The sequence below is a fragment of the Labrus bergylta genome, chromosome 10 (genome assembly GCF_963930695.1).
Source record: "Labrus bergylta chromosome 10, fLabBer1.1, whole genome shotgun sequence".
NCBI lineage: Eukaryota > Metazoa > Chordata > Actinopteri > Labriformes > Labridae > Labrus > Labrus bergylta.
In genome coordinates, this window is record NC_089204.1 from 5,844,647 (window position 1) to 5,957,204 (window position 112,558).

Here is a 112,558-nt window from a genome sequence, read left to right on the forward strand (position 1 = left end):
CCAAATGTCCTGCTGGATTTCCACTTCTGAGGGTATTTTTACTTTTTAAGCATACTGAAGCTAAAACATAATCTTATTGACAGATGGAACAGAACACTGATATATTTTAACTGCATTGGAGCTTCATACCCTGAGTGTGACCCCACGAACAATGTCTGCCATGTCAGTAAGTTGAATGAGGTTGTATTTTTGCACATATGGTCTGCCAGGAGCAGCTATATGGCAAATTGAATGTGTAAAAACAGAGCCATCCTACATGTCCTGAAACCAAAGGTTCAAAATCCTGCCTTGTGACCGTCCAACAGCAGCATTTATTATTATCATCCAGCCTGCAGCTCTCTCATCGAAAAAAATAAAAATAAAATACAGACACTCCAGTTCACAGTAATGAGCGGCAACATGAGTGGGTAAATGCGAGTGTAACGGGCTCCAGCAGCAGATTCTCAGCTCATTTTGGGATGCGTATGGTAGGAGGACAGAGAGGGTGGGTGGAGAGAGTGCTGAGGACGAGAGCGAGAAATTCTCATTTGCTCAGGCTTGCATGGTAAATATTTTCAGCTGAAATGTTGACAGAAAAGCTGCCTGGATGGAAAACATGCAGCTGTTCTGTGCAGCTTCCTCCATCATACTCTGAATTTACAATTTTTGTAAAACAATGCCCTGCAAATGTTAGTATAACCTGGGCATTCTTATTTACACAACACATTTAAATGCAGACATGTGTGGATTTCTTTCCTGCGAACAACGCTGCTGAAGGACGTGAAGTTTCTGTTTTTGTCCTTCATGGCTAACACAGGCATGAGAGCTGATGCACACGCATGTCTGGAGGTTTTTTGTCACACATCATGTCACCATGATGTCCCTCTGTATCATAAATGACTCAAACATGTGTAGCACTTATAGAAAGTACAGTGTCTGTCTGCAGTCATGTTATAGCAACTGCCATGACAAGGGATTGGTGGGAGAAGGAGCTGCTCTAATGAGGGTTTATATCACTTCACACTTGATCTTAAGAAGTAATAAACACATATTCTGACCACTACTTTGCCAATAGTTTGGCTGCTATTGAACTAGAATGAACTGTGTTAGCCTGCTGTGATGAGAAAGAGGACTTTCACACTACGAACAGGCAGTCAAAGTTTTAATTGAATTGTAAAATGTAAAGCAGTCCTCTATCCTCTGGAGGATAGAAACACGCTGCAGTTTTGGTTTAACACATTTCTTTAGACTCTGCAGTAACCGACTGACTTCAAATACTCAAATGCTTTAAACAGTCACTTTTAACTTTATAAAAGCGTGAGAGCTATTTGGTGAGAGTCTGCAGATAGTTGTTAAGAGAGCTTTGTCTTCTTGACACGAAGTGTTGTGTGCCTGATGTGCATTCTCGTCTCACATCGAGTTATCTTGTTAGTTTTTGGAAAAACAATCCCAAAAGAAGTGAAATTAAAATGTTTTTAATTAACGTTGAATAACTTTTTGGCTGTTTGTGTTCATCCATTTATGAAGATACTCTTAGGACCTGACTCACAAAGAAAGAGAATTGAAGAAAACTGAATGTGCACCCTTTGCACCCGATATGAATTTCCCTCTTACAGAGATTCACACTTGCTGGAGGAGCTATATGTGTGAAAACAAACAGCCGAATCTTTCACTCGGACTTCACCCCCAAAGTTTCTCCTGCCGGCTCTCTAGTATTTTTTTCACAGTAAGTCCGAGTGAGCTGATGTGAGAACGCAGCAGGATATAATCAGGAGAATTCAACTCAAGCCAAAGTGAGGGTTGAGTGATGTTTATATCCTGTGATGTGACTGCTGTACGGTGCATAAAATGTATACATGCCACCACTACAATCTCTGTGCACATAATTAAACTGCTGCATTATCTTTTCTGTCCTCCAGTACTGTAAGTTCTTCTCCACTCTTTAGGTGGGCTGAGTGTTCTCAGAGGCAAGCTAGTAGAAGGTGATTACCTGGTGATTGTCTCTTTGCTAGGTTGACCGAAAGTTAGTTTGAGACAGCATTTCTAACATGGCAACTGCCATCGTTGGGTTTCAAAACTTCTGAATACAAAGGGTTTGTCTGTTGTGGAGGCAGCTGAATGTTTTTCAACACTTTGAGTCCAGACAAATTTCCCCAAGGGTACAATAAAGTGTATTGTATATTATCGTACCGCTGAGTCTACATCCATGCTTTTTACAGTCGATGATTCCAACATGTGAAATCAAGTCTCCTAATCATGATATCATGTCATCAGATTCCTGTGATTGCACAGCCTCGGTGGAAATGAAGTGCCTTAGTATGAACCACCAGTAACTGAGTGCAAAAGTCTTTTTCGCTTTTTGTTGCTTTTATAATATCTTAGTCAGCAAAGCATCTGTGAACAAAAACATCCTTTTAAGTTCCTGAAATGGAGAACATCTGTGACGGCATAGAGCACAAAATAAAAACAAGAGCACACAATGCGAGTTTAATAGGCTTTAGCCAGCAGTGTTTTCAGTTTGATGTCTTTGCATCTGCTGCATGCAGCAGAGAGGCTGTCTGTTCACAGGAGGAGTCTGTGAGATACTTCCACAACATCGTACACATCAAGCTGAGCCCCGGGGATGGGCGGCAAGTTTCACTCTTTGCAGGATCTGAGCTAAATCTTCAGAAACATAATGATCCTCAGCAAAAGATAATGCTGTTCAGGACTATTCCTTTACAGTATTCTGCCTCAGACTTTGAATTTAAATTATTTTCAAACTTTCACAAAAAAAAAGGGTTCTGCCTCACAACATTATATTCTTCAATCAGAACCCGTTTTTAAACTGCAGCTGTCAGGCCTGTTCATGCTCTCGCTTGAGCCTGTAAGAAGCTGCTGGGCGCCAGGGTCATGACTGGACTTCTTCTGGCAGGCTGACAGAACCGTGACAGCCTGGCCAGAGTAACTGTGATCCAAGGAAACACTGAATGAAGAAGTGACGGAGTGACAGCTTGACCTTCAGATATGAGATTGGCGAGGGTCACTGGATGGAGCAGGCAGTGAGTATTCAGTTAGCAAGGTCAGTGTGTCGTAAGAGGAGGAGGAGGAGGAGGAGGAGGAGGAGGTGTGTTTGCAAGGCCGTTCATGGTTCAGAACACTTTTCCCCTGCAGCCTCCTCAAAAGAGTCAATTGAGCGACAGACTTTATGGAGGATGCGGGCAGAGAGAGGCAGTAAAGGACAGAGTAAGAGACAGAGAGGGGGAGGCCTGCATGCATAAGGTTGAACTTGATGTCTTGGCTCACAGGGGATAGATTTCCAGGAGCATAACTGTCCATCTGTGCGCTTACATAAAGTGGTTCCCTTAAGTGGGATTGTGAATTGAGAGGGAAAAGCCTGCGCAATTCAGCCTGGTGAAAGAAAAAAGCCTTGTGAACCGTAGAAAAAGCAGGATCCATCCTAAAGGGCATGAGATGACAGAGAGGTATCACGCTTCCCTCCTCCATGTACTGTGTTTAGTTTGACTTCTTGCGTTCAGCCTTTTTCTGAGCTTTTGAAGTGACTTTATTGTAAACACAAAGTATAAGTGGTGTTCGATGACCTTTGACAGCCTCTTTCTGGATGGGCACATCTGATGTTTAGTGTTTCTCCACAGTAATGGAAGGACTCCAGTGTTTCATTTCACGACAAGCCAGAAATACTCTGATACAATGACCTTGTCCTTTAACCTTTCCCCGTCATCCCATTCTTCTATCAAACCTCACTATCTTCCCATCATCCAACCTCATCAATTGGATCTCTGCCATGCAAATTACAATAAACTACTTTAAATCAATATCTTGCCATGGTCTTTGTAAGTGAAATTCAATATTGTAGTGGAGCTCATCAAAAGGTTACATCATCTTTAAATTTCACCCTTGTCGCACTCCGAAGCAGAATTTGTGCATTGTGCATTTGAATATCAAAACAGAGTTTAAGAGAACAATGAAATGGAAGAGGCTTGAGTTTATTAGGACTAACAGTATAAGAAATTTTGACTGGGTCTATTTGAATAATCCATGCAAAGAGGCCTTATTTTAGTGCATGTCCTGAGGCTGCAGCCAATCTGTTGGGCAAACAGCCAGCAGAGAAAAGGCATCAGGCTGTGTTAAGAAACATAATGCATGCAAAAACACAACTTCCTGCACACACACACACACACACACACACACACACACACACACACACACATAATTTACGACTGACCTAAATTATTTTCCCTCAGATCTTGTTTCTTTGACACATCAAAAAAGGTTTCCCTTTTTTCAATCGTGTCATGACAGCATTGTATTATAAGACATTTTCAAGTTACTTTTCTTATCATCAAAGAGAAAGAAGGGAAGGGAGAGTGAGGATGGAGAGGGAGAGGGGAGGGGGAGGGGGAGGGTGGGAGCCGCTCCTCAGAAATTGCTTTCATAATGTGACCGTGTTGTGAACTTTGTCATCAGTAAAGCATGTCAACAGCTCTGCAGAAAATATATGTAACATGTAAAATGGGCAGTGTGCTGTAGCTGAATGCCCGGACGCCTCCTGTTACATGTTCATGTGTTTCTACGGACGTTACAAACAGACACACTCTGTTCTTACAGGATATGGGGAACAGGAGATAAAATGTGAAAGTGTCAGGGAGGGGGTGGAGGTTCTTGCTGGTTACCATGGTACCTGAGCTCAGCCATGTTGCAGAAGTATTAAATATCACCGAGGGTCCTTCTGCTTTTGATCCAAACTCTGCTCCCCCCCTCCCAACTCCTCCACATCCTGGCATGACCAGCAGCACCTGGCCCGAGAAGCACATCAGCCACCTGAGAGGAGTGAAACATCCATATTCATCTTCACAAACTGATACAGCACTTTACATAGAACAGCATGATGAAATAGGGCTTCTAATTAGCCAGGTGTAGCATCCTGTGAGTGACAGGCTGCTCCTGAAATATTCATGAAATGTGTTGTTTTCATCTCTTTGTGAAAGGATATGTCGCACTGTGTCTCAGTGAATAAAGTCAAGTCAGACATCCATGTCCTTTGGGATCATCTCTATCTGTGACACTGTATGTGACCTTATTTCTCTTAACCTGTCATTCCCAACAAGAAGTGGAACCATATTGTCACCGGGGTTGTGTTTGCTTTTTGCAACTTTGAAAAACTTCCATGCAAGGTCTTAGAATACTAGCTTAAATATGATAATTAATTCATCATAAATATATGAAGTGTATACATAAAGGCGACTTTTTTATCCATGCAACTTAAAGGATTGAATCATACAAAAACCATGTGAACCAGGAGAAAAGATCGCTTACAATGCTACACCTGTGAGTTATGATTCAATCCTGTAACATCAGTTCTGTTTGGATACACATCTCATACATCTCATACAAATGTCAATGAAGTCAATGAGCCAGGGAAAGATTCTTGCACATTATAATGAGGGACCCATTGAAATGTGAAGCATGTTCTTGGACACCGAGACACCCCCTTTCTCACATGTTGTGTTTGATATTTTGTGTATTATCTTTTTCAGTCATACTGTGTCATATGATTATAAATAAAAGCCCCCATAATATTCCTTCATTTGATGTTAATTGGTAAGGCTCTCACAGGCACTTTTGGAGCATCTTTGGGGTCTTTTGGATGCACAGGTGCCATGCATCATTCAGTAGAAACAGATTATATGCAGTCACTGTGAGTTGATAAACTTGTGTTTCTGTATTTTCGAGGGTGAGGAAACTGATGAAACACTCTATGAAAGAAGCGACACAGATGTGTAATTGAATGTGTAAGAAAAAGACTTCTATTACTGCAAATAATTCATGTATGCCAAACATGGGCAAGTTAATTGGCGGTGTTTGAAGTGCCGCACCTGCTGTGTTTAGCTGGTTTGGAAGATAGTGATTTAATATTAATTGTATGAGTGTGCACTATGCAGAATATTGTCTGTGTGTGAGACAGAATTACAGTGCAAGCTAATGTTTATTGCATGTGTGAGTGTGAAAGAGTGTTATGCATGACTCATTCAGTGGACCCAGATGTAAGGTGATATGCAGCCACGCTGAGTTGATGTGTTTGTGTTTCTTTATCTCCATGCAGAACAAAGTAGAAGTTTATCATATGCCTTTCTAGTCCACTGACTACTCAAAAGTGTTTTTACTCAGCAGGTCACACCTACACATTCACACTGATGGCAGAGGCTGCTATGCAAAGTGTCCATCAGTATTAACTAACTCCATTCATACGCCGCCAACGAAGCAGTTGGAGCAACTTGGGATCTAGTGTCTTGCCCAAGGACACATGCAGCTGGGGGACAACATGCAGGAAAGGAGCTACAGGTCCGATTTGAACATTGGCCTCCTGTTTGGAGGATAAGCGGCTCCTTAAATGGAGCGTGACCTTGTTCAACAGTCAGTTATTTAACTGGCTTTAGACCTACAGCCTTCATTTCTTGGCTTTTGTTTTGTTATTTAAAGTACAGCCTACACTTGTTTGCAGCATCTTGTTTTATATTTGGTGAGTAAATGTGAGTAAATGCCAAACACAATAGCTAATCCTGCACGTTTGGCCAGTTCAAATCACTCACTGAAGACGAATTTAAGAGTTACAATACCATATTTAAAAAAAAAAGATTTCAATCCTTTCAGCACACTGTCATTCTTAAGCCAACATCAGGAAAGTGAAAGCCTTTGGAGAGGCACGACTCATGATGTATAGAAGCTATTTTCAATAGGCAGTAAAAGCTACAGAAAATCTGTGCCAATAAGCAAGAATAATAATCCCTTTGGTGAAGCAACTGAAGGTACATTCATGCCTATGGATATGGTTTATGATCAGGTCAAGCTGTACCGAAGCTCTGTCACTCAGCAGTGGATGGGAGGTAAGAGAGCAACTCTAAGTGGTTTATTGATGCTTGTCATCGGGGGAACCAGAGTGTGGCTAATCACATACGACACCCAGTCACTACTCTGAGAGGAGGGCTCTGAGATGGAGGTGTTGGACCCTCCATATAAGATCAATCAGCTCGGCTTATCCTTCCTCCAATCTAGATGGAAGGCTTAAAGTCTGTAGGCATTCTGCAGCGCTGGCAGGCGAAGATCATCACCCTTCAGAAATGCTGGATAAATGAAAAATGAAGACACAGCTTGGCTATTCTTAGATTGATAGAGGGGGTTTATAGTCAAGAGCAATTATTTTGTTTTCATTGAGCCCATAAGCTCCAAAATGTCCAAATCTACCTTCGAAACTTGCACTGAATCTGAAACACTATCAAAATTTTGACCAAAAATTTAGAAATTCTGCCAATAAAATACCAATAAGCAGAAGGCTCCAGCGTTCCTACGATTATCAGTACTTATATTCTCCATGCAAGTGCCATTACTTCAATCTCTGTTAACACACATGCAGAATCTGTTGGTGAGCAACAGTCATTTTTGTTCAGGAAACTTTCTGGTGTCTGTTTGCAGTTAAAGTATTGACCAGTCACTTTTTAGCTGTTATATGCAGGACACACACATGTAGAACAACTCCATTCTTTGATTTGATGTTGCTGTAACAACGGAGGCCACATGGAAAATGAAGTTTGCCTAACTACTATGCTAATGTTAGCATGCTACAGTCGAGGTAAGCTGGAGTTTTGGATTTGATTTGAAAGCTTTACCCTGTGTTGATGCGAGATGATAAAATTGGGAAAACACCACTAGATCTATTCTATATGAGCAGATGGACGACTGTTGGATTGTTTCTTTACTTTTACAGATATTCATCCTGTGTCACTCTGATTTGAGACAGCGAAACAGACTGAATAATCAAACATTACAGCACACACACGAGTCCCTCTCTTACTCTGGCTGATGAATGGAAAATGTCATTTTATCTTCTTTGCACTTGACTGTACAAGTGATTAATCACTTCTCCATAGTTCCTTAACCTCCATCAGATACCTTCAGGCTTTTTTAATCAGTCGGCTGATTAAACTGTGAAACTGTCCAGGGATGATTTAAGTCTTTTAGGACTGACCCTCCCTCTGTGGACCTTTTGTACTTAACATGGGTGCGAGATAACGTGACACACTTACAAAGACAGCTAACAAGCACTGAACAATACTGCAGTATCAGTAGAATTGATAACTTGCATAGAGGAGAGAGACATTTTAAATATCACATTGAAACACAAACATACCCTCTTGCTACAAAAGGGAACCAGCTATCATCAGGTTTAGTCCCAATGCAGGAGATGGTTGCTGGAAAATGAAATCAGCATTGATTTATGAAGAAGTGAAATCAAGTTACAGCACTCCTTACATTCTGTGTGATAGTTTTGTTAATTGTATCCACGATGTCATTGCTAAAAAGGAAGACAGGTGAGCACCAATAGAGGTCATTTTATCATTATGTTTTATACAATTATCTGAAAAAAGACTAGTGCGCGCACATTCAAGCAAAGTGCATACAGGTGCAGGAAAAAAAAAGTTTAAAACTGCAGAAAAAGGAGAAAGGTCCCACTACACATCTCCCAATGAGCAACTTTATTAACGGTCCTTTGGCTCAAAATGTTTCCCTTAATAAAGTTGCTAATTGGGAGCTGAATATAGTGCGGACCTTTCTTTTTATTCGATCACTTCCTTCACTTCCTTGGTATGAAATCAATCAAACAATAATTTGGATTAAATATTGTGGATTTTCCTTGAAAAGTGTTTGTTAAAAGGCAGGGTTGGTAATTTTCAAAAATTAGCATGATTTTGATAGTAGCATTCCCTCAGTGATCCGTCTGCACCCACCCCCCTAAGTCGTCTCATGTCTCATTCAGCGGTAAGTAAACTCACAGTATATTGATTGATTGGTTCATCAGATTGGTACCTCGTGGCAGACATTGGTCGAAGTTTTTACAGACTTACAGCTGCTGATAGATTTTCTTCATTCCTTTTTCAGAGAACATGAGTTATTAATTTCTGTCAGGACAATGTCTGTAAAGACAATTTCAACCAAAACCTTAAAAAGTACTAAGAAAATGACTAACCCTGCCTTTAATGTTCTTTTTTTTAAAAGACAACCAAAGCACACCAGTAACATTTAAAACCTACATAAACGTAATTGTAAAATGGGAAAGCTTCCACTTTACAATTACTTATTCAAAACCTTGAATGATTTATGAAAGCAGACACACGTCAATAACATTTTGGAGGGGAATATTTATTTCCTTTTTTAAAGTTATTTTCCCTTATTGGATAGCACAGCTGAAGATAGATAGGAAAAGTTAGGAGGTAGAGAGTGAGGGATAACGTGCAGCAAAGGTCGAGGGCCGAGGTCAGATTCAAACCCACAGCTGCTGTGTCTCTGTACATGGGTTGTGCAACATAACTGCTAAAACATTTCCGAGATATGGCTCATTTGGCATGTTATACCTTGTTTTTCAAAACCTTGCAGTAATGCAGCAGTACAGCTTGAGCTTTCTCCATGGAGTGATATCAAATCAGCAAACCATACTGTGCAGGATTGCGCATGGTGTCAGTTATTGCTAAGTGTGCATCCAGGGTGCCATCAAATCTGATCCCCACGCTGGAGATGTTTAAACCAATCAGTGATATCCGTCATCTTCAATGAGAGCACGAGCAGTGAGTCAATACCCTCATTAGCTGCGTAAACACATGCTGGTGTAGATAAGGAACTGTGTCCAGCTCTGACAGGCCAGATTACCTTCAAATGCTATATTGTTGAAGCTAGCATACAACATTTTAACTGTGTGGAGGCCTGTTGGTGCATAAAGTGGGACACAGAACATAGTTTGATTTAAAGGAACTACAACTTTTAAATAAGAAGAATCGTGAGTGGATCAAAAGTCCAATCAAAGAAGCTATGAATGATTCACCGCTTATAACGACTCAGCTGTATTTTGGAGGGTGGTATCGTGTGCCAAACCTGTGATGAGGTGTAACTGATGCATTTAAATGCTCCACAGCATGATTCACCTCACTAATTACCTTTATTTATAACAACACCACATTATTGAACATGAACATTATTATAAACAGATGTGCGAATGAAAAGAGGCATTACATTCACACAATAGTTTTCCACATTTTTGCTTGGGCAGTAAGTTGATTATCATTATTGATTTTTTTGCCTGAATGGATTTCAATCGAGTTCTCACAGAGGGGCTTAGAATATAGCCTGAGGCTCATTATCCAATCAATGACTGTTTTTGCTGAATGTCTTTTTAAAAACAGAGCGCTTTGCTGCATGAGAAACTAATTATACCCGGCTCAACGTGGGCTGCCTCAGCAGATTCACTGTGGATTTCAGAAGCCTTTGCTTGAATCACTAAAACCCACGTCTGTTTAAATTTTAAATTAAAATTTTGTGCTGATTGAGTTTTTTTCTACGATGTGGGTGGTCTTCATAATCAGTTGCAGACATTAACATAACTGTTTTGACAGAAGTTTCAGTAACCTGTTTGCATTTTAAATATGAATTGTTTATTCTGACTGAGGAATATTATTTTTAGATTTTTAGTTTGCACTTTTTTAAATAAATTAGCTATGGCAGAAATCAAATTTGTGATGGTTTAATTCTTCAACGTTGTATAATGTTTTTGTAAAGCAGTTTGTTTCTTATACCACACACCCGTCTTTGAGCATACACATGGACAGCTAGAAATGTTCGTCTATCAGTCAGGAGAAGATATACATTATTTAATCCCCAATGGGAGTTTACATTTATTCATTCTGTTGTTGGGCTATGCTGCACAGTCAGAGGCGCAGCTTGTCAACAGGTAAGGCAGGCTTCTGCTTGGGGCCCCATTCCAGTAGGGGGCCCCTAAGGGATGACAAACTTTAAACCAGAGCAGTGGCTCAATATGTTCAAAGTTTGCATGCAATTTTGAATGGTGTGAACTATGGAATTTTTTTTTTAAAGTTCACTTTTAGCAATGTCTTTGTTGGTGTTAGATATTTTTTCTCTTTATGTTCATGAATGTTTGATGGCAGGACCCCCTGTGAACTTTTGCCAAGGGCCCCAACAGACTCTAGAATCGCCACTGTGAAACACACGAACACAAAAAGGACCCTATGCGGGCATGCATTAAAGGCCAGATGCACATGGAAAAGGATACAACATGATAGTGAAATCGTTGCCTTGTAAACAGAGCTTAGATGTTGCCAGATATGGAGACAGTTTCAGTTTGTTGTGGATAAAAGAAGAACATGGCCACAAAGATTTGTATTGAAAAGTAAAATCTGACTCGACTTGCAAAGTTTTGAGTTCGGTTTAGCCATTCTTATTAGCAAACGCTAGCATGCTAACACAAAAACTTAGATGACAAACATGGTGCCTGCAGAGCATCAGCATGTTAGCATTTTTGTTGTGATTATATTAGAAATCATTGCATTTGCATTTCAATGCACTGTTGATAAAGCCCTGCAGTTAAGCTAGTATTGTAGTCAGCTTTTTTTAAAATGATACATTTATTATTTATGTCCAAATAAAAAACTCTACTATGGTCATTATGTGTGTGTAAGCATGCTATCCTGAGAACCTCTCAGAGTCCCTAGCATGACTGTGGCTGGTTAAATTATTAAACTTTAATGTTTCAATCAGACCAATGCAAAACTTTATAAACTTATATTCTCCTGGCAGTGTGTTTAATCTCAATGAAACACGATTTCTAAGTATTGACCTTATTACACAACATTCTGCCACCAAAGACAAACAAGCTGTGTCGTAAACATATAGATAAAGAAATCTCTCTTTTCAGTCATACATGAGATGTTTTGGCTCTGTGTCCAAAAGCAAGACAATATATACTTCTATACAGTATGCACCAAAATAGTAAAGTGCAATGGGACCTTCGTGTATGCGGAGGAACTAGCGGTCTCTGAGCTGATGCAACCACTGTTTGCCTGCTGCCATAGTTGTGTACGTGGGCATCACATGTGGAAAAATGCTTAATTATTAATAACAATTTCAGAGCTGATCAATATTTGATTTGATCCTGCTGTTTTAACATCTTAGGGATATGGTGGTATTGTGGGAAATTTTAGAGATGTGGAAATTACACCGTCAGGGGGCCTGGATAATGTAAAAAAAAAAAAAAAAAAGTACCCATACAGCCGCTTTGATTCATTATGAATGAGAGGTGAAATGTGCATGTAGCACAGAGCTGTAAAAGATTTGTTATCAAAACACTGCCTGCTCTTTTTATGGCTCTGTGTTTTGATTAATGTCAGAGCAATATATCATATAAATCAAAGCGTTTCAAAAGTTTGCCAGGTCGAATCTCTTGAATACAATAACAAAGGAGAATAACAGGAGTGAGAGCTGCTGCTGCTGGGAACGTTGATTATTGAAGGATTAGTTGCCTTCTCATTATGAATCTTTTTTCAGAAAATGTTCTCTTTATAATTTCTAAGCAATTAAAAAATAGTGTTCTGACTCATCTTGTTTATCTGAACGAATGTTTTTCGATGAGCCTCCGGGTCTGAGACAACCTTTTGGGTTTGTGCTTTGGTTCATCTGTGGAAAATAGAGGAGTGATTCATGTCATTACACTCCTGCTGGTGCCTATCTTATCTTTGTTCTGCACCCGAGTGTGTGTCAGTGCTACCGAAGAGATTGTGTCATGTGGTCATGCTCTTATGTGACAGGGCCGTGGTTTCTCAATATAGGTCTAAAAATAAGTCACTGACACCCATGGATTGTTTTTAAAGTTATTCTATATGAAACCAATATATGTAAACATACTGTGTTTCAGTGAAATCGTTCTTATGATGGTTTACAGAGAAGCTCAATGGAGCAAAATCTGTCTCAAAACCCTAAATGGAGCTTAGCATTTCTTCATTGGATTGAACTTCAATCACTCTTTAGTTCCTTAAATTAAATTCTGAAAGAGTCCAGGCTTGTTATTCGTGTAATCCAAGACAGTTAAGTCTCTCTTTGTGAATGTGAGCCACTCCTGGAGCAGCTCCACTGACAGAGAATTAAAGTCAGATACTGTGGACACAATGAAAATGTCTTGTTTGTTTTTCCTGGGATACTGGCGCTCACTATGTTATGAATCTAATTTTAAAAAGCTCAACATTTAGGCTGTCAGTTTAGGTTTTCCTGTCACATTATGTGTTGGTACTAGATGCTAATTTCTGCTGATAGAATATAATGAGATAAGAGACTTATTATCGAGAAGTATAAAGCAGTAAAGATTCTTGTAAACTATACGAAGGGACAGGTGTATTGTTCTAACACACAGGATGAAGGGCTGAACAAACACATTTAGCATTTTAAGAGATTATTCATCATAATTTAGCACCATCTGTGCCGTCCAGATTGCCTGGCTGCTGGCTTTGTTGAGCCAACAACACTCTCTCTTCTATCATTTATATAAAAGACCAAATAACAAACTATTGTCTTGGACTTTTTAAAAGAAACTGACTGTGCATGTTTGGACCTAATCTGTTTAAATAAGCACCAAACATGAGAAAATGTACCTCGCTGTATTACCAATATGTGGAGTTTTGTGCACGATGCACTGATACAAAGATCAAACTTGTTGTGTTGCATGCCCTAATTTATCCTAGGAGTACACCTGACTGATCAGATTTTTTTTGTTTTGTTTTGTTATTGCATCTAAACATGTTCAGAAGTGCAGACTAAAGGTGTTTCTCTCTGCAGCTCAACAGTGAGCATTCAGTTAAACTCACATTAACTCCCATTTATCAGGAGAGCACTGTTGTTGCTCCGACAGTTATGAAATTCTAAACAACAAATAAAAGCACTAACTCAAACCATTAAGTAGGTCAAGTGAGTGAGGAAAACCCTTTTAGCGACATAATTATATATTTTAAATTGAAAGCCACTCCAAAGGCTGAATATTCTCTTGGTGTGTATATTTAGAGAGAAGCGCTTAACATTTTACCCTGAGGGTCACTGAGGAGCTTTCTGTGCTGCGTTGAAATACTGTCAGGTAATATTACATGTTTTTCTGTCAATAAAACCATGAACTATGAACCAATATCCATTACAGGGAGAGCCACAGCTTTTTAGGCTGTCCATACGACTCTGTCCGCTGTCACATCAGAAGATGTATTTGGTTTGGCCAAGAAAATTATATTTGCACACTGAGTGGCTAGATGTCTAATGATGCTCTTTGAAGTTAGGAAGCGTTGGGACCACAAGCATGAAGAGGTGCTTTTTGTATGACCAAGAGTGTGTTTCAGAGAGAGAGAGCAAGAGAAAGAGAGAGAGAGAGAGAGAGAGCGAGAGAGAGAGAGACTAAGGTATAGAGTGGTCATTTTTAATATTTGATTTTTTACTTCATCTGTCTTTCAGGATCTTGCTTTCTAATGAAAATGTATTATGTTGGAAAGTCCAGGCTACTTTTGTAGACATAAATCAAAACAACCAACCATCAACCATTTCTGTCTCCGTTACTCATATCTACTGCTAAAAAGTTGATTTTGGGCTTTTTATGCCTTTACTTAGAGATAGGACAATGGATAAGGTCAAAAACCTGGGAGAGAGAGAGAGAGAATGGGCAATGACAGGCAGGAAAGGAGCCACAGGTCAGAATCGAACCCAAACCGCCCGCTTGGAGCACTCTGGTCAGATAAAGAAAATGTAGTTCGCTTATCAAAACTAACATCTAATTTAATTATGTTTTGTTTTTTTTATATTGACACTGTTTGCTAAGGCTAAAACCATAACACAAACACAAAGCGGTCAACCTTTTTGTCCAATTCTCCCACCGTAGTGTCAGCCCTGACTCCGGTTGCCTAGTAACGCTACCTAACGCACCAACAGTTTGATAGTTTTTAGCCTACGTTGACCCGGAGATGTTTTCTTTACACTAAATAGTAGTAAATTTGTGCTTACGACAAAGCTTTAAGGACGGAAGGACTAATGGTTTCGTGTCACACACATGTTCACTTTAAACGAGAAAGCGAAAACATTTTGCGTAAATTGTAAATTAGTGTGATGCTACCTGGCTAGCGCTTGCTAACAGCTAAGTCATAATTACATCTAATAGCTTGATAACTTTCCTGACATGGATGTGGATATACGGCACTTTCTTAGGAAGGCAACGGAGCAACAAGGTTTGTCAAGTGTCATTTATCGATATCATATAAAAGATATCGACAAACCCAGTGAGTTTTGAAAGTTGGGTTCACACAACTTTTTTCATTTTGTTGTTTTAGACTCTGGAGCTCTGACGTCAGCCTACAGGTTAATGAAGACGTCATCGGCCGGAACCAGCGGGAGAACCCCCCGTATCACCCCGGACCTGTACGTGGTCTGTGCAGAAGCAGCTCTACAGGTGAGCCTGAGGCACTGATGCTTCACTGTAAATCGATGTTGAATCAGCATACTGTCAGTATTAGGAGGTATAAAGGACGCTAGAGCACATATTGTACTTAGTGCTACAGAGATCTCCTGGTAAATAATGTCAGTCTTAGGATAATGGTTTAGGATGATGCAGCACCAAAAACAGTGACGATTTTAGATTCTCTTGGGGCCCTAAGCAAGAATCAATTGGGGGGCCCTGTAACCCGTGTTCATCACCATCATGTGTCCCAGTCTTCAGATGCTTACTCCTCTTCCTCTTTTTCCTGTTTCTTTTTTGTCTCCAATAGACAGATAATTCCTCTTCATTTCTCTTTGTTGACTTTAATTGACAAACTTCGGTGCTTAGCAGGGCAACAAGAATGAGTGAATTTTTTTCAACTGCTTTGGTTTACGTTTGTGAGCCCTCAGGGGACCTGCCTTAAAATCAAGTAAAACTTCACAAGCCCACTTGAGTCAAAGATAGGCTTACTCTTTGTGAAATATTACTCCAATACATGTTAAAATTACCTAGATTATTACCTTAGTTCAGTCAAACAACCCACGTTTGTATTTGTTTAAAATATTTATTGCAGCAGGAGAACATAGTTTGTGTTTGGCGTCAAGGCTCTGACCTCGTCATTATGATCTTATGTAACTGGGAGTGCTGTACATACTCTTCTGTCACTTGGCACAACGCCTCACTTCCCATTTCTGGAATAAATTAGTCGTGCTGCTTTAAATGGCAGCTAACTTTAAAGACTGGGTTGGAAGGAGGTTGGACACAGGAGAACCAAATTGATGATGAGCTACAGAGTTGTGTTTTTGTGAGACAATTTTGTCACTTTTAATACATTTGACTTGTTACCGTTTTTTATTTTCTATGTCAACTCATATAATTTTAATTAAAATGAAATTTAAATCTGTCACCAGGTATTTTGAAAGTAAATTTAAGCATGCATTTGGCAGACAGTCAATATCAGGCTGAAAAACTTTTATGAAAGACCTTGTGTCCTTTGCCCTGCGTGTGCTGTGATGACATTATCTTAGATGACAATATTTTCATATTTTCAGGCATTCATGACAGCTGAGATGTAGCAGGAGACTTGATGTTTCAAGCAGCCTCCAAAAATTAAACAGACTCTGGGAAAAAAAAAGGCAGCGCATCTCTTCTAAGTTATTAAGTATAGTTTAACGTTTTGCATTTTAAATGAACTGTACACTTTGAAAAAAAGTACATGCCTTGAGTGAATCCTGCAAAAAGGACTTTTTCCTCTCATCTCACAGGCTTTTCCCCAAGTAATGGGCTAATCTGAATTTTTTATGTGTGAACAGCCAACTTGCTCTTTGTGTATCATCCATATTCATAAAATAAATATCTGTTTTTTATCCTTCTAGACAAAGTATTATGCAGTCCCCAGTAAAAAAAAAGTGCATTACGGACATTATTCTCAGCTCTATAATCAGATTGAATCTTCCTTTCTATGGACTGGGTCGATAATTAAGCTATACATATCTGCCAGCGAGCTTCATGTGCTTCCAAACCCATGTTTTACAATGCATCTAACTTAAGAATATTTCTGTAAAACCAAAGAATATTTTAAGGTTAGTAAATACTAGCTACCTCTGTGGGAGAACTTATTATAGCAGTTAGTTTATTAACTCTGATGTTTTGATGGTGGCAGTATCCCCAGATACTGATGAGAGGAGGAAAAGCCTTTGCAAGACTCTCGCTGCTAAAGTCTGAATACAGATTTTATTATGTCACAGTTTTAGTACAGTAACTTTATAGAAAAAGAAGATTTACTTAATTGATCCCTGTGAGGGGAAATTTCAGTTTTTACACTCATGCAACACACACATAGGCTGAAGTATACACATACATGCACACAGACAGGATCCTATGGACATGCACTAATGGAGAGATGTCAGAGTGATGGAGCTGCCCACAGTGGGCTAATGGTGGGGAGGGGGTTTGGTGCCTTGCTCAAGGGCACCTTGGCAGTGCTCAGAAGGTTATCTGGCACCTCTCCAGCTACCAGACCAACTTCCAAACTTGGTCCGCACAGGGACTTGAACCGGCGACCCTCCAGTTCCCAACCCAAGTCCCTACAGACTGAGCTACTGCTGCTTTATTTTGCTGAATCGGACTGTTCTCACAGTAGGGGACAGTAATGAATATTCACTAATATAGACTGAGTTGTCCCTGGGCAAGGGAAACATATATGAATAATGAAACGCAGTGATATTCCGTAATTGAATCTGCTTGCCTTGAAGTCTCAGGCTCTAAAGAATACAGAATAACTCTTCAGGACCATGTCAGAATATTTGTCAGAGCCATGGATTTTCCTATTGAATGAAGACATATTCTTACATACTGCTGTATTTCTCATTTGTTTTATGATCTGAAAGAATGCAAAAGAAAATATATTCCACCATGAAACAATTATAGGCAGACAGTACTGTATATATATATGGTCATCATTTCTACTTCTCATTGAGTGAAAGCTGCACTGTGTTATCCCACAATAAACAGAAGACAGTTTTATAACAGCACTCACATTCTTATGGGCAACAGCCTGCAATTATGACCATTGTTTGCATTGTGAATAACAGTGCATCACACATACATAAAACCATTTATAAATACTTTTACTAATGCATCAAACCCAGCAAAATGCTGGTGACACAATTTAACTGTTGGTTGAGTTAAATATTTATTTAGTTCGGCCTTTGTGCCTCTCTTTCTCTGTGTTTTCAGCTGGGTTGTTTGGAGATAGGCACAGCATGTCTAAAGATGTACTTTGAAGAGAATCCGCCAGCTAATCAATTTCTGTGTCGAGCGTACCTCTGCCAGGGCCAGCTCCAGTCTCCGTCGGCCACTGGGACTATGGTGAGGACACTTAATTGGTCACGTCTCCTGAAGGGGGTTGTGTGTGTGTGTGTGTGTGTGTGTGTGTGTGTGTGTGTGTGTGTGTGTGTGTGTGTGTGTGTGTGTGTGTGTGTGTGTGTGTGTGTGTGTGTGTGTGTGTGTGTGTGTGTGTGTGTGTGTGTGTGTGTGTGTGTTTGTGAGTCTGTGCCACTGAGATACAGAGTTACTGTAGAAATGTACTGTACTTATGTGCACCTAAAAAAGTAGAGGTCCTAGCTTTGTAAACAACTGCTTTTTTTCCACAATATAATTCTTAAAGGCTTGTAACTTCTCTCTCTTTTCATATATAAGCACATTGTTTTCATCAAACAGTTGCCCTTATCTCTTGGTGGTTTTCTCTGATCTTTTTACTTTTGTATGATGTGACAAGTTCTCCTTCCCTCTTTTGCATTGTTTTCTATTTCAGGAGGACTTTGAAGAAGCTGTGCAAAGTTTTCTCAAAGCAGTTGAAATTGCAAAATCTGAATCAGGGTATGTACGCTCTCAGAAGTGTGCTTGGCTTTGTTAACAGTATCAAGACAGTTGACCATCTTATATCATATTCTTTTTGTCATCTCTAGTGCTAAGGTGCACCTTTAAATACACATAATGAAAGTAAAATCTTCACATCAGGGTTTTCTTTTAGCTATGAGGGTCCAATCTGCTGCACATAGATATTCTGGGACATGAGGCTTTGATTTACAAAGAACATTATTTAATTATAAAATGATCTTCAAGCTTCACCCATCACCCTTTTACATAAGTGGATAATACTCAGCATGAATTCTTGTGAAGTTTTCTGTCTGACTGGAAATATCTGTAAGCAGGATGAATATGAAGCTAAGGATAAATAAAATAACAGAAACTGTGAAAGAGAATGCGTCTGAGCCGTTGTAGGAAATCAACACTGACACTCTTCTCTAATGAACTCATAAGCTGTCAATAAAAGGGCTGAATGAACAATCCCGATTAACACCGGAGGGAATACATATCTAATACATTCAGCCCAGACTATCACACAACACACTCTCTAGTGAATAAATTAGCAGCACTCAAACAGTCTGTTCGCAGTTTCCTCTAAAACAGTGCGTTGAATTCATTAATTCCTCTTATTTCACATAGAAAGGCTTACATGTCGCTCTCCTGGGGCTCATTGGACGAAGCTTCATCCACACACATTTGCAGTTCACAGGACTTTTCGCACAAAGAGATGACACTTGGCCTGTATTGAGTTTTACTAAGAGATTAAATGGTTTGCATGTGCATCTTATAAATAATTCAGGCTTCTCTGTTTGCTTTATTTGACATGCAGTTTGTTTCTTACAGATGCTCCTTCATAGTCTTCAATGCCTCAGTGCTGTACCTCCACACAGTGCGTCCTCTCCTGGAGCCAGGGCGGTGTCATCACCTTGTCCCCTCCCTCAGGCAGGTGGTCCGGAGTCTGGAGGAGGTGGCGGACCAGGACCACAGCTGGAGGGCTGAGCTCATGATGCAAGTGACCCCGCAGTGCTCTCTCATTTTTCTCTCATGAATAAGTCCAGTCCTGATTCTGTCCAGACTCATGCTAGATTCAAAGGGGTGACGTGTGGAGCTCATTAAGCAGCAGCTCGCTCTCTGGCTCCCTTGTTAATTTGTTGTCTTATTCTCCTCTATGGAGCAAAGTCTGTTTTAATGTACACTGTTTTATCATGTTCTCCCATTATACTTTAGGCCCAAATGTTACTTTCATCTGTCATCTTTCACAGAACATAATGAACCTTTTTTTTTTTTTTTTTTTTACAGATAAATGTGAATGATAACAATAGCGTGGGTGTTGAAGTGACTGGGTACATTATGTCTAAATTCATAGATGGTTATCGAGTCATTGTAAGAGTGTTTGCAAACATACATTTAAAATCTATCAAAAGTTCAATGAAAAATAACAGCTCTCAGAACAGAGCAAGGCAATAACATGAAAATAATACCACTATAATACTACTCTAAATAAGTGAAATTATCTCCCAGATGAACAAGAAAATGCTATTTGCCAAAAATGTTCAAAACAATTCAAAATGTTTATTGTCAAATACTAAACTACTAACTATTGAAATATCAGTAAACAACTAAATTTGCTGTTACAGAGAAAAGGTTAAATAATTATCTCTCAAAATAAAAGGAAATGTGAGATGCATTGGTCGACCTCAAAGAAGGCCACATACTGTACTTTTGGCCTTTTAGCCTTTATTCGGACAGGACAATGGATAGAGTAGGAGACCTCGGGAGAGAGAGAGAAAGAGAGTGAGGAATGACATGCAAAAAAGGAGCTGCATGTCATACTTGAACCCATGCCGCCTGCTTGGAGGACTGTAGCCTCTTAACATGGTGGACAATCTAACCGCTAGGCCAGTAGCGCCCCCTCACATACTTTATATACGTATTAAGATATAAGATTAACATTATGCTTAGAAGAAAGTAGAGCGAGTGTGAACATGGTGTAAAGTGCTGTGGAGAATGCTTTGGTTAAACTGGCAGCAGGACCAACGTCTATGTTTCATGTAAATGTCATAGCACCTGTTGCAAAACACCAAAATATTGTCTGCGTACTCTGTGACTTCAGACACCTCATCAGATGTCTCGTGGACTCTGGGAATCCGGAGGAGGCTGCAAGTTTGGGCAAAATCACAGAGGACTTCATCAAGTTGAATTCCCCACATCTATACCCAAGACTCTTTATGTTGCAGGTAAACAACTGTTCTTTATTATAAGTAAAACATTTGTGCCAATTAACTTAAAATTAACTTTAAAAAAAACATTTGATTAGTTTTCCAGTCGTTTATCCTTAACATGAAAACTGTCTGAAAACACCAAAAGCCCATGAGGAAATGTTTGAATCTGACCAAATGTTTAACCCATTCCTTAGTGAACTGGTTTGCAGTGAAAGACTGAACCCTTTCCTATACTCACTTACCAGTAGACCTCTGTTTATGTAGTAAACTTAGTTTAATTTGGTAAAGAGTAGCCTTCTCTGTGAAACTCTCCTCACCCTTCTCATCTTAGGTGCAACACAAGCTGCAGGAGAAAGATGTTCTCGTTGAAACGAGCTGTCAGTGTTCCACTTTAACGTTCATTTACAAGATGCAAGACTTTAAAAAGTAAGGAAAGTGCCTCTGTTGTTTTTTTCTTTCTTTCTTTTTTCTGCCTTGATGTTGCATATTGATTTGTTTTGCAGAACAACTTGTTTTCCTGCTTTCATGATAAAAGCCTGTGGCATCTAAGCTGCTGTACTGTAGATGTAGTTGTCCAGGGAAAGAGGCTTTTGATCCGATTTAACAATACTTGCTTTTTAACTATTTCAAAAGCGTCTTTGTGGAATTATTGCATGTTGGCTTTTTTAAATTTGCTCCCCACTTCTAAATAGGGCAAATTCAGTCTTTGCCTTTATCAATTATAATCTCAATACTACTCGTAAAGGAGGGCAGTCATATAAGGGTTAATGCCCGCAAGGTGTCCTTTATCAGGAATTAATGGACAACTTTGAGGCGACTGGTATCAGCTGATCACAGATGCTTGGGACAGACCCCATTTTGTGGGGTTCAGCGGCTGCTACATGTGGATTCTGTAACCACCAGTTCCCTGATCCAACATTTTAAGCTTCATGTAAGACATTTGTGTTGAAATTTAAATTTGTAATGGAAAAACCTCTGTGTGTAAATTAGAGTAACACTTGCTTTAATGTACACATCTTATGTCTATACAGCATTCATGAGAGGGTTCACTAATAAGGTCAGTATTCTGTCCTTATTGGGTAACTAAAGGAGTAACATAACTTTGTGAAATAAACCCGAACTGAGAAAAAATACTGCCAAAGCTTTTAAAGTAAAGTCTTACATTAACAATTATATAATTACAAAAACAGGTCTACACAGACATATGGTAATTAAATACAATTGTTCACAAAAACAAAATGTATCAAAATTAAAACAAAGAAAAGAAAAACACCAAACTGGAAACAATAGACTTCATGGTTCTCACAGGGCCAAAAACATAAACAAAATCCCAAACTCTTGAAATAAAAAGTAGTCTTACCTAAAAATAAACTACAACACTAACCTCCCTGACTAGCCACAAACAGGAGAAAACTGTACGTCTCTTCCTGCACTGAACTTTCAAAAAAAGGCCCCACACTGCTGAAGTTTGTCACTAAACAAACCCCCCCACCAGGTATCTGACACTGAAGACATACACAAAGCCCCATGCAGTTTGACGTCAGGGCAGAATGAGAGACACTGAAGAACGGTCTTGGGGTGTTTATCTCTCCAGCTCCTCTGATTAAGCAGATCAGCTTCAGGTAATGAGAGAGCTCTCAGAGGTGTGGTAATGTGGAGCAGGAGGATGTGGCAGACCTGCAACACACAGACCTGGGCAAGGGGGGGGAAAACTAAAACACAGCCAGTCAGAGGACGCAACAGGCAGTATCATATCTATTGCATTTATCATCTATTTTCAATTATTATATTAGGGTTTATAGGTTCAATATATGAACACGAATTCTCTCTCCTTCTTACCTCTGTTTATATTTTATATTTTCTGAGTGTATTTCTGTGAGGAGCCTTTAATTATTTGGTTGTTCAAAGTATGGTTTCTATATGACAATTTTGTTATTCCTCTACTGTTAGTATTGTTTTATATAAATTAATTAACTATTATAAAATTAACAATTGATAGTTAGTTGACAGTGTCGACCAGTTGGGGATTGTATGGTGTTGTTTCCTATCAATGCTAGTTCCAATGTCAGGATTTTTGTGTCTTGTAAACCCTGTTTTATTAATATGTAGAACACAAAGTGACATTGATGTGTTGTGGACCCTGAAGCTAACTCAGAGGTTTTCAAACATTGAACCTGTGCTGGTGCCTCTGAGCTGAGCCTGTGCCGTCCCATATTGTGCCAGGTTTTCTTTCTGGCTGTCTGTGTACATTAATTGTATAGTAGCATTGCTTCTGCTGTGGCACAGTGAAAACACAGTCTCAGCCCCTACCCCCTTTCTGCAGGCATGTTCTCAACCTGTCAGAGCTCCTTATTGCTCCTCAGCTCAGCTATAAACGTCCACAACATGACTCAGTCCCACTGCACCATCAGCAGCATTATTTAGGTCGTTTTTGCCTCAGGTTTCTTCGCTATTTGGTGAACATGCAAATACAGATGCATGCATAATGCTTGATGCATGAATGTATACATGTTGTATAATAAGACATGCTTTCATGACGTTTGTAGCAGGTTGGAGGAACTAAACAAGGATAAACCAACCGAAGAGCTTGAGAAGATTTTCCATCTCCTAAAATATACCAAAGCATCTACAGACTCCAGCTCTCCTCAGAGCCCAACACCCATCCAACCAGCTGACAGGTCTGTGACCTAAAGTGTCCTACTCAAATGTCCTACGCTTACCTCTGTTGCTGCATAATCTTCCCACTACCATGAAACCACATGTGGATAACCTAAGGGCAGCACATGGCTCAGATTACTGTACTGCAGTGTTGTGACTCGTATAAATTACGTTTTATCTGGGATTTGCAGAGTTGCCTTCCTCCTGGAGCTGGCCTTTCTGGCCTTGCAATTGAAGCATCAGAAAGTCGCTGCCGACTGTTTGAAAGAGCTCAAGTCTGCGGGAGAGGCTGTGAGTGTCCGATATTCTCTTAAAACCTCAGGCTGCAGCTCAGCTCCATGCTGTAACTGTACATTTATGCAAATGTATGCAAAGAAGTCGACATCCCCTCTTAAGTAGGCACTTGACAATAGATCAGATTAATTAGCTGAGCTCATGCCCAGGGGCTCTGGAGGTTGCTGATTACTTTTAGTAATATAGAACTTATTTCATAGAAGGTTTTTGCTCTTTTATTCTTTGTAAATTCAATGAAATGATAACACATTTAGCAAGATTGTGTGTGCAAGAACTTCTGGCATGCATGCATTCATGTTTGAATCCTTTCTTCAGTGCACTGCTTAACACTGATACCTTAAATCATATGTATGTTTCTGTCTTCAGAGCAATGGCCAGCGCATACTAATGGAATGTGTCAAGTGTGAAATCAACATCCTGAAGAGGGGAGCGAAGATGAATGACTATTCCAAAGCCAGGGTGGAGGTGCTCCATCATATGCCTGAATTATCAACCATGTGTTTCTGCTGGTTGTTATAACGCGGGCAGTGGACCCAGTGGCAGAGTCTGATTAACTGTCCAATAATATTTTTCCGTAATCTAATTCTCTGTTTAAAGCCAGTAAATCAAACAGAACAGGACCCCCCCCCCCCTCCCCTTACTTGAGTAGGTATCTCTGCCTTAAAGACCTTCTAACACATCTAGAAGCCCATCATCTTGTTTCAACAGAGGATTTTAATTAAAGCTCTGTAACCTCAACATGTCTCTCCATCCCTCTTCCCCCAGTAACAGCTGTGTCTGGGTATATTGTCTGTCACATTCTTGTTAATCCTTTATCTCAAAAAAAGCCTTCAGGAAATATCTTCAAATTTGGCACAACTGTCTGCTTGCACTCAGTGATGAATTGATTCCTCAAAAATGCCTGGAGGGCATGACTTCAAATTTGTTACAAAATTCAGCTTGAACCTAAAGATAAACTGCATGGATTTTGGTAGCCGTTATGTGTGTCAATTTCCTGAGTGTGATATTTCAGTAACGCACAAATTAAATTATATAAAATCTCTTATATGTAAAACTTTTATCGGTCTGATGAAGCAAATATTGTTTCTCTTTTCTACTGTGAACACAGAGATACATTCTCAGGTATTGTGTCTGTCCTGTGAACATAAATAGGCCTTTAATAACCTCCTATTCAAGGCCTATTTATGCTTTGTTGTAGTGTAATGCATTTAAGCAAATGTTGAATATCTTCCCCATCCCAGACAAAGTAACACCATCATTCTGTGGGACATGCTGATGGAAGGCGTAGGTCTAGGTTATTTTGGAGTGATATAATTATTTATTTTGTCAATCAAAACACTCCGGAGAAAAATTAGTTCATCTAATCTCATTTTGCACTGTAAAATATCATTTAATGTCATTTAAAAACTGGCAACACATATTCACTCTAACTCAATCCAAGTTCTTGTTCCAAGTGATAAAAGTGTTTTCTGCCGCCGCTGCTACGGGAGAGATTCGTAATCTGTGGTTTGTTATCCCACAGGCTCGGCTGAAGGAGATAGGAAAGTTGGATCAGTGGCTGCAGACTGCAGTGAGGGAGGGGGACCCTCAGGCCATGCAGGCGGTGTGTGCGACCCAGTGGAGCCTCTGCTTGCCTCTCTTACAGCACAACCTCAGGAAAAACATCAAGGCACCTCTGCTTCGGGTTTCCCAAGTACTGGAGGACATGCAGAGGTTCCCAGCTTCTTCTTATTCATCATGTTACATGGTTGTGTGTGTTTATGTCTTAGGGCTCTTCAGTGCACTTATATTGTTGTGTTTGCACTTCACTGAACATATGTTTGGCTCTGCTCTGTAGCTTAGTTAAAAAAAAAAAGACACAGCCTAATCCAATATTTATGTCTTAGGAGGACTATTTTTAGATACGATATAAAAGCATGATAACACGGGTCTAATATATTCTGACTCCTACCATTTTATATTGCTATATCTCTTACTTTAAATAATTGTTCTTGGTTTAGTGGTAATGACAGACAGTTAATACTGATGTATATAGACCGTATATATATATAGAGAGAGAGCAGTGACATTCTTTTACCCCCCTTTAATTAAATGTGTCTTCATTATATTACAGACTTCAAACTAGAAGTAAATAATAGACAAAGAAAAAAGGCACAGACTAAAGAAACGAAACACAAGCCATATGTTGAAGAGATCAATGTTAGCAGAATTGATCCTGCCTAGACAAATAAAACTACAAATATTTCATCATTTCAAAGGGTCTTTAAAGAAATCAATAATTCAATGACTGATTTTGAATTAGTCAGGCTTCTTTCACTTTTTTTCAAAGTAAGGATAGACAAGGTCTGTTTAAAGGATGGTATACAGTATATATGTGAGATTAAAAACACTTACAATCCTCTGTCTCTTTGTAACACATTAGGTCATATTGGATGTGTTTGTGTTATTTTCACAGTATGCTGCTGGAGATGCGCTGTCAGGTCCACTCAGAGCTGGCAATGATTGAAGAGGAGGAGGGGCGCCTCGAGGCTGCTTTGACTCACCTCCAGAAAGCCTCGCTGCTGGATAACGGCACACAACGAGATCGACTGTCGTCAGCTCTCCGCCTCCTGCAGCTCAGAGGGACCGTCTACCAAACGCCCCCCCGCACCGAGGATAAAGCCGCTATGCTCATGCAGCAGGTTTTTTACCCATCTGTGTCTGACAGACCAATAATACAAAATGTAACAGTTCTTTAAAGCTGAAAAAAGACAGATATTTATGCTTCAAATATAGGGCTTATAATCTACAATCATCCAGAGGCACAGTGAAGCAGAGGAACTTCCTTTCCTACAGAGGTTATGCTGCTGCATGATTTGTGGGTGTTAAAATAAAATTAGTCCATGCCATAAACTGTACAAAGGAAGTAGGCATAGCCACTGTGAAGTCACCCATTGGACGGCAGCTTTTAGGTCCCCAGTTCGACAGCTGCAGTCATGAAGAAGACTTGAGGCCATAAACTCACAAACATATTTTCTCATAGACTTCTATTTATCAGACTTCTTTTGCAACTAGTAGAATCACGTCTTGCTGATCGTTGAATTGTTAATACAGGTTCAACTCATTTCTGCATTGGCTTCACTTATGAGTTACATCCTCTTTTTGTAAACAGTCTATAGTAAAACACTTAACTCACATGCAGTTTTTTTGTTACAACTCACATGCAGTATGTATTTCTTTCAAGACTGCGCACGCTCCACTGAGATAGCACAGACCACAAGGCCAAACTCACACGCATCACCACCATAGCTGCCAGAATAATAGGTCTCCCCACACCCAACCTAACAGAACTCAAGAACAGGGCCATCACATGCATTTCAACCTCAATAGAACAGGACATCACACATCCACTGAACACTCACCTCACCCCACTTCCCTTAAGGACAGAGATATAGAGCTATGAGGTGCAGAAAGACTCGCCTTGGGAAGAGCCTGATCCCTGCTGTTAAAGCGGCCTTGAACAAAAGGTCTCACTGATCAGGCCAGAGTGTGAACTCTTGACTGTTGTCTAACTCTGTTTGTGTTATACTATGTATGTTCTGTGGTGGTAACTGTCTGTTTGGACAGAAACGGTGCTGTGAAAAATAACTTCCTCATGACAGTGTTCAGGACAATAAAGTCTAAAGTCTAAAGTCTAGATAAGTATGCAGGATTAATAAGACAAGAGTATGTAAGAGTCTCGCAAGGTTTAAAGTCATCATCCTGTCCTCCTCTCTGTGTCAGGCCAAGGACATGAAGCCGCAAGATAAGACCGGTATTCGTCCAACCCTGGAAGCTGTGGGTCTTCTTTTGGCTCCTGATGATTTCCAGACGGTGCTGGATGCAGACAACACTTCCAAAAGTAAATATTTTGCTTTCTTTGCTTGCAGTGTTGGTTTTCACTAAAAAATGATGAGTACCATTACTTTTAAATTCGATGCCTGGTTTTAAACCTTTTCCTCTTTCTGATCAGTGGATAAGATGTTGACTCAAAACATGAGAAACATATCACTGTATACATGATCATGACAGTGTTGAGGTTTCACTCTATTGGCAGTTGCTTCATATTCCTCACCATCTCAGCCCCTGCAATAAAGAACAATATCATACTAAAATAAAAAGCATTGAGGCAAAATAACAAGACAAGTGATCAAGAGCCTGGATCAAGAGTAGAAATGTAACTGTTTCCAGGTTTCTGTGTAGAGAATGTTTCTGTTTCTAAAACATGGTTACTATTTGAATACACATCACATACTTGTGTTTATGCTACACAAAATTATATTTTCTTACCCTAACCCTGTTTTATAAAAAGGTATAGTTTGAAACACACATCCATATTGTTCTTGATGGGAAATCGCACATTAAAACTTTGTAAAAGTTCACCAGCATGGGATGATTTACCCTTAATACCTCGTATCAGGGGGTTTATTCTGCAGGCAGTGAAGTGCACTTTTTTCCTTTATTCATCTGTATTTAGGGAGGAATGTGGAAAATATAAGGATCAATCAATGCGTCAGCAGAGACTGGGGGTTTGGAGTGCATTATAGATGAACACTATATTCAGTTGACTGATATTCAACAGAATGACAGAATTCTGATGTTATTGTTTTGATAAGACATTTGCAGCTTATTTTTTCTTTTCTGAGCTTCTGCTGAACCTGCTGCTCGTCCCACCCTGCGTCTCTCTCTCTCTCTCTCTCTCTCTGATCTCACTGTGGTGGATTTGAAACACTGTATGTTTGTGACTCTTTCTTCATTTGCTTTGAAGTTAATCATATGAGTCAAGATGCATAAATAATAAAAGTGGGCCCACAGAACAGAAGTCATTAAAAATTCTCAAAGAAAAATAAGAACTTACCTGAGGTTTTGAATGCCATGTAAATATTTTGGTACCTTTTGATTGTAATAATGAGATTACTCTTGTATAATTTTGGTTTAGAGCTTTGTGGTCAAAGACAAATCCCACTGATATGAGCTTTCCATTGCTAGCAGATTCACCTTTAAGGCGTTCCTCTGTGCTGACTGTGTAATGAGCTGCTGTCTCAGTAAAGCAGGCACTGATTACTCGCAGACCGAATGAATGTCACAGAGGAAAATGACGCTCCCTGTTTGTATTTTAATCCGTCCCTTGGTCTCCACCTCTGGAAAGAGGGTGTTTTCATGCCAATTTTAAAAGTTGTTCCTAAGTGGTGTGCGATTTCTCTGAGAATCAGCATGTAGCCCACAGTAGAAACCTCATCGACTGGGTGCACTGGATCATGGAGCAATAGAGCCTGAGCTCAGGGAGTCCCTTTGATCTGAGGCTCATTCCAGTCTTCTTATTCCAAAGCATCAAATGAACATTCAACCATCTTAATGAAGCAGCAAAAAAACTCACCTTGAAAGCAAGTCCATGGCTCCCTCTGCAGGAACAGGTCAAAGCTTTGGTCTCTAGAGGCTCCTCTTGTTTTGGTCTATAAACCTCAAGCATCCCCCAGAGGATGTCACTTAATCTCTGTGTGCAGAGCTTCAAAGCTAGCACATTAAGTATCAAAGTAACATTAAGTCAAAATATAGGTGCTTGAATAGCCCTATTCCTGAATAAATACATGCAATTTATTTCTCTTTTCTCTTTGTTTCTCTTTTTTTGTTTTTCTTTTCTTGTAATGTCTCTGTGCCGGTGTCAGCCATGGCCGGAGGCATTATGCTTTTGGGTTTTCAGGCTGTCGTCCTATTCTTTAGTGTTTCACCTTGACTCAATAATGAAGATTTAGTCAAAGGTACTGTTTCTTAATATTCTTCCTATTCTTGTTAACCCTTGTTAACCCTTGTTAATGAGAAATGTACTTGGAATCTACAAGTTTCCACTCCCTCTAACTCAAACATACAGTACATGTTCTGTTTGCTATAGTGCTACTGACAAACACATGCTCTGCAGAGCAACAGAGAGAGAGTGTTCTCTGGTATTATTGTGTGGCTCCTGTAAATGCATAAAGGTAGGCTTTTCCATTTAATACACATCTTACAGTAACATTCTGTTGTTTTGTTTTTAGGGTACACATTTTTTTTCAAATGTTCAATTGGTCAGACACAGCTAATTTTTTTCAATTATCCCAAAAAAAATTTCAATTATCCCAAAATACTATGACACTGCCACTCTGTTGGATGTAAACTACTACTTCAGTGATTGGTGGAGGCATACGACTGCGAGGTGGTAATTCCAGTTTGTTTTTGTTTTTAGTCGTCCGTGTCTAATCAGATTAGAGGGAATTCAGTAACATCCTGGTTTTAAAAGAGTTGGCATGGTTAGAAATAGGCCTTTTACTCCTGTAGTCCCTTAGTTGCAATTCCCTTGCTTGTATGGTGATGGCATACTGTAAAAGGAATCATTATGTAACAATCTCACTTTGCATATGAGTGCACATTTATTTCAATGTTCTTTGAATTATACACATATAATTCAGGCCTTGGGAGGTGTGCCGGAGGGTGCTGAGACGCTTTGTTATGGAAGCTAGCAGGAAAATTGTATTGATTTATTATTTAGTGAAAAACGCAGAAGCTTTTCCAACAACATTAATAAAGTTTGTATTCACTTCTCCAACAATTGTCTAGTTCCTGTAGGCAGTCCTGGATCTGGACCAGCTTCTCAGCTCTCTGCTAAGGCTCAGCATCACTCTTCATGTGTACAGAAGGCGGAAGGACACCTGGCCACACAGGGAAACAACACAGACAACACAGAGAGGTGTGTACATCAATTGTGATCATACTTGTGTATATACATGACTACTAGTCTTCTTGCCTTTCTAAAGTTTTCTTCGTAATTGTTCTCAGCTGCCTTGCTTCCCAGAAACACAGTTAGAAAATTACCTCTATAATCAGCCATGTATGCCTTGTTGGATGTATGACTCCTTGCTGTTATTGAACATTAGAAACTAATGAAAGTCTGATGCATTGTTCCCCTTTGCAATCAAAGTTGTTTTGTGACTGTTGCAGTCTGCACCCTTCAATTACGTCTCCTTCATCATAGCTCCTAGCTGAGATTCCCTCGTCTACTGTTACCAGTCCAGTAAAAAGATTTCACAACAGAGATGGAAAGACTTAATGGTCAGGAGAGCGCAGAGCCATCACAACCACACGATACCTCAAAGGAAATTATTCACGGCTCTGCAAACAAACAACCTCTGATCATGAAGAGAGTGCTTCTGTGCCCCTGCCCTGACCTCCGTCTATAAGAGGGAAATATGTTTACGTTTTCTTGATTTCTTGGCATTAACAGGGTGAGGTTGTGGGTGACTCTGGTGAAGACGGCCAGGAAACAGGAAGTTTGGGATGTTTGCCGAGCAGCTTGTCGATTCTGCTTGCTCTATGATGACAGCCAATGGAAGATTTCCAAGATTGACACTAAGATGATGAAAGATCCTCAGACTGATGGTGAAATGATGCTTAAAGACTTATTCCTAAAACTTTTGGGGATTGGAATGCTATATATGTAACTGTGACATCTCTTGGCTCATTGTTCTTTCTAAAATAATAACACTGATCAACATTAATTATTTGGAGAAAGTACTAAGAAGACTGGGTAGGAAGAAGGAACAGTATTAGTAGTTTTGACAGAGCAAAAAAAAAATAGATTACTTCTGTTATTTGGAGTATTTCCATAACATCGTTGTGTCTTTAATCCAGAATGTGAATCCTCAGAAGAAGAAAGCTGTGCAGATCGTCTACAAAGCTGTACTGAGAGCCAGGCCACTGTGAAAGACTTGCTTCACCTTTTAGCTGAAATCCACCTCATCAGTGCAGAGGTATTTACAAACTCCTCACATCACTCTCAACACATTCATGAGTTAATTTGGAATTATTACAGATGCTTGATAACATGCATGCATTATTTCCAATGCAGTATTGAAAAGGCGGATTCACACTCCTAAAAATAACTTCCACTGTACAGAAAAGAAATTGCAAAAATGTATGAATAATTAATCAAGATTAAGCACAGGATTAGCTGAGAATTTTACCCTCTGGCCAATAGGTCAGGATGGTTAGCTCAGATTGTTTAAGCATGGTGCTAATAATGCCAAGGTCATTGGTTCAGTCCCCATATTGGACAATGACTGACAGATAAACATCACTGCTGCCTGTCCAGAAATCAAGACAGGAATTATTTGTAAACTTGAAATGACTCTCAATCCAGAAGATTGAGGTTTGGAGTCCCTTCATGGTTGACAGATCACCTTTACTGAAAGGATAGACCGCAAGTGGATAATTACCACCCCTTGTCTGATTTATAACTCTGACAAAGTTTATTGGGATAATTGTTCAGAAAAGCATAGTTTTTAATAGGACTGGGCAATTAGTTGAAAATTAATTTCAGGGCAGAGTCAGTTGACATCACGTCCAATCCGCGACATGGAACACCTAACAAAAATAAGTCAAATGTAAACACTGTGGAAAAACTGTTTGCATGAAAAATAAGTTATTTATTTTCCATTTCTTAGAGAAGTACATTTTTCTGCTTTAAAACTAAAATGTGTCCTTTTCATTTCAAGTGATGCTTTGATTTCGGTTCGAAATATTCAATAAATAACCACAAAATAGTTAATCATATATGAACTCTGTCATTAGAAAAAATATCCCAGCTTCAATAGTTGAGCCTATTTACAGTCGGGACAACTATGAGGACAAAAAAACAAAAACAAAATAATCCTTCATTCATCATAATCAAGGTAAAATGTTCAATTAATTGTGATATTGATTTGAGGTCATATCGCCCAGCCCTAGTTTTTACACTAAGTTTTCTAAATGATCAGTTTAAGAGGGTCCCTTATGTCGTTCTCTCTTCATAGTGATGTAGCTGAGTCACTCCGAAGTACTGAGAGTCAAACAAATCTATCAATTTAAAAAAACAATCCTTTCCGAGGAACAAGATCTCATAAATGATCAGTCTTCATTCTCACTCTTTTATGCATCTTATATTTAATTAAGTTTCTCATGTTTTTCAGGGATGAAGGAAGATCATTGATGTAACACCTCTCCTTTAGATTATTATGTTACAATATTTTACCATCTTTTATTTAATTTCACACTTAATGTAAGAACTCTGCTGCCTGGCATTGACTAATGGTTTGTCCCCTGCTGACATAAAGAATAATGGCAGAGGGCTAGGATAAGTGAGGTTCCTGTGATCTCAGGCCTTTTATATTTTGGACATATTTAGTAACCCAGGAAATTAAATTGATAATTAGATTATCAAATTCTGCCAGAGCATTCGGATGAAAAGCCACAGAAAAGCCACCAAAACTTTTTTTGTTAAGTTTGGCAATCATTTTTCCCTCCAGCAAAGTCCAATCTGTGTGGTATTAAAAGATGTCTGGCACAGCCCGAATACTCTTAAGACTTGATATTTGGAAAGTTTGTTTCATCTTATGTAAATTTTCTTCCAACATATTATCATATCAGTTCCAACATAAAAAGAACGAGAACAAAAAGTTGAACCACTCAAACTAGCTTGATGGAAACTATTATGGAAATAATTTATACAAACATAAAAGATGTACCAAGAACAGTCATGAGACAACATTCACTGTTTCCTTTTTATTCAAGCTTTTTTCTCTAAATTCATTAAATAACGTTTGTTTATGCAGTCGGAGGTCTCGATCAGGAACAAAGACTGCTCACAGTAGCAGACGCGCGTTATGTGACACTAAAATAGCCCATGAGGTAGATGTTGATTGGTTGAAGTCACAGACAGTAATGTTTGTCCTAAGAGCATGTCCAGTCGTGTAATCCCACTTCCCATCAAAGCTGCAGCTCCAGGTCTTTATTAGGTCCATAGAGATGTTCTCTTGACAGCTGTTTGAAGAAAATGGAGACAACTATCTACCGCAGTCACATGACCTTTCCAAATCTGATTCACACTGTAGCCTCACAGCTTGCTCCTCTCATGGCTCTCTCTTTGTTCCATGACACATAGTTATATTTTTTTCCAGGAACTAATTATAATTCATCAATCTAAAAGATTAATGACGTCTTAGTCTGCAGATGAAGACGGGTTGTTCTTGTCTCACCTGAGTCATCTCCTGCTGGAAACACTGAGCAGTCATTTCTTCTTCTTTGATCTGCTACAGCGGAGATTTGACGGCTCTGGAGACGCTGTCTTCCCCATAGCGGGAGGTCTTCTCTTCTTTTTTTATTATGAAGTTCTCCAAACAGGAAGTCAAATCTAATATAGCTGTGACCTTTCTTTCTAAAGGCCACCGTTCATAAGCTGCTGACGGAGGGGGTGCAGCTGAACAGTCCTGCTGTCCCTGCGGTGGATGGAGACGTGTGTCTGTCTGAAGAGGATCCACACTGGGTTGTTTACAGGTGAAAATACAACATACACACCACACACTCATAAACCTGAGCCTTAAAACTTTAATATTCTCTCTGTTTGATGCATCCTTTGTTTTTTTAATTTTAATTAAAAAGCTTCATTCTCATTAGCAGTTTTGAATAAGGACCAAAATAATATCAGCGTTATATTATTTACTTTTTAACTGCCCTGAATTTTTTTTTTTTATGGTGTGCATATCTGAAGTCAAATGCCTTTTTAATTAGTTTTAAGCCCTACATTAAAATGCTTTTGAATTGTACAAAGCCATATTAAACAATTTTTGTTTCAATGTTTGGTTAACTCTTTTGTAATCATAACTATATTACCTCCATACAACTTTCAATGATCACATTTTTTCTAAATTTTTGCAATTTTTGTTTCCCTCCACTTCTCCCAAATGTTGTGTTTCGATAACAGATACATTTTATGAAGTTGTTATGTATTTCGTTCGGTTCAAATCATTTCTCAAAATCCAAAAATATACTTTGTAAAGTACCCAAAAACAATAAAAGGTTTAAAACTGATGCTTGCGTTGTTGGTTGAATGCCTTTTAATATATTGGAACAACAATAACCCCTCCCCCAGGTCGGTGTTTGTTCTGCCCTCTGAGTCTGCCTTCTCAACGTAAATAATAGGACATGGAGCGTGGTCAGACACAGCTCATTTGCATTTAAAGCTACAGACACAGAAACAGCCTGTTCTGAGCAGGGCTAAAATAGAGGGGTTTAAAGGCATGATCAAATACAGGATCAGAGTGGCTATAGAACAAGACACTTCACAGACATGTTTTGAGGAGCTCTGAGACTTATTTGCACTGGTTGTTAAGGAGGAGAATGCCAAAACTACTCAACAACAAGTCTGAAAACATTCCTGCACAAATGATGTGTTGAGAAGAAGACGCTGAACATCAATGGGATTATGTTTAGCGCCGGGTTCAAGTCACCCCTGGATACTGCTTACTTAGTCTTAAAATGTATTATGATATATACCAGGGTTAATGAAGACAGTAATTGATTTACCACTGGACTGATGCTGACCCAGAACACTGTCAACAAAGAAAGAGACACCGTTCAGCAGCTATATCAATACTAAGAACTGTCACTGTGGAGGCTGAAACAAAGAAATCACAGATAGAGCAGGAAAAGAAGGACTGCATGTGTCTTCCTCATGTGTCTTTAAAGAGGAAGAGGTTTCCTTTGTTAGATTACTTCCAAAAGATAACAAAAGTGATGATCAGAGATGTTCAATCCCAATCTATTGTCAGGTAGATTAGCATTAACAATGCATTAGAATCTCATTTTTATAATTGAAATATTAAACTATAATCCTGGAACCAGTAGAATATTTTCATTAAAAAAAAACACTACACATTGCTTTACAAGCTTTATAATAGATTTTTTTTTTATAATTCTCCTTTCACCATCATCACTTGCATGAGGCCTCTGAATGACTCATGAGGTTTGACCCAGTTTAGATAAGGTTCAACTCCTCCGTGTTCATAATGCAGAAAATTCTGTTAGTTTTTTATCAGCCATTTCACCTATTTGTTAAACAATTGTTGTATAATTTTACACTTCCCCTGACTCTGTCCCTTTTTGTTAAATGATTTACTTGGGACAATTACCTGGTACACATGATTAGGGCCGGACAGATATGGAATTTTTGGGGCCAATACCCATGCCAATATTGGTGAGAGAAAAATATCTGATACTGACATATCAGACGATATCTTTCTAAGATCTATGTTCAATCTGTAGAAATAGATATACACATGTATTGCGCTGATCCCTAAAATGCACGAAAACACATGATGATCAACTAAAAAGTAACTTCCCATGTACGTACATTGCCGCTTCATGTACATTATCGCTCTGGAGAGTGATAATGCTTGATGTAATCCATATAGCGCCATCTGCTGATGACAACCAGAAAGAAAAAAACTGCTACTAAAATGAAAGGCTATTTGACTGGTGAATAAATGTAGTATATCGGCACATGTCTGCGATAAAATTAGCCAATACTGATAGTCACTGGATTTGCTAATATCGGCCGATATTATCTACACATGATCCTCAAACACAGCTCCTTCTCTTTACTCTTCCTCTGTCTCTCAGAGACTGGATCCAGACTCTGTCTACCTACGCCACCTCCAGCTTCTTGCGGGCAGCGGAGCTGGGAGCAGAGATCAATGAGCCGTGGTTGATAACAAATGCAGCCGTTTACCTTTGGAACTATAGCAGCCACCTGTTGGCAGCAGGAGAGTACCAGCGCCTGCTCCCCACCTTCCAGAGTCTGGTGCAGATGCTCCGAGAGACGGAGTACACAGGGTAGGTTGGGCAGAACCAGTTTGATTACAACATGAATTATTGTTAGACAAAGTTTTGGGTGTTTGGCCTGAAGAATTTGCAAAGTTATTCCACAGCTTGTTAGGACAAAAACATTTTCAGTATTAGTTTGTTACACTAGAGGCTTTTTAGGTCGGGTACAATCACTTCTATCTGAACCAGTTCTCTTGCCCGCTTCCATCACTGCAACACCTGTTGGTTTGACCTGATAACTGCTCTCATATCTGGCAAAGTGAGGGGCGTCCAAAACGGCCGTGTGGGGTGCCTTAAAAGCGCCTACCTTCTCTGGTCCAAACAAATCCAGAGCATTCAGGACCAGAATCTAAAGTTAGAAGGAGGACATACTGGCTGCTGCATTGTTGTCAGAGAAGCCAGAACTTCAACATAGCATGTTTCCTTAATGTCTGATGATATAGTAAGGTACCTTTATCATTTCATTCGGTAGATATCTTACAGATTGCTCCTTAAAGAGTACCTAAGATTCAATGTAAGGCATGCTCATTTTATAATGCTTTTAAGGTGCACAATTTTATTCAGAGGTCTTGTTTTTAATTATGTTTATGTTGATTTATTTTAAATCAAAAATAATTAATTAATAATCTACTCAGCTTGAGTTAAAATAGCAATACATAAACCGGTCCCCATGAAATCCTTATCATCACAGTTCAGTTTTTTAAGGATGTTTGTAAATATTGTTTCTATCGTCCTTCAGCTCTCTGAAACAAGCTCTTTTCTTCCTAAAGAAGCAGTGAATGTTTGTAGAATAGACCAAAAAGCTCTCTGGCACAGCAATTTAATGTGAATGTTTATATTCAGTGACATTTGTGTGTCTTGATAAGTTGAAGTAAATATTTCCATTTTGAAAAATTTGCCAAAATACTTTTTTTACTGTCTGAAAGAACTTAAATATAGTATAAGGATTTTTTGCCTTCAAGCTCATGTGTCCACTCATGTTCTTCCCGATGATGTCAGCTCCTTTTATGTTGTTACTCTCAGGAGTCGTTCTCTGTTTGTGCTGCTGTGTGATGCCGTGGCCCGAGGTCTGATCCAGCCGCTGCGTGGACCAGGCAGTGTGGAGCCAGCCCCGCCAGCAGAAAAAAAAAGCAAAACCAGAGCCGAGAAGGGGACGGAGAAGGCTTCTAGTGCCCAAGGCGTTTACTTAGACCCTACTGCCCTGCAGGACGTCCATAAGGCGGCGGAGGTATGTAAATGTATGGAGGAATGAAATGGGCAGTAGCATGGCTAAATTTATTTACTTATTTTAAGTATTAGTTTCAGTGTTCAAACAAACTGGCTGACTGTGTTGAAACATTACCCACTACACATGTTTATATCCACCGAAATGTCCATAAAACATTATTAAACCACCATACTGTTTTTACATTAAATTCTCCTGACACATTTACTCAATTCCAGTGCCATAACAAATATGCATGAAATACACACAAATGCCTCTGTAATTAAAATCCTAGAAACCTGATTTTCTGGTACCCAAATGTCCATTAACAGTAAATCACATGTTTACAGCTGTGGCGAATCAGATGATTGTTTGTGTTCTGCTGAAGAAAACATTAATGACACTCCCGGTCAAATCATTTTCTGAAAGATTAAGTTGTTTTCAGCTGCTTCATTTTCAGTTCCTTATCCTTCTACTGCGAAAAACAATGTCTGAATTGCAGCATGCAATGCTTAACAACAGATAGAAGTGTGTGTGAGAGTGTGTGTGTGTGTGTATGAGAGTATAATCTCTAAGTGGAATTTGCAGCCACAGGTTTCCAATCTTCTGTTCAGATGTTACACTCTCTGTCCTATGTAAGAAGCGGTTTCCCAATGATCAACTGCTCTCAAAGATTTTAGTGAGCTCTGCAAATATTCTCTTCATTGTATAAATGATGAAACCATACCGATTCTGTCGGAATCAATAAATGGGAAGCTATTTTAGTTTTGACCAACTTTTTTTCAGCCTTGATATAACATGATTGCAAGTAAGCTTCTTCTGTCCTCTCTATGCACCAGCTAAGTCAACAAGCAATTTGATGAGGTACTAAAACCAACTCCCACAGCCCAGTTATTTATGCCCTCTATGAATTTCTCTCAATATTCATACGGTGTGATCGTTTGGACTCAAGCATCAGAAACCTTTCATCCTCGTACACTCAGGCACTAAAACAATCGAGGAAAAGCCTGTCCTGTGGCATTACTGTCACATTTTCAAAAGAAAATAATCCTCTTAGCTTCAAGATCTTTTTTTGCTCAAACAAGTTTTTTTTTAAATGATCCGAGCTTCTTCTTCACAGATATTTGGAAAGACAGGACAGTTGCAGGCTTATCAGAGATCATCATCTTGACAGTCAGCTCTCTCACTTTCTGGCCAAAAACTGAAATACCAGATTTAAAATATTTCACAACAAGAACAAGCCAGAACTAAGAGCTTTACTGAGTAGAAGTAGTAACTTATTGTATTTACATTTACTGAGTATGGATGGACTATGTGTATTAGTATGTGTGGGTGTGTGTTTTTAATTGTTTTTTATATCTGCAGTGTATTATTATTTTATGATTCTGGAGCAATATATTTAAATTACACGGCTCGTATGAAAAACACCAATATCCTGAGAAGTTTTATAGTTATATTAAAATTAGAATGAGTCTAAAAGGTGATTGTGTTTTCGTGTTATGACAATAATCAAAATCATAGACACATTTTTTTTGTCAAAGTTTCAACAAACTCATAATATATTTATTATTGTTCTCAATGTGTGAATGTGTATAATGAATGGGATCAGAACTGGTCGGGCCCAAGATAAAAACACTTTAGTGTAGGGCCCAGTTTGTAGAGTCTGTTGTCTCCTAACCAGAAGGGTAGGGGTTTGATTCCCAGCTCCTGCAGCAACATGTCCAGTGTGGCCTTAGGCAAGATACTTAACCCCGAATTGCTTCGTTGGCGCTTATGAATGTGTATGAATGTGATTAGTTACTTCTGATGGGCACTTTACATAGCAAACTCTACCATCAGTGTGTGAATGTGTAGTTGTGACCTGCGGTGTAAAAGCTCTTTGAGTAGTCGGAAGACTAGAAAAGCGTTGTACAAGCTCAAGACCATTTACCATTTGCCAATTATAGTGCAGTGCATTTAGCATTTCTAAACGACACAGAAATAAACACAACAATAAAGCTGGAGAAATAAGGTAAGGAGAAGCAGCACAGACACATGTGATCACAGCTGACCCTCTGCACCCCCTTTGGTCAGAGTATGAACTCTTGAATTCAGGGCGCAGGTACAGAATGCCCAGGATGAGGACTAAAAGAGACATTACATCCTTTGTACTGCGCAGTATTCAGCTGCTTAATAAGCTCTGATTATACAGGACGAACTCGACACTCTGCACTTTATTTAACTTGCTGAAATCCCTCATTGAATCATGTGATGCTTTAGTGTGTTTTTATGTGTTCTTATGTGCTGTCCTGTAAATTTTTGTATGTATTGTGTTTTTTAGCTCTCTGTGCAAGGCAAATTCCCCTAGGGGCAATAAAGGTTTCATTCATTCATACAAGCTCATAATAAGGCACATTGGTATGTCTTTTTAGAGCTAGCATTAATAGACACATCCATTGTAGTTGTTGCATGCAAACAAACAATGATTCCCCCTAGATATGATATCATGACAGCACCACAAGTGAACAGTTGAGGCTCCTTCAGGACACATTTTGTTATCCTGTCCTGTAGTCATGCATGATGCAAACACACTCAAACACGCTCACATGTAGCTCTTATGACGGTCTGTCTTTGAGCCTGGATGTCTGATTGCTGTGTTCTCTGTTCTGCAGTTGCCAATTAAAAGCACTGTTTCCTCTCTCTATTCAAAGGATCCGCCTCGGATATCTTTCTTATCTCCAGATGAAAGGCTCTTTATCTGTCAATTATTAACTACATTCATCTGGTCTGTTTCCCTTTTTAAAGGAAAGATTACAAAAAAGATCCTCTCTGATACATTTTTTATAAATAGTCTATGGTGCAGCCGGGTCAGATTCAGTGTCTGACTTCAGGAAAGTCTCAGTTAATTTGTCTGTGGCTCACATGTGAGTAGAAGGCATTAGACTAGAGGAAGTCCAGCGTATGCACAGTCTAACAAAAACAAATCACAATTTCAATTTTTGTATTGAATGTCATAAACACTAACATTAAAATATAATTTAGGATAATTATTAACCATACTGTACCATGTACTTACAGCTGATGAAATGTGTTTTCTAAACTTCCTCCTAGCTGTCCGACTTTGCCATGAATTTATGCAACTGTAACAATCCAGAGGAGAGTGTTCCCATCGCGGTGAGGAAACAGGTGGTGTCCACATGGGTGCAGATCAAGAGGCTCCTGCAGCAGCAGATAAGCTCAAATATTGACACCATGGATGAGGTGATATTCCCTTTCTATTTTGCTTCATTTGAAGGTTTAAGGGCCTAATAAATTTGTTCCTGGCAGGATGAAAAATATAATTATAGCGATGTTTCCTGTATTGAGACATTTCAGGGTTTTTTGCCATATAATAATTAAAAATAGCTGTTTAATGCCTCAAAACATTATAAAAACATTTTTTACTTAAAATCATTAAAAGTCTTAAAAGACCTGAATAAAAAAGGTTGTCAAGAGAGGATACAAGCCGAGCTGCTGATGTAATAAGCCCAGCTTGTTTCTAGACACTTTTTTATCGTTGCGAGTTTTTCTGAAAGGATGTCTGGTGGGCTTGGAAAGTGGGATAGAGGGAGATACTGGAATGAGGAGACAGAGAGAGATGAATGCCTCTGAAGATTCTGTTTTCATCTCACTGCAAGATAAACAAACCAGTCTTTCACAAATTAAAATAGATACAGATGTAGAGATTAATACACTTTAAGACCACTTTCTCAAAACATGCAAACATGTCTGGCTAGCTTTCCCAACATGCGCATAGGATGCTTGATGGCAGCTACAGTATGTGAATTGAGAAGTCCATACTTAAAATCAAGATCCCACATGCAGAATGATCATGCTGTGGAATTATGTAATGGAGAGCTGTGCCTATCAAAACAGCATTCATTAGCTAGCCCTTCTTTAAAGTTAACCATGTCTACTGACTGAGAGTGTCATTTTGTAAGTTCATAAATCAACTCTCTTGCATGGCATACTCTCAGAAGAAAGCACACACATGGGGCTTGGATTGGGCATATGATCACTGGTTTCAGCACCTGCACTTTTGCTGGATAGTTCAAAGTTGTAAATGTTTCCCCTTTGCAAACATGCAAAAAAAAAGAAAGTGCAATCTATTGAAATAGAAACCATTGGCCTCCATGATTTCCTCAAACTCTGCACCACAGAATGTTGATGAACCTCACATTGTGCATAAAAAACACTTGTGCAAAGTTGGACATATCTCCATAGTTTTCTCCACCTTTTATTCACACACCTCAAAAGCTACTTCCCCAAATCTGCAAACACCAAACTTAGTACCTCTGTGTGTTCATGTCCGCAGTGAGCCAGCAGAGAACAAATACAAGTTTATCTTGAGATTGGAACTTCGCTCTTAAACTTAATTTTCTTCTTAGAGAACGTGATTGGTGATGTAATGCTTTACAAACCTGAATTTCAATGCAAGAGTGGAGAGAATTGTGTGAAGAGAACCAGAAGTAGTTAAAATCTACTTCCAGCCAGTGTTTGAGTTTTTTGGTAAATGTTCTTTATGAAACAGAGAATGATGGTGTGGTTTGTGAGTCTACATTATACATTAAATAAGACAACTACATTACCAGGTTTGACTCCTGGAAGCCGGGGGCTCTCCCTGCCGTATTCCTGCCTCCTTCCTTGTCCCTGGAGTCTAGGGCTACGTCTCAGATCCCTTAATTGCATCCATGCATGCCTCACCAGCCTGCTCCACTTGTGTCTTAGTCCCTCCCATCAGAGATGTAAGGAAACAAGGAAGAGACATGAGATGAGATGAGATGAGATTCAACTTTATTGTCATTACACATATACAAGTATAGAGTAACGAAATGAGGTTTGGCATCTCACCAGAAGTGCAAATAAGCAGAAAGTGCAAGAGTCTGTGCTATGTACAGTAATTACAAAATTTACGGATGTTGACTAAAAAAAGTGAATTATTAGGTATATCTGGATGGCTGGATTAATGGGATGCTATAAATATAAATAAATGCTATAAATATGAGTGTATTCTTAGGATTATAATATACAGATTAAGGTGCAGTGAGCATGCTATACTAATAATATACAGATTAAGATGCAGTGAGCATGCTATACTAATAATATACAGATTAAGGTGCAGTGAGCATGCTATACTAATAATATACAGATTAAGGTGCAGTGAGCATGCTATACTAATAATATACAGATTAAGATGCAGTGAGCATGCTATACTAATAATATACAGATTAAGGTGCAGTGAGCATGCTATACTAGTTTACAGATAATATAAAGAATATGGACATAATATGAACATACTATAATACAATAATACAGGTGGATGAGAGATGTGTGTGTGTGATCAGGAGGAGTGGTGGGGGGATGATGGGTGTGAGGTGATATGCAGGGGAAAGGGGGGAGGGGTCAGCAGGGGGCGGAGAGAGAGAGGGAGAGAGAGAGAGAGACAGAGTTCAGAGTTCGGGGGGTAGAGTTCAGTAGAGAGACAGCTCTGGGGAAAAAGCTGTTCCTCTGTCTGCTGGTTCTGGTCCGGAGGCTTCTGAAGCGCCTACCGGAGGGCAGGAGGGTAAACAGTCTGTGGGCAGGGTGGGAGGAGTCTTTAAGGATGCCATGAGCTCGCCGCAGACAGCGTTTTCTTTGGACATCCTCAATGGCAGGAAGTGGACACTTGTGATGCGCTGGGCGGTTTTTACCACCCGCTGTAGCGCCTTACGGTCTGTGACAGAGCAGTTTCCGTACCAGACTGAGACACTGCTGGTCAGGATGCTCTCGATCACACAGCGGTAGAAGTTCATCAATACAGCTGAAGACAGGTGGTGTCTCTTCAGTGTCCTCAGGAAAAAGAGGCGTTGATGAGCCTTCTTAACCAGACTGGAGGTGTTAGTGGACCAGGAGAGGTCCTCTGTGATGTGGGTCCCCAGGAACTTGAAGCTGGAGACACGTTCAACAGCCATCCCGTTGATGTGAATGGGGTTGTGCATGCTTCCTCTTTCTCTCCTGAAGTCCACGATGAGCTCCTTCGTCTTGCTGGTGTTGAGGAGCAGGTTGTTGTCAGCACACCAGGCGGCCAGATGCTGTACCTCCTCCCTGTAGGCCGTGTCATCGTTGTTGCTGATGAGGCCAATCACCGTCCGCAAACTTGATGATGGCGTTGGATCCATGTACAGGTCTGCAGTCGTGGGTGAAGAGGGAGTAGAGGAATGGGCTCAGCACACAGCCCTGTGGTACGCCTGTGTTGAGTGTGATGGTGGTGGAGCAGGTGTGTCCTGACCTAATATACTGGGGTCTGTTGGTCAGAAAGTCCATTATCCAGTGACGGAGGGAGGTGTTGAAGCCCAGGTCTCCGAGTTTAGTGTTTAACTTGGAGGGGATGACAGAGTTGAATGCTGAGCTAAAATCAACAAACAGCATTCGTGCGTATGTGTTGTTATTGTCCAGATGAGTGAGCACAGAGTGCAGCGCAGTGGAAACTGCATCCTCTGTACTCCTATTGCTGCGGTAGGCAAACTGGTATGGGTCCAGTGTGGGTGGGAGGCAGTTTTTCAGGTGTGCTAGGACCAGTCGCTCAAAGCACTTCATTATGATGGGTGTGAGTGCTACAGGGCGGTAGTCATTCAGGCCTGTCGGGCTGGAGTGTTTCGGCACTGGGACAATGGAGGTGGCTTTGAAGCATGCTGGCACAGCTGCTTGGGCGAGGGACAGGTTGAAGATGTCCGTAAAAACCCCAGTGAGCTGCTCCGCACATGCTCTAAGCACGCGCCCGGGACGTCCTTCCCGTCTACAACGCCCTGTACTGTATTCACTGTTTTAAAAAGGCCCCCATCAGTCCCAGACAGGCAATGTTCACTGAGAGGTTGCTGGAGGAGCTTCTGTTATCTTCTTGCCTGCTATAGAGCTATTTTCTTGGCAGATCCCAATCACTATTCCCCAGCTTCAAGCCAGGCTTGAAAAACCTGCTCCTCCTGGAGGCCCAACTCTCCTGTGCTGGGGGTGTAAACACCAACTGTCCCTCAGTGCTCCAAACCTCCAATCAGGGCGCCAACTGAGTTAACTAGCTGACGGCAACAAATAATGCTGAACCAAGAAATCCTACAAGGAAAGTGCGTAAATCAAAGAAACTTCAAAAAGACTAAAAATGCTTTAGTCACTGAATATCCTCACTTTCAGCACATTCAGAGTATAAAATAATAAAACTTTTGTGCACCTTTACAAGTTTGAAGGATGATGTATGACCTGTAGCTTCTACTCTTATTCTGTTCTGGTAAAATTTGAAGTTAAAATAAAGTTCTACATTTTATATATTTGCTAAAAAAGGGTTCATTTGGAGGATAATAAAGTATGTCAGGAAATAAAATGATAAAATAAAGTATTTACTGGAGTTGGGTCTTTGAATTTTGATATGTGTGCTTGGAGTTTAATCTCTGCATAACTGCATTATAAGTGGTGGAACAAAGTTTTCGATATGGCATCAAAATAAAGTGAAAACTTTGAGAAAATATTTTTTTATTGCTTTAATAAAAACCCAAAAGCCTCCGGCACTTTGAAAGTGAGAATATTTTAAATGTGGGCTGCTCTCGATAGACTACATGTGAGATTAAAACGGCTGCTTTGGAACATTTTTGTGGCGGTGAATGTTATGTAAAATGGAAATTACTTTGAATGCTTGCTGAGACAACTAAGACAAGTCACTGTCATAACAGAGTCATGGCTGTTTCATAATGTGTCCTTTATTATCGACTCCTCCAATTCCCTCCAGGATGCTCTTATGTTGTTGAAGATTCGATCCTTTTATTAATCCTGTTAATGTCGTAGGTGTCACTTCCGCTGCATCCATATCCCGGCATTGTGTCCCACGGTCTGTGTCGTCTTTGGATGCCACATATCCTGATTGTGTTGCTGTACTGTGGGATGAGGATGTGGGGGGGCAAACACTTAAACAAGCTGTCAGTTTAAACAGACTGTTTGATTAGTCAGTGTAATCCTATGACCATTTGTCAGCCAAGAATTTGCTGCCCTACATTAGTCCCCCCTCAGCTTGATGTGCTTTGAGTCCCAGCTAAATGAGGTTTGTTTCCTGCCATGCAAATTAAGAAACGCAGCGTTAATACACATGGGGTTCATCTCTCATCTCTCTAAATCATTCATCAGCTCATTTCCCTCACAATAGAAAGTCTTACATTATCAACGAGGTCATCTCTGCTGTATTTGGGACACATACTATATGATAATCATACTGCAGGTGCATGTATAATTCATAGGCCAATAGTGATCCATGTACATGTGTGTTATATAATTAAACTTAAGGGATTGGCGTATGTTGAGCAGAGTACTGCACAGAAAATGCTCAGCGTGCATTGTTCTAATTTTCAGAGTGCGAACAAGGAAGTGTCGGAGATGATGCATGTGCTGGTTGGAGTGGAGATGCTTCAGTGCAACAGGAACCCGAGACATATGGAGTTTTCTGTGCCCAGTCTCTCCATAGTACGTACACCTCCTCTATTTACATGTTTTCATACCGTAGCTGCAGACCAGATGGCAACAACAGATGCCAATATGACCCAGGAGTCTTCAGCGCCTGCCTGCATCTTATCGTGTGTCAATATCGACAAAACACTGTAACTTCCTACATCAACATGCTACGGTTAAATGAGGTTCTCTCAGAGAGCGATGCGATTTCTCTACCTTTTAACCAGCCTTGATGCTTTTTTTATAATGTCCCTCTGTCTTTTCTAAATTTGGCCTCCTGAAAATTTCTGGAATGACTGAAGGCAACATCTTCAACTTTGTGTGACTCAATCTACTTGGATTCAAAGATATATACATGTAGATAAGATTTTAGTGGTCAGAGGTTGAGTTCACTGTGACCTCAATTCAGGTTATTTAATATATACTTTAAAAAGTACAGTGAACAGCCAATGCAATGGAATGCATTTTGACCAGACACCTTCTCATCCCTCCGTGCTTACAAGTATGTTATTAACCAGTCATTCATTGAACCTGTGAATACGTCCAATTACACGTAGCATTGATATAAAGGCAAACCTTAACAGTCAATATAGCATCAGGCTGTCCCTTTTTACGTCAGTGAGGTGCATATGTAAACACGCCTGTCAGGAAGGTTTCTGCGGAATTCTCACCTTAAGTGTTCTAGAAATGTTCAGGTGTGTAACTGGGGAAACTAGCTTAACTTTGGTAAATGGAGATGGGTGTCTGATCCAACATTGTTATCGGGTCCGATATTGACGTAATTTACGTATTGGATATCTGACTTATTGTGCCAATCCACGTCACCGAGCTAGAACGATGGTTAACCACTTAAAGAAATCTCAACTCCCACAGTCTCATCACACCAAAACAAAAGCATTAAACTCTCCAACCTGGGTGTGACTGTGATCAGAGGAAACAACCAGAATATGGTGAATTCCCCTCCCATTCTTGTGAATACGATATTTCTCTGATTGTCTGGGATGAGACACAAATGATGAACAGAAAGATAATTGTGGTCTAAGGTCCCTGTGACCTCACGTCTGTCCCATCTGTGTGAGCATCTCAGCAACACATGGAGGCAATTGTATCCCTCCTGGTTTATTTTATTTTTATTTTCATCTAGCTAAGAAAATTACACCATCTACCGCTGATTAGAATACATCTCTCCCTGCTCTTTCCTTCACCTACCTGTCCGACTGTGGTGAGAGTGGTATACTGACAGTCACACTCTCCAGATAAACAGAGAGAGAGTAGCTTAAGTAAATGACTGAGCTGCGACTTCTCCGTTACGCTTAATTATGTCTCTGGTTGGTTTTAGGGTAATGTTGTGTTTCAAATATTTTCAATCTAGCAAATCATTTTCCAGTCCAGGCCCCAGTCACTCTGTCATTCTCTGGGAAATACTGATGGATTAAACTTGATTGGTTAACACAGCCTCTCAACCGTGAGGCAACAATTCTAGTTTCTGTGGAGAATTGCTCTATCTGACAAGATGGCCCCTGTAGCCTTTGTCCACACTTGTATTATATTTTACTTCTTCTCTCAGTCATCCTCAGTTGTTTTTCTCCTCCTTCTTTTCCTCACACATTTCTCTCCTCCTTTAAATTCACCTTTTCTATCACTTACCCAACCCCAATTTGCCTTATCCTTTCCCCCTCATTTCCCTTTTCTTTTCAATTTCTGCTCAATCTCTCCTTGTAACCTGTCATTTTCTGTGTGCCTCCATTCACTCTCCTCATTTCTTTGTTTTTCTCTCTGCTACAATCCTGATTACATCCTCCATTTTTCCTGAGCAATCTTTCCTTCATCTCCCCCCTTCTTTAATCCTCCTCCTTACACTCGCTCTCATTCCCATCTTGCCTTGCTTAATTTCCCCCCCTTCGCCTGTGTTTCCTCTCTTGTTTTCCTCGCCTCACTGCTTGTGTCCCCTCCTTTCCCACCCTCCCTCTTTGCATGTTTTCTCTCCACCCCTCCTATCCTATTTTCCATTTCCCGCCCCACCACCTCCTCCCTCTCCTCTTTTCTCCCTCTCCTCACCTGAAGCTTGTAAGCATGGCGTCTGAGTGCAGCTGGACTGATGCTGTGGTGGAGCTGCAGGTGTGGTGCCAGCTGGCTTCCTTCTGCCATGATGCAGAAGACCACAGCTTGGTTTTGTGCTGCACCGAGAAAGCTCTGCAGCTGGAGGACGCTGCAGCAAAGACCCTCAAAACTCTGCCCTGTGTTTTGTAAGTGCTGATTACAAGTTTATAAACTATAGGAACATTTGAGAAGTAGAGTACATCCCTCTTTTTTCCACATTTTTTGAAACTATGAGAGTAATATATAAGGCAAATATTGAGAGTGGTTCAGATGGTTGCTTCTCTCTGGGGAGCAGCTGACATCTTGTGCATATTCAACAGTATTGCAGCTGATGTAAATGAGGAAAACATTGCTTTCCATTTTTTTGATTTCCAAGTCGCACATTTTGCATTAAGTTGCAAAGATTTTCTAGCATGTGTCACTTTACAATTTGGTTGATTGATTGAGGCACTGACTTTGATTGACAGCTCATACATTTTTCTCATATCCCCCAGGTACGGCCCGACTGCAGTGAATGAGATGCTGAGCAGAGCAGTGTGCTTGAGGGGTTTGAGTTTAGTGTACGAGTCCGGAGGAAATGTGCACACTTACAGAGAGGCTATGAAGGTGCTTCTATCTGGCATCAGGTGATGTTTACGGATAAACTATGAACAATGCCTTGTGAAAATACAAACAGTGAACAACAGAAGATTCTCTAGATTTCTAACCTCAGACGTGCTCTCTTGTCTATAGCTTTGCAGAAAAGGCGGAGAATCCAGCATGGTGTGCAGCAGCTGCCAGACATTACTGGAACACATGTCTGCCCCTAACACAGACTCCTGAGGAAAGAGAGAAGCTCCAAGAGCCTCTGGAGGAGATCCTGACTGCTTTGGTTCAAACCGACAACAAACATGCAAGTGTTTGGACCCTTCTTTTGCCAGAGTCACATGTTCACCTTCCTCCTTAATGACTCGGTTTGTTTGTTATGTCGGTGTCATATGTAAAGAGGAACCAGAGCAGAGTTTTTAATGATAGAATACTTATTTAAAGGAAAAATATGCAACTTTTTCATCCAGCAGATGTCGCCCTTGAGCACCAGCATGAAACCAAAACAACCCGAGCTGCATTGTTGTGTTAGCATGCTAATGCTAGCGATCTTTATTTTGCTCGTTCCTTCGCGCCCTTCACACTGCATGTCAATTTACACGAAATGACCGTGATCTAGAAACACTTATGTGACATACAAATAAGCAGTGAGTACAGTATGTTATTCTTCTTTTCTCTAATCCCTCAATTAAACAACTTTTATACGCGAGGGGATGAGCCAGCTGGCTGTCCCGTCCATGTAAATAAAGTGTAGATACGGCTCGGACAACATCACAGACAGTGGGACTCGGGTGTCACACTCATTGAAGACAGTCATGACTCAGAGATATTTCCAGAGGATATATTTGATTGTAAAATGTTGCATATTCAGTCTTTATTCAAAGTAATTGAACTAAGGTGAACGGACATCAATCTCCTTCCCTGGACTTTTACATTTTCAGATATGGAAACTGCTGACAGGATAAAAATTATGTTGCTACATGAACACCTAAAACAGCCTCCCATGTCCTGTTATATTTTCCTACGTATTCGGATCATTTCAGTTTCAGTGGTGCCTTTAAAATAAGATGCACAGCTTTCAGGCTTGCTTTGGTCTCTTTAATTGATGATAAATTGATGAAATGTTTTCTACAGGGTGCTACTGGGGAGGATTTGTGGGTGTACTCAAGTGTGAGAAAACATCTCCCCAGCGCTGCCTGTGGACAGCAAACCAGCCTGAGGGATAAACAGACATTCAGCTGCAAAATAACTTTCAATCTTTAATTAAAGATTAAACTTGTGTGAGAATTCAAAATGATGTTCATCTGTGGCGCTCCCTCCAACTTGAAGCTGTTCTTCAGCAGTGTTGGTGAACACAATAAGGAGGGATAAAAGCATTATGAACACCCATTGAACTGTGGCTACCACACACATGGGGATCTTTTCTGTATGGGATGCTCAAGTGTGAACATCAAAACCACTACATCAGCCAGATAAGTGAGCCCACTGATGTTGCAGCCTCTGGGTGTGGCAGGGGATTTACAGATATCTACAGAGAGTGGGCAGGGTCAAATAAAGGGCGCGTGAAGATAGCAATTTACATCAGTAAGCTTAAAGTACAACAAACCATCCAGCACTACTGGCAACACTCCCCTGTAGCGACTTAAATCATAATCATTTCTCTTTGTGTTTCAGAAACGGGGCAAAGTGAAAGGATCGCTGACCTTCACAACTCTGAGTTCTGCACAGGAAGCAACAAGTGAGTGATAAAAAGACCCAAAATGGTTCATGTCTGGAATTTCTATTTTCATTTTTCAAGGTTTTACTCTATAAAGATTCCTTTAAAAAACACGGTTAATTAACGGATAAAAAGTGATGCTTGGGAGCCTTGATTATGATTGATTGTTGCCGAAATTATATTTAAGTGTTTGTTGACGGTAAGAACTGTGTGCTCCCACGACCCTATGCCAACTGACTTCTTGTTCACCTGTGACCTTTAAATACTTAACCATACCAGCTAGCTAGTATTGTACTCCAAATTGGTCTTGGTCTAAAGACCGGTCTGGTGACCACTTTTTAAAGGTCTTGCTCTCATTTTGGAATAGTAGCATTTTTACCCGGTCTTGTCTCAGAATAGGCAGACTTAAATCAAGACCGGTCAAGACCACCACTGATCGGCCATTTTTACATTTCATTACTGTGATAAGAAAAACGCCCTATTGCCTTTCTAAAGCAATGACTCTCTTCAATTTAGTTGTAGTTTGATTTTATTATTGGTCTTGGTTAGTGTGGTCTTGACTACAACACTAATATCAGCTGACCATTTAACCCACACTATCGATTATTACCACTGAGTGTCAAAATTAAGTAAATCAATAGTCATCTAAACTATTGAAAGAAAATACATAATTATACACTCATTTAATTATCTAAATATTAAGCTTGTGTTTCTGTTTCTGATTGTGCCTCTTTGAGCAGATAAGGAGGATCTAACCCTCAGAGCAGCCATTTACAGTTTGTTGTTTCACATCCACACTGATAAAGAAGACTGGAAAAGTGCTCTGCAGATCCTGGACCGGGCTATTAGAGATATTTCTGACAAAAGACGCCGTCTGTGAGTAACGGGGAAAGACATGAAAGAGACCAAAGAGGTGAAGACACAGAAAGCAAAAAATAAATCTTAATGTCCTGTTTGATTTTTCCAGACCTCTGCTGAAAAAAAGAATCCTGGTGAAAACACAACTCGGAATATGTTTTCTGACCGATATGAAGAAATTACAAGACGAAGGAGAGCAGTGCTGTTCATATATGTGGCACCAGGTGGTGCTTTGTTCTGACACTATGACCCAACAGCTCAGCTGCTACCAGAAGTCCATCACCTCTCTGTTGGTAAATATGTCCAGCATTGTATCATAACCCAAACCAGATTCATCACACAGATCATGTAGGAACCTGTCAAAGTACAGAGTCAGATCACAGTCCTCTACATGTTATTTCAGGTGTAGTATTTTTGTGTTGACCAAAGGCTATTTCTAGAAAAGTCTCTAGTACCATCATGTGGAGGCAGCATGTCATTACACCTCTGTTGAACACCTGACCTTGGTAAAGCGGGAACACCAGAGGAGTTAGGTTTTGGTGAACATCGCATCGCGGATAAGGCTTATCTACTGTAATTCCAGCCATGGGAGAAGAGCGACAGCAAATATTAAACATGTCCTCACCTCTGAATGCTGTCAGTCTGTCACTGCTTCCACAGCGTAGGACAAGGGAACAATGGGTGAAGATATGCAGCCGTGACTGGTGGGACAGGGTCGTCGTCATGGAATTTACCGATCTTATGTCTTTAATTCAATATCTAAAGGAAACAACAGCAGAGTGGGTCCAACCAGTTAGTGTGGTTCTGTTTTTGTGCAGCAATGACTGACAGTGAAATTCTGTCCGAGCTACGACGTGTAATTAAGGTCTTTCTGAGGGATAACTTGACCATGCCCAATACAGAGACAGGAAGCATGCAACATACATGTGAAAGGTTGGCTTTAATAACTTTGTAATTCTTAATAAATGTCCTGATATTTGTTCTCTATTGTCAAATGTGTAATCAGCAATTGGGAAAAGTCTGGAAGCGGATGATATTTTTTAAATCAAAATTGTTTAGGAATCCTTAAGTAAGCTTCACATTAAATCAACATCTTTACACCAACGCTTCAACTAAAGCTTCAGGCCCTATTAGATACTACTTCCTGTTGTCTATCCAACATGTTGTAACTTTTTTTTTTTTTTGTGATGGTACTTTACTTTTTAACAGAGTGCAGAGACTCAGTTGCAGAAGGTTAACCTGCTGCTGGAGTTCGGAGAGTGGCTGTACTTTCACAACTTCCCAAAAACTGATGCTGAACAGCACGTTCAGTGGGCCATAGACATCCTGCTGAAGAGGGAGGCTGAACGTGGAGCAGGTAGAACTCATCCTTTCCAGTTTATCATGGCTCATAAGTGTGAGGGACTAGTTGTTAAATATGCGACTGCATACTCTTAAATCTAGAGGAAAAGGTAACAGATATGATCAGATATTCAATTTAAGCTACATGTGACCACTGATGTCTTAGAAGTCCTTCGCCTCAAATATTTATTTTTCTGTTTTGTGGCCTAGCGAATGTTGTTCAGAGGAGAATGGCCTGACTAGTCAAAGAGCCCATGTGAATACAGTCTGAGAATAGCAGAGCACTATTCAAGAGAAGTTTTGTGCCCTATTATATATTCTCAGAGAGACAAACTGAACAAAAAATTAAAAGAAACTGAAGAACCTAATTACAGGGATGTAATCATGTAATCTATTTGTAATCATGAATTGTTCCATGTATATGTATTTAGTTTTGTTACCTGTTAAATTCATTGTCACTCACAGTAAGAGTTGCATATTTGTTTTTCTTCCAGAGGGTGACTACAAAAAGAAGGATTTAAGCTCAGAGAAACGAGAGTCCTTAGTCGGAGTCCAGGGCTCGTTATACACACAAAGTTTGTCTGATTTGAAGGAGGTGCAACGCCTTGACGGCCTGATACGAGCACACACTTTGCTCTCTATCATGGCAGACAGGAATACACCTGAGCACCAGTTCAACCTTCTCCGAGCTTACACCTTTGTGCTACAAATATGGCAGGTAAAGCATCTTAACCAATTCACCGTCCTGCCAATCAGCTGTGTCAGTGTGGAAGAGGCTGTTCTCACAATAATGAGTAAGTGGAGAATGTAACATTCATCTCAAAATGCTGTTTGTACAACAGGTGTCCATGGCAGTGTGTTTTGAGATTTCCAGTGAAAGGGTAAAGAGTCAGTCATCCCAGCCTCCTCCCTCTGCAGGGTCAAAAACAGGCAAAGACAAGGGCAAAGGCAAAAAGGCCAAAGATGTAAGTATTTAAACCAAATTAGAGTTTGAGTGTATTGTGTCACATATTCAATTATCATCATCAAAATCAGTATCAGGAGCGGCCATCCTTTAAGTATTCCTTTCCTTACATGTATTCTTACTATATTTATAATATACCTAATGAATCTTTTGAGAAAATTAAACTTATTCATTACTCATGATAACACAACTTTGATACTACATACCATAATAAATGGCTGCAATTATTTTTAGAATTTGTTGGTGGAGTAAGAAAAAAACAGGTATTTTAAATGTCTCAGCAGCCTCCTCCTGCAGAAGAGAGACCAAAACCTGTGGTCCTGAATCAGGAGCTTCCTTCCACAGTGAACGACTGGGCTCGCTTCGTCTGTCCTGAACAGGCCCGACAGATCTTCAGAACCAACAACAACCCCCACTGTGTCAACACACACAGCGTGACAAAGCAGGCAAGACCACACACCTCTCAGTGTCGGAAAGATTTGTTAACAGGATATAGATCCGCTTACTACACTGGATGTATAGAATCGAAAGCTCAGATCTCAACAGCACACACTTGGCATGAATGATGCTTTAAGAAGAAACCTTATGTTGTTCTAGAGGAAGAACAATTATGATCTGTGAGAGTCAAACTAAGATATTGAAATGGTTTAAAACCTCAGGATTTTGAATTAAGTGTGTTATTTTTTAATGTGGATGCATCTAACACCTGAAAAATGTGCGAGTATGTGACAAGATCATTGGTCTAAATGAATCAGGAAACCCAGCAGAGTCTGCTTTAAGAGCCACTTCTTAAACTCACCCTGGATATTACTAATGTGTGACCTGTTCTTCTGGTAAAACTTTAAGAACCAGATATGAAGTTCTTCATTATTCTTGTGTTTGTTTGGCTGCAGACTCAGAGCCTGTTTTTTCTCAACCTGCTGGAGAAAGAGCTTAACTCGCTCTCACTCGACCACCTGACCTTACCCATCATGCATCTAGCTGAGACTGTTGCTCATGACCTTTTGGACAGGAGGAGCCTCTCTGATCTGTACCGACTAAGGTAAAAAAAAAAAAAAAACAATCAAAAGAAAGGATTCATTGAAGTTGTTATCCACTAATCTGACACGTCAAAGACAGTAAGGTACAGCAGCATATGAAAGAAATATTTACAGTTGTTTAACATTTTAATTATTTTTCTTGTTTTTTTTCCACATTTAAAGAATTGTGCGAACCAGTTGTCAGCTGGGTTTGGAGGCACAATCACCGTATCACCATCAACTCCTGAATCTGAGCAGAATCCCTGAACAGGAACAGATGGCGTACGTGGACTCGGGTATAAAGATTCAACGTGTGCACATGTAACTTTAATGTTCAGTGATAAATGCCTTTGTGATTGCAGCTGCCGTCGAGAGATTGATTTTCCACAGGAAGGGAGAGGCCTTCACAAAAATCACAACCAGGTCAGCCTGCTACTCACAAAATCAATGTATTACATTTTTTATCACATGCTCCACAGTCGCAAGGGTTTACAAGATATTAATGACCATTAAAATAAAAAATTACTTTAGTCTGGTTTTATTACGTCTTAGAGGAGGACTTGTAAGCGTCCAATCAAGCCTTATATTTGGGTATAAATAGACTTGTTCCACTGATTAATTGCAGAAACAAAAGGGAACTAAAAAATAAAATAAAATAATTGATTGTGTTGATTACAGTCTGGTCTTGCTTGTTTTACTGTATATACCGTAATGTTTAACCGGGTGCTGATGGCCTAGCAGTTAGGTCGCACCCAATGTACGGAGGTTATAATCCTCCAAGTGGACGGCCAGTGTTCAAGTTTGACCTTTGGCCCCATCTCTGGCATATCAGTCCCTACTCTCTACCTGATCCCTACTCTATCCACTGTCCTCTGACATAAAGGCTTTGCAAAAAAAGTTAGATGTCTTTTCTTGTGTTGATTTCAGAAAGTCAAAGTTGGTGAAAAGTCAGCGTCTGGGCGTCTGAGTGTGAGTAGACAGAGTGTGACCATGTGTGCCCATGTGTGTGACATTTGGCTGGAGAAAGCTGAGGTTTGCCTCAGCATTGGGCTCATTCAGCAGACCAGGCAGCTGATGGCAGAGGCCCACTTGGTGGCTATGGTGAGTTATAGGACAAAAACAAAAAGGGTGAATTTACATTACAGAGTGACAGAGAGTTAGTTTAACTTCTATTGACCACACAGATACGCTTACTTTTATTAATGCAAAGGTTCTACTTATATTTACCACAATTATAACTCACTTTTTCAAACTTTCTACTTTTTTAGGAGCTCAAAGACCAGAGAGCAACAGCAAGAAGTCTGCTCAGTCTGGCTGTTCTGGCCTGTGAGGAGCAGAACTTTTCTCAGACTCTGATCCTGCTGGACAAAGCCAAAGACCTGGGCGGGGACGAGGAGTTCTGGTACCAGTACACCCTCACCAAGGTCCGAGCTGTAGTGGCCCAGGGACATCAAGATGCATGCACCCAGGTCTGGTATAATCACCTTTAATGATCCCTCTTCATAACAGTCACAGATTTGTCTTGGTATAAAATACATTTCCCAGCATGCCTTTCTTCTTTCACAGGTTGATCAGATTGTAAAACAAGGTTGCGATGCCCTGAGGCTGGTTCTGGATCAGCGTGTTAACAGAGTCCAAGAGCTCACATTCCTCATCAATTCCTTAAAGATGAGGTAACCCCAAACGTCTGTGATCAAACCTGCTCTTTCTATATTAGAAAACTCTAGTGCCGTGATGTCATTGATTAAGATTTTAAAAGGTCATTCTGGCATTTTTAATCACTGAGCCCATTTAGTTTTATGGTTTCTATCGTGCATTATTTAGCAAGTTGCTGTAAAACAAATCTGCAACAGAATCCTTTGGGTTAAAGTGCTCCTAATATTTTTCTACTTAAAGTGCTTGAGTTTTTCACTGATTGTTATTTTCCATGTGTAGAAATGTCTGAAAACATCTTATTTTGTCAGGTGGCTTTGAAGAGAGTAATGTAATGGCTGTTGCTGGTTCAAATATAAGCTTCTTCCTCCTTAACAATAAGGTCTATCCCTGAAGGCACTCTTTCTATAGTTCCAATTACAACTTGAGTCTGTCAGGGACAAAAAAACTAGCACCTAAAAGATGATGTTGCAGCAATAACAGCCACTTTTCTGTTCCTATGAATCATCAAGACTGCAAAACATAAAAAAAGACTAGACTTAACTTTATGTATTATTTATTTTTCTTCAACATTTATTTTACTCTGACATTCATCATCTGGTTATAAGATGAGCTGTAACGAGTAAAACTTTAATTTTTACATTAAATATCTCAAATTTCCTAGAAATATCACTGTACAGATTTTTAATCAGACGTTCACAAGGAGTTGTTTCATTTACTGACATGTGTAATCCTGATCTAATTCAATGTGTTGTGTTGTGTTACAGAGGAGCCGTTGAATGTATCCGTGTCCTCAGTGCTGGTGAACCTGGAGAAACTCTCTGCAAAGAGGCTGACCAGAGGCTAAAGGCCACCTGTGATACACTCAGAGAGTGTGCCGATGTTTTCACTAATCTCAGCTACAGACAGCATGCAGCAGAGGCACATGGAGAGGGTGCACATGTTCTGAGGTTTGTGCTGCAGAAGTTTGACGGACCTTCAGGCAAATCTTTTCTTTTTTAAATGATCTTTTTAAAGTTCTTACAGAAAATGTAGATCTATGAATATGTTATTTTAATTGATTAACAATCAGAGGCTGCAAATAGGAAAATCAGTTACTTCTACGGGATTATGTTGCTGTCCTTACTGCCTGTTACAAAGCTGCAAACTGTATAAACCTATAAGTAATTTAGACCCCAAAACATGTAAAAGGAGAGCCCAGGTTTAAACCTGACCTTCTTTAGGGAATTATGAATTCAGTGCAAACTATTTTCCCCCTCTGTAAAGAAAAGTAGACATTTGTTCATGCTTTGTAAAATTGACATCAATCAGTAAGATGGTAAGTAGAGAGACGTTCAAAAAAGTGAATGTCACACATGCTCCTTAAGAAGTCAGATGACTTATTAATCCCAGAAGGACAATTCAGTTTAACACTTTACAGAGTCATTCAAACAAAAAAAGACAATAAAAGGGAAACAAACATTCACAGCAGCATTCGGACAATTACATTCACGTGCCAGGAACAACAGATCTACGAGAGAGAGCCAGACCTACAACACAGTTTGAAATAAATAGAATAAAAACAATGCCAGAAATACATTTAATAAGAAGACACTGAAATGAATAAACCGTGCAGGTTACCTAAGGAACTGACCATAAGTCAGAGTTGGAGTATCAGTTTGTTCTCCTGGGAGGGACAAGATAGCGCCATCCAGAGGGCATTAAAGAAAAGACAGGTGAAATAGTTTGTCCAGGTTGATTTATGATCCCTTTGGCTCTTTGGACCACACGTTCCTTCAACAGGGAGCTCCAGTCTTTGAGCTGGACTCCCAGTAATCTTTGAGCAGACTTTTACGATGTGGTTGAGACTGTTCTTGTCCTTCACAGACAACTCGTCAAAGCAACACATAAAAGAAAATGTTAAAAGACTTTCAGTAAAAGAATGATTAACGCTACACAAAATGCTCTCAGAGGCACTAAAAGAGTTCAGCCTCCACATCAATTTAATTCTCAGTTGTCCAAGTTTAACTGTCGACTCTGAGTCTTTTCAGCAAACTTCAGAACGCTGGTCCCAGGTACAAGGTTTACAGGTCAACTATTTAAACATTTTCATCATGGATAACGCTGGCTTCAGGTTTACAACAACTCTTACCGAAATCAATGATCTATGCCTTGGTTTTTAATAACTTTGAGATCCAGGTATATTTCATTGCTATTCCAAAAGACAGAACTGAACTGAGGAAAAAGGCGTTTAAGTTTGCTGCTTCCTTTACTTGGAACAAATCACAAATAGAGCTGAGACTTAACGCTTTGCTCTGATTGGATGTTTTTTTTTTAAGAGGATGTCAAATGACTTGGAGGCAGTTGTATCTGGCTGAAGATGTTCTCCGTGATGTGCTTGTGGGAGATCTTGACATTTGCTGTTTAAATTTGTTATTTGTGTCTTTTAATGTCTCATGTTTTTTCTTTTGTATTTATGAAAAAATACTGCTCGTTGTTTGTTTGAAACTCTGTTCACTGTGCTGCTGCCTGTCTCGACCAGGACACTCTAGAGAAAGAGATATTTAATCTCAATGAGTTTCTTTCCTGCTCAAATAAAGGTCAAATGAAAATGAAAACATCACACCAAATTTGCCAAAGAAAAGCAAATCTGTCCATAAGAACACAAAGTACGAATGCAAAGCTTTATTGTCATTTTACTAGTCTGCATAAAAGCAATGTAAAGAAAATAACAATGGCCTACTCGAGGTAAACTATACAAACTATTAGTTGCAATGGGATGTGCAAATGAGCATTAGCAGCTGTACTGTATATCAATATCATAGTCAAGGCACCTGAGCACACATAGAGGGGCTCTTCTTTTTCAAACGTTGACAATTTTACTTCTTCACTAAAATTAAACATACTTTGTTTCCTCTGTGTCTTTATGCACGCTCAACCCTTCTGCTCTCCAGAGTCCTGGCCAATCACGCTTCTTCTTCAGAGGACAGGCGGCGCTTCCTCCTCGACAGTTTCTCCAGAATGCAGCTGGCTGTAACAGAGCAGGAGGACGTGGTGCTGAACGCTCACAGGCTGCTCCCCTCACATGAGGAGGTGAATATAAATCTACAAATGTTCCTTTACAATCCATCTGTCAGTGTGATGCTGCCCTCTCAAAAAACATGGAAGACATTTTACCTCATTTGTTTCCAAGAACCCTTCATCTTTGTTAGGAGGACAGTGATTATTATAGGGACAATTATGGAGTAAGTAAGCCGATGCTAAACAGGACAGCATTCATAACCTAAGCTAGTTTGCAATACTGGTCCTTAGATGGTTCTTTAAAATACAGAAAAAGGACTCCAGTCTGCTTCCAGTTTGAGCTCTGCAGGGAAACACGTTGGTCCACTGAACAGAAAAGGCTGTTTGTCCAAATGAAGGTTTACAAAATGTCACCTTACAGTCTCCGTTAGACGCTCCACTTGTTACAGAGCCTGATCGTCTCAGTGAAACCACAAGGTCACAGAGAGCCTGAAGGAGCCTGATGATTTAAACATTTATGGGCGAGTTTAAGAGAAGCAAATTGAATAAAATGATCAAAACGTAACATATTGAACTTTTTTAGAATATGACAATAATTAGACCTTATCTGCGTCCTGTAAGTAAACATTGTAAAGAACTGAAATTATTTGAAACACACCCATCAATAACATTCAAACTGAAACAGGAATATAATTGGAAATAAGTTGAATATTTACTACTAAATATTTTTATTGATTTTTGAAGAAATTCATGCAGAGAAATAATCACAATCAGAAGAAAACAACAGACAAGAAAAAAACAAGTAAACAAATAAAAGTAACAGAAAAGCTTTGTTGTGCATGTGCTGCGTGTTAATATAATGGTTTACATATCTTACACACTTTGCATATGTACCCATACAGTACCTCTGCTTTTTATTGCAGCAGGATCTATTTATTGAGGCAAATTAAGTAATAAAATCATCAATATCTACAATATTTCAACGTACACTTAGTTTGTATGTGTTTCACAATGCTCTGACACAAAGAGAGAAATCCTCCCTCTCTGTCTTGTCTGCAGCAGACGGGTGTCAGAATAATATTTTATCCAGACTGTACGAGCTCTCACACAGACGAGGTTATCAGAGGGTTAACCCTGGTATTACTGTGGCTGCAGCTTTCATTTACATGTCGATGGAATCATAAGAGAAAGATTGATTGAGCAGCTGCTTCATTTTCTTCTATTGACTTTTTTATTCAATCAGGTGTTTTGTAGGGCAACGTCCAGCAGGTGGTGCTGCTGTTCTGCTAAATTCTGCTTAATCCAACCGGCAATAAACACAAGAGAAAACTTCTGTTATACCTGAAACATGTGGCCCATTTATAAACCTTTATTCCTTTACTCTATTTTTTGTTATCTTCTGTTAAAACTTGTTTTTTTTTTTGTTTTATTCACATCAATTTCCCACTTCAGTGTCTGAAAATATCTGTCCACATCCCCCATAGTTCCTGTAAACTCATAATCACACTCTGACTCACCACTTGATGACTATAGTTTCCAATTAATTTGATTTGAGAAGTTAATTATCAAGACAGGGTGCTTCTGATTCAGGTTTGAAGTCTGCTATTATTAGATAAGCCAATGGGGTTTCCTGTGGATTCATCTATACTTGAGTAAGTCTCATGTTTATATCGGCTGTGTGCTGCCACTTCAATCAATTCCATGTTCGAGCTTATTATTGTATCTTTTGTCCTCAGCCGAGCTCCGGACTGTCTCTGGCAGCCGCTCGGAGGCTGCAGCGGTTGCGTCTGAATCTGACAGAGTTAAGCTTGGTCTTGCTGGAGGAGCAGTGTGCCGAGGAGAAACGCATAGCCGTGTCCCGAGAGACGAAGACCTCTGCTGAGATCGCACTGGAGGAGTTTACACGCTGCCCTCCTGAGCCTGGCTCTTTAGAACAGGTGAGAAAGGTGCACAATCACCTCACACCTGTGAAAGCGTGTATCTATGTTAGTGTCATACTCTTACTCTGCACAGTAATGATGTACTTTAGTTCAGCCGCAAAGCATAGAGTAAGAAAAGTGCAAGGTTTCACAAAATAAGTAATACTTTCTTTTTACATAAAGTGAGTAAGTAAAGTTTATTTTTAGCCCCTTCCAAGAGGAGACATCACAAAGCACTTCACAATAAAAGCAACAAAAGACATTAATTACATAACAACAGACTGACGTATCAAACAAAGGCAAGTCTCAACAAATTCTCAACAAGAACAAATTCTCAACAAGTCTTCAACTGCTTTTTAAAAATGTCCTCAGATTTAAAAACTCTCAGTTCCAGGTTGAGACAGTCCCAAAGTTTAAGAGCAACAACCTGAAAAGCAAATGGTTTTCCTTTATTTTGAAGTCTACTGCGAGACCCTGATCAGAAGACCTCAGAGTCCTGCTGCTGTTGTACTGCTTCAAAAAGTTATTTGATATAAGCAGGTCACAAGAATTTTAACTGTATTCTGAAATTAATGGGAAGCCAGAGCAAAGTCATGAGGACAAGAGTAACACGACACTTACTACAACACATTCAGAGCGTGCATCAGGTGACATTTTACTTTTGTTATATAGTTTTTTTCAGGGGCGATTCAAGAGTCTGTTGGGGCACTAGGCAAAAATGAATTAGGGGCCCTTCCAACAATTATTGTTTCTACTCGTGTCCCGATGCTATTTTTTCACTCCCAGACAGATAATTCCTGTGAAATACACAACATGTGAAGCAGAGTAATGAGAGTGAGTGCTGTCAGATGGGGCCCCATAAGGGAGGTTTGCTAAAGCAGTTTTCCCAAGCAGTTGCCTGCCTTCCCTGTTGACAAGCAGCGCCTCTGTTTTTTTTTTTTTTACTTTTCTGTGATGTGTTATTGCCAAAATACTGATAACTTCTCGTTATCCAGTTTGCATGTGTTATCTCTTCATGTGAGAGAGATAAACTCCACAGGCCTTTTTATTAGAAAACTCATTAATTAGACTTCAGGAAATGTTCTTATGAGGCTTCACTAACTCCAGTCAAAGTCTGTGTTTCTGTTTTTATCGTTAAATATGATGTCTGAACTCCATCAGCTGGAGCTCTCAGTTTAAAAATGCTTATGTTATTTTAATGCATAGGAGAAGAAAGGCTTTATCCTGTGAGTCGTTCTTCTGGCTCACTAAGTCTTCATAGGACCGGTCAGTGTGTGGTAAATATTAAACCAGGGTACCTCATACTGCTTCTTCCCCTCTGTGCCTTTAATAGCTTTTCCCCTGTTTAAAAGTAATTGTCAAATAACTGAACATGTAAATGAGTACGTAAGTAAACATTTGACCTTCATTTGAACTTCACTTCCTTGTGTTTTTTTCCAGGAATGGTTAAGTATCGGCATCACAGTTGGGCAGGTGGCACTGAGCCAGCTGGCTGCAGTCCAGTCTCAGTCCCCTAACAACATGGAGACAGGAGCTCGCTGTCTGAGCCTGATGGGAAAGTACCTCAGACTGCTGGCCCTGCAGGAGGACCCCCTCTATGTGTGTGCTCTCTGGGACAGACACAAACAGGTAGACAGCACAAATGTCCATTTATCAATCCAAAATGTTTACAGTTCTGAGGTCAAAGGTCAAATGTATCTTTATTGTCCCCACAGGGACATTTTTTTTGCAGCTGGAGACATACAAATACATAAACAATACTAGTAAATAATCCAAACATCAAGTGCATAAGTACATAAAACATTAAACATGAAACATCAAGCTCAGCAGAGATGCTCCAGCATCCAGATACAAATGATAAAAGTGAAAGTCCAGTGTGCTGTCTGGCACACACAGGTTGCTTATAAAGACTTGATTATAGATAAGAAACTGGAGTTTTTACACTATTACGTAAAATAATTCCAGAGGAATATCAGGAACTGTAAAGAATTATATCTGGATGGATCATAGTTGCTTCGTAGCAGTGATTTATTTTGCAGTATTTATAGAAGACAGTCTGAAGATGTAACGCAACGAGGTTGATGTCAAATGTTGGAGGAGATTGGCCTTTTTGTTTTACATTTGTTAAGAAGAACAGAGTGATGGATGTCAACATTTGTGGACACATTTTGGTATAACTGTAAAGTTGTGAGAGGCATGATTTATTTGTTGATTATTCACCATCAGATCTATTATAACACAAAGTCACTAAGTTTAGCCTACTTGATCTAAGTGCAAATTTAGAGGCTGGGTAGTTCAGCTGTGGGTCCCTTTATTTCCCCAAAGTCTTCCTTCCAATGTGTTAAAATTAACTTTTGCACATAGGGCCAAATTTTCAACTGTTATGGAAGCTCATGGTCCTAATGATGTCACTATAGCAACCCAGTCGCTTAACGTATACCAACTTGTGGCCATACCAGCAGAAATGTACATATGCTTTAAGCTTGCAGAAATTATTAAATCCATTATTAGTTTTTTCTCAAAAAAAAAAAAATAAAATAATAAGCTGTCGAACTTATTTACACCAAACATGAAAACCTTAAATCACCAAGGGACAAAAATATCATTGATGTAGTGTGATACGTTTTCTGAATTATTACTTTTTAACTGGATTTTTTAAATATATGGAATTCTATTCCTATTTGAACTATTGCCGTTGAATAAAAAGATCAATTATTTGACTCACGTTTGAAATGTGTCTCTTCATGCATGAACAACAACTGTTATCCCAACCCTGGTGGTTGCTTCATGTGTAGTTTGAAACCACCTCTGACTCTCACTTTTCTCCTGGTGTCCCAACATGTGCTGATGGTAATTATGATTGTTTGTTGAAGACCTGACTGATCACAGGGTTCCCACTCGTCCTGGAAAACCTGGAAAACGGTTGACTAATTTTCCAGTACTGGAAAACACCTGGAAAATTACAGAAAAAGTTAAATGTCCTGGAAAATCACGTGTTGTCCTGGAAAATTATTCCATCACTCTCCTACAGGGTTGGACATTTTCACCGCCACACGTTAATAAAAGTAGCGATTTTTTACATTAATCCACAACACAGATTGAATGGAAGTCTATAGATAAAGTAATGGCTCCGCCTCCCCCTTGTGTCAAAAGTGGATATTTATTTACAATTTAGTTGAGAGGATGGAGCCAAAAGATCCTTCACAAAAAGAGAAAAAAACACGATGAGAGTGAATTGTAGCAACTAGCAACAACTATCAGGTAGACTTGTGTTTTCTCCTCAGTTTGAGGTCAGCACATTAACAGTAGTTAGTGAACGTTATTGATGACGTGCACTGAACCTCTCTCTCTAGTCGGTCTTTCTTGCTAACCTAGCTGCTGTCTCACTTCCAGGACTGTGTTCTGCTATAACTTTGTGCCTGACAAAAGTGGGAGTGAAATACAACTATTTCATACGTTTGATAAATGCCAATTGGCAAAACTGGCTAGCAGTCCTTTTACTTTGCTAGCATTGTCTCTTCAAATGCAATACTGCATTAAGGGTAAACAATGGAACATACCTTTCTAGCGGTAGCTCACAGTGGGTGTGATTAGCCTTGTTGAAGACTACACTTTATATTGGTGTGGCGCGATCACGGACTGTCATACCAGCTCAATCATCGCTGGAAAAGTCCTGGAAAATGATCTCTGGAAAAGAGTGGGAACCCTGCAAACATCCAATACCTACTCAGGAGATATGATGGTTGTTTAATCATTCAGGCCAAATACACAGATTTGCAGCGGCTGTGATATATTGTGTTTTCTAACATCTCTAGTTGCTTGTGATTAAATTTCAAAAGTAAAAACTAAATGTTTAATCTGTAACTTTGCATTGGTTCTTTTTAATTAACTACTCCAGCCTGTATATTCTGTACCTGCAGTAATGTTGGTACCAAAAAGAACTCACCTAAGCCTTGAACAAACTGCTACTTTATGATGGTAAGCTAAATAAATCTGAGAGGATTTGACTTACCTGGAAAAAGTTGCTCCACAGGGTGAAAAGTTGATAAGGATTAGAGACATGGATGTCCACTTACTTAAATTGAGTCTGCGTGGTTTGTGGTCATGAGGGGATTTTATACTAATCACAACCTTTTTCTCTGTGATCTTGAACCAACTTTATGCAGGAAGGAACCTGGTCTGACCCTCACGCTGCTTCAGTGGAGGAGGAGAATTCAGAGGAAGAGAACGACAGACAGTCAGGCCGGAGAGAACCGAGGGCGACCTCTGCCAAAAGTGCTGAGCTGCAGGTACATACCTCCTGACAAGTGACCCTAAAACTTCAGACTCATGTCTAATCTCAGGTCTTTATACTGAAGTCTATTTCAATCCCCTCAGAGGATAATCTGTGTCTCTGCATAGTTCTTAGAGTGATAGAGACTTTCATAACTGATAGAGAGAGGAGATATCTACTGTCCTCGTCAAACATGCTGCAGTGTTACATGGGGGCCAAATAAAGGAATCTTTTTTTTAAAGGTTTATTTTGGGGCTTCTTATGCCTTTCTTTTAGAGACAGGACAGCGGATAGTCAGAAATCAGGGAGCGAGAGAGCGGGTAATGACATGCAAGAAAAGAGCCACAGGTCGGATTTGAACCCGGGCCGCCCGCTTGGAAGACTACAGCCTCTGCATATGGGGTGTGCATTAACCACTAGGCTACCAGCATCCCAACATACAGGAATATTAATGACAAAAAAAGCTTGATTTCAAGCAGTGTTTAGCTGTTTATATTTAAAAAACGAGGCCATTTCATGTTTCCTGGATTATATATAATTTCCTTTGGTGCACAAGCAGTTTGAATGGTAATGGCTTCAATATAAACAGTAAACATAACAGGAAAGTGAGGACTGTTTGTCCCTCCCACATCATCATACACAAACTCAGTCAGGTCAAACACACAGAAAGCACGCTGAGATTGACTGAGCAAATGAAGAGGCTCAGCATTTCAAGATGAGAAAACAAAGACAAAGAGAGGGAAAAGCTTTTTCCAGTCTGCAGACGATCTCGAAGTCAGGTCATCTATGCTTCCTAGGAATAAAATATTTTCCCCTTTGCATAGTTTCAGAAAGTTTCTGAATATTTCCATAAAGTTTCTCTTTCTTTTGATAAAGCCCCTCTCTAGTTTGGGAACATTTCTGTCTACTGAGATATACATTTTATTGAAAACACTTTCATTATATAGATTGACAGGACCCTTTTTGTTTTTCATCCCTAGTCAGAAACACATGGGAGATAGAGATTTACTGTACGATGTTTCTACAGGGTTGTAACTCACACAAAAAGTGTTGCATCCGTTTACTGTAATGTAACAAACAGTGTGTAAGGATATTCATCTGCATGCATTTGTGTTTGTGTGTGTTTCTTCGATGTCTTGTTAACAGCGGAGGAGGCGTAGAGCCCAGCAGCTGTTAGCACAGGCCAGTAAGGCACTGACTGAGGCCACCAGCCTTTGTCTCAAACACAAGCTGCCCTCCTCCATCCTGTCTGAAGCCTCTTTAAACATGGTGGAGTATCATGGGCAGTCTGACCCTGCAGTGTCGGGTCAATACCTTGCTCTGTTTCAGGTATGTAGATCTAATTTATGCACATGTACACTGTAGACGTTCTACATACAGCACAATGCATGAGGCACTGACAAACTGCATTCAGGACACCATGCAGGAGGCTCACAAACTCTGGAAGATGATGCCTCTGCATCATCTTTGCTTTCTTAATAGCACTCTTCAGGTTATCATCACCTGCTATTATTCCCACGTCTACCAACAGCTGCTGCATCCATCTTCTGTTGTATTCCCAGAGCTGCTGCACTGTTGCTACGATGGCTCACGTCCTAAGTTCCGCTTGTTCTGGCACCAGTGAGTCCCAGCTCTCTGCTCTCCTCAGTCTTCACAGAAAACTGCTCCTCTCTCAGGAGGAGAGGCCCAGCAGCATGCTGAAGGGAGTAGAGGACTCCCTGAACAGCCTCTCCAAGGTACCGGGTCGCCAGACCCCCCACTCATGATTTATGGAGGCTGTCACGTTGAGTTCGCTAAACTCCCTTGATGGGGGACACTTGGTTGTGCTGTTATGACTTTTGCTCTGAATGTAATGCAGGTTTACAAAATTACAGAGAACTGGACCTGCAAACAAACGCAAAGGTTTTTAAGTGACATCAACGAGTACAGTGTCTGCTGTGAGGGAGGACTGTGAGCGTCCAGATGTTACCTGAAAGTGCCCGATAAGAGACCAAAGTGTTTACAAAAAAACATTTGAATTTAGACAATAAAAACAATATTTGACTTAATAAGTCGAGTAACTGGTTATCTGATTAACTTAGTAATGTTTATTATTGTGCAATTTAACCTATACTAGCAGTGACAATTTGATAATATTATGTTTAATTCAAAACATCTTATAAATGATGGCTGTATTTATACTGAAATGTCCTCTTCTTGTTGGATATGTTTAAAGTTATGAAAACATCATTATCTATTAATATTTATAAGCATTTGTATTTGTGGTCTTTTTTAGAAAGGGATATTAGTTTGGTTGTAACTTCAGTTGGAGACTATATATTTTGATTTTAGACGACCTTTGTTGTGTTTTTTATGTTCTCATATCAAACTTTGAAGACCAGCCTTCTACCTTTCCTGCTGATTAATATTGTCAATTAAGATGAACAAATTCAATATATATGCTGTGTATATTCATTTATATTCAATAAAATATACAATTTAAGATTTGATCTTGAAACGCCTTTTCTGGTTTGCAGACTTTCAGCCACCTCAGCATCAATACCAGCCACCTAAACATCCTCGCAGAGCTTCCACCAAACCTGAAAATCCTGCTGCTTCAGCACTCTTCAGACGGGTATTTCCCTTTTCTCTCTTGCTTATCCACGCTGTAAATTCTCTCCTTATCTCTTTGTCACTCTACTGTTTGTGGTATGTGAGTCCATTACTTCAGGTCACACAAATCAAAAAGGTTTAGACTACATATCTGAAACAGAAGGGGCCTGCAATATGCCAGAGCTGCCACTAGAGGTCTCATAATTCAGTTGTGTGTTGTTGAACAGAGAGTAATTGTTAATTGCTCTATAGTTTTAAGCTGTTGTTTTTTGAATTAACTTGTTAAAAAATTATTTATTTTTTGTGAGTGTTTGTCTTTTTTTGTTTTCAGTTTAGAACTTTATGGAGCTTTCTATGAGCTGGCTGAAACTCCAAATCTAAAGGGAAAGACCTCACAGGCTGCAGGTTTGAGACTTTCAATTTTTAAACTAATGCTCACAACACAAAAACCTGTCGGACGTTTTATTACACTGCATATTTTTTCTTCAATATCTTCAATATGATGCTGCATGTATCATTCTTTACAGAATCTAAATGTAGATAAAAATAATGTAGGATTTGATCGTAACATTTACCTACAGGGCAACTAACACAAGGAGAGAAGGAAAGGGTATCATGTCAAACCAATCAGCTGTTTTTTTTTTACTCTTCGTGACTGGCTTGGCCAGGAACAGCTGCCTTCACAAGTGGTCACAGGCCATTAAAATACTGCATCAGCTGCTCACATGACCTTTCCAGGGACTACTCTGACATAAGAAGCTGTAGGTTTGGTGAGAAAAAAAAGGACTCTGCACTTCTTGCCAAAGAATAAGGACAACAACTGTGAGGAAAAACATGATGCGAAAGAAGAAGAGAGCAGGAGATCTTACAGAAGGAGGAGGGGGTGGGGCTCACAGGGACCAATTACAGGCCTGTGTCTGTGTCAGTGAGCTTACGGGTTTGATTATTTGTCAATTCTGTTTTGTTGCAGGTACACTGACATGCTCCAGGGTGGCCAAAGTTTCTGTCTGCCCGCGGGCTCTGCTGGCTTTGAGGGAGCAGACTCAATCCTTTGGCCAGGAGACCAGACTGGCCTTCTTCAAGGAAACCTGCCGGCAGACTTGGCACGCTGGAGAAGAAGTGCTGGAGATTTCTGAGGAGCATCATGTTTTTTCCTGTGTACGTCCTCTATCACTCCATTAACATTACCCACTGCAAGCCTCATAAATAACTTCACTCAGCTGCATTCATTACCATCTCATGTGTCTGCCACGTTCACTAAGGAGTCTTGGGACCGCTGAGTTTTACATCCAGGCGTTGTGCTGCTGAAAAACATGTGTGCACAAAATAACATAGACCAATAAAAACAGCACCACAGCTACTCAAAGCTCTCTTTCTTATTCCCATACACAGAAACCTGCATCAGAGCAAATATTGACCCCTCACTTCAGAGACCTTGTACAAGGCATGGAAGACTACTTGAAGCCACTTCTCACTCAGTTTGACTTCTCTTGCTTCAGGTAAAGTTCTTACTCTTCAAGATTCAAGTTTCCTGTATTGTCATTCAGACTCTAGACCAGACAGGAACACAGTACAACGAAAATCTGTTGCATCTGGCTCAAGACGCTAAACAAACAAAAAAAAGTACATATTCCAAAAAAAGGGATCAATAAAAAAAATATAAATAATTCAGGGAAAGTTAAATATGAAAAGAACTGTGTACACGCAGAGAGAACAGTGACTGAGTGTTATGTGTATACGGAAATCATTTAAGGTGCATTGTTGACAATTACTATCATTAAAGAGCAGTGAGGTAAATGTATAAAAACACTGAGAGTATTTCTTATACACATCCATGATGCAGATATAGATCCCACATATACTGTACATATATCACACAAACCTGGCAATAGATATGTCTACACATCTACATATTCACATACGCATCCATACAAACACCAGTCCAAAACAAACACACACATGCCTGCACACGCACAAACACACACACACACACATATATACACACACACACACACACACACACACACACACACACACACACACACACACACACACACACACACACACACACACAAAAACACACACCTACATAAAAATATACACAGACACACACTAGGGCTGGGTGATATGACCTCAAATCAATATTAATTGATTTATCACTATTAATTGAACATTTTACCTTGATTACAAATTGAATGAACGATTATTTTTCTTTTTGCCCTCATCGTTCACTGACGAGTTCTCTACAGTGAACATGCTCAACTATTAAAGCTGGGATATGTTTTCTGATGACAGAGTGCATATCTGATTAACTATTTTGAGGTTATTTATTGAATATTTCGAACTGAACTCAAAGCATCGCTTGAAATGAAAAAGACACACTGTAGTTATAAAGTAGAAATTAAGTTTTTCCCCAGTGTTTACCTTGGACTTTTTTTGTGCGGTGTCGTCTCCCCAAAGACAAAATGTGTCCAAATGACGGACATCGCTCCCATGTGCCTCTGCCCTGAAAATAATCAAAATAATTGACATGGGCAAGATTACATCGGTTAGAGGTTCTGAATGCGGGTTTCGATTAATTTTCGATTAATTGCCTAGCTCTAACACACACACACACACACACACACACACACACACACACACATCATCAGAGTGTATAAATGTTTTTGTGCGATCGATTCAAATCATTTTTAGGCAATTATTTTCCATATTGAAGCTTTAAAAGATGGTGTAGCTCTAAAACTAATAACTCATGAGCAAGAAAGAGTCTGAGTTGTCCCCAAACACAGCTGACTCTAAAATCTACATTAGATCCCTTATTCAAATACCCAACAAACGTGTTTACAGCCTGGTATGAAAACTGAATTTGGTGTCATTATCTCTTTTCTTTATTGGTAAAAACTACACAAGGAGCATTTTTTTTTTTTAACTCATTTTTTAAACCTAAAAGTTATTCATACATTTTCATAATTACAATAGACACAATCAATCTAATCTTACGCTTGCCTGTTTCGTCACTGTTTAACATTTAGGTTGACTAATTTAACTTTTTCAAATAAGTTGGCGGCCACCTTTGATGGGCTTCAAAACTTCTCTTCAGCAACCAATGGGTGACGTCTCTGAGACTACATCTATGTTTCATACAGTTGAAGCTGAAGAGTTGGTCCTTGATGTGTGATAGATAGTAAGGGGAACCCTCAAAATGTTGTTGTATCTGGTAACATTGAGTAGAACATAAACTGTATTTCTTAGGGACGTTTCTGGCAAGATTTGATCCTCAAATGTCCTTGTCTTTATTGGCTGACTCTCCTTTTACATTAGATAGGACAGTTACACTTGGTTTAGTGACAAATGAAGCGGATAGAGTTTCTTCTTAAAAAAAAACAAAGACCTAAACTCTGCAGCCCTGGAACAAACAGACAGATGTTGGGTTGGTATTACACGCTATACTGCTTTTCTCATCATGAATTTATTTACATTTAATGCACACATTGAAGTGTGAAACAACAAGAGCATATCCTCATGGAAATTGTGTTCACTTGGTATCCTCATTTCAATGAGTTTTCTTAGCTTAAAGGAGAGATCTTTGATAGATTCACATGAAAATGTAACTGCTATCATTTGTACAAATGTCCATGTGGGGGAAGTCATGATGAGACTGGTTTCTCTGTTGATGTTGGTACATCAGTTTTTTGTCCCTCTGTGTTGTTGCAGCAAATCACAAAAAAGCATCGGTGTCTATATTGTGTCACATCTTACACTATCTCACCCTATTTTTGGACTTGTCAGACAACACGTAACCCTGCTGATCCTCTCCTGTCCTCTCGTCCCTCAGGCGCCAGGCTGCATCACTTCCTGTCCCTGAGACAACCAAAACCAAAGATAAAGAGGAGAAGGAGAGTGCAGGTAAAGGAGGCGAGAGTTGGATGTGAGCTTGATTGTCTGTGACACCCTCAGGGCCTGGTGGTTATCTTCATTGTGTATCACATGAAGCACTATTCCAACATCTGTTTACTGGCATCCCATCAGCAGGTTTCTATTCAGCAGGCTGCTGCTCGTTCCCCTCAGGCCTCTGTTGTAGCTGTATACGTGTTAAATGTGACACACGTTGAGTAACACATGTAGACCTACCTCTAATATGAAGTCGTGAGAATAATAGTGCCACTAAACTGTTTTAAAAAGGGCTGTTTCAACAATCACTTTGTGCCAGGTAGACATTATGGGTTTCATACATGGAGATAAGTTCCATAAAGATTGTTGTAAAGTCACATCCTAAAGAGTCTCCTGAAATAGATTATGATTTATGCATTCAAAAAGTTATTTTTTGTGTGTGCACGGCCAAATCACCAGCAGAACCCGAGCAGTATGTGGTGTTGCTGGCAGACAGAATGTTGCTGGAGTTGCCGCTTGAAGCCCTGCCCATCCTGCAGGAGGACGGCCTGACCTCTGTGTCCAGAGACTTCTCCCTGCAGCTCCTCCACAGCCGCCTGAGCAGAGAGGAACCACAGAAAGGTACCTGCATGCACACACGTTTAAAAATAGGTTTGCAAAGAATGTGTCAGGTTTTCCTATCATTCCCATGAACATGCAAATGTTATGGTACCTAAAGCGAAGCAGGTTTTTCACATGACTCTTTTACAGACAACCAATGCATTGACTGAAATTCACTCTGGGCAATGGGATTCACATCAAGTGAATCAGCTGAATGCAAAAATAAAACATTACACTCAACTTCATCTTGAAATTCCTGTGATCCTAGTTTTGTAAAAGTCTTTCAACGCTGAGATTCTCCTGACTATTTTGGACACAGTTTATCCAAACTTGAGTAGTATTTTAAAGTATTTAAAAAGATGTTTGGATGTTACTTATTTTACAGACTTTTTACATATCTTCTTCTTAATTTAGTTATTACAGCATTCTGTACACCTGTCTGTGGCAAAAAAGCCACATCTGATCCTAGCTCACAGGTCATCAAACAGCCTCGTGCAGTTGGAAGAAGCAAAACCATTAAACCAGACACAGTTCTTGGCAAAGGATGATACATAGCATTGTAGTCAAGACCACACTTACCAAGACCAAGACAAGCACGAGACCAGAGTGCTCCGAGACCGAGACAAGACCAAGATCATAAATAGCAATACAAAATCACCATCTTGTTTGTAGGGGGCGTGTCACTCACTTAGACTGTAACTCCTTATAAGTTACTCCTTGTAACTTGAGTACTACAACACTAACATTATAAACACAGACATGATGATGTTTTAAACCCACAGGAAGAACAACACAAAGCTGTGATTGTGACTGTGATTGTGTGTATGTATTCATATCATTTAACCATTTTACTGTCATCAGTTAAGTACAGAATATGCATACATTCAGATATTTGATTTCAGTATTTTTAACAGTAGTGGAACTTTAAAAGTTACAAAGAAAGCCGCTTTGTTTGCACAGAGTGCTTTAGGTAACCTCATTGACTATCTTGTTGAACAAAAGATTCAGATGTTCTAGTGTTGTAGTACTCGAGATATATCTTGGTCTCAAGACCACTTTTTGAAGGTCTCGTCCTGGAATCGAAAGCATTTTTACTCGGTCTTGTCTTGGTCTCAGACTGAGTGGATTCCGGATTTTAAATCAAGACCAGTCCAGACCACCACTGATCGGCTATTTTTACAAGTCATTACTGTCTACTTTCTAAAAGAACAAATAACTTAAATTAATTTGTAGTTAGATTTTTTTCCCGCTGTTACAACCGCAATCTTCCCGGTGTTAGCCTATAGTCCAAATGAGTGACACACCCCCTGCACACAAGTTGATGATTTTTCATTGATATTTATGGTCTTGGTCTTGTCTTTGTCTCTGAGCACTGGTCTCTGCTATGTCTTGGTCTCGGTTAGTGTGGTCTTGACTACAACACTAAGATGTTCACTGAGACACACGTGTGCACATGCATGTAGAAAAAGATTGTCTTGTGTTAACGTTGTTAACAACAGACATGACTAATGCAGTGCTTTATATAACACAGGTATTATTAGAAACCTGTTACAATAAGGAAGTACAAGTGACTTCACATGATGTTGTACATGTCTGAAAAACTATCTATCAGGAGAAATCCTGCTCCACATCACTTCAGCCTTTTAGTGCTGCTCTAATTGAACAGTCACAATTTTTACTGCTTCAGTACTAATACTTTTTTAATAAGCCAAAGAAGGATTCATTAAATCATGCACTCTCTCACTTACCCAGTTTTCTTTGTTCGATTCTAAGACACCTTTGTTGTTTGTTCTTTCTATGAATGCATCATCCTGTTTTAGTCGAGCCAAACAAAAAACTATAATTGATAGAGCTATTTGTGGCTAATCTGTTTCCCACGTCTTTGCGTAGTGCGTTTGTGGATGACGTCATTACCTTACCTCACTCAACAGGTGTTATATTAGATGCTAATCACACGTGGGGCGGAAACAGTTACGGCACAGATTTAATAAGGTCCATAAAGTTGTCCTGCGTTAATGGATAAAAAGCATTTTATAATGACATTACAATAAAGCAAAAACTGCGGATGTAGACGCTGTATTTCTATTGAAGATGAAACTGATCAAAAACAGCATTGTGCCATTACTTTCAAAGTGCTGAAACATATTTTTTATTTTTAAGTCTGTTTTGTTTTGAAAATTGCCTTGTAAAAACTCTAGAGACATCTTGCTTTTTATAACACTTCAGGCAACAACAAAAACAAAAACAAGATTGAAATAATCTTCAGTTATAAATCACCTGATTCTCACTCGTCTTCGGGAAGTATTTGTCTGCTTTATATTGCACCAGAGATTTTTTGGACATTGAGGGTTACAGGTAAAGAATCAACACGTTTGTGACTAATTATGAAAGAAGCCCTTTGTATTTCTTTTGAATGTGGCTCTTCTGCAGTCATAGATAAATAAGAAACAACAGGGTTCTCGCAGTAAGAAATGAGATCACGCAGTCTTAACTAAGTGGGATTTTTCTTCAGTTCAAACAGTGGGATGTTTGCCTCAAATAATTCCTCATCGTATTTCAGTAAGTAATGGCTTACCCTTGTGAAAGCATCTCGACGCCCAGGTTTCAACTGCAGTTAGCCAACCGTAGAAATGGAATTTGTTCAGGATAGAAAGGTCATTTCATATCCTGCTGGCATGCAGAAGTTCATGCGGACATCCGTGAACACAGAGGCCAGCTTTGCTAAAGTGAATGTCCATTAACTGTGTCCATTCTGCTGTGCCTGCTGCGGCAATTCAGAGTGAACAGCATCACACAGCCTACATTCAATGATGCTGAAGATTCATACTGCTGTAACGCCAGTGTTGGATACAGACCTTGTCAAGAGAGAGTTTAAGTTTTATAAAAAGAAAACTTAAAGTTGGAGTAGGAGACACTTGAAGTGATATAGCTAACTGTAACATTTACCAGTTCACCCAGCTGATTTAGTCTACCACCTCCGGGAAAGTCTCTGTCAACTCGAGTTATTAAGTCTAGTGATGCGTCTTAAATGACGGAGCCACCCGAGCAACTTCAACAATGTAGCAAAAAAAGACTAAGAAGCTTCCAAGGAAAGCTTCTGATTCAAAGAAACTCTGAGTTTAGAGGAAAGATCAAATAAAGAGATTGATGTCCATGACCTTTATGGATTAAAACTGTTTTCAAAACATTTTACTAGGATATTATCCTACGTTCTTCTTGGTCATCCTCTGCTGTCTTCTTCCTCTTTGGCCAGTTTTCTTTCACGCACTCATGTCATTAAGGCCACTGTGAGCAGTTTCAAGTGTTGATGTGATGATTCAGACTGCCCCTTTAAACTGTGAAGTAAGTAAAGCATCATCATTTGCAGCATCAACTATTATTTTGGGTTCTCATATCTGAAGGAGCAATATGTAACTCTGACCCCCTAGTGTTTAAAGTAGGTACTGTAGTCCAAATTCAAAACATTGTAGAGAGCTGTCTCCCCCCGCCCCCTCCTCTCTAGTGTCCATGCTCACGCAGGTCGCCATGTGGTGGACACTGAAGCTTCAGTGTTTATCCAGCTCTGCATCGGTCTGTAAACCTTTCTGTGTTCTAACCTCTCTCCATTTTTCAAAAGCATCTCCAATATTGATCCTAGTTTGAGCACGTTTCTGCTCGTGAAGCTTGTTAGAAACATGCAGAGGCTTTTTAGGTCGGGTACAATCACTTCTATCTGAACCACTTCTCTTGCCCGCTTCCATCGCTGCAACACCTGTTGGTTTGACCTGATAACTGCTCTCATATCTGACAAACTGAGGGGCGTCCAAAACGGCCGTGTGGGGGGTTCCTTAAAACCGCCTACTTTCTCTGGTCCAAACAAATCCAGGGCATTCAGGACCAGAATCTAAAGTTAGAAGGAGGACATACTGGCTGCTGCATTGTTGTCAGAGAAGCCAGCACTTCAACATAATGTCTGATCAAATAGTCAGGTCACTTTATCATTTCATTCAGTGCACATCTTACTAATTGATCTGAATAAACAGAGTAGCCACTATGCTGTTAATAGAAAACATTAACTTGACCCTCTACATTATATCATTATTATTAGGACTGAACTTCTAACTGCTAATGAATGCACTTCACACTTTTTATTTTAACAAAACAAATATTTTAGTTCACACATGCATCAGCTGCATAAGTTGAATAATCATACTTCACTACACGGGTAAAACCTGTTTCATATTCAGCAGCTTATTAGGGATCCTTTTTTCTACTTTGTTGTTACTACATATTGTCTTCATCACTCCTTCTCTATTTTGGAGCAGTAAACACTCTTGACAGACTCCACAATAAACTTCCTTAGAAGCATATTTTCAGGTAAAAAGCAATAAAAACATTCAAATAAAACGTCACTTTCCACATTATGCTCTTCTCCAGTCTCTCGGGTACCATGACCTTTTCAAATGAAAAAGCAGAGTAGTGTTTTTTAGTGTCCCTTCCATCCTTGGGCTGAACTTCACATGTAATTATTATGGAGAGAAAAGAAAAGAGTTAGAAAGAGCACTGAGACTGCAGACATCTTTACCTTTTTAAAGGTTGAATCATTTGCATAACATAAATGAACCTTCAAAGGTTACTGTTTAACTAGTGTACATCTGTGTGCGTCACTTTACACTTGCATATGCCACAGACAGAAAACTACAGGAACATGCGCTTCCTAAATAGCCTTTCAATGTCCAGATCAAAAACACAGTGTGATGATGAGACTGGGAATAAAAAGTGTTTTTTCTCTAGACCATCATTACCATAATTTTGACATCTACAGTTTACCATTGTGTCAGGAAGATGTAGTGCCTGAAACCACTTTAGAAAGGACTATTTGTTATTCTGTGAACTGCTTTGCATGAGGTATGCACAGGACAAATTAGCAGGGACTATAAAAGGATTTCCTTCATGTGGGAAAGGTTTGCCTCTGCCTGAATGTCTGATTCGATCGTCTGAGAGTTTTAAATGATTAAATATCAGTCCTGAATCAAAAACACAGATTTTGTATTTATGTTAAGATAAAGCCAGTGATTCTCAGGGTTACACTACAGCGATGTACTTGAGTTTTGGCTGCTGGAACAGGCTGTTCACGTCACATGGAGCCAAATGCATGAAACATTAAAGGTCACATATTCTCCTCCTTTTCAACCAGTTTGAAGTCTCAGAGCTCCCCGAAACATGTGTGTGAAGTTTCTTGTTCTAAATCCACTCTGATCCTGTATTTGATCATGTCTATAAACCCCTCTATTTCAGCCCTGCTCAGAACAGGCTTTTTCTATGTCTGTAGCTTTAAATGTAAATGAGCTGTGTCTGACCACGCCCCCTCTCTGGAAGGACTTGGGTGTCTCTTGCTTTCTCGCTCAATGTCTTATTGTTTACGGTGAGAAGGCAGACTCAGAGGGCAGAACAAACACCTAGCTGTGGGAGTTTCACCCACCTGGGGGAGGGGTTACTGCCCTTTGTGATGTCATGAAGGGAAAATCTCCAAACGGCCTGTTTGAGCACATATTTTCTGAAAAGTGGAGCAGGCAAAAGACGGAGAGGATGGATTGGGGGGTTTGTAGACAGACTAGAGACACAGTGTTAGAGAAACATGGGGAAGTGTATTTTGCATATGTGACTTTAATTCATTCACCAGTAAGGACGAATAGATGACTACATTAGCTTAATAAGGAGACATCTTTGGAGACATTTTAAAAAAGTGATGAGCAGCTGTTTTCTGTTGGGTAGTCAAGGCAAGCTTCGATGGCATCCATTAAAAAGAGAATTTACAAGATTGAGGTGAGTTTGTAGCTAACTGGCTAACAAGATGAAATCTGAAGATGGAATAAGAAGTTTGAAAATGAACACATGTGTTTGTTTACTTTACTCATACTCAGTGCTGAATCCTTTGCAGAGGATGTTTTGGTCATGAGGAAACTTTAAAAACCACAGTCACCAATAAATGTCACTGCCTTTGCAGACACCAGTCTGAATGCTGTGTAATCTATCTGACAGGGACATGTACATATTAATTCTGCTTTCTGTTTGGTGCAGTTGAAAGTGACAACAAAAAGGAGACCAAAGGTGGGAAGGGAACAAAGGGGAAGGCCGATCAAAGCCAAGCCATCAAAGCTGTGAGTTCACTAAATTAATCTGCGCCTGCCAGATACAGACGGCAATATTACATTACCTGCTGTCAGTACGGCCAATAATTTAAGTTCCTCTTCCCCTTTTAACTGTGCAGTTTCAATCAATTACATAATATGTTTTCACGAAGATCCTATTTCAGCTTCAGAGCATTTATGTTCTGTCATGAAACACCAGTTCCGTCCTCTTTGCTTGGATTTCTTTGCTCTGCGTTCAGCTCCATTCACATATTCTCTCCTGCAGCTTCTATGTGCAGATACATACATGTATGTCTATGTGCTTTATGTGTGTTACCTTTAACTTTAATTATTTCCCCAGATGCCCCTGAATGGTGTGTTGCCTTCTAACACCTTCCCAGTGGACACTCGTAACTTCAAATGTATCTTTTTTTCTGTTCAGTTTAACATTTCTGTATGTAAGAGTGACTGATTTAGTTTCTTTATTGTCATGGATTGTTATTCTTAACATAAATCCACAGATGTTGTCGACACACACAATGAAGGCAGCTTTGGTAAGAGACAACGCATCACATACCCTGCATTTGACATTAATATAAGAAATAAGAGCAGAGTATGTAAAAGTTTCTCTAGGGCTGCAGGTCAGAAAATATTCTCTTCAAAAAAGCTAGAACAGAAAATTACTGACTTGATGAAATAAAAAAAAATAACGAAATAAAAAAATAGAAAAAGTAAAAAATTAAAGATCCCATATTATACTAAATTTTCCCTGTTATGTTCTACAATTCTACACTTTGTTTAAAGTACGTACTTAAAGAATAAGTAAGACACACACAAGGATCTAGAGAGCAGGAAACAAGTCATGTTGTCTGTCTGTGAAACCTATAAAGCAGCTTTACATGATTTACACCTCAAAAACCTCCTTCTTTATCTGACACTGGCGTTAGTAAAAAACCCTCATATCAGCCTTGCCTGGTACGGTTTGTTTCAGCTGCTGTCTCTTTAAGGTACCCCTCCCCACGTGCCCACTCTCTTCTGATTGGTCAATTCTATGGAAGCTTTATTTAGGGGGCAGAACGCTGCAGGGCTACCAGGGGACAGCTGCTCTCCAGTGCTGGGAGAAGAAAGTCTTTGTTAGAGGTTACCGGCTTACAAAGAGTCTTGAAGCCATCTCCCGAAATTCTTGGTTTCATATCGGGGAACTATCGAGTGATTTGCAGAACAAGTCGTTTAGTGCCCTCTGCAGACTCATCCTGGGATAACTCCAACATACATTTACCTCATAATCTGAAACTTTGCCAAAAAAATTAATATGGAAAGTTCTTGAAAATAAGAAGAAATTTTCTTTAAAGCATCCTACATTGTTATCCTTTATGGAGTTTTAAAATCTCAGGCTTTCTTGTTTTATGTTTTATGTTGTCGTTGTTGTGTCACAGAAGGGAGCAGCCTGAGCACGAGGATGGAGGAGATTTTGCAAACACACGGTCACCTCTGGGAGGGCTTCATGGGCAGCAGGCAAACACCCAGGTTAGAAAGAAGATACAGCAAGTATTTAAATGATCTCTGCATACTGAGAGCAGACATTGAAAAAAAGCACACCTGTTCATTTCTGCACCGCTCAGCCTCTTCATTATGTTTCCAGTCTGTCAGAAATGCAGCAGCTGCTAAGCAGGTGCAGTGCCTTCATTTACCTGGGGATGGAGCGCTTCATGGCAAACATCCCGCCTGGAAAACTAGCAGCCCTCAATCTGTCAGGTGCAGTGAACCCACACAAACACAGGAATTCTTTGCATTTTCTCTACATGTTTTTGTATGGCAGGACCTTGAAGCAGTTTTATATGAATACATGTATGTCTTATACTCTTGAATGTGAAATGTTGCTGTGTGTCACAGGTGTGCTGCATGCTATGGTTTGTTTCAGTTTGTTTAGACACCCATACTTAAAGGCAGGGTTGGTAATTTTCGAAAACTAGCATGATTTTGAAAGTAGCATTCCCTCAGTTCTCAGTCTATACCCACCCGTGTCCTCTGTGCTCCCTTACTGCCATCACACCAAGAGCACACAAATCATTAATTTCAGTCAGGACCTAAAGACAATTTCAACCAAAATCTTAAAAAGTGTATCTGAAGAAAATGACCAACCCTGCCTTTAATGTTAAAAACGTCCTTTATGTCACAAACTCATATTGTGTCCATCACTTCTCTTAATTTATTATCAATGATACCAGGCTACTTTCTGTTTTCCTCTCACATCCAATACAATGTGTATTATTTTGGCTTCGTTATGTCACCTCATCAACATTAACACTACATAAAGGCCTATTTACATTATACGCTCAAATAATACCAAAGAAACTGTCATCAAACATTCTGTGCAATCGATGTCTGAGTTATGAGCCAGATGTCGTTAAATCTCACGGTTTTGACTTTTAAAAAGCCTTTATGTGATAAAAGATAAAAGAAGAAAAATAGGTGACTAAACTCTGAAATGAATGAATGACTGAAAGTTGGAGCAGGATTGTTTGTGGATTATGTAAGCAGTGAATGGAGCAGGAGGCTTCCTATCCTCAAACACATCAGTCTTTTATTCCCTGAGTTGGTGTAAAAAGAAATATCACCGTTCTAATATCTGAGGTTTCAATACTGGAGCCCTGCTGCAGCTTTTCTACAACTTTAATAAGATCATCAGACTGGGACTTGGTCATCAAGTAGCTGGAAGCAGCAGGAAAGTTCATCCAGATACAGCTCATGGTGGAGGAGGGGAGATAAACCCAGCTGTGTGCACCACTGAATGATGTTGTGAATCTAGACAAGGTTGAATTTATTGACATTTCTGGAAAGGATTTTTCTGTGTGTTGGTGTGTCTTCCACCATGCAAAAATTCAGATTAATTTGTGTCTGGACATAGTTCAAAAAGAAGGCCTTGTTATTCCTTCTGCACTTCATAGATCAATAATAACTGAATAGGTTTTTAGATTTTCACAGATTTTTAAAACACAGAACAGAATATGTTCCTCTTTGTGGCTGCTCGCCTATGTACCACCAGGAAACACAGGTGGTCAGATGATGGGTGGACTTGATCCAGTTTGACTGACAGAGTGACAGACTGGTATTTCAATCCCTTCAGGCCACACATATGTGCCACCCAGCGATGTGGCATTAGTGCTGCTAACTATAGTGTGACTGACACCATGTTCTGAATTCCAGCTGTTAGTTCACAGCACACTGGAATTGGCCTCCAGGATCTGATGAGGTGATGGCAGGTTTGTGTTTTCTTAGAAAAAAAAAAGGAGTGGTGGTGCAGAATGTGCGGTGCCATCTGCACTTCTGTCTCATCTAGGAACTACGTTATCATTGTTGTTACTAAATGATTTTACTGCTTAACTTTGAGGGACAAAGCTTCATGACTGTACCGTTGCAGTGACAGTGACCGATGACTGAATGGATCCTTGTTTTGGCCCGAGGGGGCTGAATAGCTGCAAGGAGGGAGGCAGCAGTGACTCTCTTCAGACATGATCATTGCTATAGAGGAAGTCAGAATGCCTGCGAGGCACTGCCTATAGAGGGTCTGGTCAATGACCTCTCTGACACACACCTGGTGTCACAGCAGTATTCTCACACCTGAAGCCTCAGATCAAATGTCTGTGTGGTAGAAGTCACGATCCTGCTCTTATAATAAATTGAATGTGTTGGATTCAGAGGTTGCTGCTAAAAACCTCTTTGGCTCTGTGACATGATTGATTACCAGTTAAACGTTTTGCACATGAATAACCTGTTTGCATCATCATCGCCGTGTGAACATTAGTGATAAACACATGAAAAGACTTCCTGGTTCAAAACAAACCAGAGAATAACATGTGCACAGTTCTGTTTTCTTCTATCGTCAGACATTAATGATGATGTTTCCTCTACAGAGTGTCGCATGGCTCTGCTCTTTGACCTGCTTCAGAACAAGGCCAGTGTGGTCCGACAGAAGAACCTGGACATGCACAAAAGGTAACAAATCAGATACAATATACTTACCTTCTGACCATTGTTATCTGTCCTCATGTTTGCTCTCCTCCAGTGTTTTACTAAATTATCTTCAGACAAGGCGAGCTTATTTATATAGTACCTTTCAGACAGCAGGCAATTCAAAGTGCACTGGGCCTGTTTCACCAACCGTTCTTAAGAACACATTTGTTCTTCAATCCTACCTACAAACTTTTTGAAAAGATTGTCGGCGCCATCTTTGGCGCTCTGTTAGCCATCTACACAACCTTATTTTCTGCTACCAGCATGTGTTTCCTGCGCTCATGCCCTTTTATGGGCATTAGTGGGCGGTTATCTGTGCTAATTGGGAACAAAAGGCACATGCTTTCAACAAGGAGATAAGATCACAACTTCAAACAATTCAGTCACTTAATGTTACCAGAATGATTGAAATCGATTTAATTAATAATCCAAATGTCCAAAGCCTTCTTATCAGTATTAGGGATCAATCACAGTAATTGTCATTTCTAGTGTTGTCACAATACTATAATATTAAACTTTGATAAGATACCAAACAATATCGATATCTGTTTCGATACCATGGCAACTAAAATAAAAGTCCTAAGCACCCAATGGCCTCCCGCGGACAGGTGTTGTAAATTAGCATTTTGCTAAAAACACTAAGAGCAGTGCATCTGGAACTTGTGCATGGTTAAATGTTACAGCACCAAAGTTACTGTATGTCCATGTTAAATAAACAAATAAGAAATTATAATAATGGGTCATGTCTTGTTTTTCAATTACAGAAAATTGAAGCCAAACTCCTGCTCGCTCTCAGGTTTAAAGTTTTGGTTAAATATGACTGAGGGTCTGACGTTTTTTTTTAGCACTTGGTACTTTTCCATACTATTACTTTTTAAAATAATGGAGATAATATAATTTTAACAAATCGTCTTGAAAATGTGAGTGACTACTATGAGTGTTTCTTGATGTATCTCAGACCTTAGGTCGGTAACAGATTATATTATCCCTGATCGGTCACTCATTATCTCGCTGTCTCTCTCCTCTGCAGTTCTGAACAGCTGGCTCTGGAGAATCCTCTACAGGCCGCGCTGCTGCTGAGTTTGGGAGGAGTCGGCTGTATCGCTCTTAACCAGTGGCACTGCAGCCTTCAACAGAGCGCACACAGGGTGGCGAGTGTTCTGCACAGTACGTTTGTGATACCTTCTCTTTATGTAATCACAAGGTATGCCCGGTGTGTTTGTATGTTCCAGCCAGAGCCGGCCCTAACCATTTTGGTGCCCTAGGCAAGATTTCAGCAGTTGCCCCTTATATTGCAAACAGTTTGACCACCAAAGACAATATTCATACACTTAAGAAAACTGGCTTACAGCTTTATATTTAACAGAATTTCTTTATTTAAAAAATACTTAGACAAACGTTAATAAAATGGTAATAACACTAATATTTTTTACAAGTAAATACAAAATAAAATAGATAAAAATAACTAATGTAACAGAACAAACAATACCAAACAGTTTAGGGAGCAGAAGTGACGGCCCAGACGGCCCGGGTATAGCAGGGGATGGATTTAAATGTTTCTGATTGCATCTGGAGAGAGAAGAGGAGCATTTGTGAAACAATCTGCATTTTATAATATAGATATTATTTTCTCTTCAGAGCAGTACAGAAAACTCAGTATTGTTTTACTTACAACCAGACCTACAGCATGCACACATATCTATTCAGTGAGGACTTCTTTCACAAAATGCATTCATGCTCTTAGACATCAATACTTTAAATGCAAGAGCTTAAAACTATTAATGACAACAGAAGATGGAAAATAAACATTTTAATCAACTAGGGTGAAAGCTAACTAAGTACACAAAGATGTCAATAAATATATAATTAGGTTTTGTGTCCCAAACAACATAAGAATAAAAGAAAAAGAGTATTTACACTGGTTATTTTCTTAACCTGATTAATCTTTACCTAATGAATGTACAGTGGAAATGTTAACTTGAGCTACTGATTAGGAATTATAAAACACGGATGTTACTATCATCCATCCATAACAAGCTAGCTAAACTACCACAGATAAATAACTGATCCGTGCAGCACGTTACCGCTGTGTCTTTTTCAGATTAATCCTTTTTTAAGTCCCTGGGCTCCAGAGGGCTTTGTTGTTGTTGTTTTTTACATCACGGTCATTTATAAACTTGATATTAATCGGTACACTCATTGTCACTCACTTCTAATAAGTCACCTGCCCTCCTCCTCCACAACGAGCAGGTAATGAGCAGCTGTGTTGTGATGCGCCGGGTCAAGCAGGAGGCAAGAAAATAGAGCCTTTTTAAATATGTGAAGTAGTGTATTTTCATAGCTTCTTTTGTATCATGATTAAATAATAGCATGAAAATTATATTAGATAACTAATATTCAGTGATAGTTAAACACATTTTCCCTTCTATTTCTTCTTCTTATCTTCAACTTTTCTTCAACTTTTCTGCCTCACTCATTTGGGGCGCCGGCCGCGCCCCCTATGGAGGCTGGCACCCCTAGCATTTACCTATACTGCCTATGCCACGGGCCGGCCCTGGTTCCAGCACTGACAGGGAGATGAAGCCTTCTTAAAGATCCCTGTGCAAACTCTGAAGCCATCCTCCTGGTTGCTCTTTTCAACTTATTTACAGAATGTGGTGTCATTCATGCCTTTGTTGCCTTCATGTCAGCACATGGAGTCCAGACACTGTTGGTTGTGAAGCTGAAGCCTTTTTTAGACCAGATGGGCGTTGATGGTTAGGTGCAGGGGCGCACGACAAATCAGCATGAAGGAACTAAAGGCAGAGGAAGAATCATATTTAAAATGACAGCAGAGCAACGATAGACTGACAATGAGGGAGGAACGCAATGCAATTGGTTAGATGAGACCAGCTGACGAGACAGCTGATTACCCAATGACAGCCCCGGAAAATGACAGCTCGAGAGAATGACAGCGAGCGTGCATGAGAGGGATGAATGAGAGATAGACCCGACTGTGAAGGAAAATATAAAGTCTTCCTGACTGATCTTACGCTGGAGTTTGCATGTGTTTCTTGACGACCCTGGTGAAAGCCACAAGCCGCAACACAACGGTCTGAGGAAGTAAAAAAAGTTGATGTTTGTACTCCGAGTGCTGCTGGAGCTTTTTGACTTCACAGGTGCACATGTTAGCTTTTTGTACCAAAAGATCATTTAGAACCCCAAAGATCTAAAACTAGAGTCCATGTTTAACATGAAGTATATTTATGGTAGCATCTCAGAGAAAGCTTTTAATCTGTGTCATCGTGTGTCGTAGATCTTCTGAAGGTCAGACTGACCTCTGGACAGACGGTCCACGCCCTGAGAACAGTGGACGGTTCAGAAAGGAAACATCACAAAATGACAGAATTACATGGTACTGCTCATCCTCCTCTCCTCTTTCGTTTTAGATGTTATTTATTCTTTAGAAATCTATCTTAGAAACAAACATCGAGCAAAATTATTCAAAATGTGAATCCAGCTCTGTAACCCAAACATATTATGATTATTTCTGTCTTATACAGATCAGGTTCTTCTTGCTGAGTCGGAGGACGACAATGTTCACCACAAAACCACTCTCTCACCTTCAGCCTTCAACGTCATTCTTTACGGACTCCCAACCTTAATGGCCACATGATGTCCTGTACATCCTCGATATGTCTCTTTTAATTTAAGATATCTACATGTAGACATGTCAGCTTTGGGATTAGTACTGTATACTGAAAACTAGAACTGCTAAATAAACAAGATCTTTTATTCCTCACTTTCATTATTTTCTCTGTCTAACTCTGTGACGTTATTGATTTTTGTTCTTGATGTTTTAATGTTTTTAACTCTTCACAACAGACTCCACAAGACAAGGTGAAATGTGGTAAACTGCAAGAAAAGATAAGGCTAAAAGGAGCTTACAGAGATCCGTCCTCAATGTTTTTTATTATGACTGAAATACTGTGAACATTGTGCTGACATTACTTTGGGATCCCTACCTTACATTAAACTCATGATACATTCACTCATTAGACTGTCCAACATTTTTACATAGTCTGTAAAATCCTCTTCACCATGTTTCTCTAACTCTAATATGTGTCTCTAGTCCGTCTACAAACCCCCAATGATGAGAAAAGTCCATCCTCTCCGTCTTCTACCTGCTCCACTTTTCAGAAAATGTGTGCTCAAACAGGCTGTTTGGAGATTTTCCCTTCATGACATCACAAAGGGCAGTAACCCCTCCCCCAGGTTGGTGACACTCCCACAGCTAGGTGTTTGTTCTGCCCTCTGAGTCTTCCTTCTCACTGTAAACAATAGGACATGGAGCGAGAACTTCAGTTGATGAAGTTCAGCATGATGTTCATTTAGTAAATGACCGTCCCATTTAGATTCAAATCGACCAGAAAGCAGAAGAGGATTTAGGGCGGGGCTACCTGTGATTGACAAGACACTCTCATCCAGCCTTCTGTTGTACAAAAAGTGTAAGTTAGCATCCCAATATATGTCACCTCTGTTTGTAAAACATGTAACTTCATTGTCCTTATGCCATGCTGTATTACAACAGGTAAACCTGATAAAGGACATGAAGTAACGTATTTTCCGCACTTTAAGGCGCACCGGATTATAAGGCGCACCTTCAATGAATGGCCTATTTTAGAACTGTTTTCATATATAGGGCGCACCGGATTATAAGGCGCATAGAATAGAACGTGTTTACAACTGAACAAGGCTGGGAGATATTGTGAATATATAAATGTAAATACGTATAAAACGTAACGTATAAAACTACAAAAACAAAAGTACATAAGACGATTTCCCCAAATAATAAATTATTTCTTTGACGTTTCTCTTAACTCTCAAAATGTAGTTTTATACGTAGTGCATTCACAATAACTCAACGTTGTTCAAACGTTAATGTGCATATTCACAATATCTCCCAGCCTTGTTCAGTTGTAAACACGTAAAAGAAACACGGTCTGATACCGCTAATTCAAACGTTAGGTCAGGGGTGCCCAAACAGTCGATCGCGATCGACAGGTAGATCGCTGACTGATTCTCAGTCTATCGCGAGATGTTTAGTCAATATAAAATACAATTGTAAAATAGAAAAGTGATTTCAATTTCATCTCGTTGCACTGTTTCCCACACACGATACCTTTTTACTGTGCCCAAGTATACTTCCGACCTGTGTGTATTTAATTTTTCATTTATTCATGAAATTGCTGCGTGCACGAGAGAGCGAGCGGGGGAGCGAGAGAGAGAGAGAGAGAGCGCAAGAGAGAGTGCAGGCATGCGCAAGGACGTGCAGGTAAAACCGGGGGGGGGGGGGGGGTAAATGTTTTACCAAAAAGTCATATATAGAAACTATGCTACGAGTATTAAGCGCATTTGATGAAGCTGCAGCTGCTTTTCTCTGCTCCTCTCTGCTGTCATGACTGTGAGCATCGCGGGGGACGAGACACACCAACATACAGCGCAAACGCACACGCACACGCACACACACACACACACTTGCACTGGAGCGCCAGCCACCACGTGAACCTTTTTACTTTTAGTGCTACAGCACACAGTTGATCCGTGATCCGTACGGACCGAGGTGGGAACACACGTGACCCGGTCAAACGGTCGGTTGGACTTTACTCCGTTCACTCTCACCGTGTCTGCAGCTAATTTAACAAAAGCAAAATCATCTCACAGCAGCCTGCTGTAGTCTGTAGTCTGCATTATTTTTTACAGAACTCTCATTTATTATTTTCTGTTTGTTGTGTGAGTATTAAATGCGTTTGTAGGCTGTTGCTAAAGGCTATGGCTCACTATGTGGACTGGTAGATCTCGGCAGACTGGCAACTTTAAAAGTAGATCTTGGTTCAAAAAAGGTTGGGCACCCCTGCGTTAGTGCATAACTCAACATTGTTCAGTTACGTATAACACGTAAAGCTCACTTTTTCAGTTCATTCCCCGTCCACGAATCCCTCGAATTCTTCTTCTTCAGTGTCCGAATTGAACAGTTGGGCGAGTACGGCATCCAACATGCCCGGCTCCCTCTCGTCATTATCCGAGTCAGTGTCGCTGAGCGCCGTGTACAACCAGTATGGATCAACCAATTAACCAATTGATCCATATATAAGGCGCTCCGGATTATAAGGCGCACTGTCGTTTTTTGAGAAAATTAAAGGCTTTTAAGTGCGCCTTATAGTGCGGAAAATACGGTAATAAAAATTAAAAAAACAGTAGCGGAATGGGACGGGGGTCACTCCTGTGTCAGCCTCTAATATGTCATCTAGCTACGGCTGGCTACACACTAGAGGATTCGGCTTGTCTTTTGCTCCACTTTATAAACCAAATATGGTCATTACAGGTAAAAAAAAAAGAGATAGGCCGGGTCGTCATTTTATAGATAGTCTGTCGCTGAATCAGAACAGACAATGAGTCAGATGTGTTTTGAGTGAAGTGATACAGCTTCCTCTTAAACCTGTTACGGAAGCACTGTTGTTTTTGTTTTGTCTTTTTATTTAAGCCTTGTTAGTTGGAGCTTCTACAACAATTAGCGCTGATTTATTCTCTTCTGACTCATTATTAAAACATTCTGTGTCAACATGTAAACATTTAGACCTCGCTTTACTTTCTGGATTCATCCTTTTTTTCAATGCAGCTCAAATTAAATGTAAATGTGTTTGCTGTTTTTTTAATTTGGAGACTATTTCTATACCATCATTAATCCTTCAATATGTTGCCGTGCTCCTCTGACTGTTAATTTAATAATTCCCCCGCCCTAGTTCTTCCTGTAAGATCTGTGTGACCGGAGGTTTTAAATAGCTGCTGCTCCATTTGTTGTATTGAAGTCAAACCTATATAATTAGAGAGCATCTCCCTGTAGTCTCAGTGATGTAAAAGAAGGACACTGCTGCATCTCTGAATGTCTCATTTCACTTTAACAAACTCTCAGACAGCTCAGCTGACGAGTCCAAAGTAATATCCACCTTATGACATCACACATTGACCTTATGACATCACACATTGACCTTTGTTACCGTTCCTTTGAGCTGTTTGACGTCACTTCCTGTTTCCTGACACTTTCTATTTTTTAAAGTGAAATAATTTAATTTCAAACATGCTTTTTAGCATGTGATTAGTTGTGATTAACTATTTAAATTTAGCGATTGATCCCGGAAAAATTAGCATTTCAAAACCTTAATATAAATAATATTTCAGTCTGGACCAAAGCAGCAGACAGACTTACATTGTTATGAAAAAACCCATTACCTTCTAAGGTAGGAGAGGAGTCCAGTATCAACTCGACTCATGTCTAACCAGAATGTCAAGCAGCTTCCTGCTTCACCATTCACTGTACGAGGGAGAGAGAGAGAGGAAGCTGAGGTGACAAAGAGGAATGGGATGAAGCCTTTTGATTGTGATGCTGGTGCTTTTCAAATCAGAGGCATGCTGCATATCAGCAGAGGTTGTGAGGTCAGAGTCCATTCAGCATAATATCTGATAGGATGCATCATTTTCAACAACATACAGTCATCTTAAAGCTAGCTGAACAGCAAATATCAGTTTGCACGTTCACACTAATCCACCGTTTCCTGTCCTCGTTGATTCTGTTGTGAAAGAGAATTTAAGGTGAGGTGTTTCCTGTTCAGAAATACACTTTCTGCATGTGGTTACACCCCCCATCTCTTTCTCTCCACTGTATATCTGTGAGGTATTCAGGCTGCAGTGTCGAGCTTCATGTCTGTGAATCGGCCATTCTGACAGGCGAGGTTAACTGATGTGCCTGTGAAGTATCCGTAAAATCTGTGCTTCTTAATTCAAGGCCTGACCGGTCTCACATGCTATCCAGGGAGGCGCAGACGTTTTTTTGTTTGTTTGTTTGGCTGATCACATTACTTTTATATATGTGGCCTGGATCAGACTAAGGTGGGACTCCACATCTGAAAGTGGCCTGAATGTTATTTGAAAATATCAGATTCCATGTGACCTGTGCTGTTCACATTGTCGGGGAAAAAAAATCAGATCTGAGTCAAATACTGGAGGATAAACATTTAGATTAATCACTCTCTTACCTGCAGTGTGAACGCAGCTTAAGTGTTGTGTTTGGCGTCCTCTCTCCTGTGCTTCATGGTAGTTACAGCCTTTAGGTTTACTAACCTTGAAAAACGTCAACTTCAACCTTGAAAACAAAATATGTAGTGTCTCAGATAATCCTTGAACACTATTTGACCAAAGCCTTTTGAACTTTGGCCCAGTTTTCTATGGTGATACTAAAGACGATGCAGATAAGCAGATTGCTTTCTACTTCACTCTGACCCGGAGGGGAAACAGTCAGTTATCTGGCATCATGTTATCCCCAATGATTCACCCAACAGTTTTATAGCCTACAGATTTGTGCTCCTTACATCTGCACGTACACTCATCATATTGTCCAAGCTAGAAATATGCAATTAACCGCAGTAATCATAAGAGAACAGCATGGAGGGTCGCTCCCTCCAAACACTCCTCCTTTTAATGGTTTTATGATCGAGTGTGTTTAGATACTGTGCACAGAGTCACTTTTCTGATGACACTGAAGTGACTTTTTAACTTTATGTGTAAGGCCAAATGAAAAGTCATTAAAGGACTGTCTGGGAGAGTTTAAGATGCCGGTAGGAGCAGAGTGAAGAGTCTTATCATTTCATGCTTCATAAAGTCAGAAATCTTCCACTGACAGCAGATCCACAGGGACGTGTTGGCAGGACGGTGATACAGAGACTAGAAAATACCATGACTAGCACTCAATGGTGTAATTAAATAGTACAGTAATCTCAGTCTGTTTACACCTCACCTCTCTGTAGAAGAAGGAGTATGTGCATATGCGTGTTACTTATTATTTTTGCAGGTCTGTGCGTGAGGAGCTTGTTATCAAAATGTTGTCATGCAGACATTTTTTTGTGATTTTTTTTTTCTGTAAATGTGTCCTTTTATACATGATAACTTGTTGTACATGAAATTAACTGGTGCACACAATGAAATGATCTAAAATGATCTGTGTCCATATTTAGGGCTTCAAGGGCTTTATGTTTTTATCATCCTGATTACATGAAAATGAAATGCAGGGACACAACTGTGTGTGCTTTGTGATTTAATTCATGCATTCTTGAATCATTCAGTTATTTACAGTTTAGATTTTATTAAACCCTGGCCATAAATATGCATGTTGCTGCTTTGCCTAGCAGATTACACATTTCTCTTCCCTTTTTTCTGAACACATTGGGTGCTTATCAAGTGGTTTATACAGTAGTACGGTAGCCTACTGTAAACAGCACTGTGCACATAGAAGGACATCTTGGCAGTCTTGGAAGTCGTTTTATGCTACCTACTGGCTACATCAAAATGATCAAAAAGTTGGCCATCGTTACCACAAGCATGTGTCATCAACAAACGATGGGTTCTGAGATTTGGAGAAATTAATGTTGGGACTAGATTTTGTGAAGGACCACTTAGAAAACGACAAGCTGCACTGAATACGTTTCTAACCTGCTGGTGGCAACAGTCTGAGGAGCCATTAGAATGAATCTATTGAAGGTTGATCTGTTGCACATGTCACAATAAAACCCAGGCCTGCCACTAGTGCAGCTCAAACCATTATCTTCTTATGAAACTAGATACACAATAACGAACAATAGTGATGCTGTTTGATGGCGTCTGACACCACACAGCAAGTCAATCCCAGTACTCCCACCAAAAGAAACAGGCTCATTTACATTACCGTCATGCCCAGGTTATTCAGGGCAATGCATGGTGTCTGTCACTTGCTATTGTAACCCAGGTTAATTGAACAGGTTACTTAAATATTAGCCCTTTATTTTTTTAAAGCACAATGATTCTTTTACTTAAAAAATGTATACATTTAGTAGCACTTTCATCCATGAAAATGTAAAAATTGTCCTGTATTAAAACCATATGTCATTGTGGCTAGTGTGACTGCATCAGGTTACTTAAATATTAGCCCTCTATTTCTTTTCTTTTGAGAGGGGAGTGACCTCAGTGAACCTCCATAACTTATGAATATTTGGTTTTCATTTCATTTTTCATTTTATTTTTCTAAAACATTCCATAATCTCACTTGAACTCCGGTAAAATCCTCAACCTATCAGAACTCCTCCCACCTATCATAAATATCCGGTTCACGAGGTCACTTCCCCTCACCTCATCGCATGCTGCAGAAGTAAAAATTGTTTGGTTTGCCCAAGACAGGACGAGTTTATGATTTACACAGCGGTGAGTTATATGTTGTATATTGTATATTTTTTAATGTTAGATGATAGATAAATGTGGTTGGTTGTTTCTTCCGCGGGAGAAATTTCTATGCAGAATCTCCTTGGGAAAACCACTACTTGAAGCCACGGCCGGGTCATTGGAAACCTTGGCATGTATTTCTTTTCATTTGATTTCATAAAGTAATCCAAGCCTAAAGTTAAAGGTATATTTATGTTTTGTGATGTTTAAGTAATGAGGTTTTTACAGCGTGAAGATGGCGAGCTAACACCTACAAGATCTACCCTGCCTACAAAGTGGTAGGATCTATAAAGACATTCGATCAAGGATAAAAAAAAAAAAGACATTGACTTTTTTTTTTGGTTTTTGATGGACCCAAACCGCGTTTTTGATTAAGAGAATATTTATGTTGGTTGTTGAACTTATTGTTTTGTTATATTGGAAGTATTTTTTTATGTGAAATACAATAATTATTATTTAAATTGACCTGTGTTTGGATTTTTGTTGGTATTCACATTTGAGCTCCGAGAGACCTACCTTATTTCTTCCAAATTTAAATTTGACTTTACTGCACAATTAGCCCACATGCTACACTATTCAGGAAAAAAAAGCGGCTAATGGCTCAAATGGACTTTCATATTTATTCTGATATTTTCAAGGTTGAAGTTACGGGTCTTCCTGTTTTGTTTTTCAACATGATTACAGCCTCAAGGTTACATAGTGAAGCATGTTCAAATGAATACAAAGACTCTGATTAAATAGAAGCAACTACTCGTTCTGCAGTATTTGTTGTGTTGTATTGATCTGTATTCACTCTCTGGGAGCCGTCAGACAGGAAAGTTTACTGTCAGGTTGGGAACAGTAAGAGGGCTGTTGGCCATGTTTGCCATGTACGTTCTGAAATTGCACAAGATGTTCCTACAGAGCAGCATCATAGGAAACACAGCTTTGGACATGTCTGTGAAGTACAAGTACAAGATACACAGTGCTTCACTGCACATTCCCTCTTTTCAACAGGAGAAGCACATTCATTCTGTATGTGAGATTTTCATGTTTTAATAACGTCATGTGTTAGGTCAAGAATGATTCAACAATTTAATTTATGTATTGACCGTTCAAACTCTGAGAGAAGCCTGTATACAGCCGACGAATTAAAGGAATAATCCCAGATAAATGAGACGAGAAACATGGAATATGCAGAACTCCATGTAGCTTGAACTCTTACTTATAAAATGATATCTGCATGTTAATGCATCTATCAATCATCTCTCTTTAAACACCATTTCATTCTTACTTCTTCAGTTGCTAGTCAGACTATGAACAATGGAAATGCACAAACAAGGAAGTCATCGCTGGGAGTCTTTTTTATGCTAACTGCTGAAGACACCCAGAAAAGTTGGCTGACACTACAAAAAGTCTTCATCCTCGTTGGATGAAGCTGAATGGTATCATAATTGCCAAGCATTAATTGCAAATTAAGATTAAATGTGACTTCCTGGAGAAGACAGAAGCATTTCTTTTAAACCGGGCATACACTGTTTGATTTCAGGCCGATTTAAACTAGACTTTTTAACTGCGCAAATCATTTTGTAATTTGGCCATTCTCAGCCCAATGGCGCGTTCTTTGTTGTGAAGTTCACAGGAGGGCACAACCACTATTCATGGCCCGATCTGCTGCTCCTGACCGGTCAGATATGTTTCTGCAAACTGTTCTCTTGCACATTTTTTTCCTTGTTGAGCCTGTGCAGACAGTGTCTGAAAGCACTGCTGTTGCCTTGGATCATAAATCGTGAGCTTTGGTTGTGCATCCTAAATGATTCAGTCGCAGTGAGCTGACATTCCAGCACATTTATACAATTGTGTGGTGTACGCCCGGCTTTAGATACTTAAACAGACCAAAATACCACTTAAAGCACTATACATATTGAACTTCCTTGACTTACGACTCTGCATGCAATCCAAAAATCAAGCTGTGAGAGAATATTGAGACCATGAGAGTGGAGAGGATTTTCTGCAGTTAGCGATAAGCTAATTAGAGGTGTGTCTAGTGTTTATGGCATTGCCATGGAGTGGAGTCTTGGAGAACTGTCTTCCTGTGCAGCAGTCAATAATAATACAGCAGCAGGAGCAGTATTGGATGAAACCACGGGGCAGAGTAATGCTCATTTCCCAACCTTCACTTGCTTGTTTTTGCTTTCCTCGGCCATCAAACACAAATTTAGACATTTCAGCATCTAATCTCCCCGCCGCCTTAATCCAGGCTTGGACTTCCTTTTACTCGTCTTCAGTTTCCCCATTCAGTAATACTTTGTATGCTGCTGAGCTCCCATGGAGGTAAATGTGAGGCACTTAACACGTCCGTCCTCCAAGCAAGGCATTAGCGTAAGGAGAGCTCATATATAAGACATGACACTAACATCCTCTCCACCCTTGGCTTCATATAGGAGCACATGATCAAAGGATAAGGATGGTAAATAATCATGGCAGCCAGATATGAGAACTGTAACACATAAACAAAATGCTTCCTGCTGGAGATGAACACAATATCCTCAAATATTACATTTCCATCTAACCTCCAGAATGAACCAACAGCACCGTGATGGATTTGTTCATCTTCAGCAGGAGGAGTACATTCATACAACACATGACGCTATGGCAGCCAATATATCCTGCTAATCCACACCAGGAAAGCTCATCTTCATTCTCCCCGTGGGCCTGTACATTAAATGAACCATTTCATTAGCACAGATGCTTTAATACGTTAGCCTGGAGGCTGTTGTCCCATGCAGTCACCTCAGATGAAATGAAGCCTCTCCTGATTGCCTCCATCGGCGACCTTCAGATTGCTCCCCTCGTGTTTCTGCCGGCTCTCTCTGGGTGTGTTTAGGGAATTATGATTCTAAATGAGAGGGCCACGCTCGAGACAATCTCCTGGCCTCTCATTAGAAGAGTAAAATAGCTTCTTAGTCAAGAAGAAGAAATGTATTTACCGACCGCCGACTGTGTTTCTGTGCACACAGCGGTGATTGCTTTCTTATTTTGTTAACTGCTCCCTATTGGCTGTAAGGGTCTGCTGCGTTTCTTCCTCCCTTTTATCCATTTGAGTTCTTAAATTGCTGGTAAGCCTGTGAATCCTAACTGTTCTGTGTGACATGTGTGTCTCTTTCCTGATCGTACTTCCTTTAACAAGAAAGCAGACAATTGAAAGATTGTTAAAACCGTTTAAAAGAAAGATTCAGCTTCACTTTGAAAGTCTGGATTCTCTCTGCACTGGTTTATCTCGGCCAGTTGAACATGGCCCAAACCAAAGCAGTGACCAAAAATGTGCAAATTTTGCAATGACAGTAGGAAACCCACCTAGGGGGGCCCCATCTGACAGCACTCTTTCTCGTTTCCATGCTAAGCTGCAAATGCAGTGTTGCTGTGAAAACCAAAGTTTGACAATGACAATCAACAAATAATAATGAAGAGGAATTATCCGTCTATAGGGGAGAAAACAGAAACAGGAAAAAAGAGAGAGTAGCCACCGTCGGGACACTGGCAGACATGATGGTGAGGAACGCTGGTTGGAGGGCCTGAGGGTTGAAGAAACCTGGACATGACTTGAAACGTAAAGAAAGTAGATCGTTGGAAATGTAATGATGTCGAGCCTGTTATCTTAACACAACAATATAGAGGAATTCAATTCTTTGAGCTTTGGCGCCCACCGAAGGTCTCTGCGTGCAACTGCATAGTTGTAAAACATAGAAGTGTATATAGCCGTCGGACTTGCAGGCTACTGTTTCTCCAAGCTCTCTAATATTTACTCTCGTCTAGCTTGCTTGATAGCTTTCTCTCTTGTCACCGTCCTCTTCCATCTTTAAGCCTCAGCCATCGTATCAGACAGTACAGAGACAGGCTAACTGGTTCCTTTTTAGCTGAATGCTGTGTGACTAGTGCATTAAAGGTGCACACACTTCTCGCAAGAGAATCGCAGCCCGTTAACAAAGTTACATACTGTAGGGCTGAAAGCAGGCGACTGGGACGCTCTGTGGAAAGGGGAGTGACGTCGTTCTACCCTGTTGAAAGTTACTGCACCATTAGATCCACTTTGAAAGTTCATTCTTTGAATTGTAAAAGGTTACGTATTGTATTGTTAAACTGCAGACTGATTGGCTGACGAGCTGTTCAGCTTCAAGACACATTGCAGTTTAAAAGACGAGGAGAAAGGAGGCAGAGATTGTCAAGCACAGTAAGAGTTGGAGTGCCTGTGGACCAAACTGAGATGTCAGCCAAGACTCCCACATCAGAGGAAAAGCCACCCCTTTTCCAACCATCACCACGTGAGTCTCTGACATTTAGGTTTTTGGATTGCACGTTCTTTACAATGCAGTGACCAGTGAAAAATTAGCGGCCATTTGGAGACACACTTCAGTCAACGTACAGTGATACAAGCGTCACGGGACGCAGTTATTCATGTCTGTTTACCCTCTTCGGGTCGTTTCACATTAGGGACCCGGGCCTGGATCCCAGTATGCTTAACCCCAAAGTCCTGTTCATTTGACGTTCACTTTGTGAACATAAACGTGCTGTTCTTGTACTGTACTCTGTGCCCGAGTCTGCTTTAAGAGGTGGTCTCATGCAACGCCCTCATTTTGAGCTGTGTTTCAGTCCCCTTTGTTAAGAAAGTTACATAACCTCAAAACCACATATTAAAACAGTGGACAGTTAATAGAGACGTAATAAACTCCAATGCTTCCCTGAAGGAAAGTCAGTAAGGTATTAAAGGTCCAGGACTTTCTCTGCCTCACAGTAATGAGACATTTCTTTAAATCACTTCTTAAAGGAAACCAACAGAAATCTGCTGAAAGAAAGACGACCAATGTTGACAAGTATGTAGAGATTATTTACATGTTTTAAACTCACATGATACAGACTTACAGATTTCTAGCTCCAAAATAAGAAGAACAATAATAGGAACAACCAAAAACACCTGATGAGCAGGTAAAATGTCAGCCAGGCTTTACACAGTGAGTAGACATTCACATTTTTTAACCAGCCATTACAGTCGATGTAAGGCCTCTTGAACTCTGCAACTGTGCAGCATCTTTTATTCCTGGTGCTGCTAAAGCTCCCTTTGCTTTTTCACTTCTCTGCATGTTCAAGAGTAAAATGTAAATCAAGACCCATCCGACACAAACATGCAGAAAACTGATCCTACAGACTAGTGTTGTAGTCAAGACCACACTAACCGAGACCAAGACCTACCCGAGACCAGGGTGCTCCGGGGCCGAGACAAGACCAAGACATTTAGGGATCGATACTTTGTCAAGACCAAGACCAAGGCAGGGCATAACCGAGACTAGACCGAGACCTTCAAAAAGTGTTCTCTGATTTCGAGTACTCCAACACTACTACAGTCCAATGAAACACCACCCTGTGACACCGGTCCAATCAAAAAGGAAAATATTCTGTTACGGTTTTCATGTGATAATTAGTCCAAGAAAACACATGTGTCTTTTACATGCAGAAGTTAAATATGTTGTCAGTGTAATAACCTGTATGATTTGTGACTTTGAATCTGTTATTTTCTACACTGACATCTAGTTCCTCTCTAAGTCAAGAAATGGAGTGATGGATATTTGAGCATGACATGGATAGTGAGGAGAAAAATCTAAATTTAGTCACATCGCCAATTATTTCAACTATTCTGTAGAACTCAAGAGAAACAGTAAGGTTGTCATTACGTCAGCGTGGTGATGATGCCTCCAGGCAGCGCTGACTGACGGCTGGGTCAGTCTCACTGATTATCCAGCCAGCAGCTCGTCACTCGTGGCTGATGGATACGGTCCGCACGCTGTACCTGTGGAGGAGTGGCCCTCAGGCAGGAGGCTCCCCCTCTGGGGATTTAGGCTTCAGGTTCTGGAGAGCAGGCCACCTTCTTCTTCCCCCCTGCTGTCTCACCCCGTCTCTCCTCTGCAAGGGCATGGTGAGTCATGAGAAAGCCATGGCTGGACATGCATTTTAAAACAGCTGGGACTCAGTGATGCAGCTGTGGGGCAAACTATCCCAATGAGTGTGTAATGAACCTAAAAGATCAGCCTGTCGAGGCAGAGATCCATTAGGAGAGCGGTTTACAAATTATTCAAAATACATTAAAATAAGTCTGCATAATGCATCCACCATGTTATATAAATCCATACAATAATAACTGAATACATGCTATTGAATGACAGCTAGCAGTCTTACATAATCCATTTAAAGGTTGTGCCTTATTGTGGTAACGCTTTTTGTGCCGTGATCTTTTGAGTCAGGCTCTAGCTTTAAAATCATGAAGTGTCATCATCTACAACCTTTTGTAATGGTGTCACAAAACAGTGAGTTCTGGATTCAGAGCGATGTGTCAAGGTCAATGTCGGCCTGTTTAAATGCTCACACAGACAATAACGCGCTGTCGTTTACAAGGTATTCTGTTTGCAAATGTAGCTTTACAATATTTGTGAAATATTGATCAACAGAGCAGATGTAGGAGAGAGAGTGAGAGACATGGAATGACTGGATTGTATTAAACATAGATGAACCGTTTCTGCAGAGGCGTCATGAAGCCCAGTGTCGACGGTGGGTGGCCCCTCATCGTTGTTCAAAAGGTTTTGAATTTGGTAATCTACTTTTTTTTCTACCATCAGGTACTCCAGCTCACTTGTCAAAGAAAAACTGGAGGGGCTCAACCTGGTGGCTTCTATGATGCAGAGAGTCAGTGGGGGGTGGAGGGTTCTGGGTGTTCATGAGTAAGACAGCTCTGTGGTAGAAACTGTTTCGGAGTATGGTCGTGTGTGCGCACTCTATGATCAGACAGTAAGGAAACATTGAAGTGCTGGCTTCTCTGACAACAATGCAGCAGCCAGTATGTCCTCCTTCTAACTTTAGATTCTGCTCCTGAATGCTCTGGATTTGTTTGGACCAGAGAAGGTAGGCAGTTTTAAGACACCCCCACACGGCCATTTTGGACGCCCCTCGGTTTGTCAGATATGAGAGCAGTTATCAGGTCAAACCAACAGGTGTTGCAGTGATGGAAGCGGGCAAGAGAAGTGGTTCAGATAGAAGTGATTGTACCCGACCTAAAAAGCCTCTGCATGTTTCTAATAAGCTCCACGAGCAGAAACGTGCTCAAACTAGGATCAATATTGGAGATGCTTTTGAAAAATGGAGAGAGGTTAGAACACAGAAAGGTTTACAGACCGATGCAGAGCTGGATAAACACTGAAGCTTCAGTGTTCACCACATGGCAACCTGTGTGAGCATCGACTCTAGAAAGGAGGGAGAGAGGGGAGTCATCTCTCTAATAATGTTTTGAATTTGACCTGCAGTACCCATTTTAAACACTAGGGCTCAGAGTTACATATTGCCTCATTTTAGGATTACCAGAGCTTTAAAGGGAACTTCACACTACAGACTTTGTCCACAGGGGGCCACAGGGAAACCTTTTAAAACCCTTATTTTGGCCCGATACTCTTTTTTCATTGAAGGATAACAGCATTATAGTGCTAAACATGGTGTCAAAAGTGTCTTGAGAAATCAACTATCTCATAAAAATGTTTTGTTTTAGTAATTTAAAAGTTTTTTTGTTTTGTTTGCCCCCCCCCCCCCTCCTCAATCCAGTCTGGATCCAGCCCTCGACTGGGATCAGGATAACCCTAATCCTACTCAAAAGTTTTACACAACACAAACTGAGTTTTTCTCCGGATTGTGGGAGTGGCTCACCTGATCTCTGATTACGTAATAATTTCAAGATTTGATCATCCTCTGTGATTGCATTAATCCATCACAGCAGCTGTGGGTTCAAATCCATCCTCGGCCCTTTGTTGCATGACATCCCCGACTCTCTCCTCCTAACATGTCATGTCTCTCTTCAGCTGTCCTATCTAACAAAAAATCTTCTCTGAAAGCAATTTTGGTAAAAAGTTGCAGGTCTGAGTTAGTTAGAGGCTGTAAAAAAAAGAGACAGACTGACTACACGGCCCTGAGCAGGAAAGACAAAGACAGAAGGAAAACTAGGAGGTCCATATGGAAAGAAAGGGAGCCCTGATGAACCATTTATTTTGTAGAACCATGACCTTTGACCTCCATCTTTGCTTGTTGTAAGTCAAAAAATAAATGCAGGGAGACTCATTTTTTGCCTCAGTTAATCGTTCACACCTCCTCCAGTGAGCACCACCAGTCTGAGTACAATAACACATCCACAAAAATATATTCAGACAGCCACAGGCATCAATTCAAGGTTCCTCAATTAGCCGTAGCACTGCATTCAGCCAGACACTTGAGAAATGCACACCTTGAAATGAAGAGTGACCTGACAGATGGAGAATGAAACCAAACTTACAGCTACACTTGAGCCCCCCGCGCCCTCGATTTAATAATCTGAGCAGCAGGATCATTCCCTCTGAGAGCCAGCTGAGATGTTACCTGTTTACATTTACATGAACACTCAGATATTCATGGGCTCCTGGTGGACGAAAAGTGGGTCATTTTGGAGGCAATCATTTCCAAAACGCCACAAACGATAATGAGGTCAAGGTTTCTTCTTCTCAGATGGTTACCACATGGACAACGGTCGGAGCATACTGTGGTGACTGAAGTCATGATTTTTTTATGTAGTGGTGTCGTGTGTTAATCAAGGAGGAGCTGGTATAGCTCTGCAAATAGAGGACAAACAGCGGTGTCCTCCTTTGTCCCATTTATACATAGAGGTTTAATTAATCACCTGATAGCCTATTTGGCTGCTGTGCCGATAGAAAACCCCAGTCACACTGTTACAGGAAGCTTTAAACATATTGGATTTAAATGTTTGCCTCCAGTCTACAGTCTTCTGCCAACTTTTGAAGTCTTTTGGATTTCATGTGAAGTTTGTAAACATATCAGAAAACATCAGAACATGCAGAAAATCATTGTGTGTTCCTTGACCTCTTAATGCAAATTTAAAGGTCACATATTATATAAAATCCTCTTCACCATGTTTCTCTAACTCTAATATGTGTCCCTAGTCTGTCTACAAACCCCCCAATTATGAGAAAAGTCCATCCTCTCCATCTTCTGCCTGCTCCACTTCAGAAAATGTGAGCTCAAACAGGCTGTTTGGAGATTTTCCCTTCATGACATCACAAAGGACAGTAACCCCTCCCCCAGGTGGGTGACACTCCCACAGCTAGGTGTTTGTTCTGCCCTCTGAGTCTGCCTTCTCACCGTAAACAATAGGACATGGAGCGAGAACTTCAGAGCTGACCCAAGCCCTTCCAGAGAGGGGGGGCGTGGTCAGACACAGCTCATTTACATATTTAAAGGTACAGACACAGAAACAGCCTGTTCTGAGCAGGACTAAAATAGAAGGGTTTATAGATATGATCAAATACAGGATGAGAAGAAGAAAAAATGGCCTGACTTTGAAAATGTCCACAGCTGAAAGGCAGAATTTTGGGTCAGAGGTAAAGGTGAGGGCAATCTTAATGCAAATGAAAGCAAGTCAATGGAATGTGCTCAAGTGATCAAAGTTACATTGTGTGAGTGTTTGTGCGTGTTTGTGTGTGTGAGGGAGAAAATGTACATTCTTCATGTTCTCTCAAGCATATAAAGTTATTATGTCGGATTTAGGGAAATAATCAAGTCCGTCATATGTGTGAGAGCATCCAGGTCTTGTGATCATGGCAAAGACATTCCAGTGATCAGCAGACTGTGTTAAAATATTTCAAGCTGCACTAATCTATATTTATATAGAATAATTACCGTATTGGTCCGAATATAAGACGACCCTGATTATAAGACGACCCCCGTTTTTCAACACTCATATTTAGAAAAAAAAGATTTGCAGACCAGATCTTGTTTTTGTAAAGAACTTTTTTTAAAGAACTTCATTTTATTTGAAAATAACAATATTAAAAACACATTGAATTAAACACCTGTTGTATTAATAATTATAATAATAATTAACATACCGTATTTATCGGTATAGGCCTACGGCACTTTTCAAAACAAAGTGTTTCACAAGGGCGAACTATGTACAGTATGATTCAACATTAAAATCGATTAACAATCAAACAATATTATCAACATGTTTTTAACATTTTGAAATAACAGAGGAAATACAGGCAACGTTTTTAACTAAACTACCGCTAAACTAAAACTCTCCAAACTTCTCCTCCGATGTCTCCTATTCCTCACACACGTCCTCCGCCCCGCTGTGTTCGCTCTCACTGTCATCACTCCCCTGCTCCTCCCAGAGCGCGTCATGTGTGTTGAAATTTAAAGGGACAGGCGAACAATTAGAGCTGCGCTCTGAATACTAGGCCCCGAATATAAGACGACCCGACTTTTTTGGACCTATTTCGATGGGGAAAAAGGCCGTCTTATATTCGGACCAATACGGTATAAGCCAAATGTTTTAACCCTGGACGGCAGACGTTGTTCGGAGTGGTTCAGAGTTTTTAAAATCAATCTTATGAAACCTTACATCACAGGAAAATCTGGTATGATAATCTTTAACTATCAGAAAAAAAAACTGAACTTTTCTTTTTGTTAGAAGAAGAAAATCAAGCCTGAAATCAGCCTGATCATCTTCTTGTGTGTACCCGCTTTACCTTCTGTATTTGAGTGGGAGTCAGAGCGTGTTGACTTCTGTCTTTATTTCCTTCTTTACAAAATAAGATTCCCTCTTTAAAGACCCCTTAATTAACTCATCAACAACATAAGCTGAAGGATTCTATCATGTCTCAGGCCTGGTGCACACATAAACGGCTATTTTTGAAAATCATGGTGTTTCTGTGCGTTTTGGTATGCAAGCTGTGTTTCAGGTCACTGAAAACGCACCGGAAAACCTCTTTCAGGGTGAAGATTTTCAGAAACTGTCAATAAGGTGTTTCTGTGTAGACGGGGAGAAAGAGTTTTGAGCTTTTAAGACGCTAGTTTCTCCTCCTTTTGACGTCATTGTGCGACGCCGTCACTTTTAATTGATTAGTTTGATGGCAGACGAAACAAAACTAGCGCTGGTGCTAACATTGCTAACTGGACTTTCCACATGCTCACACGTACACAGTTACTCTCCCACTATGTTGACTTGGTTTTTGATTTGGTGTGCTCATGACAGCCGTAACAGTGCGCTTTGCGTTTTGTAGTTTTTTGTGTGGATGAAGATGTTTTTTAAGAACTGAGTGTGTGCGGCAGGAGGATGAGAAAATAAGCGCCTACGTGTGGACTCGGCCTGAGTAATTAATGGATGGATGAGTGCGGCCTTAAGCCCGTCATGTGGAGGTGTCATGGTTCACAGTCAGAGTCCCACCTCTCTTTGGTGATGAAGAATGAACTCAGTGAGCAGCGGCAGCGTCTCGCCTCTCTGGCTGACCGTTTTCTGTCATCTCGTGCCGGCTCCCCCACGATCGGCATCTGTCTGGGTTCTGTTTGAGGTCTCGTAACGGTGTGACGCACTGACTGAGGTCTGTCAGAGATCACACTCCACAGCCGGCAGCACTAAGAGAGGCCATCAAACACGCTGTGGTTAACAGTCTTCAGGACTCACAGTGTGTCTGATGGGTTTCTTTATTCTGTAAAGTTTGTCTGATTTATTCTACTTTTTCAACTTTTATTTTGCATATGTGTGACTGTACACAACATATTTAAACAGAGTCATGTAATGATTATTAATGTAGTAATAATTCTAATCATGCATTGTAACACCTGTCTCAATATTTGAAGCCCATGTGAAACATTTTTTTTGCCATTTTGTTGATTTGGCGCCCCCTGTGAACAAAGTGGTACCTCTTATCTCTCTGTTGATTTTGTCCTGTTCATGTGTAAGCTGTGTTATTACCACAAATCTCCTCCTAAAAAGACACAGATATCCCTTACTGGAAATTGTAACTGAAGTCTGATTTGGCAGCATGCTTTAAAATCTTTTTCTGACACCTTCTCAGCTGCAGCTGCAACAAACATCACTTGGTAGAAAAAGTCTTATTGATTATGATCTTGTTAGCTTTTAACTGTCAAATAGAAACATCTGTATACATTTAGTTATTTTTCATAAATTGTGGAAAACTCCTCTCAGGAGCTTTAAATTGTTTCTTTATTCTCACAATCTCCAATCACACACATCCCCATAACATGTAATGTGACAGGCTCATTTGGAATATATTAATTGAATAACCATTCAAATATAAATCTAAAGAGCTGAGAAATGACACCAGCCGATCTCTGAGGTCGACCTTCCAGCAGGAGAACAATAATTTACATATTGTCGCTTAAGACTAATTATTTTAGAGCCCCATTAAGCCTGTACTTAAATTCATAACTATCCCAGCCTAAATCAATCACTGACACTTGGATTTTTTTTTAGTTTCCATCTGAATCACCCAAAGGTACCAACAACACCTCTCCATTAGGAGCGTTTCATCACAATTTCTCTGCCTTCTCTTTTTCCCCCGCTCTCCATCAGATCAAATATTAACGCTGGAGTGGTGACAAAGTGGTGACATCTTATCAATTAATGATGAGTTGGAAAGTGCGGGGAAATAGAAAGCTCTAATGTCCTTTTTCATCTGCAGGAAAAAAAAAAAGAAAGAAAAAAGACTGATGTGGAATATTTATACACCAGCAATTAGACCCGACCTTTTGAAGAGAACCAGCTCGGACAAATCAAGTTGATAAAAACCACATGTGTGTGTTGTGATGTAAAGCTGAGCGGCCTCCTTGAAGACATTTGAGGAGCTAGCATGGCTTTCTATTAGTGACACTGACTAAGCTAACATGACAGTTTTGACTCTCTACATTATTAATTGCATGAGATGATTATTTGCCCGTGTTGTTGTCAACTTGTTGCACTTCACAGTACCCGGTCTTCTGGAAAGAAAAGGTTCAGTTATGTTTTTATAACTGATGGTTCTTCTGTTGTGAAGGCAGTTTATCAACAAGGCCAGAAGGTTTCAAGACTTGTTTTTTTAAAGTCATAAACAGGACAGTACTTACTTACAACATGTGACGCGAGCGAGTGTCAGCGATCAAATCAGCTCGATTCTTTTGTTTTCTATCGGCATGTCCCAACTGTTTTCAACCTGGAGCCCTGTTTCTATTTTCCTCTTTGTTGTTGAATAGACGGGCGAAGAAGGAAGAAGGAGGAGGCTCTACGACGCACTCCCTTCTCTCACTCAACATAGCTTGTTAGCTTTTTATACACAATTTATAATAATCCACATCCATGTTGAAATGTACAATGAGTTGTAAGTCATGCGCTTTTGTATTTCCACCTCTTTGAGCTGTGGAGACCCAGATTTCCTTTTGGAGGCTGGTGTGGAGATGTGCCAGCTCATTTAATGGCTGTTAGTCGTATTAACAGAAACACTGCTGACATGTCGACACAGAAACATGAACCTGAGTTAATTAAACCAGATGTATAGTTTCCTTTTAACCTTTAATCCTTTCCCCCCACATCAGAGACTAATTCAAAAGTACAACCTCTGTATGTATGGGTATTATGAATGATGCTAATGATTAGATTGCGGTCTACTAATGTCTCCAAATGTTTTGCTTCATTGCTTCATTAAATCTGCTCCATCTCAAGAGCTGATTTAGAAGCATAAAGCGCAAACGATTCTCAGCTGCAAACACTCCTAATATTGTTGTCCTGCTCGGTGCAGTACGCTCCTGTTTTGTGTCTGAATGTAGAGAAAAGCTGCCTGTACCTTTTAGACAATATATTGTAAAAAGTGAAGGGGCACAATTTAAACAAAGGAAGTGCATGTAAATTGTGTAAAATGACTCGAATCAAAATCCTCAGTGTAAAATACAAAAAAAAAGGGTCCCATTCTTGAAAGCTTCACTTTCATTCTCTTTGGCCCACATACAGAAGATACGGGAGGGGAGAGGAGGGGAAACTTTTTTCAGGGTCTATTTTGATGCAAAGTGAGTAATAAGAGTTTCACTGTTTTGTCTTTTTTTTAATTCATTTGCACACATTTTTGCAGGCACAAGAGCCGCACTGTCTCTTTGTGAATCAGGCCCCAAGAGTCAAAGTGAAGACCTCAATAAAATGTTTTTTAAGTATGGGTTATGTCAGGGTGGATGCAATCAATCGACACACCATTAGAATACCATATGTACCTCAATGAAAATAAAAGTGTTTCTATACGTCATACACATCACATTTAGACATTTTTTGAGAGAGGTGTGATTTCAGTTTTATTCCTCACATGGAGACTTACGCACGAAGGCTTTTACAAGAATCATGGGAAATGATAAAGTTATGACTGTATATCACTCATGCGTTTGACGGGGTAAAAAATTGCTGTCGCCATGGCAAACTTTGTTGTCACTTTGGGATGAAATTAATTTCAGCTGGGGATGATGTGACATAGATTTTTTTTCTTTATGTTGCTGAATTCCGCTCTTGAAGAAGACAGCACCTTGGACAAAACGGAAGACGTTTGACACCCGAAGGGATAACGATGGCACTTGTTTCCACACGAGACACTTTTGATGTAGAATGACACATATGAAAGATTTTTCTTTACAGCCCCCTGCCTCTCACAATAAGACGTATATGCAATTCAAACACAGATTAGGAGCATACTATTTTGCCATCACTCCTGAAGCCACTTGCAGCCACACTTTCACACTCATCATAAAGCTGCTACTTACACGCACTTAGACATCTTTATGGAACACATTTGCACAAAGTACTGGCAGTGAAAGCCTCTCATGTCATTACTGTGCTTAAAGCGGGGATCTGTGTTGTTGAATTGCACCGCTGTGTGAATGATGCTCCCCTTGACACGTGTGCAGCATTCTGTCAACGACAGGATGCAGCTTCATTTGGCTGTCAGTGAAGGATCTGTGTAGCGCAGGGCTGAGCTGTGAGACCTACATCTATCAGGAGGGGAATAACCACACAGCATCCCAGCTCCACAAGGCGACCAAACAGCCGTTGAGTTTGATAGGTACCCTCGTAAAATAAGTTTCCAACAATTCAGCTCGCAGCCGACTGAGAATTCCCTTTTGGCATCGAGGTGATGCCTTGTAGGGAAAAGAGAAGTGCTTTCACAGCTATAGAAGAGGAAATAAAGTTTCTCCACTTTCTTTTAGTGGGTGATTCTGAAGTAAAGAGGAGCAGAGGGATCCTAAATCACCTGTGAACTGCACACTTGCAAGAAAGGCAATGCATGCAGCTCAGGGTTCAATTGCTCAGTTAGATCTTTGGAGCCCCTGCTGAGAGCTTAATGACACCCATAAAGTCCTTAAATGCAGCTATCAGTCCATTGTTACGCGGGAGCTCTGTTATTAGAGGGTCAGGAAAGGACAAATTGCCTCTGATATTTCCCTCCCCTCAGCTTACTGATTGATTTTATTGATTAGCATCCTGGTTTTACTGCGTCATGTTCCTATCATGTCTGGATTTTTGTGTCCTTAATTACCCCATCATGTCCAACTGGGTCTCGAGGTCAAGCTCTGCTACTGGACGATCAATCACAAAGTAGATGGTCGCCTGTTCACAGCTGGAGTCCTATTGATGAATGATGTGATATTTGATTTTGTGACTTGACAGCACCAAGGGTGTATCTGAGGCAGGCTGGGATGAAGGATGGGATGGCCGCTTGTTTGTTAGAAATGAGAAGAGCAGGTTGTCACTGGTTTGGGCAGTCTGGATGAGTTCCAAATATTAAAACATACTTAAAGTTTAGACGGTAGAGATTGATTGTGTTGTTTGGAGAGTCAATGAAGTAATGAAATTCTAGTAGTGCAAACATTTAGCCTCATCGTGCCTCACTATACCGTGAGCTGCAACGAGGCGGTATAGTTTTTATAATATATAATTTAATTATAAATTGTTTTTATAATACAGTAATGAGTAAGGCCTTTTACCTGCTTTTTGTAAAGTGTCTCGAGATGACACTTGTTATGAATTGGCTCTATACAAATAAAGATTGATTGATTGATTGATTGGTTGATTCATCTCAAGACCACCATGAGGTTTCTGTATTTTTTAGCTAATTCTCTCAACCAAAGGAATCAACACTTTTTTCTTTCCAAATCATCTGATTCAAGAGGCTGTGAGAGGATTTGCCGAGCTCCGTCATGGACGTACTTGTTGAGATTCAGTGCCCTGCTCGTTGTTCTCTGTTGATCAACATCTCGTCTCTCCTCTCCTCTCCTCAAGATTTCAATCCATCCTTTGAAGCAGTGCTGACACCAGTGACACCACGTCCATCATACGGAGGAAGCAGTAAATATTTAGAGAGATCGTCAAACCACAAGCCATAAAAGTGTTGGGGCAGACAAAGACAAAGATGAAGAAGAGGATGACACAGTAGACACGGTGTAGAATGTGGACATAGAGATAGAGACCGGAGTCAAAGCTACAGTAACAAGCACACTTTTAAAATGTCAATTATGCGCTAGCGTTTAAACGCCCTTAAAAGAAGAGCTGTGTGACACACTGGAAATGCAATTATCCTCTGTAAGGGAAACCTTTCAGCACCAAACCATTTAGTAAAAAATGTCTCCGCCCCCGCCCCCTCCTCTCTAGAGTCCATGCTCACACAGGTCACCATGTGGTGGACACTGAAGCTTCAGTGTTTATCCAGCTCTGCATCGGTCTGTAAACCTTTCTGTGTTCTAACCTCTCTCCATTTTTCAAAAGCATCTCCAATATTGATCCTAGTTTGAGCACGTTTCTGCTCGTGGAGCTTATTAGAAACATGCAGAGGCTTTTTAGGTCGGGTACAATCACTTCTATCTGAACCACTTCTCTTGCCCACTTCCATCACTGCAACACCTGTTGGTTTGTCCTGATAACTGCTCTCATATCTGGCAAACCAAGGGGCATCCAAAACGGCCGTGTGGGGGTGTCTTAAAACCGTCTACCTTCTCTGGTCCAAACAAATCCAGAGCATTCAGGACCAGAATCTAAAGTTAGAAGGAGGACATACTGGCTGCTGCATTGTTGTTAGAGAAGCCAGCACTTCAACATGTTTCCTTAATGTCTGATCATATAGTAAGATACCTTTATCATTTCAGTCAGCAGATAGCTTAATGATTGGTCCTTTAAATTCAAAATATCTTTTAAGTTTCAGATGCACTGTGTGAAGAACGTGATATTTGAGTCTTGCAAGGTGTCTTTTTTTCCACTAAAGCTTGAAATTACAGCAACACTGATCAGAAATTCACTTTATCCAAATTAATTAAAGTTACATATTTTTAAGCGATCCTTTAACCCCGAATAAAAGACACGAAAAAGCATGAATGCTGACCTTTTTCTAAATCTGAATCATAATATTTCAGCATCATCATAAACCAGACAAAGCAGTTAAATCTGATCACAGCTTTGTAAACAGATTGCAACCGATGTGTGACTTGCTAGATACAGTGAAAGAATTGGTCACTCAGCGGAGACAGATGGACAGGAGCTCCACAGCAGAAACAGAATGTCGGTAATTGGTGTCCATCAGAGAACTCCTGGTTCTGATCCTAACAGGTCATCAAGCTGGGACCTGGTCAGCCTCGTGAAGCTGGAAGCAGCAGGACAGTCCTGAGTTGTTTTGGAGCACCAGACAACAAGACATGAGGGTTACTTCTTGAAGGCCTTTATGCATTATGCATTATGGCGAGAAGGTCACACCAGTTGCTGCAGACTGCTGGCTTAGATTTTGCTGGAGAAGATAAGATGGAGGAGTCGAAGAAGAATATCTCAGCGTGCACATCTGTATCAGATATTACACTCTTTACAACAATCTGCACACATTTCCTCATAGTGTCACTTTAATATAGGCCATGTAATGGAGGTTTCTGCTCCCTGATAGCTGCTGTATTAAAGGCTCTGCTCAAACTGTTCATGATATGTGGCACCAACATGCTTGTGGTCAGACATCCATCATCCCAAGTATAGGTTGCGAGTATTGATCGCTTCGTGTGTTAGCAGGAGAGGACCTTGAATGCGTCGATTCAGGAGAGGAGTGATCCTGGGAGAGAATGAAGAAACTTAAAAATACATATTACGCACATACATTCTCACACACAGCCCGTAGGACACCGTGAAAAACTCTGATCCTCGACTGTATGTGAGTGAAAATTCTCTTTTGAGGTGCAGTTTAAACTTCTCCCTGCTCTGAGTGAGACACTGCAGGTCAACATGTTTTTGCTGATTTCCAACAGGTTTTAGAGAATAAAAGCAGCATTGATGTCCTCAAATTTACAATAAATAATATGTATAACAATGCAAGTTTTTTCTTGCAATAAACCTTTGAACACATTCTGAATGAAACCTCATTTATGTTCACTTGATGCACGCTGCATGCTTCTTCATACAATATATCAGTCGGCCTGGGTTCGATTCCCACCTGTGGCTCCTTTCCCGCAGGTCATTCTCCACTCTCTCTGTCCCAGATTTCTGACTCTATCCACTGACCTACATAAACCTTGACTCTCCTTCTCTGTCACCCCCCGGTGGCGACAGAGAAGGAAACTTCAAAACTCCATTAGATCTGCAGAGTCCCTTTGCAATTTTAAGAAAAAGCTAAAGACCCAGCTCTTTTATGAACACCATCACACTTCATAATTATTTTGATGATGATGATGATGATGCCGGCAGTGTCAAAGGCGACGACAAAACGACCATGACCGATGACGACGATGACTATATTGAGCATGGTTTTGATGCTTATTCGCTGATTTGAAGTTGTTGTTGTTGTTGTTGATGATATCTTAACTTTATATATCTTTTTAAATTTAAAATAAATGTGCTCTGCATGTCAGCAATAGTGTACATCACTCTGGAAAAAGTGTCTGCTAAAGAAATGTAGAATTGTAAAATAAAAAGAGCTTTAAAAAAGAAAATTAAACAATATCCTTAACTCAAAAATAAGTCCGATATTCACAATGTGTGTTTTCTGCCATTGACAAGGTTCACACCTCAAAGCTATCCTCCAAGGATTATATTCCTATTTTACCAGAATTTGCTTACTCTTTAAAATGAATGATTAACAATAAACACTCTGGATTTAATGGACCATGGGATGACGGCAGCGTGGCAAATTTCAATGCTCACATTGATAGAAGAGGTTCTTCAACTCAAATTGGTAGAATTTGCTTAAAAAACTTTCATGAATCTTATTAGAATGAAGATTAAGAAATAGCCTACTTTATTAACCCTTCGAGGGTAAATTACATTTTACGCTCTTTGTTAAATGTGCTACAGACACATAGCTGGAGTACACACACATGCACAAACAGGATCCTATGGACATGGACAAATGGAGAGATGTCAGAGTGTGGGGGCTGCACACAGGGAGAGCTTCTGGGCTGGTGGGGGGGATGGGTCTCCGAGCCTTGCTCAAGGGCACCTCGACAATGCTCAGAAAGTGAACTGGCACCTCTCCAGCTACCAGACCAATTTCCTGACTTAATGCAGTGGATACTGAT

General features: G+C 40.1%; 1 protein-coding gene across 1 annotated transcript; it reads left to right on the forward strand.

Annotated features, from left to right (window-relative positions):
- The first annotated feature begins 14,509 nt into the window (after positions 1-14,509).
- LOC109989515 (cilia- and flagella-associated protein 46) lies at positions 14,510-86,654 on the forward strand. Its single transcript, XM_065959773.1, has 59 exons — positions 14,510-14,534; positions 15,168-15,286; positions 18,053-18,184; positions 18,630-18,694; positions 19,529-19,693; positions 20,799-20,922; positions 21,239-21,333; positions 23,454-23,585; positions 23,757-23,856; positions 24,226-24,324; positions 25,382-25,572; positions 26,315-26,540; positions 27,622-27,739; positions 30,469-30,598; positions 31,133-31,287; positions 31,540-31,658; positions 34,106-34,218; positions 36,343-36,555; positions 37,570-37,774; positions 40,841-40,990; positions 46,136-46,246; positions 48,296-48,477; positions 48,826-48,957; positions 49,064-49,223; positions 50,591-50,654; positions 51,374-51,509; positions 51,601-51,784; positions 52,701-52,848; positions 53,327-53,550; positions 53,675-53,797; positions 54,078-54,242; positions 54,690-54,838; positions 54,999-55,097; positions 55,178-55,238; positions 55,743-55,916; positions 56,084-56,284; positions 56,382-56,488; positions 57,236-57,418; positions 59,402-59,540; positions 61,205-61,405; positions 62,828-63,016; positions 65,554-65,676; positions 66,807-66,989; positions 67,223-67,396; positions 68,177-68,274; positions 68,584-68,657; positions 69,223-69,410; positions 69,645-69,751; positions 72,088-72,158; positions 72,603-72,764; positions 78,804-78,883; positions 79,215-79,275; positions 79,375-79,407; positions 80,290-80,380; positions 80,496-80,608; positions 82,768-82,849; positions 83,898-84,034; positions 86,163-86,261; positions 86,410-86,654. The coding sequence occupies exons 1-59, from the start codon at positions 14,510-14,512 to the stop codon at positions 86,520-86,522; spliced, it is 7,797 nt and encodes a 2,598-aa protein (XP_065815845.1). The 3' UTR covers positions 86,523-86,654.
- The last annotated feature ends 25,904 nt before the right edge of the window (positions 86,655-112,558 follow it).

Coding starts and splice junctions, on each gene's coding strand:
- LOC109989515 (XM_065959773.1), top strand. CDS start 14,510: ATGACAGGCAGGAAAGGAGCCACAG. Junction 20,923..21,238: donor CAAGACTCTTTATGTTGCAG/GTAAACAACTGT, acceptor TTCTCATCTTAG/GTGCAACACAAGCTGCAGGA. Junction 56,489..57,235: donor ATCAATTCCTTAAAGATGAG/GTAACCCCAAAC, acceptor GTTGTGTTACAG/AGGAGCCGTTGAATGTATCC.